Below are 144179 nucleotides of genomic sequence, written 5' to 3'. Positions count from 1 at the left end.
CGCGGGCGCCGCAACCACCGTTAACATATCGGCCTGCCGGTGCATTGAGGTCGTCGCGCCTTGCCAGCAGCTGATTTCATTTACTGAAGCCACGGTTGAGAGCAGCACAATCGTGGCGCGCGAATGCACTAGTCACGTGATTTTTTTGTATTTCGCGGGCTTTCTTTGGAGCTCGGAAAAAAGATACACGTGACGTTTTCTTTATCGCAAATAAATTAAATGGGGGTTTCCGAAGGTGCTCTCCAACTTTGCTATGCAAATTTGCTGTCTAAAGTCAACATTTACGCATTTAGAAAAATTATCTTCATTGCTAATTAATTAATTGCAAAACAAAAGAATTGCCTATGATGCGCAAGCCGGTTGGTGGATGTACGTAAGTGGTTTCCCTAGCCTACCTCCAATATTTTATTTTTTAACCCTTGGCTAAAGTTAGCGTGGACACCATGTATAGGACAATGTTGTCTGTATATAGGAATATATAGGACAATGTTGTCTTTGAAGTTTCATAATTTTGTGAAAGCTTCTGGTAGCAGCAGATTCTCCGTTTGTGAACCCACGCCGCTAACTACATCTTTAACTCCCGCCACGGCAATTTGTACTCTGCAGTGCATACAAATACCGTATTTCGCGGTATGCAGTCCTCGGGCTATATATACAGGGTAAAACTACTTTGTGCTTTGCGGGCGTTCTGCAGGCACTGTCAGTACAGTATTTTAGCGCATTAACACTTGTTAGCTTGTTCTTCAGTCTCGGCCCGTCGTGGCTCGCAGTGCCGCCTGCCACTTACCACCTTCCTTGGTTGGCAGGTGTCAAAGTGGAGAGAGGAGAATCCTCCTTCCGAGTTTTAGGGCACAGGAAGAAGAATCAATGTGAGTGAGGGAAGAGAGAGAGAGGGAGAACATAGGATTGCTTCGTGCCTTTAATACTTTTAGGTGGTATTGAAAAAGAAAAAGCTGTATAATTCGCAAATTATTAAAGTTAAGCTGCATAATTCGCAAGGTATTAAAGTTGAACTTTTCGCCATGCTTTGCCATTGGTCTGCATACCAGAATTTATAGTATATAAGCGTGCATATTGTTTCCAGGCTTCTGATCTGCACTGCCTTGACAATATTGAAAAGATTTGACGGTCGAGACTAGAGAAAGCCGTCCCGACACAAGGTTTTTGACGGACGCTTAATTTAGTACAATGGACGAATCATATAACTCTAACTAAGGGAAGATGAGACATTTTTTTATTTATGAACCATATAAGGGCACATTACGGCAAGTGCAACTGCACCATGTGACTCATTGCCCTGCGTAAAGTACCTATGTGTGCTACTGAGATCGCAGTCATCGTCATCACCGTCACAATTGATCAAAGGTCCTTCCCACTTCGCTTCAGGTAACCTTGTCTCCTAAGAGCTACGCTATTCTTATCCCCGCAAACTTCCTAATCTTATCTGCCCACCTTATTTTCCACCGCCACCTTCCGCGCTTTCCTTCTCTTGGAATCCACTCCGGCCTCTTCAGTAACCATTCCTCCCAATTACATGGCCTGCCCATGTTCACTTCTTCTTGGTTTCGACTGGATGTCATTAACTGCTGTTTGTTCCCTGACCAACTTGCTTACCCCCCATCCCCAATGACACTCATTCTTCCTGGGAGGCTGCTTTACGGACCGCTCAGCCCGCCGGCCAGAAATGGCTGGTGGATCGGGCTTTACGTGAAGCGCAAGCCCGTGGACTCCTGGACCAGTAGGGGACCACCCTGGAAGATTTTTTTTTTTGGTGTAATAAAGTTGTTTCCATCCACCTTTGCTTTCTTCCTGTCTCTTAGCCCTATGCCCGTCAATTTCCTTTTCATACAACGCAGCGCTGTCCTCAATTTAATTAATCTTTGCGTTACCCTAGATACTACTGCCCGGTAGGTGAATAAGGGCAAGGTACATATTTTATATATTTCATCTTGAGGTTTACCGGTAAGCAACGGTGATTACGTCACCATAAAAGCCACATTCTCAAGAGCACCTATTTTCATCTAATATGAAGCCCAAAAAACTAGGCAGACAAAAAAGATTTCGATGCGCCTGGATCGCTAGATTACAGCGTACATACGAAGGGGTCGTGAGTCAGGCTCTCCTGAATAGCATTCTTAACCTCAAACCCACTAAAGCGAGAGTTTTGGGTCACGACATACGACGTCGACATACCCTACTATCGAAAGAGTCTCCCCTGACGCTCTAGCTACAATAGAATGCAGTGTTTGAACACAGGTACGATCGGCTTATGCATTATGCCTGCCTCTCGTTCTGTTTTAGGCGGAGGCCTGCCTTCTCAACAATGCAGTTATGCCTTCTCTGAAAGTACCCTATGGAGATAGATAAAATGATGAGCTGTAATTTTCACATTGAAAACATGCAAAAAAAAGTCTTGGAAATGGGGCACATCTATAAAATAGCGATTATTTTGCTTCACGCTTCAACTTGCATTATGGTATGGCATGATAGTATACCCACTCACTGGGGGGTGTCGGAGGAAAGCAGAAAAAGAACGCTAAGTGCAAACCGGCAGAGCAGAAACGTTTACATAATGTGGGCAGTGTCCCGTTGAAGTTAAAGAATTTCGTAGAAATCCTTGCGTCCTTCAGATATTGAGAAAAGCAGAGTTGAAATAACGGGCCATCCTGTTCGGAAAACGATCGGCAAGACATTTTCCCTTTTGAACAAAGTGAAGCCTGCTCGTTAGAGCTGCCAGATGGCCATTATAATCGGGAATCGAACCCACTGTCTTTCGAGGAACGAGCGAGGTGAAGACTATAGGCAACGCCTAGTTTTAGAGCACCAACGAAAAGAATATAAATGTCTTAGTTTTCCCTTCCTATCAGCCTGATGGGGTGACCTACACTCACGCGGCACCGAATTCCCGAAATGAACCAGTTCTTACGTTAACCCTCCGCTGTTATCACACCAATGACCTCATTAGGTCGAGATAATTGAGTGTTTGATTCATTCCAGGGCCCGCCGCAGTTATCACATCAAAGGCCAAACTAGGTCGAGATAATTGATAGCTTAGTCCCGCGCCGGGCTCCGATTCTCTTGCGCCAACAAAAAATCGGGCCGGAGATTACAAAACCGATTTTCCTTCCCCACTGCGTTCTTTGCCATTCTCTCCGCACGTTTGACTGTATGGCTGTGATCAATCGATCGCATGCGCCGGCAAGGAGGAGAGTTCGATATCGCCGGCCGCAATCTCTCCGACTTCTCGAACCCGACGTGCACCAACAGAGTGGGTTCGCGTAGCTGCGACTTCAATCAACTCGACACGCAGAGGCAAAGCCGAACAGCAGCTTGCCCGGCCTAAGAGTGACCTCGAAGATGTCACTCTCATTTTCGGCGAAATAACAAAAACGGGCACTGCTTGCCTAATCAGCCACCCTTCTCCACCCTTTTCCCTCTTTCCCCTCCGCCTTCTCGGATCGATAACGCCGGAGTAATCGAATCTCGGTTCCTCGTTACTTCAACGAAGTGTCGTTAGCCGCCGTCAGAGACCAGGGCCGATGCACTCGCTAGGATCTCTGCGTGTCTGTGGACTTTCGGAGGCAGGATGCCCGTAAATTTATTCCCCACTCTGCTGGCCGCACAAAGTAGTCGCCGATACTTTTCCGTGGTAGACAGCTTTGTCCTCTTGATTTTGTTATTTGGTATTGAAAACGTCGCGATGGACAAAGGAAATTGAGAAAGGAACGGACTGGCTACTGCTACCAGGGGGCGCACAAAGCCCGCCTGCACAAGAAAGGACCGGAAAGAAACGCAATGCAGGAAGTGAGGGACAAGGCTCTCAGGAAAGCAAAAATCGCAAGAAAAAAAGAAATAAAAAAAGCACGCAAAAAATTAACAATGAGAAACCTTAAAAGTATTGTAATATAGTCGAACAACACACTCAACAGAACAGTGTATGTGTCAGTGGGAGGCCAAGAAGACTGTGTCCCCATGGTCCTTGTAGGCCTTTGGTTGGCATTTGGTACGTGGAAGGGCTACTCGGAATTTCAAATTAGCCGAGACACACGCGATACAAACCTCGGAACCCAAATCAACGTCGCCTCCACGGGCCTTGTTGGATGCGTAGAGTTAAAAGGTCGTGTGTTATAGAGCCAACAACTTCTAAAGATCGCGCTGGTCCCTCGATATTTTACTGCGGCTGAAGAAAGATACATGAATTTAACAAGGAAGCAAAAGAAGTCACAGAACTGCTGTGGTTGATTTAGGCCCCTCTTTCATTTCTGATTCGCGCGCATGCATAAAATCAGTTTGCCCTTTTCGGCGAATAAATTCTAGAGCAAACCAAATTAAAAACTTCAGCAAAGTCCCTTCTTTGCAGAAATTCCGATAAAAGCCAAGTGCGCAATAAAACGGGGCATATGGTTTTTATTTCGCATCCCTATAATGATGATCTAGCCAGGGCTCTGGAACTTGACCGGAATAATTCCATTTGCTTCATTCTTCCAAACTGAAATCTCGCCTCGAGCCTGCGAATTTCATTTCCTCGCTACCATGTGCATCGTTATGCGAGGAGATTTTATGAGCTTAGCGTTTCATCAAGTGAATCTTCATAAATCCTTTCACAGCGTATTGGCCTCAATGCCTGCGTATCGTTTTATTGAGTTCTAACGTCCCTAGAAAGTTAGTGCAGGATATGATTAACAGACGAGTTTTTACTACCAGTTCATTCCGCATACCCCTAGTCTCTAGAACCATCTTCCTGCTGATACAGCGGGCTTTCATTATTACTTGTTCCGCCATTGGCTGTTATTTCTCTTTGACTATGAATTTAGTTTAGAGTTGTGTCACTCTTTAAATGTGTTAGCATTACAAGCCACCGTAACAAGGTAAAAATGACGGACTGTTTAGCGTGGTTAGGCCAAAGGCGAATTAGGGGCGCTAGCGCTTCGCTTTTCACTTCAGTTTCATTTCAAGTCTCGGTTTTGGAGGGTCTCTACTTGAAATTCATAGATCGCTAAGAATGCTCACAAAATTCCTAGCGCAATGGTACAGCGTTTAAGCGGTGCGCCCTGAGATGGCAGGTGCTGGCCCCGGTGGTGCTTGTGAGACCCAACCTCTCACGACCAATCAGCAACTGAATTGCCACCTGCCACAGCGGGCATGATGTGAAGAAGCCACAAGATCACGTGAGCAGGGTGGCCCACCTGCCAACTAAGAGGCCACCTAGGTTGCCACCTATGTCGTTTCAAGGTCGAGCAGCCTGTAGAAACGATTGCGAAATCGCTCAGTGCGGGCTTAAGAGCTAACGCACTCTGCATAGTTGGCCTTATAGCCTGCAGGCTTGTTGCCCACATCCCGATGGGCAGGTTGCCACCTTCCCACTGCGACAGGTGGCTGCAGCAGGCAGCCGCCTGCGAGAGGCTTCAGACATAAAACGGCGAAACCGGTGAGTGCAGGCTAAGAGCTAACACACTACTCGCAAATGCATCCGGCGGCGCAGTATTGTGTACACTTGTTACACGCCAGCCCCTGCTACGGTTAGCAACTACAAATGAGTAGATAGCAAAATCCCTCCTGCGCTTGTAAGGGAGAGAAGGGGGAGACCGGAAGGTAGCTGCTACAGGAAGAACTACGACTGGCACACCAAATGTGCACACTACTAATGACTCAGCAGTTCTGCACACTTCCCACCTGTTACATGCCGCGGTTGGTAGGTGGCAAAGTGGAAAAAAAGAAATCCCCTCTCCAACTATAGGGGAGAAGAAAAAAGAAGCCGGAAGGAGGTTGCCACGGGAAGAAATACGAATGACTCAAAGAAGTGTGCAGCAACTTTGTTCAGCAGTGTGCTGTGCAAAGTTGAGCAAGGCAACTTTAAGAAGTCAAGAAAAACATTGGAAAGTATGTAAGAAGATATGAAGAGAAGAAAACAACTAGAAGAAAAGCAATTCAAGGCAATGAAAACTAATGCTGACTCATTTTCATCGCATAATAATAATTAGCCTTCCCCGTAATTTTAATTTAGTTTTCCTCCTCTTTATCCTTCATGTTTTACAGCGTTATTTATTGACGCGTATTGCGCCGCCATCTAACAACAAATGCGCAGATCACTTCTACACCCTGTTTTGCCTGCAAAGAAAGAACGGGCGTTCCTGTATGCTAAAATACGAACTTTAACCATTGACTCCAACGCCATCCTGGTAGCCACGTACGCCCCAGCCCCCGATGACTCCGTGCGAGGAATCATATATGGAGCCTACAGTCACGAGACCGACGCTGAGAACCTCGCTGAGCTCCAAGCTCGAAACCCCGATCTCCCCGTAGTCGCCGCACGCCGCATGGGCCGCACACGACATTCCGTGGTGACTATCGCTAATGCCAAGCTACCCCGCTACGTGAGGTACCTCGGCTTCACTTTTGAGGTGTTCTCCTACAAAAGCCGTCCGGAGGCATGCTTCAACTGCCGGAAGCTAGGCCACAGGGCGGATGTGTGCCCCCACCCGCGACAACCAACCTGCCGACGCTGTGGCGCAGCCCATGACCCTCCTCCAGCTGGCCAACCGCCCACGTGCCAAGCCTCATGCATCGTCTGCAAAGGTGCCCACCCTACAGGCAGCAGAAGCTGCAAATACCGGTTCACGTCCTCCACTCGGCCCAAGTCTTCCCCATCGGTCACTGACACCGATACCGGCTCCAACTCGGCAAACCCCGGACGCCAGTCCCGGTCCCGAGACCGCAAACGCGGCGACCACAACCTACTGCGAGACGACTCCTTCCCCCCGCTTGGCAGCGACAGCCCTTCCAGCAGCACTCGCAGCCGTTCCACATCCGCCTCACGCAGCTCTCGGGCCAGCTCTCAAGGCCGGCCGGAGATCAAAGCAGCCAAACAAGTTGGATGGAAGACTCCTGCACAAGTCACCGCTTCTCCACCAGAATCACAGGTAAGGGAGCTGGCAGACATGGTCAAGGAACTACAGCTACAATTGGCCAAAGCAAACGCTAAAATTCATAGCCTAGAATCAGCACAGGCAAACCCCAAATTGCAACCGCAGCAGGTGGCTCACGCTCCCACATCCGACCCCGTAGGTGATCCACGCATGGACACTGAGCAGTCTAAGCGCACGAAGCGTAAAGCACCTCCACCCTCCTCACAAGCAGACATAGATGCCAAATTCGAGGCAGCTGATATGCGAATGGCCCAATTCGAGGGTGCCCTCCTTCGACTCGCCCCCACCATAGACCGTCTAGTACAAAGCTGCGCCACAATGGCAGCCAACATCCAAACCCTTCATGCCAGGCTCGATACCCTCACGAATCCCCAGACATCCGCAACCCCCTTAAAGTCGACAACCCCTCCTAACTACCCAGCACCCATTATTGTCGCTACGTCGGGGAGTGCAACCGCGCGCTCACGTGCAGGCGGCATTCTTAAATCACCCGTCGTGCTATCACAGCGCCCCGAACCCTACGGGAAACGCGATGGCTAGCTCCCCCTTCACAGTTTGGCAATGGAACTGCAGGGGCTTCAAGGCGAAGCGGCGAGCCTTGGAGCACACCCTGCAGGCCCAGCCGCACACCCCCCACATCATCGCACTTCAGGAAACCTACATGGACACGAAACTTACCAGCTACGCCGCATATAACCAACAAACGACACCAGACCATCGGCCCAACCCCGCCATCCTGGTCCACCGAAATTTAGCAGCTAATCATATAGACCTTAGTTACCCAGAGGTTCCGCACACTTTCGTACAGGTCCTACCGAACAGCCGCTCACAAGCCCCGCTCCACATCCTCAACGTCTACAGCCCCCCTAGCGACAAAAGCACACGAGTGGCAACCCTCGTTCGTAAGGCCTGCGCGACTGCACAAACAGGGATGCTACTCATCTTAGGTGACTTCAACGCGCCGCATACCGAGTGGGGCTACCCCCGCAAAGCATGCGGTCGTAAGGGAGCCAAATTGTGGGAGACAGCCCAAACACTGGGCCTGACACTACTCCTAGACCCCGACAGGCCTACTCGGATTGGAAACAGTGTCTCACAGGACAGCTGCCCCGATCTCACTTTCGCCCGCAACATCCCAGACGCACGCTGGGAAAACCTCGGCATGAACATAGGTAGCGACCACTATGTTCTCAGCACAACCTTCACGGCTACACACAGCAAAGCCCCCAACCGAACAATCAGGCACACTAACTGGGACGCCTTCCGATACGTGCGCGCCAAACGCACTTCGGCCCCCATAGACGACCTGAACACATGGACAAACTCGCTGCTCGAAGACACCGCCAATGCCACCTCCACGACTACCCAGGACGAGGATGGCCCCTCTCCCGACGCCAAACTCATACACATGTGGGAGGCCCAGCGCAGTCTTAGCGCTCGCTGGCTCCGCCAAAAACACAATCGACCCCTCAAGCTCCGTCTCGTTCGCCTCGAGCGAGAGATCGAAGCTTACTCCATCAAACTGAGTCAGGAGCAAAGGCATCAAACCTGCGACCGTCTTAACGGCCAGTTAGGATGCAAAAATTTGTGGTTCTTGCTCAGACATCTACTGGACCCAACTCACACCAAATCCACATCTCACAAGAACCTCACCCGTGTCATACACGCTTTTCAGGGAACAAATGAGGAACTCCTCGCTACCCTGAAAGACAAATACATCAATACTTCCACTGAAATTCCCATCCCTTCAGGATACACGGCTGCTCAGAACACCAACATGGACGCCGACATCACGGCAGGAGAAGTCCGCGCCGCCCTCAACCAGATTAAAACCACCGCGGCCGCTGGCGACGACCACATCACAAACAAGATGCTTCGTAACCTCGAAGATCAGTCCGTCGAGGCACTCACGGACCTCTTCAACCAACACTGGCATGAGGGTCGCCTTCCAGACACTTGGAAGCATGCCAAAGTGATTTTCCTACCTAAGCCAGGCAAACGACTCGAGCTGGGCAACCTTCGGCCCATCTCGCTCACGTCCTGCCTGGGAAAGGTCATGGAACACGTCATACTCAATAGACTCCACACTCACGTAGACCAAGAGGATCTTTTCCCCCCCACTATGATCTGCTTCAGGACCGGCCTCTCCACTCAAGACATTATGTGGCAAATCAAACACGACATCCTCGATCCGAGACCCATCCGAGCTACACGAACCATCCTAAGCCTAGATGTCAGCAAGGCTTTAGACAACGTGTCACATGCTTCCATCCTGGCAAACCTCTCACAAATGAATGTAGGCACTCGCACTTAAAACTACATCGCCGACTTTCTTCATAACCGCACAGCAGAACTTCACATTGCAGACCTCCACAGCGAGAAGATCACACTAGGCACCCGAGGAACACCACAAGGAGCAGTCCTATCTCCGTTCCTTTTCAACACTACAATGAGAGGCCTCCCTCCGCTCCTGGAAGAGATACCTCACATTAAACACTCAATATATGCCGATGACATTACCCTGTGGACCAACTCTGGCTCTGACGGGGAAATCCAAAACTCCCTCCAAACAGCAATCAATAAAGTACACTCCTTTGTACAGGCGAACAGGCTCACATGCTCCTCCACGAAGTCCGAATTACTAGTCATCAGGGACAGACGAGCTCGCCTGCCCGTACCCGACCCGCAAGAACCTATTGTGCTTCAAGTCGACACCCATCCCATACCTCCGGTCCGCACCATCCGCGTTCTGGGTATGTTAATACAGAACAACACGCAAAACTCGGAGGCCATTCAGCGCCTCCGCACCACAGCCAATCAGATCAACGGCCTTATCCGCCGCATCAGCACCCGCCGGAGAGGTATGAAGGAGGATGACCTCTGTCGGCTCACGCAAGCTTTCCTCATTAGCAGGATAGTCTACTCCTACCCCTACTATCACCTCCGCCGGAAGGAAGAGGAAGCTGTGAACAGCATTATACGTTCAGCGTACAAAGCGGCACTGGGGCTACCTCAGTACGCCAGCACACAGCACCTCCTCCAACTCGGCATCTACAACACGCTCACAGAACTCATAGAGGCACACAAGACCGCCCAAATCCACCGCCTCTCACGCACTAAACACGGGCGGCTCATACTTGACCGTCTCAACATCAACCCCATAGGCGACGTCCACCCCACGACGCCCATTCCGATAGGGGTCTATAGCCGCCTAGTTATAAAACCAATCCCCAAAAACATGCTACCTGGCCGTCATGATACGCGCCGTCAGCTGAAAGCCCAAGCACTAGACGCCACATACCTTGCCGACGAACACGCAATATACGTAGATGCTGCACGGCAAAGTGCAAACACATACGTGGCTTGTGCAACCACGCCACAATCTACTATCGTCACCGCCGCCACAGTAGTAGCTCACTCTCCGACAGCGGCAGAAGAAACCGCCATCGCGCTGGCCATCGCTGACCCACGTACGCGCACAGTCCTCAGCGACTCCAAAAGAGCGAATCAAAATTACTCGGCAGGTTTTATCTGCCACCCCGCTGCACGCATCCTTCGCGGCTGCACTCCCGACCATAAGATCAAGATGGTCTGGGTACCCGCCCACGCGGGAAACTCTGGAAACGAAGGGGTTGACCGACTAGCCCGAGGACTAACCAACCGGGCGGCCGGCCCCACGGACCCAGACGCTCTTGCCGAGGCTCCCCAGACCTTTGCCGAAATTACCAATCTCTACAGAGAGATGAGACGCCAGTTCCCGCCTCCACACCCCGACTTGAATCGAGCGCAAGCCACCTTGCTCCGCAGGTTGCAGACACACTCCATCCTTAGCCATTCTAGACTTTCACTCATCACAGACGGGGAATACGACCCCGTCTGCCAAAATTGTTACCAGGGAGAAATCGCCACCCAGGCTCACATCCTCTGGGGTTGCGCGGGAAATCCGCCCCCTCGAACCTTACTGCCAGCTCCCTCCGAAGACGGATGGAACCAACTCCTCAGAAGGCCAGACAAGAGCATCCAACTGGCACTCATTTCGTGGGCCCAGGAAGTCGCCCCCACCTGGGGGCCACACCAAGCCCACCTGCCCTAAATCCCGCCAATCTATGGCAATAAAGTTGTTTCTCTCTCTTGCCTGCAAAGACTCATCGAGGAGGGTGTAGAACATGATGGAGGGTGCCGATACTTTTGAAACGAATCAGAAAGCCCACTATTCTGCCAATGCTTTAGGCAAGTGGTCGTCCATGCTGACGGGACAAAAGCAGAACACAGTGGCACCACGTACTATCAGTCAAGCAAAGAACTTCACTTGGCGATTATTTTATTTGCATCGAGAAATGCATTGGAGGGGGCGTAAAGACTGATGCTTATAACAAACACTTCTGATTTACAACATAAGATATACCCTATCGACAGACACAGACATATTTGTAGTCAGTGTCTCCTTAATGTTCGTCTACATGAAGCTGCAAATAGACCCCACTCATCTAGATCACGTGATCCTATCAGGCACCTTCTGATGGGGGCTTACTCTCGTCCTATGGGTACAGGAGTCGGTGAGAAAACTATTCATTTTAAGTCATCTACGCCATCGGCGAGTGCTGCGTCGCGTTCCCATGGAATGTTCCTCACGTAACAAACGTCCACAAATTTCTTACCCTTAAAACATCCGGCATATTCGCATTAGGACACCACTGTGCGTGTGTGTCTGTGTGTGCATGCGTCTGTGACTGTCCGTGTCTCTCTCTCTGTGTCTGACCATGTGTGTCTGTGTGCATGACTGTGTGGGTGTGTCTGTGTGTCTGTTTGTGCGTGTGTGTGCGTGCGTGCGGGAGCATGTGTGTGTGTCTCTGTGCGTTCGTGCGTGCGTTCGTGCACGTGCGCGAGCGGGCATGCCTACTTGCGTGAAAGAGAGAGAGGGAGAGAAAACCAAAATTTCCCCAATCCGGCTCGTGTCTTCGATTTCTCATCTTCGCAAGCACTCAGAAAAGCCCCCTTATTAAGCATGAAATGCTTGCCGTCCAGCAGGTCCTCGGGGCGCTCGAAAGGCAGGGACCCAGCGAGCCGGCAACGGCGAGCGGAGACCCGCGCCGAGTAACGGCAGCCTCGTAGACGACGTGGGCCCTCGTCGGGGCGCGCGAGCGCCCAACTGCAGGCACAAATAAAGTTTACTCCAATCCAATCCAATTTAGCCCCCGTTGTCGGCAGTGTGGTGACGTCACGCCGAGACCGAGAGCCATCATCCGGGCACTGAAATCCACTCAACCGGGCACTGCATTCAGTCATCCAGGCTCTGAAACGAGAACATCCGGGCACCTGTACGAGACTTAACGAGATTTAACGAGACTCTCTAAGCCCTCCTACGCGACCGGCATGCAAGCGCCGGTTGGTCTCCAAAGGAGTCACAAAAAATAACTGCTGCCAGTGCCTTCTCAATGTTTATCAAGATATCAGTCGCTGTGCGTTTGATAATGCACGGAATTATAAATTTGATTTCTAATAACGCGTGCAAAAAGCACATAAATGCCACGATACACTTCGTTGTCATACGTGATCTCTTAGGGGCTTCGCGCATCGAAGCAAAGCCGCGCAGGCGCACAGGGGCCCGGGGAAGAAGCGCTGCGTTCAAAGGGCAAAGCATCGCGCCGAACGGGTGGTGGCGTTCCTCCCTTCCATTACAGTGTGGTTCGGGTGTCCACTGAGATGGCAGAGAATTACTGCGCCATTTCCTTTCCTCAAAAAACCTTGCGTTCAAATGGCAAGGCATCGCGCTGAACGGGTGGTGGCGTTCCTCCCTTTCTGAACGGTGCGGTTCGGGTGTCCACCGAGATGACATTAGGCCCGTAAACATTTCATGCTTACTCTACTCTCGGTTACGGGAGAGGCAGAGATTTTTATAATCATCGATAACGACAGACTGCTACTGGCGCTGTCCAGTGCTCCGGGCGTTTCAACATAGTAGCGCAACACACTCGGCTGAATGCCAGCGTTGTGACAGCGCAGGTCTGCCGCAGGCGCAGTTTTGGCCACTGCGTCAAAAGCGACGCGCAACTATTGTGTCGCCATCGCGTGATAAGCCACGCCCTGAGTGTTCACTCACTGCTAAGCGCTTTATCTTCCGTAGCTTGGACAGCGCTGGTACCTTTTGTAGTGGTCTCGTGAACGTCGTGCATATGCAGCCGAGATAACCTCCTCCTCCTCCTCACGCGCAGCCCACTTGACTATTCAGGACCTGCGTGGAAGTCCCTGAGAGGAAACACATATCTATGTGAGAGCGATGAGGCGTGGAGAATGAGTACGATGTACCGAACACCACCCTCAAGCACACTCTACACTCACCTCATCACGCCCAGTCTGCACGCCGACTGGTCTCCACGAATGAAAAGAGATTGAAGAGTGCCATTAAGGGAAACCTCGGCAGCAGGGGTGCGGCATGCCAGGGATACATCCAATGACTGGCGAAATTATATTTGAATATACTGCTTAACTTTCCTACACTTTTAAGGCGAAAGCCTTTAATGCCTCATACTGTCGTTAGCAGACGCGTCGGCAGCCGTGTCGGCAGATTTGTCCGCCTTTCGGCCTCACTGCTTAAAAAGAAACTGCGCCGAAGGTGGGAATCGAATCAGGGCCTTCTCCACGAAGGCTCAAGGTTCGAGCATGAATAAAGGCGCATCTAGTGAATGCGTGGGTTTCATAAATAAAGTAAAAGGAATAAAGACAAGAAAAGGAAAAATAAAAAATAAAAATAAGGAAATAAACAATAATAAAACAAAATAAAATAAGATGAAAATAAGAATAAAAACAATAAAAATAAGAAACGAAGCAAAAATAAAAAATATGAAAAATAAAAAAAATAAATAAAAACAAACAGTGCGCCAGGAAACGCTTTCGCCTTGCAGCACTTTAGAGAGCCAAAGTTCCCCCTGAATTTTTATTTATGATTTTGAAAGGGATAATTTGTGCGTTCGATATCACTATTATTTCGAGCGATTCAGGCTCGAAGTTAGCAGAAATGCAGTTTCGTACTGCGCCGGTGGGTTGCGCGATGTGATATCATCTTCCCACCCATCGACTGAAACTGGGGACGTTCTTGCTCTAAACTACGTGTTGCCGTTGTTGTGGAATGAATGATAGTGCAGTGTAGCCTCTGGTAACGGCACCAAAAATCGATGTCGACTCATGCATTTTACTTGAGGGAACGGCTGGTTGTAGCGACGCCTATATTTAGTTTCTTGGTCTTCTTTAGCTTGCAAATGCTCCGTTTTCAGTGGGAGTGGTCTCATTCTGTTTAAATCCGGCTCTTAATCGATACAGACGAATTTCTCTCAGTCCTCTGTGCCCCTGTAAGCAGGAAGAGCCGAGTTAGTGCCGATGTTATAGCGAAGGTGACCTGAGAATGACAGTTGAAATAGACCAATGCATTTATGCTATTAGACTACACGCAGGGGGATATTGTTTAGTGTGTAAGGGAAGTAGGACACATGATGCTTGGTAGCAATTCGTACTTGACAATGAAAGCGCTCAAAAGGACGACAGAAAAGGAAATACATACAAAGCGCTTTGTATGTCTTTCTTTTTCTGTCGTCCTTATCCTTTTCAGCGCTTTCACTGTCAAGATGGAAAACCCACTCGCCCACTCAACTCCATTATTAAGCAATTCGTAAGAGGGCTGATTTTTACACTGACTCAGTTGGCAATTAGTACAACTTTTGCACAGGGATTTAATTGCTAAGTTATTGGTTATTGGTTGGTTATTGGGGTTTAACGTCCCAAAGCAACTCAGGCTATGAGGGACACCGTAGTGAAGGGCTCCGGAAATTTCGACCACCTGGGGTTCTTTAACGTGCACTGACATCGCACAGCACACGGGCCTTTAGAATGTCGCCTTCATCGAAATTCGGCCGCCGCGGCCGGGATCGAACCCGCGTCTTTCGGGTCAGCAGCCGAGCGCCGTAACCACTGAGCCACCGCGGCGGGGCTTAATTGCTAAGTGTTGCTGGTGATTGTATACTGCACCATGAAATTAAATTTCTTGGTGATTAGTAATTGCTAAGTGTTACTAATCACCAAGAAATTTAATTTCATGGTGCAGTATACAATCACCAGCAAAATTCGTTACGTTATCATCAACTACGCTAGGGAGGGCAGTGACAAATATTAAGAATAACGTACCATAGTTAAGCATGATATTTTTGGACCAGTTTAAAGTCCCAAAACTGTCAATGGTTCATGAGAGACGCCGCATTGGAGAGCTCTAGGTTAATTTAGACCTGGAATTTTCTACAGCTTACTGACAACGCAGGGCACATGAGCGTTTTGGCTTGTTAGCACAATTGAAATACCGCGCGCCGCGGCCGGTATTCCAAACCAGGACCTTGGGCTCTGCAGCCAGACACCGTAGTACTAAGACACCATGGCGCGTAAGGTGAAGAAATCATAGTGATAGCGGCACCACACTCAAGACCAAAGCAACTATTCGCAACCTCATTATGATTACACGAAAACCGCTCTGCATGAAGAGCATGCATTCTTGCGCCTGTCTCGTATATGCCCGCTAGTCTAATAAAGGATCAATTGGTTCCCAGTTTTTATATTCGAGTGCTAGCCACTGTTAAGTTTCTTAAATGATCTGACCAAGTTGTAATAGGTGGCGATAGTATACCTGAGAACAATCCGGCCATTGCTATGCTACCTACGGAGGAACAGCTTGGTGGAATGGTACGTATTAATGACCGAGCTGAAGAAGTTCATAATAGTCCTTGCTCTATGAATACGCCGACCGACGTACTCGGTGAATAAATTAATGAATTTTTGATTAATTGATTTTACTGGGGGAGTTGTAAATTATAAAAAAAGTATAATAGTTTCAATGAGGTTGAATTGTTACACTGTAGCAAATATGGATACAGAGTGAAATGCGGCTTTTTACTTCGTTTCTTGCGTTTCTCATGGAGACAAATTCAAATTCTAAAACTGCTAAGGACAGCTTGAAGCACCACCCAGTGCCCCAGGTACAAAGACGACAGTACTGAATCTCCATGTGTTATTCACATAAACCATATCAAAAGAATCAAAAGTGAAACATTTTGATGGCGTATATCACTGATGTGTGCACGTTCATGTTAACAATTTGCTGCTCAAGGACATTAGTTGCCATTATTTTGAGACTTGGGATGCAATAAGGTCATCATATTTTAAATAATTTGTGCTCTTTTGCACTACTGAAGAAAGCCACAAAGGGAGTGAAGCAATTACTAAAATTCAGAATTCCAACCACCTAAACATTCGTGCTTGATCACATAGACTTCTAGAAAAAGAAAACACCTATCATGCAAGAAGGACAACTCACAATTCAGGCCATATTGTAAGCCCGGCAATTTCATACAAGATAGGCATCAACCGTTGTACTCAAAGACCCAGAGCAGAGACACATGCGAGTGCAACAAGGCGTACTGCGAAGGTGTCCTGAGAAAAGTAAAATGACTCTCCTTGAACCTCGATGCTTTCGTGCTCAGAGCTAACCGCATGAAATAAGTAGAGTGTAGCCAATTCCACTGCCTTGTTTATTTCATGTTCGACGTGAAGGGAAGATAAACACGCAGGCAGTAAGACATGGGCTTGTCGTCCTAGCACTCTATCGAAAGCTGACCTCAGTAGCGGTGGTGTATTACGTGATGTGGGGGCACGTCGCTACAAGTCACTGCTAGTTCAAGCAACGACCACCGATGTAATATATCACATAGCGTAGCCTGCAGCATAATATCTCAGCGAGCCTGTGGCCGCCACTGCTGCATTTAAAAAACTCGAAGTACCCAGATTTGAGACGAGATTAGACGCTCCTCTCCTTTAGGAGCTTTTACATCCAAAGTACCTCCTATAATTCGTACTTCTAAAGTGAACGCCGATAAAACGGATCGAAGCGAACAAGAAGAGAAAAAAACGCGGGAGTATTTGCGGTCACTTTTCGCGGCTAGCGGGCCCTTATCGTTAAAAATGTCAGTGTGTGATTTACACCTGTGTACAACGTAATTTCTTCGAGCGATCGCCACACAGACGACAAGAAAAACAAAATTAATCGCGCTCACCGCTATTATGGGGGCATAAAACCTTTCTGAGCGTCAAATGTCTGTGAAGAATTTGTCGCACTGTCCCACAGCTGTTGTCGTTAGGCTCGTAGCACTGTTAAGTAAAAAACGTCCCGCAAAATCTCGCTTGATTATCAGTATCAATCGTCAATAGCATTCGACTTAGGCTTAATGGTTCTGGCCTGCTGATTTCTGACGTGGTTTACAGCAGTGTGGCACCTCGTGGTCACCGGCGTGAACCAAATAACGGCGGGCTTCTTTGCTAAGATGTTGCTGAACGTTAAAAAACTCCACGTGAATCGAATTAATCTCAATCATTGCATAATGTCACGGCCCGTAGCCGTTCCCTCAGAAAAAAAAAAACGTAATAATTGAGTTATGTCTTTTTCGAAGAAAGGAGCGAGACTTATTTTAGAAAAAGACAACTATATACGCGAACATGAAAAAGTAGTAAGTAGCTGTCGTAAAACGGCGAATGAGTACAGTGGTGAGCAGCCTTGTCTAGAGCGCTTGAGCAGTGCGCACTTGGTAACAAAAACCGAAATTAGAGAGCAGCCCCTCATTACAGGGCAAAGTTTTCGTGCCTGCTTTGTTTGCGAGGCTATCTGGCGCTACTTCCGTGCAAGCGTTGCAGCTGGACCCTAGAGGCTGCCACAAAATCTGGATTTGTTTGCAAGGAAGTGCACCGCCCGAGCGCTCTAGACAAGGCTGCTCACCACTGTACCTGCCAATATTTGCTATGCATGCTCACCACTGGGATAGAGTTTAGCACGACAGTCTGAAGGGCTCAGTGCACTCGGCATGGTGTGCTGCAGCCAGTATCTAAATTCGACTGTGTGACCACAGCTGTAGAGCTCACACGCCTGTCAGGGAAAATGCTGCCCTGGTGATCTGGATCTGGGTGTTTTCGTGGGAGACGTGGCGCAGCTAAGCATTTCGCTTTTTACTCTGGGCATATCAATAATCCTTTGAACTCTTGTATCCAGTTATCTTCATTTTCATTATGTCAGCTTTCTCTCGTTTAAACGTACACGAAACAGAAATCAAAGTTGAGCGGTATTATAGGTTTCCGCGTGTTACTCTCTCTAATCATGGACTATTTTTAAACTACAAGAGGTAAAGAAATTTTATGTTATAATTGTCAGCCCCGACGGTATTTTTAAAGAAACCAAACAAACCCTGAGGCCATCTTGAATAAACAGCGCGAACGAAGACGAGCACAAAAGACAAGAAAACGGACGACACGGACATATTCTCTAAGCTCTCCATTTCCCATTGTCCATTTTGCTTCCATTTGGTCTTCTTGCAATGGTCACTCACGTATACACACGGCTTTCAAGTGTCTGTGGGAAGTGATCCGAACACTGGGTGGTTGGCGACTGAACCTCACCATTGGCCGCCATTGGCTGCGACGTGCAGGCGATGATGTGTTGCAGTTGCCAAACACCAAATGCCCAGGACGCTCCCCACAGACACCTGAAAGACGTGGGTTACAATGGCAGAGGATTAGACAACGTAAAATGGACAGCTTATGAAATACAGCCCCTGGTGCCGTCAAGACCGTGTTTTGAGCAAGACCGACTGAACTAGTGACCTCCACATATGGCGGGGTCCAATGGCACTGCGTGCGCAAACTTTCGTCATCTTTTTGGCCGTTGGGGGCGCTATGATCATCATCATCGTTTGCCAATTCGTGCGCGCTATTTAATGTGCTTGTTTTGTCTTTCTAGGCTATCTTAACATCAGCAATAAAAACAGCTATAGTAACGACTTTTTCCGCTGTAGAAGTGTATAAAAAGTGTCGTCCTTTTTGTCCGCTTTCTTTTTGCTGGCACCAACGTGCCTAGCATAGAAAAATGGATGTTGATGATTACATGGTTAAGCAATAAAACTGCCCTGTTTGAAAGAAAACGATAGAGGAGGCCATTGTATAAACGGGTATATATTAGCGCCACGCCGCCCGTAATGTTTCTGTCCTAGCGGCAAAAGGTATGAACTAGAGCATGCGCGCTGCAGCAGGGCCATCTGTGCAGGTCTGTAGTTCAGTAGGTCTTGGTTGTGAGCACGGACCCCTGATGCTAGGCTGCACAGCCATTTAGCTCCAAACAGCGATCACAAAGTCTTTTTTATGACCTGATTTCACGAATTTCCGTGAAAATGCTGAAAATATTTGAACCTAATTTTTTTCAACGGTAAACTTTACATGGCGAGTAATAGCCAAATAATTTATTCCTGCTCTGAACAAAATGTTATAGAGATGAAGTCAGTGCCCCTTCAAGTAAATATTTTTTCCGATGTGATATTAGCACATAGCGCGTAGTATGGCGGCAAAGCACAAGATGTGGAGGAACTCGGTTTAGGAAGTAATGCGAGCCCACACGTGCTGGAAATTGGTGCAATTAGCCGTTTATGAAAAGATCAAAGCCTAGTAAATGTTCGTGCAAATTTTGTGCTCTGGATGAAGGTGCGCTTAATTATCGTAACGCAAGGACTTGAGTAAGCTCACATCTAAAACGTTGCATGTTATACTAGGCGCGATAATACGATTACTTCAAGCTAATATAAACACTTCAAATAATCCGCACGAAAAATAACTACGCAACACCCAGAATTTTTGTTCTTCTAGAGGTTGAACTCAGGAGAACAAGAGCTGTATCCATCCCAACTCTAATCTTGTGAGACACCAACTCCTAATACCCCACTAGCCACACCAACTTGGGTCGGATGGCAGCAGAGGAAACATACAACGAAGCCGCACTTACTGGCCAACTCTGAAAATCTTTTTTGAGAGTAATCAAATAGTAGTTTTAATGCCTCACTGTTTGGAGCACCAACATGAAGAAAGAGTGTCCGAGCACCTGGCAGGTAGCCACCTTCCATGGTCGGTACACCGAAAAGCGACCTTTGACCCTTCGCAGTTGGCAGGTGGGAGATGGAAATCCCGCTCTGCACATGTAGGCAGAAGAGAGAAAGAATGACAGGTAGCAAGAGCCACCTGTCATGGTCGGTACATCCAAAGGCCACCTTTGACCCACCGCAGTTGGCAGGTGACTAAGTGGGGAGATGAAAATCCCGCTCTCCTAATGTAGGCAGACCAGAGAAAGAAAAAAAGGTGGTTGCTAGGGAACAATCTCTCCAAAAAATTACTGCGAAATTGATAATGGCCAAGATTTACCGCGAATGACTCGGCAAAATGAAAATGACTACGAATGACTCAGCAAATAGCAAAAGAAAGTTGAGCAACGAAGCTGTAGAAAACAAGAAATACATAAAAAAGTGTGTATGAAAACATGAAAAGAAGACGAAAATTATAAGACAAGTGATTTTAAACGATGGGAAGACGTAATGCTAACAGATTGGCATTGCATATTGATAATTTAGCGCCCCGTAATTTTTCGTTTTCCACATACTTCAACCCTGACGGTGACTGCGAAGGTCGCTTACCACGTCCGATGTACTTTATGCTATATATTTCCGGACAAAGCTCATAAGGTCGCCTCACCTGGCCTGCTAAAGTCCCTAATCAACGACGTCAGAATGCACCATGGACTTTAAGAAGGTCGTTCAAAGAGAGAGATCTGGCCTTCCAAGTCTGGGTCGTGAGTTGCATTCCAGGGGGTTTCAAGCACTCTGCAAGGCCTGCCCGATAACAAACGGGTTACTCAGGCGCAATAACAGCGCCAGGGATATCTGTCAACATATTCTCAGGGCTTACTCAACCAAGGGCGTGCATAGGGCCTCAGCAGGCCCGGTTCCGCGAAGTACAAGGCAACTCACAGAATTTGTGTCGCCATCGCATGATAAGCATATTGTTTAATGTTTTGACGTCAGTACAATCGCAGAAGTACGAGATTAATTATGGTCGCAAGCGATCGCTGCATACAAGGTATCTGACTTTCCATGAAACTATAATCAGATAAACGACAACCTCTCCTGTCGCTACCAATAATTGCATCTAAACAGTCAGCTTGCGAGACAATAACTAAGGCTTCTACGCGTGATTCCCAAGGTACGGCTTAAGCATTTATTTTCTGCTGGTTCATACTCGTATTGATGATTCCGCCTACGATGCTAATGCTACTCAACGCACGTTTGAAGATGAGTATATTTTGCAAGTCAATCATTAGTCGCAAGGACCAACTTGCTTTGAGCGATTAACTTGCTTAGAAATATACATGGTGCAAGAAGAGGCAGATCATCATCAATCTGGGGAAAATAACCTTTATGTTCGCCGGTAATATTATGCAACGGCTCATGTTTCTCCACAATCTCCAGACCTCGAAAACCTCGAATGAACGGGAGGACGCCATCCCAGTCCTTATGATCTGCAGCGACGTACATAGCAAGCATGGTGGTGAGCGTCCGATTAGTGCGTTCTACCACACCGTTCGTTTGGGGATGATATGGCGTGGAGTGGCGAAAACTGCAGCTGCTGAGGCGGAGAAGTTCTTCAACAACGTCCGCTGTAAATTGGCGTCCACGGTCGCTAATGAGAACTGCAGGAGGGCCGTGCCGAAGAATGACGAATCGAAGTAAGAAGTTAGATACTTCAGACGCAGTAGCAGCTGGTATCGCGGCTGTCTCACAATAACGGGTTAAGTGGTCTACGCACACAAGAATCCATCGATTTCCTATAGAGGACCGTGGGAAAGGTCCAAGGAGGTCAATGCCAACTTGCTCAAACGGGGCTGTTGGAGGTGTGATTGGCCGCAGTTTGCCCGGTGGACTTGAAGTCGGCAACTTAAAGCGCTGGCATTGCACACAGCTGGCTACATAGTGCTGGATGGTTGAACGCATGTTAGGCCAGTAAAATCGTTGTTGTGTGCGGTGGAGTGTGCGTGTCACTCCCAAGTGCCCAGACGTGGCGTCGTCGTGCATCATTTGAAGAACTGTGATGCGTAGGTTTTCGGGTACGACAAGAAGCATGCGTGCTCCTCCAGAAGCGAAATTCTTCTTATAAAGCAAACCGTCGCGAATGCAAAAAGTATTCTTTACAGAATCTTGAGCGGCATCAAACAAAGAGGTTAATGTTTGGTCTTTGCGTTGCTCAATTCGGAAAACTTGAAGATCGGGGAAGGCTTGTGAAAGCGACGCCAAGTTTTCATCAAAGTTGTCTGCGTCGTCATCAGTCGTTTGAAGCGGCAAACGGGAAAGACAATCGGCATCTGAGTGTTTACGGCCGCTTTTATGCACCACAGTGAAATTAAATTCTTGTAGGCGCAAAGCCCATCGAGCAAGCCGGCCACAGGGGTCACGAAGACTGACTAGCCAGCAAAGCGAGTGGTGGTCGGTCACGACGGTGAAAGCATTCCCGTACAGATAGGAGCGGAAGCGCTGTACAGCGAAAACAACGGCGAGACATTCTTGCTCAGTAACTGTGTAATTTCTTTCGCTCTTACTCAATGAACGGCTGGCATATGCTACCACGTGCTGATCGTTACCATGGCGTTGTATAAGTACAGCGCCGATACCGATACCACTTGCATCAGTGTGCACTTCAATTGGTGCAGATGGACAGAAGTGGCGTAGGATGGGTCCCGAGGTCAAAAGAAATTTCAGATGTCGGAAAGCTGCGTCACATTCGCTGGTCCAATTGAACGGTGCATCTTTATGCAGCAAACACGTGAGTGGGTAAGCGATGTCCGCAAACCTATCTATAAAGCGTCGAAAGTACGAGCAGAGCCCTAAAAAACTCTGCAGCTCTTTCACTGATTGAGGCACCGTAAAACTTTTAACAGCTTCAATTTTCTTTGGATCTGGTCGAACACCTTCTTTATCAACTAAATGACCAAGAACAATTGTTTCACGGTTCCCAAAATGACATTTCTTGGAATTTAGGATAAGGCCAGCTCGTTCCATGCAATCAAGCACAATATCCAGGCGGCTGTTGTGCTCACTAAACGTTTTGCCAAAAATTACAACGTCGTCCAAATAACATAAACAAATTTGCCACTTGAGGCCACGCAGGATTGTATCCATGAACCGCTCGAATGTTGCAGGCGCATTACATAATCCGAAAGGCATAACGTTAAACTCGTAAAGTCCGTCTGGTGTTATGAATGCGGTTTTTTCCCTATCTGCAGCGTGCATGGGGATTTGCCAGTAGCCGGATCTCAAATCAATAGAAGAAAAGTATGAAGCGGAGTGCAGACAATCAATTGCGTCATCTATACGTGGAAGCGGGTAGACGTCCTTCTTCGTTGCCGTATTTAAGCGACGGTAGTCGACACAGAACCTCCATGTGCCATCTTTTTTCTTAACAAGGATAACTGGAGCTGCCCAAGGACTGGAAGACTCTCGAATTATGCCTCGCTTTAGCATCTCTTGAACTTGGTCATCTATTAACTTACGTTCAGTGGCTGAGACTCGATAGGGCTTCTGGCGTATAGGAGCTGCGGAGCCGGTGTTGATCGTGTGATGAATACGACTGGTAGGCGGTGGTGTTGAATCGTCTTTGGCAAAGTCGAACACAAACACGTGCTTCAGAAGGAGTTCCACTAGAGTGCGACGCTCGGTTGAGGGAAGAGCCTGATTAATCATAGCCTTAACTTGGGTCTCCATATCTCTTTTCACGTGCTGCTTACTGACAGAGTTGGTTAACGTCGCGACGGAACCTGACACACCTTCCTCGAAACGGGCGAGTTTGAGACCCCGGGGCAACACAGCTGGCTCTTCAGAGTGGTTCACAGTCCACAGCTCGCTACGGCCTCTCACCACGGGAACGACGCAACGAGGCACGACGATACTCTTCTTAGAGCAGGTGAGTGTCGTAGGCTCTACCACAGCTTCAAAAGATTCGCACTGATTGTGAATAGGGGAAACCCGCACGAATGCTGCGGAGAAAGCTGGTACAATAGTGTCTTCTTCCACCGCAAATGCTCCAAAATCCGGTGTCGAGTTATCCACAAGAGCTGAAAGTAGTGAAGAATTCAAAGCAATTTCTCCCGTACGACAGTCTAAAGTTGCACCACACTCTTGCAGAAAATCAATCCCAAGAATCACATCATGCGTTGACCGTGGTAGCACTGCGAATTCTGTTCTAAACGTTAGGCCACCAATAACAACATCCGAAGCACACACACCAAGTGGAACCAAAGGTTCACCACCGACACCACGGAATAACGCTGCACGGTCAGCACTAAACATCACTTTCCTACCTAAACGGTTCTTAAACCTCAAACTCATAACGGATACGGTAGCACCAGTGTCCACAAGAGCCATTGTTTTCACACCATCAATAAACACTTCCAGTTTGTTCTTCAACATAAACACGGGCAGAGGTATATTGGACGTCATCGACTCGCCGGCGGCCTCACCTCCATCGGCCGCGCCTCCTAGTTTCCCGGAGGCGGAGGGGATGCACGACGTCGAGGAGAAGGTGACCGCCGTTGGCGCTGAGGTGGCGGCGCCACACTGCGGTCAGATGCAGGTGATGAACTTCGCAAATTGCTCGGACGGTACGGCTCCCAAGCGGACGTTGGGGGTCGCTGCTGCGCGGTGTGCAGTTGTCCGTAAGTATGCACCGGGGGTTGGCCGTCTTGAGAAGTCGGGAAACGACGGCGGCAATATCTAGAGATATGCCCTGCAATGCCACACCGGTAGCCCAAAGGCTGAGAGCGCCAGCGACCGCCATAAAAGTCCTGGCGAACAAAGTCGCGACGTTGGCTGGAGCCAGAATCTCGCTGCTGACGAACCACGTCTTCTGGGTAGATGGGCCTCCTTTCCGTCGGCTGGTGGCCATAACGTTGGGCAACGTTCCGATCGTTCATGGGCAAAGTGCCGTTAGGTTGAGCCCACGGAGTCGACAGGGCGGCAACATCTTCCTCCGGTGCAGAACTGTGCCGCAGATATTCTGTGCGGCAGAAGGTGTCCCGGGATCTGGACAATTCCTCGCGCACAATCTCTCGAATCATATCAGCCATAGAATTTGGAGGACAGGCTTCAACACTGGCTATAGAGGTGACATTGGCCAATCTTCCGAATTTAGGGGTGATTCGACGCAGCTTAAGAGCTTCAAATGTTCTGCAATGTTTTATAACGTCAGCGGTGGTGCTCAGGCTCTCTTTGCTAATCAGGAAATTGTAAACATCTTCCGCAATTCCTTTTAGAAGGTGGCCGACTTTGTCTTCTTCAAGCATACTGGTGTTAACTAGCTTGCATAACTTTAAGATGGCTTCGATGTATGCCGTGCAAGTTTCTCCTGGTACTTGCGCGCGGTGAAGCAAAGTCTGTTCCGCACGCTTCTTCTTTGCCGATTCATCCCCAAAATTTTTCTTTATCTCGGTCGTAAAGGTAGCCCATGAATTCAGTGTATCCTCATGATTGTCGAACCAGTCAAGGGCAGTGGCGGCAAGGAAAAACACCACGTTAGCCAGTTTAGTAGCAGCGTTCCAGCGATTGTATTTGCTCACCCGCTCGTAGTGTTTCAGCCACTCGTCAACGTCCTCTTCAGGTTTTCCAAAAAATGTGCGGGGCTCTCGATAATGTGGCCAGTTGTTCGCTGTGGATATCCCGGGTTGCTCGGCATTGTCGTCTCCAGGCATGTCCGATGGCAGTGGTGGGAAGCCTGCGAGTCTACGGCTCCTTCGGTAGATGGAATGCTCCGTGGTCGATACCCCGCACCTCCACCAAACTGTTACGTGCTTAGCACGCACGGGGGTTTATTCACAGAGGGGATAGGTTGGAGCAGGATGGAAGCAGGAAGCCTAGCAGCGTCCTTAAGTTCTTTCTTTTTCTTTCTCTCTGCCGGTCAGTCCTTCATCTTTTGCTTCTTCCGTCGAGGCTCTCTGGAAGCACGTGACAATATATTTACACTTCGGTAAATTTCCTTGCTATATTCACCACCTAAAACCTAAAAGGGCAAAGTCATCTGCTGTATGTTGCCAGCAACGGCCTTTCCTCTGCTTATTTTTTAACCCAAAGATAAAAACCACCTTGACAATCTGAAAACTTCTTATGCTTCATATTTTGGCATTACTCTTCTGTAACTGGTAATGAATGGATCAGCAATATGCGTCATGCATTATTATGTAATGGATGATTTCTTGCGTCGCGAAGGTTAGCGGCAAGGGTTCAGCTTAAGTTAAGAAAAACGCAACCAGCTATGGAAAGAAAAATGATGTGTAACCTTAAGAGATCGGAGGCGGACAGAGTGGGTGAGGGAACAAACGCGGGTTAATGACATCCTAGTCGAAATCGAGAGGAAGAAATGGTCTTGGGCAGGGCATGTAATGCGAAGGCAAGACAACCGCTGATCTTTAAGGGCAACGGAGTGCATTCCAAGAGAAGGCAAGCGTAGCAGGGTGTGGCTGGAAGTTAGGTGAAAGGGATGAGATTAAGAATTTTGCGGGGATGGGGTGGCCGCAACTTTCAAAGGACAAGGTTAACTGGAGAGACATGGAAGAGACCTTTGCCCTGCAGCGGGCACAGTCGTTCTGAAGATGATTATGGTCAATAAAACCTTTATTATAAGGGAAGGATGAATCTCAGCCGCTGTTGGGGAATTAGGAGGGACGGGGGTGCAGGTCACCAGCAACTTCTAGTTAGTCCTTTTTATAGCCTTCAGAGATGCGTGTGTAAAATTCCGAAGTTTACTATTAAATATAACCTAAAAATGTGCAGCTCTGAAGGTTATGATTAATAAAAAAATTCAAAAATTGATTTAAAAGAGATGTCCTGAACGAACAGATGGGTGCAGGGGTGTTACTTTCACCGGAAATCGTTTTAAGCTCTTTACTGGTCGCGAAACTTTCCAAGAGGTTCCATATAACTACTTAATCATATACCGTAATTTCAGAAAAGCGCATTTTTTCCGCGGGCCCTAGTTTAAGAACAGAAGTTTATTGCATATCAACAGCTTAAATGATAACAACCAATATATCTTTATATCCCCCCGTGGGACGCGCGCAGTTTTTTGCTTTTTATCCTGAAAAACGCACCCCATTGGTTTCCTAGGCACAAACAACTCAATGCGAGTACAGGACAAACTTTAAGATCAAAATTTTGGTGCGCATCGCAAGGTTAGACCAATTCTATCCATATGTTAGTAACAGTATCTTGCAATATTCTCCAGTTACCTCAATTAATAGCGATGTCCAAAAAAACTGGACTTGTTTTGCAGTTTTGTCTTGGACCACAAGGCCTTCGCATGTGAAAGAAAACTGGCCATCAAAGAATGCCTTTGCACGGCGTCTAGAATGGCCGCGGAGCGAGGACTCGTCGAATGCGTGTCAAAGGCTTCGTATTGTCTCCCTTATCTGATAAATGCCTCCATTTGTCTTTCGTGTTAACACCTGCCTCGTTTTCCATTGACAAGCTGCCTTGTGTTCAACATGCAAAGGCTTCTAGGCCTAATCATTATATGCACAGAAGTGCAAGCACTGATACGAAATGCCCATTTGCAGTTTGTACGTGTACAAAGCTCACGTACTCTGGCTTATCAGCGAATAATGATAATGCTTCTAGGCATTATCATTCATCATCATCATGATGAGGATGATGATGAATGATAATGCCTAGAGGCGTTGCATGTTGTACGAAAGGAAGAAGCTCGTCAATGAGAAAGGAGGGGCTGCTAACATGAAGACACAAAGGAAAACATTTTTTTCAGTGAGTGAAGAAAACACGAAAGCTCTGCAACCGATTCTATGCCGTCCCCCACAGCTTCACGACTATTAGAAAAGTGTCAGAAGATCACATTGTTGGTAAAAGCGGGAGAGTGCTTTTTCTTTTCATTTTTTCTCCAACCTATGATTTCCGTTTACAAAGAAAAGACTGACGACAGGTTTTATTTCTCAAAAAGGTTGAGTGAATCGGAAGCATATACTTATCGGCGCACTTTTTTCAATCTTACGAGTTCCTGAATTCCGAATATACATTCAAACGTGTTTTCACACAAACGAATGGCGCGACAAGAACAGAAAGTTGGAAGACGAACACACGACATGCGTGTGTCTGCTGCGTGCTTGCAACGCTCTGTTTTTGTCGCGCCATTCCTTCCTCTTAAACGATGTACAAAGGAGCCCATGTAGGCACTCTTTTAAAAAACATCCCTGAATCCTCTTTTTTTAGACGTTCTCAGGTGGTATAGCGCCGCCAAACAGCATGTGCAATCAGGCACGAGTAAAGTCCAAAATAAACATTGCCACAAAATTGTCCGTCTGCTTGGGCTTGATAACGAACAGCAGACTGCGAAACAACTCCAACCGAAACTATTCATTTAGAAATACCAACGTTTCGCAGTCGCCTCACGTCCTTATTCAGAAGCGCCGGTTAAGTTTGGCTTGCAGCTTTAAGTACATAGTGGGGCGGAAAGAAAATGTATAGTCTTTTGAAGGGTGCCAGAGGGGTGCACCTCACAGCATTCCTTCTTACCGTTCCACCATGTATAAAGCTCATTCGCAAAGTAAGGGCTGTTTGGTCATAAAAAAAAATATGTATATCTGTTAGGAAAATAAGTAGTCTGAAAGCACCATTGCCAGTCTATTAGCCTCCTAACACGGAAAACGCCAATGTGTGGTGAACGCCTGTGAAGTTAGTCACGTGATGCGGGAAATAGTGAGCAGTAAACGAGAGTTTGAATGAGGGTGGCTTCGGCCAACCTGGAGAAATAAAATAAATATTACCAGTATATATATATATATATATATATATATATATATATATATATATATATATATATATATATATATATATATATATACTGGTAAATATTACCAGTATATATTATTAGTGCAGTGGCCAGCTTCGCTGGCCACTGCACGAGAGCACTATGCTCGCTTTCTTTTCTTTATTGCATGGAAGAACTTCCGTAGAAAGGAGGAAAACTTCAATCAGACTGGTTCGCGTCTCAAGTTACCAGGCTGCTTAATACGAGCCCGCCATAGCCCTAACTCAACACTGCATCCCCATCAAAACATCAAAATTCAGGGAGGCACACACATTCATCTAGGCACGGCAGCCAGCTTGGAGGTTCTTCGCGTGCAGCATATACACTCCTCACCAAAGCACACTGTTCACGAAACACAGATTTGGACGATCTTGGTGGCTCGGCATGTCTGTCCATCATACGGCTTTTCCAAAGACTGAATAGCCTGTTGGCAAAAACTCTGTTGTGCCTTATGATCTGTTTGTGTTGATGGCACTATGCTCGTTTTGTCGTTTGAAATCTTGTCAAGAATAGGTTAGTGCTCCTGATTTTAGTCTTTTCTATTGAAGAAAAGCAAAATTTGAATGAAACTGTCTAAACGCGAAGACGAAAGTAACTGAGACATAAGAGCAAAAGTTCTTCATGACCGAGTTGTTCATGATTGAGTTTTTGTGATGATTAAGTTTTCAATGATACAGTTGTTCATGATTACTAAAAAAAACATCCCCTATGCTTCTTGATTTCTGCGGCTTCTGTCACGAATGCCATAACGAGCATCTCTTTTCCCTTCACTTGTATGCTTATTAACATAGAAACGTATTCAGCGCACTTGAAAGTTGCGGTAGGGGATATTCAAAATTCCGCAAGTGCGCTTTCCCGCATAACAATGTTGCCCCTAACAAGATGGCCGACTTCGCTATAAAGGAACTACATGGGCTCCAGGACAGGCGCTAAAGGTGTGGATAGAATGTAAGAAACGTATTTTGGAAGAATCAAACAAAAAACCAGTCTTTCTTGCTTTGTTTCAGCTGGAAACGCATGGTCCGCCATCTTGTTGGGGGCAACATTGTTATGCGGGAAAGCGCACTTGCGGTGAACTGTGGTAGTGAAAGACGACGACGATCCTGAGGTGTGACGCTCGCTCGCAGCCCGAACGCTTGGCCTGCACCTTTGCTGAACGTTGCAAAGCGACCTAGGTTCTGCTCAGCCACAACCCCCTCCTACACGGTAACTAACCGCACAGCAGTTCATCTCCTTCATCTTAAATTCACATGTTTTACTGACCTTGGTTCATTTCTCTTTTTAACATTTCATTACTCCTCTTGTATTACTTGGAGCAGATGATGTGCTCCTTCCTTAAGCCACTCTTTTATTTCCTCGCTGTAACTTACATTTTTCTTCATTCCAAATTTTTTTCTAGTTTAACTCATTTTTCGGCTTCGCTGGAAAATGAAAAGTTTCGAATAAAGATACTGAAAACAAAGAGAAATACACATTGAAATCCTTTTGAAATTTGCGACATATTGAAAGCATTTTTGTCGCATTATTTTTGTTTCGGCGCTATCTCAAAGCTTCTTCTTTTCTCGTTTCAGGCACGCTCTCATCCTCTTCAATAGCGCAACTTTAAATGCTCTGGCAAGCCTGCAAGGGCTCGTCAGCACGTGTCCGTGCCTTTACCTCCGTAGTTTCCGTCTGGCATGCCGTACATATGTTCGGTTGCGAGAGTCCGCTACTAGTTAAAACCTCAAGCCACTCGTGTCTTTGGTTGGCGGCGCAGAAAGAAGAGAATAAGGAACCTGTATCTCACTAAACGTGCCGTTGCGAACGCGGCTAGATTGAGACAATCCCCATTAAACAGCGTTCGGACTTACGTCCACAGCGCCAAGGAACGCCCAGAACTATGAAACTATTCCCTCTCTTTTTCATGCCAAGCAAACCGTATTTTTAATTCCTTATTTCAGTCTGCTTGCAGTCCTAGAATGAAACGTTCGTCTTGCGATACGTCTAGCAGCTAAATTAATATTGCTCGTGACTGTAGCACGTTTAAGCTGAAAAAAAAAATTGCTTGCTCCATTCTAGCTCCATTGATACGAACGAGCAGTTTCACTTAGCACATACATAGAGTCCCGCCAGAAGCACTAAGGTACTCTTGTTGTCTGAATAAGGCAGTTCTAGTTTTCTGAAACTGGTCTTTTGTCTTGCGCGCAGAATGCAAATCAGCCATTTATAGGTCTCACGTGCGGCCGCCACAATGCACAACCCTAATATTCCCGTCAGCATACCTTGAAAAAGAAATCTTTATTTTACTGTATTGTACCTACTAAGTCGTAGCGTTGTCTTGTCGTCTACACGCAGGTGAAGTTACAGAGAGGTGCAAAGTTTGGTTGCAAGAAACTGAATACCTTAATCAATAAAGTATTCTCATAATATGTCTAGCGATAAGAAGCGATCACGATTTGTAGGCGGTATTTACTATTTAATTGTTCTTTTATCAATTTTCCAGTTGTACGTATTTGTGGCTTCCATCTGGCAAAAACAAAATACATATCTTTATTCCTTTTAGCAAGTGTACAATAATTTTCCATACAAATCAGAGCGGCAACTAATCAATAATAGAGAATATTTTCTAGAAATCAGAAACAAAATTACAGCACGGTTAAGAGCGAGTAACGCGAATGTTTGGGCGTTAGCTGTGGCTTGAGAGCAAGGAAAGAAGCCTGGTGCCAGGCTGTGCGACGCTTGTATCCATACCTGCCGAGCGGGGGTCTTAGAACCAACCACCTCCCGCTGCCGGTGCGGAAATCCAAGCCGCTAGGCCACTCGTTGCCTCCATCCTCTCTTCCTCTTCTCGTTCTCACTTTTCCTCTCCCTCATCATCATCATCATCAGCCTCACTACGCCCACCGCAGGGAAAAGGCCTCTCCCATGTGTCTACAATTAACCCTGTCCTTTGCCAGTTGCCGAAACCCAATCCCCATCCTTTCCCTTGTCTCCCCTAGAAGTAGCGAAGGGGATGTCCCGCTCTCTGCTTTCCCACTTACAAAACAAGGCAGGTGGCGCTGCAGACGCCGCTGACGGCGCGACTCTGAGGGGCGAACAAATAATATATAAAGCTCTAAAACGAGCACTAGTGAGCGCCTAGTAAAGCAGGAAACGAATAACACACCCATTACACTAACAAACCGGGGTGTCTATATTGTTGTGACACGTTCACAGCCAACTGGGCTGGGAGCTTATTGTTTTGAACGTTTGATGCAACAGTACTAAAACCATTTTTTTAAAGAGAAATTGGATATTACGGCCTTGAACTGAATTCTAAAGCACATGAAAGGCTCCTTAGACCTCTGTTAGAGCATGCGTAAGTTAAGTATAAACCTCGCCAAAGTCACATATAGCGGATTTTTCACACTGCCAATTTTAATTAGGGGGGACCACAGTGGCTTCTATAATGAAGTGGTTCTATTAACGCTTTGCAAAATTACCTGTTAATATGATTTTATTAGGTTAAAATGACTCTAGAGTCGCTGATAATATCAGTGCAGCAATAGTTTTCATCCTAGTGCATTGTGTTCTAGTTTTGTGTTGCTAAAACAGTGCTGTGCCCCCGCGGTGGCTCAGTGGCTATGGTGCTCGGCTGCTGTCCCGAAAGACGCGGGTTCGGTCCCGGCCGCGGCTGTTGAATTTCTTTGGAGGAGAAATTCGAGGCCCGTGTACTGTGCGATGTCAGTGCACTTTAAAGAACCTCAGGTGGTCGAAATTTCCGGAGCCCTCCACTACGGCGTCCCTCATAGTCTAGTCGCTTTGGGACGTTAAACCCCATAAACCAACCAAAACAGTTCTGTATTTTGAATGTCATTTTCTCCGCGTCTGTCGGGGGCGTGTTTTCCTTCCTGCAACGTTCCTTTCATTTTTGCCTTTCCTCCCAGTCCATGGGCTTTATCAGTATATTGAATCATTTCCCTCAAAAAAACTTAACGCCGAATTTTGTGATGAAACCACGCTCTTCAAATACAGTGAAGTTTATAGCAAAGATCTGCCGCTTTTCAAGCTCTATTCACGGACTTCGTCGAGCGACTCAGGGTGCAAGAAGGAAGTCCCTGCGACAAGAGGAGAAGGTTGCGCAGCCAGCGAAGGTTACAACTAATTCCTTTTGCACAATCTCATCCACCATCTTCACCTCTATAATCGCGATTATTGCCAGCGCACGTTTAGAGGCACAACAGATGCCTTATTCAGCGGCCGTTTGTGTCATTCATCCCACCGAATTCCTACGCGCCAGACACTAAGATTTTCTTCCCTTCGGTTTCATTCTGACCACCACCCCCCGGGCCACCTGACGATTGCACGGAGCCTTATATGTCTCGCTATATGCTACTTCTTTGTTTTAGTTTCAATACGAACATCATGAACCAATGCTTTTCACGCAATCCACGGCACACTTTATCCGTCCCGTCACTTTACGCACATTCGTTTTTCGACCATCGACAGCTACTTTGCCTTGCAAATTAATTCCAAACTCTACTCTATCCACTAAACTGTACAATATGTCCTGTCTAATACAGAAACAGAGCCAGCCTGCCTGCTACATGTCACTTCAGATGTCGTGCTCTGAATTGTAGCGGGGCGATCAAACGAAACACAAAAAGAAGTCATTCTGGGTCTTTCCAAATGGGACCTGTCTGTCCAAGGCCAACCACGTCGCAGTCCGTACCCTCGATACAAGGCAGCTCGGCGCATACGGGCAAAGTTTCGAAACATCCCGCGCGCATTCTCATTTATGCCCCTCCCCCGCGGTTGGATTGCGCGAGGTGTTTGACCCTGAATTCTCTGTATTACAATCAGCAGCGTGCGATAGCGGCACGATAAGTGGCTGCCGCCGAGAGAAGGAGTTTCAGTGGCGCGTCGATAGGTGCGGATGCCGGTGTATCACAGTTGCGCGCGTACCGTGCCTGCGTACATTGCGCCAAGCCGCTAGTGCCTTGCGGTCAACAACAGGCGAGCATGGTTTAGTATCGCGTCGTCAGGAGGCGTTGTGCTGCGACGGACTGATTTGCCATTGATTTACGATTCGCCGAAGAGCTTGTGTAGTTGTTTTATAATCCGCGATTGTTCACATCCCTTTACGGAACACATCGTGAAGCCGGCCGAGAGAGAGATTCCGAAGGGAAGAGCGGAACGTCAGCTGGACATGATGTTCGACTTTGGCTTCACAACTACTGTGACTTTGTTCCTACTGATCTGCTACCTCCTCTTCATTTGGCTGCGCAAGTGAGTTTTTTTTATATAAATTTATTTTCTGCGGTGTTAGAAAAGGGGTAATGCTTTCAGCGTTCGGACTTACCCAAAGTTTTACATGACAGCAATCGATTGACGGAAAAGATTTGTCACAGGATAGTTTCTGGTGAACGATAGTTTCTGATGCCATAGCCGACCAAAGTACTACAAGCCGCAGAGCGCACAAGCATAAAGTACGCATTCACCGCTGTTCGTGCAATTTGCCTCTCTCGCGGTTCACTTCGGATCCCCATATACATGTTTAAAGCTGCTCCTTCCCATTGGTTTTCCTGTCTTTGTTTTAAAGGGGTTCTTCATTTTGTGCCAAAAAATGAAGGCAACATTTCCAGCCTTTCACGAAGAGTCATTCAAATTGTTTGAATGCGGAACAACGATGCTTGACTGACGCCAAGGTGCTGCGAAGAACCGTTGAACCGTGAAGTTGATGTTATAACGCTGCTTTCTCAAAGATTAATTACTGCTGCTGAGATGTATGCTTTTTGTGCATGTAAATTTCCTCACATACGCAATTTAAACAAAATCTCCAACCCGCCGCGGTGGCTCAGTGGTTACGGCGCTCGGCTGCTGGCCCGAAAGGCACGGGTTCGATCCCGGCCGCGGTGGTTTAATTTCGATGATGGCGAAATGCTAGAGCCCCAAGTATAGTGCGATGTCAGTGCACGTTAACGAACAGCAGGTGGTCGAAATCTTCAGAGCCCTTCGCTACAGTGTCTCTCACAGCCTCAGTCGCTTCGGGACGTTAAATTACCGTAAACCATTACAGGTGGGTTTCAATTTTCACTTTTCGGGGGTTGTTAACCAAAGAAAGAAACACCAGAGAGAGGTCACGAGTACGGAAAATAGGCTATGTCTTAATTGAGTACCGTACAATGGCATCAGACCTAAAACAAGGGCCAGTTGGTTCGGAATATTAGTTTACTGCGCGCTACAACACGACACTATTGACGATGTGAAAGATGTGCCACCGGAACGGCAGATAGCAACGCCTGGCGCCGAGATGACGAACACACCAATAACAAAAAGTGCTAGGTGTGTTCGCTAAGCACGGCACCGCGCCAGCCCCCGCAGTGTGATTTTCGCCGCTCCACTGACGTCATTGCGCTAATCTTCTTTACTCGTGACTGTACTTGTCATCTCCGCGGCGGCTTAAGTGGCTACGGAGCTCGATTAGCGAGCCCAAAGACCCGGAATCGAATCCCAGCCTCAACAGCCCCACTTCGATCGAGGCGAAATGCAAAAGCCAGCGTTGTCTATGTGAAGTCAGTGCACCTTAAAGAAGCACAGGGAGTCAGATTTCACTCCGGCGTCTGTAATAGTGCATGGACACCTTTGGAGCGTTAAACCCCACATGCCACACCATATCTTTAAAGGGTTGGCGAATAATACGCCAAGCATGCCTTCATGTGCTGTCTAACGCTTCGCAACAGTAAAGTCAGCTTTTCTGTCAGGCTACGATATCGAGAGGGCAGGAAAACTGGTTTTTACTCGTGTTAACAGAGACAAGAAACAACAGCGCCTACAAAAGAAGAACACATCAGAAGAACAACGCCGGAAAAACCTTTGTTCTACGTCGTTTTTCTGTTGTGCTAGTCCTTGTAGGCGCTTTTGTTTCCTGTTTCAAGTACTGTGCATCATCTATCCCAAAATGAAGTTCTTCTAAACCCTTGTTAACATTGAGAGCAATTATTTACGCGTTAGGCACCGATAAAACAGGTCAAAATGAAAAAAAAAAAAGAACTAGGCAGTTGTAACTGCGCCGCTGAGGAAGTGCGTAATAAAGGCCAGCTGAGGATTCGGATTCTTATCGTCTGAAGGCTCAGCAATGATGTTACAATGACCTCCCACAGCCCGTGCGCCGCTTCGTTGTTGTGACGGTAGGATACCTTTATCGTGCCTCGGCAAAGCATTTCTGGCATTCCCAATTGTTCAGCTCCCGCTGCTCCGACAATCGCAAGAGGGAGGGTTATAAGTGGCTCTTTCATGTCAGTGAGAGATTATTTCAAGCACAGTATCACGCGACAAGCACAAAAGACTCTTGAAACTGAGGTTGAACGCAAAGTAAATGCTCTCCAAATACCGAAAGGACACAAAATAAATGGGATCTTCAATAATGAGCGTAATTAAAGTATCGTTATTGTTTCATTGTACAATGGTCGGTTATTAAGTGGGCTAAAATGCGCCCTTAAAAGCCTTATTCAAAAGAAAAAAAGGTTACCATAGGGCACAGCGCAAGTGCCTTTATCTGGTGAATGTTCAAGTGTCGTTTGATAAGTGTGTAGAAATACAATGTAAATTTTTTATTCAAAAAATTAAAATTGTCCCGGAACGAAGTCTTTGTGAGGAAGGGGGGGGGGGGGGTACGCACTTGGTGTACTTGACGTACATTTTTTTAAGCTGTTACAAAAGGAAGAATTCTCGAAGGTAGGGAAATGCAAGTATACCGCTACGATGACGCGTTTTTCGAAACAGAAGCCTCTCCCACTAACGCACATTTTCAAGTTTGTGAAGAACGGCGCTTTCGGTGTTAGGGCCCAACATGCGCGTTCTTCACAGGCTGTGCCGTCGAATGACGAAAATCCCGTACCAAGGTTAGTGATCTCCGTGTGTTACCATGGGACGACTGGCATTTAGAGGACTGCAGTCCTAAGCCCAGTAAGGACATTTTCATGGTGTGTTTTTTTTTTTGCATCTTTCAATAATCATTTCGATTTCCTGTTTCCTATGTTTCCTATGTTTTGATGCTGCATTTAGACTGCATGTCACTAGCTGTTCTTTTACATCTCGTTGGCTGGATCGTTGAAGTTTTGCTCGAGGCAGTCTCGTTCACAGAAATGAACCGACTTCATCTCCTATCGCTTTCAGTTGTCGATGCAACCGAGAATGAGTGGAGATAGCACAACTACTCGAACAAGGCACGATAACGTTTTTGCATACGCGCACCAACGACGTTGCATAGCCACAATCGGAGGTTGTTGCAGCCCCAGTGAATCCCTTTCTGGCCGAAAGTATAAGCTGAAAGCCTCAACTTATGCCTACTAATTACTTCCCCTCCAAAGTTCCTACTATTGCTGGTTCACTCTTTACACATTTTCCAACTTCGACATTTTTTTTTTTTTTGCCCTACATACTTTCCTATTGAAAAACAACGCAATAAACGGCACAAGGAAGATGGACAACACGACCGCTGAATATCGACTGGCCTTTTTCTGCAAATTTTCCTTCTTCCACACATTTTCCTGATTCAAACTCAGTGATGCCAGTGACACTCGGATGGCGACGAAATGCAAATTCCTCCATGTAATGAGGTTGCAGCGCGCGTTTCAGCACTGCAGGTAGTGAACACGACTCCTAAGCTGCGGAATACTTGAATGACCTCGGCGATGGTTTAGAGAGTAAAAATCTGTTAACAAGCTAAAATTGTTCTCTGCAACACTTGTGCACACTTCAGCATGTCCACATGTCTCGCGTGCGAGGCGTGTAGTTGTCTGTACACCCTGTCTTGCGGGGACGGCATCACTATACGGGTTTTTTGTCCACTTATTTTACCGACCACGTATGCCAGTGAGACCACATGCGTTAAAGCTTGTTGCAGGAGCGTATTTCCATATTTTGCTGCCGGTCACGAAGAGAGAGAGGGGGGAAGAAAGAAGGAAAGAGAGGAACCTGGGTCAACCAGAGAAGGCTTAAACTCCCACATGAAGTAATGAAAGAGCTTCGCACGGTGCCTAGAATGACAGTATCGCATACTGAATAAATACGTAGGATGGAGTGCTTTCACTATAATAAAGTGTGGCATCATTCGCACGTACAGTCGAGGACAAAAGTCTCCGGACCACGTGTTCCTCTAACGAAGCCGATAGCTCTGCTACTAGTCGGCTGCTGGAGACCACACTTGTGGAGGTAAAAGTTAAATTTTTGTTTTTTCATCTCCACAAATGCGGTCTCCAGCCGCTGTCTGATAGTAGAGCTATAAGCTTCGTTTGAGGAACACGTGGTCCGGAGACTTTTGTCCCCGACTGTACTTTACCAACGTCACTAAGTGTAGGTCAGCGAACGGGACTTCCTTCGCTATCTCGCGCTCCGGAAGCAATAACCGTGCGTTTAAATCCGTGTTTCCTCTTGTGTATGGTGCAAAATGGTTTGGTTTAGTTTATTGGAGTTCAACGTCCCAAAGCAACTAAGGCTATGAGGGACGCCGTAGTGAAGGGCTCCGGAAATTTCGACCACCTGGGGTTCTTTAACGTGCACTGACATCGCACAGTACACGGGCCCCTAGAATTTCGCCTTCATCGAAATTCAGCCGCCGCGGCCGGGATCGAACCCGCGAATTTCGGGTCAGCAGCCGAGCGCCGTAACCACTGAGCCACCGCGGCGGGGTGGTGCAAAATCAATTAATGCTTTCTATAGCATAACCTTGTTCAACTGGTTGCAGAAATTTTTTGAAATAACTCTTTATGGAGCTCTTATCACAATCTTATAGTTCTTAGATGCAAATGTCCATCTATGTAGGTCAAGAAACTACAGGGGAAATTCGAGGGCAGGAAATTCGTGCGCTTGATAGTTTGTTGCGTGGTTTGTGAGTGAAATATTTCGCATGCTTGCCATATTAATTCTACAAGTGTTTTTCTTTTCTGGTGCAGTCAACGCAAGAAATGCTTCGAAGCCTTCGAAGGCACCGGCATACCCGGGCCTCCGGTGCGCAGTCTCATCAACGGCAACGCAGATGAGTTTTGGTATCCGGTGAGTAGGAGCCCCGCGAACACTGAGGGTTTTTTCAACATTTTCAGATTATTGTGGCGTTACATTCTTTACTGTCGCCTTCCTTTGTAGCAAGCAAGAGATTGCTTTCACTGCACTCACTGAGAATGTGCATAAGTCGTGTTGCCGCCATGACGCTTTTACTCCTTATCGAATTAGTATTGCCGCCGCGGTGGCTCAGTGGTTATGGTGCTCGGCTGCTGACCCGAAAGACGCGGGTTCGATCCCGACTGCGGCGGTTGAATTTCTTTAGAGGAGAAATTCTAGAGGCCCGTGTACTGTGCGATGTCAGTGCACGTTAAAGAACCCCACGTGGTCGAAATTTCCGGAGCCCTCCACTACGGCGTCCCTCATAGCCTTAGTCGCTTTGGGACGTTAAACCCCATAAACCAACCAACCAACCATCGAATTAGTATTGCTCTTGAACTTGAGAAAATCAGGAGCCAAGAACATAATCATAATTTATTTACCACTGAGGGCCGCTAATAGAGAATTATATAAATGTCCACATTGCGGCTTGTGAGCGAAGCTTTTGCCTTTTCAAGTTATTCTGCCACCTTTCCGGAGCACTTTAGAAAGAATTCTAGCTGTTAAATAACGCTATATACTTTTCTGCAATGAGAAAAAAAAAAGTTGGAATTTCAAGTTTCGTTACAAATGCAACCTCCTTCCGAACTAATCCGAATTTCGCACGGAAATGAATCGCATCTTACAAATGTGCATTTCGAAGCACACTAGCATGCGTTACGATGCTCTTCCTTTATTCGTTATTTCCTGCTCTCAACATATTTATCATGCAGTGCTCGCTACGAACAACAACATGCGCCACCCTGCGGCGGCGTAGTGCCACTTTATTTTTTTCAAATAGTGCATTTTTTGTTTAGATACTGAGGAAAGCAACACCGAAAAGCTGCAAACAGGAGGCGAAACACTACTGTGTAGCTGAATTTAGGCCACCGGTGATGTCACAGCCGTTTTCTTCACACTTGCAGTACACTCCTCGAATGGGTAAACTAGCATCAGCAAGTGATGTCGCCGCTCAAAAATTTTTATTAATTACTGACTAGACAAGTTTTGTGAATACTGATGTTCATGTAGCATCTGTAACGTAACAGACCCAGTGATTCCCGTAGAAATTGCCTCAAGGAATACCAGGAAGCGTTCCGCTTCAAAATTGATTCGCATAGAACCAAAATGGAGCATGGACCGTTATTTAGAAACAAGAACTAGGACAAACAAGGCAGTCGACTCTAGAAGTTACGTTAAAATGCGATGATCTCCAGAGACGTTCAGAGTCCGCGACTGCTGATGGTCACTCATCGTGGTCAAACACAGAACATAATGGGCCATGTCATAAGGTCTCATCGCTTTGCCTCTTTATGTCTATACTTTATCTGCGGCCCGCACGAACCCAGTCATCCTTATGGAAACAATTCAAAATAGAGACGCTGCTTCGTAATCACTTTAATATTGCTTCCATTTTTACACTGTTAAACAAGAAGCCACCCGGACCTGCTTGAAATGAAACCTTTACCAAAAGTACTGTTAAAGGTTAAACGTTTAAACGTTTATCAAGGAGTACGGTCAACAAACACAGCTTGGAATTGTCGGTGTCAGAGCAGCTATGTGGGCAAGTTGGTAGGTAGGTCACGCCTTGCTGTTTTTCCTTCTCGCTCTGTATGTCATTGTTGCGCGCTGGTCTAAAATACAGTTGTCTGCTCATCCAAGTCAGAACACGTTTTTGCTACTAGTCGAACACCACAGCCCATTTTAGAAAAAAAAAAGAAGCTTGAAGAACTTCTTCGCTTTCTGCGGAAATGTATGAATGAAACCTTATTTACGTTGAGGATCGCATGGTGGCCTAGTGCGAGGAAATGTGGGGAGAAGGTGTGTATTTGGGAAAGGTTGGGGGGGGGGGGGTGAATAACGCTTTTCGTGTTCTGATCGAACTCTACGCTACGGCTACTAAACACATCAAGGAAAGTGAGCAGATGCGTTGTAGCGTCGTTATTGCAAGATGTTTATTAGACTGGGCGCACTACGCGTGTCGGATGCAAGTTATTGGCCGGCTCAAGAGATCGCTGTCGCCAGAACTTGCCGCTGGCTTAGCTGTAATTAGCTGCAGAGTATCCTCCTGTAGCAAAACTAAGGCGAACACTTAAGCTCGTTTGTTTCTGTTTCTTGTTTTTTCTGCATGGAAGTTTGGCGCAGCCTTGGGAATGTAGGCAAATTAGGCGAGCCTAAACTAATTAACTCCGGCAATAATGTAGACCGATAGTGGCCGAGCATCCAGAATAGGCGATGCGTCGTCCTGGCTCACTTATTAAACTGAGCAGCAATCTACGCTAACGTGAAGCAGGCAGGTCATCAAAGAAAACGATACTGCTGATTGGTCATACCCCAGGAAGTGAGAGAAGAGTGCAGCCTGGAAAGAAAGTTTGAGTCTTGGAGCTGCTAATATGTATACACTGCGTTCCAGATAACGTGAACCTAGAGTTTAAATATAAGCAACATATGAAAGTGGCAAAAATAAAACTTAAGCAGCACCGCTGCCGGTTGCTTAGAGCAAACTGAAGTAGTTACCCCGCGTTTCTTTCAAAATAGACAGTTAAAGCTACGTTTTTAACCTCTAAAACGCTGTAGCCAACGAAGAGGCTCCATTTAGAAACTTATATGGCGTCCAGTTGAGTTTATACAGGCGCAGTTTATTCATAGATTCCTGTTCTAAGTTTTTTTGTGTGTGCTTGCAGCGAAGCTCACGAATGCGCATAGAAGAACCTGATGGAAGTACGTCAGTGCTAGTTTGGCATTGATATCAATGAGTATCAATAATAAACGCACAAATTTAACCTATTCTACGCAAAACTAAAGTCGTATGTAACTGGAAAAAGGATTACACACGGAATGCGAAGAATAGTGTCCCTATCTTAGTGAGACGCGATACAATTGGCACAAAAGCAGACGTTTAGCATGAAGTTGTCAGGTTTTCATATTTAGATAAGCACAGGTTTCTTTTACTTATGTCAGTGGCATTTAGCAGGGCTAATAGCTAACTGTAGCGCACAAAAACTTTCTGCACGCCTTTCGCATCAAACTGGAGGCGATTAAAATTAAAAGCGCAGAAACTGAATTAACGCTGTACACGCCCACCTACTTCCTTCGGGAGTTTATTGTTCCATTGCAGATTTTTTAATTTTCGAGCCAGCCCTGTGTTAGGCCTACAATGAGAATTGTGCGACAAATAACCGATGCAGCAGTGAAAGAAAACCGTAAGCCTAAACCAAAAAATGTCATGAGAGAAACTAATACTCCTTCTCTGTAAGACACGAAAATATGCAATGGTCTGAATAAAATTTGTGCTAATCTTTTTTAAAATTATTTTTTCATAAAATTGTGCACTCTGCCAGACTGCACAATCGGGCGACGGCAAAACGGCTTTCAGTAAATTATTTTTTAAACTACAATTTGCATCGAAACGCCTTGTTGCCGGAGTTTCTTCGGTCATAGTCCTGAAAATAGATTCACCTTCTGAAATGTAGGTTCATAGTCCGGCAAAGGGTACGCAGAGATGCTCAGATTTTAAATAAACACAGTTCCTGTCATTGAAAATGCCGAACACTTGTTGTGTTCGCAATAGTCCTCGTCTGTAGGGCAAAATGAATGCTGTAGGTAGTAATTTCTTGCTTTTCTTCAGTACAAACAAAACTTGTTATTTCACTTCTAAACACACTGCCAATATATGCTTTTGTTTCATTCTTTGGTTTTGTACAGTTCTTTATTATCTGTGGCGGTACGCTGCCTTATCACTTTGTTTGTGTTGGGAGCCGGGACCTCAGCGTTCGGGAAAGATGAAGGTCGTGGGCGGTGGTTTCCACAATGTTCAAAATGATAGTTATTATAATAGGCGCATTATCTCGGAAGTTCGATGCACACTTTAAATTGAAGGCTGCTGCGAGCGAGTGCCTATTTTAACCGGTCGACAGTCGAGTGCACTTGATGCTATCGGCGCCGCCCAGTTTTTCTCTGTTTGTGGGGCAAGTTTATCCAGTAAACAGTTTTGCACCAAAACCAATCTTTGTCTGCATACTGGTATGTGTCACGATGTGACAGTAGATATTTTTCTTTAAGGGATGGAAACAAAGGTACGACACCGAGCACTCACTGCGAGGAATTCTCGATGATCTTTATCTCTGCTTAGTGGTCTTATCTCCCACTTTACAGGGACGTGTTTGTGGTAAGAATGCTTGTTCCTGTCTCTTTTCAGTCTCAGATCGAAAGCCTGGGTCGGTGGCTGAAGGAGTACGGCGACGTTTTTGGGTGAGTGCGTCGCATACACGACCGATAAGACTTGTGCAGTCAAACGATTAGCGAGAATAAAGACGTCGCGGTACACCAGGACGCTCCACTCAGGAGTAGATGACAAGATAAAAAACCAAAAGTGGCCCGCTTGGTCGCTTGCTGTTAATTTTGTAGATGTGACTTCAAACCTCATCAGCCTGATTGAAAGCGGGAACCTCTTCGTAAGCCAAACGTTTCACGAGCTTATGGCAAGCTAAAGTCACAAGAGTGTTTTTTGCACATCACGACCATTTGTGACCGGTGACAAGTTAAACATCAGCTCAAAGCTCTGCCTGATCACGCGCCATATACCTTCTTGTGAAAGCAGCGCAGAAAGTCGGCATGTGCTTTGCCGACACAGCTATATTTTCGCTGTGATGGAGAGTGCATTATTGGTGCTGACTGGCTAAGAGAACGCTGATTCGGCGCGATAACAAATGTGACAATTGTGCTTCGATGTTCAGAGTTCAAGAGAGCTAGCTTTTGTGTGTTGCATTTTGGGAAGAAGTTTGCGCAAAAAAAAACGCAAGAGGAATAGAAGGACACATAAGACATTCACGAGCGCTCGCGAATGTCTCAACCGTCCTTTCTTCTGTCCCTCGTCCCTTTTTTGAGCTACCTTCTTCACAAAAAAAAAAAAAAGGATCCGAGCCCTCGGAATAGTAAGCCGCTGATGACATTATTTTTTTAGAAGCAATAATAGTGCAAAAAAGTCACTAAAACGCTAAGAAAGACAAACACACGCACTGGACCACATGACATAACGCGTGGGATGAGCAGTATGTTCGAGCAACGCCGCGTAGCCCCGCTACCCATCATGGTGCGCCTGGCAAGCTGCCGACCAGTTTAATGACCGGCTGTTTTTTATCCATACCATGGCTTTTTCATTCAAGGTGTTTTTCTTAACTTATTTCAATGATATGCTTTTCTGTTCAGGATAATTTTCGGGCTAGTTGGTGCTCCATGATGTGAAGAAGTGAATGCAAAAACTAGACGAGGAACGGAAGTCTAGTTTTCAAGCTGACTTCTTCACACCATGCTTTTCTGCTTCGTTCATTTTGCACTAACATTTGCATTATATTTTGCATGACGCACGAGAAAATATTCGTTGTCGTATTTGTTTACTAGGTATTGTAAATAAAATTACCATTTTCCTGCATTATTTAACCATCTCCGTGTGGTTTGGAAAGATTTCTTTTATTTCGAGAGCAAAATAAGTTAATGCTGGTTATACTGCCTATACCGCGCTGTCACATGCACGACATTCATGAAAAAAGTACAATCCTTTGCTTATGAGGTGTGGAGTGTAGCTCGTTTTGGACTACCAGCGCCTGAAATCTTATCGAGGGTTGGTGACTCATCGTCATGTAAGACCGCAGGGTGAAACGAAATCCGTTGCATGCAATCTCTATAACCTAATAATATCATCCTGTTTCTAGTGATGAACATGAATATTAGTTAGCATAAATTTGAAAGGACATCGGCGCCTTATGTAGGCTGACAAGTTTCTTAGAGACATTTATGGACGTAAGAACTCCATCTAATATTTTTTTGCAACAGTTCTTTACCTTATTTCTTCATACGTTGAACTCTACTGTGAAACCGTCATTTTTTTTTACCTCCACACAGTTAGCTGTAATTAGATACACTGGATAACCTCTTTGAGTTTTTTTGCTGATTATGGTCTCGGTTACTGATCAGTTATTAGCTTCCTTTATCTTAATATAACTACCTCTACTAGCGAGTACGAGAGGGTTGTAGTTCCCCATCGCAACTCCTCTTTTTTGGTCATGGGAAGAAATCATACTGCAGTTGACGCCATAATGCTCAATGAACCCAGGACTTGTACAAAACATAGGAAACACAATGTACATGCCAGAAATGTACACGTAAAAGTGACACTGAACATTCAGCAATGAGCAATAATCAACCCTATACTCAGTAAATGAAGTTGATCTGCGTAGATACATCGGTGCGGGACACCTATTGCGAAAACCACTAAACTAATGCTATGTTTAACTGCAGTTAGCCCTTGCAAAATCCCTACTTCTTCTTCTCGTATAACTCTGACATTCCACGAACCCATCTTAGATGAAATTCCTGATTGCGTAAAACAAGGATGAGCAGCAAGCTGAGCTGTTGAAAGCGCAAAAACATCTTATGAAGGTTTAATTCTTTCATCGCAGCCTTACACTTTCATCACTTCTCTCCTACTGTCATATCGTATTTCTTTTCGTACTTTGCGAAGCAGCAAGATGAGGTGTGCTTCTGCGGTCGACGTTCCAATATTTTCTCAAATTGAACTTTCCCTCTCTCTTGCTCTCTTTTCACGAGAATTTACCACCATTTCAAGAGATATGCATAGCAGAAGTTGCTGGAGAAAGAAAAATTTGCACTTAAGCCACAACGATGACATAGCAAGCACTGAAAAGAGAAAGAAGCGTGCCAGTCTTATAATTGTACACTCTTCTGTTTTCACTCAAGCGCGAACATCTTGCAGCGGAAAGTATTACAGCCTTGCTTTGCACATATAGTCCTGCATTCTTTCCTGGAGTCTACAGCGCCATTCCGTGAAAGCTTAATTACTTAGTTTATTTATTCCGACCTAAAAATTTTCATTAATTCAGTATACTTCAATTCAATAGTCACCACAGCCAAGCGTGGCAGGCATTTACCGCTTGCCGTGGTTTCAAGATTGCAAAGTGGAAAGAGGGAAATTTTCTTTCCCTGTTCAGATTCATAATAAGGCAGTACAAAATACGAGGAAACAGAGAAAGAAAGACAAAGGACAAGCACTGAGATGGCAGTGCACGTCTCTGGGTGGTTTTTATTGTTGCTTTTTGATGGCTTTTCTGTACGTCAATTCTCATGGCTTTGAGTGTTCCTTTATATACGAAGCTTTTAGCAGATAAAGCCTTTAGTTCAGAGTCAGCGTTTGTCCTGTGTCTTTCTATGGTCCCTCGTCCTTTGCGCTGTTTTACAATGAACCTGTACTAACTAACTAACCATACTAACTAACCACGCTAAGGGGAGAGTATGGATAGGCCAAGGGTGATAGTGAAGAAAAAGTAGAGAGGATGGGTAGGTGGCATTAATCTACAATACTTACAACAGCTTTCTGATTAACGCGCTAGGCCGGTGAGCTTAGCTCTAACAATTTTTTCTGAGTCCCGCACCAATGTTCCCATTATAAAATATACCTTTACCACAACAGCTTCATCGTCCGAGAAGGGAGGAACAGCTCACATCTTTCACTGAACATTCTCTTTATTATCGCGAAGCAGAAGTTGTTCAATTACCGCGGTATTAGTTTACGTGTGAAACGCCAGCAACACGCTTTAAATCCATCGCAGGTGAACAAGTAAGTGAAATACACAAGAGGAAAGTAGCAAAATACAGCCCCACAAAAATAGCCAAAAAATCATCATCATCAGCCTGACTATACCCACTGCAGGGCAAAAGCCTCTCCCAAGTCTCTCCATTTACCCTGTCAGATAAATAAAAAATAAAAAACTCTTCTGGTTAAGTAATAATCACTCCAGTCGAAGTGTCCTGTACTAGCTAGCCCTTATACAAGACAGGAAGGTAGATGACAGCACCGGAAATTTTTAACTCACCGTTAACGCGAATGGCATCGCGGAGAAATGTCGGTTGCATTGAACGAATAAAATCCAAAATACTTGGTGTAGAAAAAGAAATACCGCGAATATCTTTAGAAATAGCGTTTAAGTTGCTAGTTAACATATTCTCTGTTGCCCATGAAATCGCGTCAGTACGTACATGCTACGGGGTTTTACCTATTTTCTGCCCAGACTCACCCGACGTGAATCGTGAATATACTTCCGTGAACATACTACACGTTAAAAGCTGGAAGTCAAGGCATACCTGCATTAATAGCTCAAGAGGACAGAATAATGTTTTCAAGTCCGATTTGAAGGAGCTCGCCGTAGGAGATCGCAGCAGCCGAAGCGCTCATATACCCTTGGAAATATCCTTCAGCAAGGGCACAATCTGGAAGCCAATTCCCACGTCCCTGTACAAAATGAAGGTGCGAATACAAATATGCGAAGACACGAACGCTGAGATGCACATATATGTGCAAATATGAAGGCACGCGTATATACGAACTGCGCGTACAGCAGGATACATGAGGAAGAAGAAGCAAAAACAAGCCAAGATTGCAGAGACACGCAGTATTTTGATGTATGCGGACTTTTTAGTTGAACAGACATTCGCTACCTCTGTGCACGCAGCCCAAGGAAAATGTGTGCAATCGAAAGAACGACAACAAAAACGCGCGCCTTGGTACAGAAAAGGATGATTTATATGTGCAGACAACCATGCAGAAAAGCGAGCCATGTATAAACATGAGGTCGCCTTATAGCGTTGTTTTTTGTTGCTGTTATGGCTTTCCGGCTTCTTTTCCGGCCTTCGGCCCTGACAAGACACCATCCAGGGGCAAGCCATCAAGACGCTGGGTGTCACGTTTATCATAAAAGTAAAAAACAAACAAGCAGGTCATGTTCACCCTGCTACTAAGGATGGCCTCTGTTTTTTCCTTCCCTCCCCGAGCTGCCTGAAGAAAGCAGCGACTGAAAAGTCCTCTGTGAGAGACTTCTCGAGGTAAAACAGGACAACCAGTTCGCTGCCGCTGAATCTCTCTTCCGTAAAATAAATTTCAATCAGGCGAACTGCGAGTGGTAGTGATGAAGATGGCAGCGGTTAATCATGGGGATGAATGAGTGTGCTGTAGCGCTCGGAATGGACGTTTTCGCCATCACTACCTGTCCTCAGCAAGCACGTCAAATTAAGAATAAACCTTAAACAACTGCCAAGCTTCATTTACGGGTGAAAAAAACTTAAGTTTATGCGATTCTAATTATTACATTTTTTCCCGTGTCACTTGTTCGCTGCCTGGGAAGACGTCAATAACTGGAAATTTATTTCACGCACACTTTTATCTATTCTCTCCCCATTTAAAAAAAACTGGACAAATGAAACTCATTGAGACGCATCTTAGTCGTGATTATTTTGCAACGATCGATTTTAAAGGCCCGACCTCTGGGTTGTTCGTTGGCGTTTCTGTGGCTGGTAACCACGTTAACCACCCGTCGGGCGGTTACCGTGAAAGAAGGAGGATGAGCATTGCAATGACGTCACTCGTTAACTGGAACGCGCCATGAAAATGCACCATGCTGAAGGGTCTTCACTCAATGACGTCATACGTGGCACTATATTTTCTCCCGCTCGTAACATCTCCAGATGCTGTGATTACCCCCCGAAACACATGTATAGACCTCGTTTTTCAAAATCAGGCATGGGTCAACCCTTTGATACGCATCTCCTACTGCTTCTCAGGCCAAAAGTCTTCCTCTACGACCATCTAAAACTTCGAGAGAACTGTTACGTGAAGTGCGAGTATGTCTGCAAATTTAAGAGTGAATTATTACTCCACCTTTACGCATGTCGCTCTCTCAAAATGTTTACATACACTGCGAAACAAAACGAAAATACTTCAATAGCTCTCGATGAACCTTTATACCGTTGCACAGTGGTAACCGTGCTGTGAGCTGGGCGGCCACTCAGACCGTGTCGCTTCTGAGTTATCAGTGAACTACTATCCACCCCACTGATAAAATGTGTGCGTTCAAACCCCTCTTCTGTATTCATGTCCTTCTTTGTTTCTCTTTCGGGCTATTCCAGTGCAAGATAATGTAGAAGTGGCCTACCTCTCTAGGTTTCCTTCTAAATACGCCTCTTATTCTCTCTCCGAGTTGCCCTCATATTTTGGCCACAGGTCTTAAGCGCCCGTTCAGGGATTCAGTCCTGTCGTCGCCGTTGGTGTAACCGACGGTGACGACGCGACTGAATAAAAAGTAAAAATGAAATAAACTTTGCCGCGAATGGGATACGAAACCGCGGTGCTGCAAACATATCAGCTTCGCTGGCCACTGCCCAAGAGCACTTGGCTATCGCCACAGCCGATCACTCTACGTATTAAATTGCAACACACGCTCACGCTGTGTATTGCACATCGTCGTCTCCTTCAGCTAACATCGCTATCGAACTAATATACACATTCTCGAGTCCTGTGTATTGCACATCGTTGTCTTCGTTAACTAATGTTCCTATCGAAATGATGTCGCCAGATGTGTCGATGACCCAGCAAAGTAAAAAAATTAGATTACAGGGCCTGAGACATCTAAAGAGCTTAGCTCGCATTAGGGAGTATCGTAATCATTATTGGAATTTTTATGATAAACAAGTTAAATTATCCGCAAGTTAATTCATCTAGTTATTTATTTTATTGAAGATGGACCAAAACTGGTTTTTCTTCGTACCTTTCTAGTAGCAGTTCTTGAAGTTTTCATAGAGTATTAAAAAAAACTAAACACAACAATCTGTCACCAGCCGATGTCACCAGTAAACTGCGACACCGAATTTTCGGGAGCGGATTCCAGAGCCTACGCTACATCGCCACCCACCTCAAAGCGGCTGAAACCAGCTCTTCTCGGTGTGGATATCACAAGTTTATATAGAATGCAGGAAACTTTCTTAAATTCAGTTCTCTCTGACATAAATTTGTTTTTCGCTGCTGAGACACGATAACAACCCTAGAAAGGGCCAGCGAATGAACCTTTTCTGAGAGAAAAACTGAGTAGAGTCCTTTCAGTGTGTTTTTAAGAGCTAACTTGCTCAAAAATATATAGTACAATACCATTAGGCTCGAAAATCCTTAAAATGCGGCCTGAAACTAAGACAGCAAGCACAGAATATTCAACCTCTGCATGTGTGTTTACTTTGAATCAGCCGCAAAGCAACAAACAACCCCGTGCAAGGCACGTCTTATGCTGAATTTCTTTTGTGATCGATATGCCTGAAACAGCCCTGATGGAGTGTAAAGTTTCAGCGCTGTCCTTTCTTCTATAAAGCCAAAAAGATGATTTTACTTCAGAAATGCGTATTACTTAATTTTTTCTGTTGCACTACACAAACAGGCCAGTACTTTGAGGCCATAATTACGGCCAAGTTATTATTCGCTTGGCATCAGGCGCCAGCCAAGTAAAGTGCTTTCCATATTTCGCACAGAACTTAGGTTGCAGAAGGCCGTTGCCTCTTATTTTTCTTTGTGCACCATTAAGGTCGTTACTTTCTGATGACATAACGCTAATGACCTCGCCTTCTTGGGAGCATCGCAAATGAGATGGTCTAAAATGAAAAAAAAAAACCATTGGCCAAAAAAGTAAACTGGCTATTTCTCTTTTTTCTTGGCCAAGCCAAACACTGAAATTTCATCATTTCAGGATGAATATATTTAAGGCTACTGATTAACTTATTAACTTCTAAGACGCGACAAATATGACTACACATTAGAAGGCGCTAAGGTCATGTAATAAAGTTATAAGGAAAACGCCTGACAGCAGTCGGCCAAATTTTCCTAATGAGGCATGCCTAAAAGATCAACTTGACTGAAGAAAAATAAAGAAGGAGGGTGAATGACGTTCAGCGCTAAACTAGGGGCCTTGGTAAGCCGGCTGTCTACGCTAACAAGACCACGGAGCTGAAGTACAGTAACGAAAAGGAACCCAAACAAACTTAATGAGCTTTTTGCTATGTTTTCTCTGCGGTCCTTCGCATAATGTGGTCCCCGGATAGCCGAAAAAGCAGCGTGGGCAGTGTTTTCTATGTCTTATTCTTGAAGTATAACATTCTATTTTAACCTAAACTACATCCTTCTTACATGCTTTACTCAGGCGAGGCCCGAGCAGTCATTAAGGCCTTAGCGCGAGTGAGATCTGATAACGGCACCAGTTAACAGTTCACCAACTTAGTAATCTTCCAACCAGCAAATTGTAAGCTTTACTTCTGTTTCCGAGGTAAGAATACTTGAAGAAACTTGTTTTCGAATAAAACAGCCTAACGTTGTAAAATCAGCTCCATGCGTTACATGCTAATGAAGGTGGACAGGGAGCCTGGGGTTCATTTATGTACAACGCTGAAGAGGTTGCTGTTTTGACCACGATATAATGAAGAAGTCTAAGATGCAGAAGGACATGCAGGCTGTCCCGAGAGATCGGGTTGCATTGACCGCATGAATCTAAACACAACTAACACAACGAGCACACGCCAAGCGGCTTTTAGTGGGGGTGAAACACACAAATGCTGCCAGCCGTTCTTGAGCCTTCCTTTCTAAACAGGCCATCACTTAAACATGAATTCTTCTCTGAAGACGAGGACAGCAACATTAATAATATCTCTAGTTGTTATTTCACATGTATATGAAAGCAGGCGGATATAGGAAGACAGTGGGAGCTATAATGGGTGTCCCAGTTCCACACCACAGAATAAAACAAGTTGAAGAGCATCCGTGAAGAAGGTTCAAAAATATTCCTGCTTGCAGAGATAAAATCAATCAATAGATCAATCAATCAATCTTTTTATTTCAGTTTGTACATGCAAACTGGGGATGGTGAGAAAAAAGCAGTGAATGATACACCGCTTGACGGGCCTCACCATCCTTAGAAGTCAGCTGTTGGCACGAGGCAAAAAGAAAAAGAAAACACTGCTAAAAAGTGAATACAAGTGCGCTTATCAAGAACAATGTTTACGGAAACAGATATCCAGCAATTGGCAGCAATAATTATTAGCAAAAGTCAGTGAGGTTATTACACAGAGTGGCATAGTACACGCAGACACTTCGCATCACTGTAGGACAGAGTGCTGAATAAAGCTTTTTCGGATGGCAGACAAAGACATAAAGACAAAGACACAACAAAGAAATGAAAGTCAAGGCACACAAGGCAGGAAATGTCTTACAGTGTGAGAAGCTTTGAGGGTTATTACTTATAGCGTTAACTTACAAAGGGTACGGTGCTGCATCAAAGTTGTTTTTTTTGCAAAAAGACTGAACGAAACCCACGAAATTATGTATATCTGATCGCTTGCGCTATTAAGTGCTGTCAGTTTTATTGCTGAATAAAGGGACTCTGAGGGAAATCCAAAGTTGTGTTGGTCCTATATATAACCATTTTCTAATCATAAAAAGTTACCTACACTGAAGATGGAGTTTTTATAAAGCACAATTCATAATGTGGCGATATTTTGGTACCGCCGCCACCAGCATTTTTCACAAGCGAAACTTGGTGATGCGAAGATAATATAACTGCGGATCTCGGAGGCTAGGCTGCACCATCATTCACTTCCCAATGGTGATCATGGCACCTCTCTCGGTTGTGACGTCACAAGTCTCAGTAAAGTGGCGGGGGGAAACTCCCCCTTTTCAATACTTTTCCTGAGCTGGAAATTCAGAATATTGCATTTCCTGCCACAAAAAAAAAATTATTGTAACCAGAAAGAGCCACAAAGAGAATTCCCACTCAGTTGCAAAAATTTGAAGTCTCTTTTGAAGTGACCATTGCGCCGCAGAACAGTGCTCCTTCTGCTGGGAGAAAATAAGACCAGTAACCTTGAATTCGCGTTAAGCTGAGTACATTATGCGTACAATAAGAAATCAGGCGCTGCAAGGGAGAAAATACAAATTATTCAGTATATAAAAGAGCTTAGACGACTATGTTTGAAACACTCCCCACACTTTAAATATTTAAAATACACAAAATACTCCTAAAAATTAGACGCTGAAAAAACAAAGATGTTTGTACCCCGCGTATTTTAAGTTCTAAAAAGGAATCATTGCAATCTGATTATTGTCATTTTATTTGAGGTTAAAGGTTTATTCAGAAAAAAAAAAATTCGTCTTCAGTTCGGCCAACACTTTGCTCGCTGCAACTACGCTTTCGCGAATAATCTTCACAAATCTAAACTTTATGTGTGGAATACCAGACTAAGTATTAACAGAAACTCCCAGGTGGGAGAATAACTTGGTGTAGTTTTAAGCTCGGTAGCTCTAATGGACTTCTCCTGGAGTTACACGGAGTCTTCTTTGGCGGCTTAACCCCAAACTCTGAAAGCTTCCTTACCTCAGTAAGGGAGCCTTCACTGCAGTGAGGTGCCCTCATGTCAATCTGAAAGCTTCCTTACTGAGGAGCCCTAAGTAAGGTCGTCCTTGGTGCCTCCTCACAGTTGAGGCAGCTGCCAGCTGCCTTCATGCGTCCTTACGTCGCTCCTGGCCCTGGAGGAGCGCTTCACCTCACTGCTGCAAGGACGCGAGCCCGGCGTGAGCGCAGTTGAGCAGGCGGGAGAAAATGGTAGCGTGGACTGACCGCAACGCGGGCGACTGCACGCAATTTTTTAACCGTGCTTGTGAATACGCATTCGATGAAGTGTACCTGTATCCTCGAACGGCTATAGGTTGCTTCGCGACGCGGTGAATCCAGTGGAAGTGCACTCAGAGGAAGAATTTGCGTTCAGATTCCGCAGCGGTGCGGCTCTGTCACACTTGAGCATTCGGCGGCGAGAGCGAGCGAAATCCACCGCCGCCGAAATGTTGCCTCGTTCACACCTCCCGGCCACCACGTCGCCGCTCGTGGCGTGAGAGATATAGCTAGCAAATAGCATAAATCGACGCTGTCAATGTACCATAAGCGTGTGCATGCTTACGTACGCTAAACGCAGGTATTTTGCGGGACGTTACAACGTTTCTCAAATTTCCACTTTTAATTCAGCTTATGCAAACAGCGACGCAATGACATGACGATTGACGTTTATGTGGCTATTCCCTTTGCATCTGGTGGACGAGTTTTCCGTCTAGCTTAGCCTAGTGGCGCCATCTGGTTGTTAGGACGGAAACCATTTCTGTCAACAAACCGATGGTCCTAAGCCTAAAAGCGGCTGAATCGCCAATCTAAATAAAAAAAGTAAGGCAAATTTATCACTCATACTTTCCTTAGAGGCGAGATGAGAGGAAGCGAAAGACCGATGGCCCATTTATGGCCAGCGAACGCACTGAAAAACGCAGTAACGATGACGAATTCAGTTCGAATCGAGGGGCCCAGCTTCGAAGGGCGCCGCCATGTTTGTTGTCGCCGCGGGAATGCAACTTCCTACTCGGCGTCCTATTGGCCGATGTGAAGGAACCCTCGAACCGAGACACGCGGCATGCGTTCCTTACTTGAGGAGAGGCGAGTAGAGCTTTCAGAGTAAGCTGGCTTCCTCCATCGAACATTCGCGGAAAGGCGGCCTCGCGTAAGGTTAGGAAGACTTCTAAGGAAAGGAAGCTTTCAGAGTTTGGGCCTTAGTACGCCGGGGCCAAAAACTGAAGCTTTAACCGGCCACCTTACCAGAACGTTGTTCAGGTTGCCCAGAAAGAGGCTGCTCTTGAGCATATCCTTCATCATTTATTATTCAAACACTGTAAGAATGGGGTAGGGGGTAAGCATGCGCACAGGAAAGAATATTCTTCCGATGCTTCCAGCAAGAGTCGTACCGCATCTCAACCTAACGACGACCGTTAACAGGCACCCGTGAGCCACGTTATCACATGTGGCATATTCTGTACAAACTTCACTCACGTCCGCATATCCCTTACAGCCCTGCCTCATCTATGCAACATTCTAAACCCAAGCAAGAGCTTATTGAGGCACATAGAGGTTGAGACACTTGACCAAGCTGTGTCATGAGCTTTCGGTTGCAATGTGCTATCACCCCGACAAAGTTTAACCTGTAGAGAATGCATAACACAGCCGTAGCAGTGAAACACGGAAGATGTAAGCTTAACCCGTCTCGCCACGGCGGACACTCTTATGTAGTGCTTCAAAACAAACGTGAAGCTGAAGTCGCATTCCGACGACAGATTTTATTTGTAGGATAGCCTCCTTTTCTACAGCTAAAGGGACCTAGGCATGCCCGAGACTCCCCGTGATGTTTACCTCCTTTTCATTCTCTCATTTTTTTTTCTCTAACGACGTGGTTTAGGCGCCCGCCCAGACTTAGATACACACAGTGCCTTTGCCTTACAAACTTTTTCTTTTTGTTCTTCTGTTTCTTTCGTGTTGTTCTGTACGCTTTTAGGTGTGTAATCTTTTTATGCGAAGCATACTAGCCGCACAACCGAGCTCTTCCTTGCTGCGCCGCGCGCGGCCGCGTAGCTACCACTTGACCTACATCGGCGCACCACGTGATATGACGTCACAAGAGCGGTGAAAGCTGGGGCTCAACTCGTGCGCTCGCTTGCGGACGCGCAGCCTCCACCGGCGGCCTAACTCCCGCTCCTTCCGCTAGGGGCGCTGACGTCACAACAGCTGTGAAAGCTGGGGCTCAACTCGTGCGCTTGCTTGCGGACGCGCAGCCTCCACCGGCGGCCCAACTCCCGCTCCTTCCGCAAGGGGCGCTGACGTCACAACAGCTGTGAAAGCTGGGGCTCAACTCGTGCGCTCGCTTGCGGACGCGCAGCCTCCGCCGGCGGTATGCTTCGCATCCTAGGCTTAACCATAAGCTAAGCCAGGCCATTTTTTTCATTTAAACAAGTGTTTGCATTCTTTCTGGTATCTCACTTACTGCTCTTTACTGATGCCAATACCTTTATAATTTTTGCATCTGCTTTCTCTATATTCATTTTTACAATTGTTCTCACAGGAGGACCCGTCCACAGTCTCTGACTTTGGGATCTCCTTCTGTATTCCAGTGTTTTTTTATTCAAGTACCATAAACATGCAATACACGAACCTTGAACCTTGAACAGAGAGTCCTCGTGGCACACTCTTACTACCTGAATAAATTCTTAAGGGGAACATTCGCTCTTGTACGCTGAACTTCTTTTCACTCTGGCCTCGGAGAGTACGCACTTGATCGTAGTGCGTCCTCCCTTACTTTCATTATAACTGTAACACGTGGTATTTTTATTCACGATATTCAATATTTCTGTTGCCTCTGCATTTCAGCCAGTTAAGAGGAACAATTTTTAAAATCATTGGCTTCAGTTAGTAACTCCGCCAGTCGCCCGCTGAATATTGCAGCCGATAAAAACTGAAGTCGAATCAAAGTACGCAAGTAAACAACAAAGAATGTCAGCTTTATTTCAAGGAACAATCTACGAAAGTTGCAGAAGCTTCTTTCATTTTTGTGATGCGCAAAGCACGAAATATACGTACTACACGGCTTAGAAATTTAATGTATCGCACAGCGTAAACATAGTTACGAAAGGCTTCGGTTCAATTAAAGAAGGATGAATGAACTTTGCGCTGTATTTTCCCATGTTAAGTGCGGCCTCAGTGCTCTGTTTGCATCATACAAAAAAGGAAAAGAGAATATGTATTGAGCGAAAATCGGACAATCTGCGTTCTTATGAATATTCATACTTCTGCATTTCCCTGTCTTAAAGGGACACTGAGGAGAGCACTATTAATATTTTTTTATAGTAAAATCCGATAGTTCGGCATGTCATGGCTTTGTTGCCACTTGGCGGGCAGCGAAAGATGCATTTATTTCTAAGAAATTTGGATTCGAAGTTGAAAAAGTTTTTCCCGCCGCTCTGATTCAAACTTGGGATTCTCCTATGACGACACAGGACTAAGTGACGTGAAACATGACGTGCGCATGACGTAACGCAGACTCCGTGATTTCTGGCGGCCAGCAGTGCGGCCTAGCAGCAGCCGAAAAGAAAGCTACCGCCGGCCGCACGTTGAAGGCATCTATCGGCTATTGCGGCCGTCGCTACAGTCGCTTCGCTTACGTTTGCACCGGCGTTTTGCGAGCGTTACGATGGATCTCGTTCTCGAAGTCGTCAACGAAGTTCTCGCAAATAGACACCTTTAGCATACCGTGTACCTTGTTACCGCTAGCGGAATACCGGGAGCCCGTCTACCGCCGGAAAACAGGCGCTGATTGGTTCCGATGCTTCAGGAGCGCGCGTAGCTGCCGGGCACGTGGCGCCATCTGGCGACGTCAAGGAGATTTGCGCATGCATTGACTGCGCCTCAAGGATTTGTGGCTTCTCGGGTCCTAGAGTTGCTAGAATCATTGGTTCTAGCAACATTGCTTTGTCCTATGACGTCATCACACTTGTACTTGCGAGTTTGGCCTGTGGCGGCGATACCTGTATTTTGGTTCTTGCTCTTTTCTATGTTACAAGAGCTTTGTTGTCAGTATGAGTGGCGTTTTTGTAATCAGGAGCTGGTATTCTGTCGATACAAGCCAACTTCAATTTCTCCTCAGTGTCCCTTTAAACTTCCCTGCCTTCGACTTCTTTTACCAACGCAAGCATGGAAAATTGCTTGTGTTTTGAGGCAAAAAGAAATTCAATTGACATCACCTTTCCTTCATTTTTTAATGTTGCATTTGGGAGCCTGACGTGACATGTCTTTATATTTGTACTCCACCCTGAACTTCTGACGTCCTGCAAAAATTCACAGCTTCTACATCGGGGACACTCCATTCGTGGTTATGAAGGACCTGGACATGATAAAGACCATCTGCGCCAAAGACACCAGTATTTACTCGGGCCGAGGGGTAAGTCGAAACCTTTTTAGCTGTCACAATATTTTATTTTAATGCCTTTCAATATGCAAAATCAACATTTTTTTTCTGCTAGTTGATAAACCTTAGCAGAAGGTGGCAGAAAAGCAGCTGATTTTGGTTTCATTATATGTGTAAAACTCGCTGGTAATGTTAATAGAGTCGTTTTAAATGTGAGGTGAGTGTCGTTTCTTTTTTTAAAAAAGTTAGCACCAATTTGAAGCAATGATGTTAAGTTCCCGTCCAGCAGAGAAACCACGCGGTAGTTGTTGGTGTCGGCCTCCGGAGAAAATCGCGATTGGTCGAGAGGGTTGCGACGACACAAGTTAAGCTGTAGAAAGAAAATGATTCAAACTAGGGTTGACTTGTGATTACGAGTCCGTAGCATAAAAAATGTCATAATGACATTTAATGATATAAAGTAAGTTTATTACGCTGAAAAAAAATTGGCACAATTATTCAGGGAGCGACCCCATCACCCCCAGGCGGCAAGTCGAGCATCCAGCCTCTAGCCCATTGAGGCACGTTCTTTTGAAATGGTTAGTGAGAGGCTGTCTTCCTTCGTTAATATTACGGGGTCCAGTATGCCTATTGATACATGTTAAAGAAAATGTGAATATAAAAAGAAGTTCTTATTAAAGAAGAAAGTAGCAAATACCGCCGCGGTGGCTCAGTGGTTATGGTGCTCGGCTGCTGACCCGAAAAACGCGGGTTCGATCCCGGCCGCGGCGATCGCATTTTGATGGAGGAGAAATGCTAGACGCCCGTGTACTGTGCGATGTCAGTGCACATTAAAGAACCCCGGGTGGTCGAAATTTCCGGAGCCCTTCACTACTGCGTCCCTCATAGCCTTAGTTGCTTTGGGACGTTACACCTCCACAAACCATGAAGTAGCAAATAATCATTAACACTGTTGCATCACAACCCTAGCGCGCCCTTAATTTTGTTACGTGAGCTAATCATAAGCGTGAACTTGGCTTACTAGTAAAATATGGTAAGTCTTCCACCATATCTATTCGACTTGCCGGTCTGCAACTGTTTTTTGAGCATTCCTTTAGAAAATTCGCTTCCTCTTGAAGGGGGTTAGAGGGAACAAATTAAGTACCCTGCCTAGGTGTATGCTGGGTGTATGCCCTTTTGAGTGGCGGTAAAGTTCGCAAACAGGAACTTTGCAACACGGACTAACCGCGAAGCGTAAATTTCGACGTATCTCTAAACGCTGAAAGTTACAGACAGTATAAATACCATACAAGACGGATGAAGCGAAATGAATTTAAAAAGACAGCCTTATTTTCAGAACAGAATGGACAACACGCACAAATAAGTATTGCTGCTGAAAGGTGCCTTTGCATCAAATGCCCGTACTAATAAGGAAGCCGCAAGAAACTGAAGGGGGCAGTATTAGCCGTCACTAAAGGCTTTATTTTGGACAAAAGACGACCCTCTTGCCTTATCTTCTTGACCCAGTGTAGCAGCAGCTCCGCCCCAATGAATGCAAAGTACTTTTATTGCTACGGCTAATGAATAAATCTAGAAGCGCGCAGTACACGTGCTGCTGGTGAATTCCCCTCATGATGGCGCGGAGAACCTCTCCCGAAACTTCCCTTTTATGTGCCGTCTCACCCTCATTTTCTTCACGCCCTTTCTTGCAGCACCTAATGCACATTCACGAGCTGCATCCTGCGCTAGACCGCAATCTGGTGTTCGTCAAGGGTTCTCACTGGAAGGCCTCGCGATCCTGCATGTCTCAGTTCTTCAGCACGGCAAAGCTCAAGACGGTAAGCGGGCAAAGCGTTCTTGGCGTTGATGCTCTTCGCAGATCGCTACGTGCATTCTCACTTTGAATATGACTTGATTTGATTTGATTTGATTCGATTTATTTTCATGTATTACGCATACATGAGGAGATGGGAGAAAAAACTGCTATTATGCAGCTTGACTCGGCTCCCATCCCCAATACAAGAGCAGGGAATCTGTCAGAGATGCATATGATGTCAACTAAAAACGAGCAACAAATACATGGTTGAACTGCAATCAACAAAACAAAAGGCTACAATGAAACAAAAACACAGATAATAGCAAATGTACACATTGAACTGCGAGAAAAAACAGCAATGATGTAAAAGTACATTCGTCACGTTAGAGCATGTTCATAATTTTACAGATGTTGAGAAAAAATATGACAAAAACAAAAACAGCAGGTTCAGTGCACTCAATGACAAGTCCTCCATGTTGATTCCCTCATTCCTGAAAGAATTCAGCATATTCGGAATGGCTGTACACGACATTTTAACACCATAGTTGGTCCGTGAATGAGGCACAGACCAAATTTCTGGGTGCTTTGTTGAATAATAATGAACCTTGGGTCTTAAGCATGATATGTGCGTTAGCAAGTTTACGTCTTGTTTCCGTTGGCTTCTGAATGTTTTGCAAAGGCGATATTTGTCTGATAACGGTGATGACAAAAAAAGTTTCTTCAAAAAGCCTGTTGCCGATTTCTTTGCCCTAGCTTTACTACGTGCTAGCCGTCTCGGTCAGCTCAATTTCAAGAGCGGCTGCCCCGGTGAGGCGGTGGTCCCGGGTTCAAACCCCAGAGCAGGACGAATTGTTCCTCAGCTAGAAGTTTCTGAGGAAGCTTTGCAAGTTTCCTTTGTAAATGTATGGCAACGCTTGGGTGGATGCTAGTGATTAATCACTCTTCTATTACAAATTTATTCCACCTGAGAGGAGTCCTCTGAAACCTTTGACTAACATATTGCAGTCATTGATTTTTTTCGTTACTCCGTTGAAAACGCTCAAAGGGCTACTCGGTGTATGTTTCACCACAGGCACTGTGCGAGAATAGATTAGGTTAGCGAACGAGACGGGAGGAGCGATAGAACGACAGCGTGTTAGTAAACCGGCGCTTCAAGAGAGGGCGCGCAAAACTAATTCCCGTTAACTGTCAGCCGGCTGCTAGCCTGTGCTTCATATGCATCGTATTCCTGGCTTTGCTCCTGCGTTTTAGAGAGTTTTTTGTTGTGACTTCAATTAACTCTGACGGAGCGGTACAATGAGAAATCGTTTCGTGCACTTCTCTGACTTCGGTAATAAGTCGTATACGGAGACGTTATCGCGTTTTAAGCCACCGTATGACCAGAGCAGGCCCAAGGCATAGAAAGGAAAAATAGCATGCAAAGATCGTGTGCCGTGGAAGACGAACCGTTTGTACGACATAAACTGTGCTAAACATTTCATTGTGAATATATGGCCCTTAAAAAATCGATGGGAACTTTGTGGTGTTGGGAAAGATTAGAGCCAACTTGGCGAGGAAAGCTGCAGTCTGTGTTATTCAAAGGAGCACACAGCTACCTTGTAAAGAAGCTAAGGAGTTCCCCGTACGAAGCAAGGTGGTTGAGGCAGTCATACTAAACATGTGCGCGCTGCGGACTGTTACGTAAATCTCGTGGTTGGTGTTTTGTTATCTGGTATGGAAGCTTTTGCGAGCAACACATTACAAGGTATTGACTTTAAACTCAGTAATACATGTCGGCGTTAAATAAAACACATTATATACCTTTCTAGGTATACTAAATGGTGTGAATGCATGCATTTGACTGAGTTTGTTCTACAAGGTTTCGCCCTTCGAGATGGTAGAAAAATAAAACTCGATTTTTAACACACTAGTGTCAAGAAGGTCACTCCGCAGAAAATCCGGCATCGGCATCATTAGCTGTGAGCTAAAAATCTATGAAAAATCCCCAAAAGCAATCTAGGTGGCAGGTCGGTCACCTAGGTCACGTAACCTTGTGACGTCATCAAAACCTGCCCACTAATTCGTGAGCAACCTGCTCACCTTGGCATGTGGCAGTTCGGTTAATGATTGGTCGCGAGCGGTTGCTTGGGAAAACCAATCTGGGTCTCACAAGCTCCACCTGTGGCAGTATCTACATTCGCTGGGCACTGGCACATTTAACCACCGCACCACTGCGCCAGGAGTTAACGACAGCCAGTGGTCTATCAATGTAAAGTATATAATAACCAATTCCGCATATAAGGGCATTAACCCATTGCACTGTCGTGTCATATCCCTAGAGCTGAGCTGAGGTGTCCCCTCGAGTTTTTCTTTTCGAATTTTAGCCTATCCAGTGCCCAAATAAGGGTCAGCATTTCGTAAACTAGGCAGAGGAATGATATATTTATGACAAAGCCATAAATGCTGTATTGTAGAACTTCAATTTATATTGCTGCAATGTTGTTACATTAATATACATGACTTCTTGCGCGTAAACTGCAGCCACCTCGAGAACAAGCAGTTCGGAAATAGCCAGAGTTGGCGTTAGATATCTAAGCTTGTCTAAGAGAGCACACTCGGGACTTGTACAATTAGGTATTTTTAATGTGTGCCGAGCTCTGAACTGAAGTGTTTCATCATATATATGTTTTTGCTTCACTATAGACGTAAATGCATCTTGTTCTGCTGGGGTGGCAAGTATTGCTGCGATGTTCACAATGCTACGGGTAAGATTACCTTCAAAGAAAAGCGTGCAGTTTTTATAGGAGTGGGCTATCGGGAGGGGGGGGGGACGGAAACAGCTGCCAGTACTTATTCCTTGCTAAATTCGCGTAAGTGCCCGATGACCGGCGCCGAAGTCGCTTTCCCGCACTCACAAACAAACCACGGTTTCGATATGCGATCAGCAAAATGTAGTCTTATGGCCATCGACACACTTTTCCGGGCACCGTTGATCCCCTGGCCCAAGCCCTCGGAGGACAGTGGGAGACTCACCCTTCGCCGCACCATAAAAGAGGTCTACCTTGAGCTCCGCCTCGACAAACGCCTTTACCCCCCCCCCCCCCCCCTCATCCATCACTCACGGTGCCGGAGTCTCGCCTTCTTCGGCACATTCAGATGAATGCAGTTATCACCCCGTCCCGCCTCTTCCTCTATCGCTATCGCTATGGACCTTTCCTGTCCCAACTGTCCCTGTATCTATGCGGACCTGGCCCATTTCCTCTTCTATTGCCCGGCTGCTCAGCAGTCGGGTTCCTTCCCCCCACCCTCTCTATCCATCACCACCTGGCTCGACTGGCTTGGCGCTGAAGGGGAAGAAGAACAGCGGCTTCTGGTCGCCCAGGCGGTCGACATGCTCGGCCTATAAATTATGGTCGAATAAAAGTCTTTTACTACTACTACTACTACTACTATTACTATGGCCATCAAACGCGAATTTCGCGTTGTTGCATCCTTCGACTTTATCCTGGTGCCAGCTGTTGAGTCCCTCGTCGATTATGAGCAGTAAATAAGCACAGTTCGTTACTTAAGGCACGCGTAATATTTGTTCCCTTCCCCTCCGGCCGTGTAGACCAATGCCTAAAATGCGTATTAAAGCAAAAAACGTAACGTTCCCACAGGTATCAGGAAACTGCAGTTGAAAACTAAAATGCTACCCCTGGACTTTCACCGGGCTAATACCAAGACTCCGTTTGTGAACGAGCGCAATAAGCTATGAAGAATTTTATTTTAAAGCGCCATCTCTCGCTCACAACCTTAGCGCCCTGATTTTGACGGCGACGTCAACTCACCTAACCTGCTTTCTCACCTTGACCACAGGTGATGCCATGTGTGCACGACGCAATGCGGCAGTTGTTCGAGATTCTCGACAAGTACGCCGACAGTGGTGCTGAGGTGGAAATCAACACTTATTGCGAGCGCTTCACTTTCGACGTCATCTCCAAGGCAGCGTTCAGCATTGACACAGATGTGCAGCGAAACCCGCAGCACCCGATGTTCCTGGCGTGCGTGGCCACCTTCCCCAATTTCATGAAGGGCTTCTTCTACAACATGGGCCGTGAGTGGATCGCTGATGCTTGGAAACATTTCACCCCGCTCAGGTGTTAGTCTTAGACCGCCAAGGATAACGCTATAAAAATTTAGCAAACAAGGGAAGGGGTATGAGGGGCTCGTTATAAATATGAAAGAAGCCAACAGCCACAGAAACCAAGGGGCACAGGGGATTTTTTTTAAATAATTTATTTATTTTGTGGTGTTGATCAATTTAGAATATTACTGAATATGTTATCGCTTAAAGCTAATTGATTAGAAAAGCAGAAGAAAAAACAACCACATGCCGCCGGTGGGATCCGAACCCACGACCTCCGAATTACGCGTCCGGTGCTCTGCCTCTGAGCTACGGCGACGGCTGTCAAATCTTCTGTTTTCGGGGGTATTTATGTTTACAAGTAACCTAACCTTGAGAGTGTTCATCAGCGCCACCCACGTCCATAAGGGGCGGACGTAGAACGTCCTGAGTTACCGCAGGTGTGACGTAGAACGTCATCAAACGGAGAGGGTGGAAGCTGCGTGAGAACCCTCTTATGCTTCCTATGGCGTCAAGGGTGCCAGAACCGAGGCCCTCGCTAAGCAATGAAGCAAACAAGGGAAGGGGACTGAGGGGCTCGTTATAAATATGAAAGAAGCCAACAGCCACGGAAACCAAGGGGCACAGGGGATAAAATAAAAGCGCTTGCTTTCTTTATCGTCAGGTTAAAGGGTACCGGAACAGGGTAATGCGCAGAGACACTAAGCACCTTTAGCATACCGTGTACCATGTTACCGTTACCGCTACCGGAGTACCGGGAGCCCGCCCACCGCCGCTGAGCACGCGCTGATTGGCCCCGATGCGGCAAGTGCGCGCGCAGCTCGTGGGTACGTGGCGCCATCTGGCGCCATCAAGGCGATTTGCGCATGCACATTGGCTGCGAGCGGGCTTCCGGTACTCCGGTAACGGTAACGCTAACACGGTACACGGTATGCTAAAGGTGTCGGATGAGTGGATTAGGCAAACAAACGTAAGCTGGTAAAGAGTTAACATGAGGAAATATAAGGCAATGTTCAAGAGACTCGGAAGGGCACAAGAGTTAAGGATAGGCAGCGATCCATCGCAGATCGTGAGAGAACGCACCCGGTTTGGCCATTTAGTGACCGGGGACCGGAACTACGAGGTTGAGGTAATTATAGGCGATCAAGAAATACGTGATGTGCATTTAGCATGTTCTCTCAGGTCTCGGATGGCAGCTTACTAGTATCCCTCTAGAATAAACTATGCAACATACCAGTATTCGCCTATAATACATAAACTTGAAGGATAACGAAAAGGCTTGAAATTAAATTGAGGACAGTACACTGAGGTATGCAAAGAAAAATGATAGGTAAAACCGTAAGAGAGGCGAAGAGGGAAAGGCAGATCAGGGAGCAATATTTTCTTAGTGATAGCTTAGTTAAAATCATTCAAGCAAGATGAATATTGACCGGGAATGGACAGCGACTGCAGTTAACCGATGATCCTTTAGTATGACTGAGTGGATCTGGAGAGAAGGCAAAAGTAGCAGGGGCAGCATACAGTCAAGTGATCGGGGATAAGGTAGCCCCAGCTAAGGGGATAAGGTAGGGATAAGGATAACGTAAGGGGATAAGGTAGCCCCAGCTGGCACTCAGCCTGGTTAAATGGACAGGTATGGGAGCTGCTTCGTCCTGCAGTTCCAGTCAGTGGGTTGACGCCAATGAGGAGCTTGTGCAGACCGCTTCGCATCCACTGCCTATGTCGTTGCCGAGTGCGCAAACGAGGTCCAATTACTGCGACACGCAGAGATAGTTTTTACGAAATCCTGCAGGGCATGACTCGATTAGCGGATGCTCACTCAGCAGTTCTGAATGTGGATCTACTCGCCATGAAACACTTGCACGCCGAGTCCACGACATTTGGACAAGGATGTCAGAGAAAGCATTGTCGAAGCACGCTCGTTACACGTTCACTAGTCAATGAAAAAAATATAATAATATTTTGCTCCTCGTGGCTGGAGTAAGTATTACGACCACTGAAATAAAAAAGCACGGAAAGTGTTTTTCTAGCTCTTCTTTACCAATTCATTTTTTTACCGCACTTTCATTTGAAAACCTTTCCTCTGATATCAAGGTTGGCAACCGGGCGGCCTTCGAAGCCACATCACCGTGCCAGTCTTGACGTATCATTATTGGTAGTAGGCGACATCATAGGTGGCAGTTAGTCAGGTCAGACAGCTTCGGAGTGCCCCGTCTGCAACGCTGACTTGACAGATGCATATATACGAAGGGTCAATACATGAATGTCCGTTTCTGAATACATCCCTCGTCCCTATGATCCTTATCAGCTTCGCAACGCCTACTCCAGGACAGATGCCTCTTCCACAGATTACCAGTTAAACCTGGCGAGAGCCAACTGCAGACATACTCCGCATTAAAGCTTCCTAATTCCACCTGCCCGCCTGCCCTCGGTCACGGCCCGCTTCCTTTTCGTCCTCATCACTGACTTGTTCTCAGGATTACATGCCCTCATCATTCCCATTTTGACATATAGTTTTTAGGTGGAGTTTCACTAATGTACGTCGACTACCTCACTACTCTGCTCTCTTCCTGTCTCTTAACTTTTAACCAATTATTTTCGCTTACATAATTCGCTGATTTGTCCGATATTTGATTGCAAGCCTTTTCGTTAGCGTCAAATATTCGGCCTCAATAATGTTACACACTTTAATCTTGAAAGATACTGAATTCCTTTTGAAAAGGCTATATATTACCGCCTATCACAAGCTTGTTTCGTTGTACTCGATAGGTCCGGCTACTCTGATATAATTCTGTTCATTAATGCCCTCCAATCAGCTGTTCTCTGCTTTGTTTTCAGAGAACTTTTATCACTGGCCTTGGGTCATCAAGTCGTTACAAAAGCTCATCGATCTGCTGTACGCCAACCCCCTTGCTGCTTCCACCTGGGAGAGCCTCAAGATCATGAAGTTCCGCTACGAGAACCCACAGGTAAGAGTGGAATTGTATTTAAGCCATATCAGTCATTTACGGCCTACCAAGAGCCCACAGCCGAATGGATTTTGGGCTACAGCCCATTAGCGTTAGCGTTAGCGTTAGAAGTTAGCGATTTCTTAGCATTCTTTTAATCCCTCTCTATTTATATCACAGGGTAATATTACTGACATGGCTCAACTACTTTTGGACGAAGCAATCGGAAAGAAGGAAGGGGCACCCAAGAAAAAAGAAACCCCAGAAAAAATTCCAGGTATGCGCTCCCGCTGAAGCTGGCAAAATGTCCGGCTCATTAATATTTTCACATCAGATAGAATTTACTTTGAATAACTTTTTCAGTGATCATTCTCCAGCAACCTTATTCAAGCATTGCTCAGCGTTTATTCTGAGCGACGTTTTCAGTGGCTAGAACTTTTTGTTCTTTGCTCCGTAAAGAAAACGGCGGGCAGAATTGTGTGTTCCGGTAAATGAGTTAAGGAGGTGAATGATGCAGAGCATGAACCTGTGACAGAGAAGCGAAAAAACCGCGTTCTAGAAGCAGAACACTACGTGCTACTGTTCGGCACAGGACTAAAAATAAAAAGTAATAAAAGTTTATCGCGTTTAATTCTCATTGGCTTACAAGCATACGGAGGTGCGTTTTAACAGCGTGAGACCCGAACTTAGGTGTTGAAAAGAATAGCGGTGTGTGCACATTTCTTACTTACAGGATCAGTTATCAGATAAGTCAAAAGATTAAATAGCAGTGAAAAACAGGCTCGTAGTGGGCAATTATTTGTTTTTTTTTTACCCGCCGTGGTGGCTCAGTAGTTATGGTGCTCGGCTGCTGACCCGAAAGCCGCGGGTTAGATCCCGGCCGCGGCGGTCGAATTTCGTCGGAGGCATAATTCTAGAGGCCCGTGTACTGTGCGATGTCAGTGCACGTTAAAAAACCCCAGGTGGTCGACATTTCGGGAGCCCTTCACTACGACGTCCCTCATAGCCGGAGTCGCTTTCAGACGTTAAACCCCCGTAAACCTATTTGTGTTTTAATGCATAATTTTTGGCTTTAAATTTAGGTATGACAAAGTACAAGATTATTAGTTACTTATATAATCCTAAGAAGAACTTATGGGCCGAGAAGTCTGCCTGCAAGTAGAATACATGAAGAGTGTACGAGCCGTTCCTTTTTTTCTTCGTGGAATAACGAGAGGCGTTCGCCTTGGTCCTCAGTATCCGCACTAAAAAAGAGAAAAGTACAAAACGTCAAATAAAGAGTAAATATAGCACACATTGCTTACGCATAAAAGCTGTGGACTATCTAAAATCTGACGCCATTTTTTTAGTTATCGAGGCTTGTACGAACGGTATTCTTTTTGTTCTCGACTTCTTACACTTTGTATTTTTATTCTCAATTGATCTTCAGCGCATGTGACAGAAGAGAAAATGCTCGAGGTTGCTACAAATGCTATGGATATTTTTCTTGGAGGGTGAGTTCTGCAGCGAGGCAACAGTCGTTTTGAACAGGAGCACTGACTTGAACCACATTTCGTTATTTAGGTACGACACTTCACGACTTGCCCTCACGTCTTGGTTTTTCCTGATGGGCAAACACCCGGATGTCCAGGAGAAAATGAGAAAGGAGATTTTGGAGGCTTATAAAAATGAGGTGAGTAATAGTTCTGGGTTTATTTCTCATAAAAACAAAGTAAGTCTGCTACCAGGGTTCATGGTTGAAAACCAGCGCACAAAAGACTAGGGACAAGAGTACAGGCAACGACAGGACAAGCGCTGAACTCACAACTAAGGCTTTATTGCGAAAACCTGGGAATATAAGGAAGTCATAATACATGAAAACAAAATTAAACAAACAAAACTAGGGCAATGATAAAACTAGCGAGCGCACGAAGCCCAAAATCTGCCAAGAAACGTGATCTCGTTATCACTTAAAGCAACCGAAGGTTTGCTAACGCAGCCCCGTTGCGATGAAGTATGCTTCTGCTACTTCCCTTCGTTAGCAAACTTTCGGTTGCTTTAAGTGATAACGATATCACGTTTCTTAGCAGATTTTGGGCTTCGGGCGCTCGCTAGTTTTATCATTGCCCTAGTTTTGTTTGTTTAATTTTGTTTTCTTGAGGCGTGCACTACGGTTCGCTACTCCTGAAACACGTTTCCTTGCGTATAACACTATTGTGCGGCCAATCTTAGAATATGCCGTAATGATCTGGGACCCATATACCAAGATTAACATTAACAAATTAGAAAGGATTCAAAAGAAAGCAGTAAGATTTATTTATAATTCCTATGGCCGCACCTCTATCACTAATCTTATTAAAAAGAGTGGCTTACCATCCGTTACTGATAGAAACCGTATCTGTCGTTTGAAATTCTTTTTCCAGTTAATTCATGGGCAATACAACATTGACATCTCGAAAATTGTTAGTTACTCTAGTGGTTATGCAACACGCCTGAGACATTCTCTTTCCGTAAAACCTTTATCCACAAGAACGAACTGCTACAAATATTCCTATTTTCCGAGAACCATTACCGAATGGAACAACCTTGCTGGTCATATAGTAGAAGAGAATAATTTGTCCCATTTTGAGGAGCTGCTGCAACAAGTGAAGAAATTTTGAATGTTCGGTTGATGAGTAATTTGTTTAGATTTACTTAATTATATGCTTGGCTCTATGACTGCAGTATATATATTCTGAGGTTGTGAATTGATACAGTACAGTGTGATGTACTAATTTCGTTGCTGTGACGCCTTGTCTGCTGTATTTCCTTTTCTTTGTCTTTGGTGTTACACAAATCATGTACCCACCTGCGATGGTCTTGTAGTTCAAGACCGCAGTATTTATAAATAAATAAATAAATTGAAATAAAAAATGTTTTATGCCTTCCTTATATTCCCAGGTTTTCGCAATAAAGCCTTAGTTGTGAGTTCAGCGCTTGTCCTGTCGTTGCCTTTACTCTTGTCCCTAGTCTTTTGTGCGCTGTTTTTCAACCATGAACCTATACCAACACGCCCAACTTAACGTTCTACTAGCTGCTACCAGGGAGCTATCTATTGCTGCCTAGTTATGAAGGTGGAAAAAAGAACAAGAAAAGAAAAACACATAGGAACCAGACTTTACGTACTTCCTGTCTATGTCAAAAAATGGCTGAGACTTAGCTAAGGTTAAGCCTAGTCAGATGGGAAGCATATTGATGGCTAGGCTTGGTAATACATGGCTTTACTTGGTTGACGTTCATCCCGCTCTTCATCGGTCTCTGTGGCACGCTGAAGCTTTCGTTTCTCGTTCAAAGCAGCCCTGCTTCTAGGCGGCATCCCAACACCTAACCGCCTCGTAAGTGCCCGGAGAGCTGTTGTCGTTGTGACTGAGAGAAGAATGAAAAGGAAATTGCACGGGCCTGCCTACTGGCTCGAGCCGAGCCACAACCGCTGCCACGTGCAGTCAGAGTCGAGTTAAAAGATCAGAGGAAAGAGAAAAGGAAAGAAAAGACGCGCGTGGCAGCAACAACCGCGTCCGCCGAAGCGGACGCTGCTCAAAAAACATAAGTGGCCGAAGCCGCGCTCGCCGAAGCGAGAACAGAGAGGAGGCAAGCTCAGCTTTATACCGCTGCTGTAGCGTCACGTGGTCAGCCGCCGCGCCTCTGATGTGGAGCCTCCACCGCCGCGGCCGACCGCGCGAGCCGGCAGCCCCTCTCTCCTCTGCTGTGACGTCATGTTGTCACGTGGTCACGCTAAAGGTCAATGGTAGCTCTACTGCCGCGCTCGACGGGCTGTAGTGTAGCTCTAGTAATATGCTTGGCATAAAAGAAAAGGAACGCCGAAGAAAGGTTGTTAAAATGTTTGACGTCTTGGGTTCTGCACGGAAGCCTTGTTCACTAGACGGAAATAGAGAGAGAGTCTTTAATGAATAAAGGAGAGGCCTGCCTGGTGATCAGCTCAGCATGCTACTACGTTAAACATGAAGCTCAGGGGCGTCGCAGGTACTGCCCCAGGCATCCTGCGTACGTACGCGGAAGATTACCGTTGTTGCTATTCAGGGGGTCTTCGGCTGTCTGGATTGTCAGGAACTCCAGATGTCTGCGTGAAAGCCAGTTCTTCACTTTCCGCATAATGTATTCTTGTTCCCAGGCGGTCTTTTGTGTCACGTCTTCCACGTGTTATGCAAGGTCGTTAGATGCACCATTCCTACTCGTGACATCGTTCTTGGGATTCCTCAATCGTATTTCGAGTTCCCGCTCTCGCCTATGCAACAACAGTCGCAGTTTGTGCAGGAAATTTTAAGGCGGAAGCCTGTAATGCCTCATCGTTGTAAGCAGGAGATGTCAACAGAAATGTCATGCATTTCAGTTGGTCGAAACGGTCATGACGTCACAGTGCGCGAATTTCAAACGGGGCCAATTGTACTTTGCCTAGTAACCATGCAACCAGTTAAAGGGATCGTATAGTGATGCTCCAAGTGGGAATGAGTTTAGTTAGTTGCTTAATTAAACCATTAGCCTAATTAATCTTTCTAGACAGGCAAGATAAATAAATAAAACCGAGTAGGAAATTGGTCGAGTTCGGGAATCGAACCCCGGTCTCCGGAGTGCGAGACGAGCATGCTAACCACTCCGCCATGCCAGCTCGGTGGTTTGGAATGAATAAAGGCGCGTCTAGTGAAAACGGCGTCTTCGTTCACTCCCATGTTCCTCCCTGCTCGTTATGGCGAGGTTCAGGTGTCCACCGAGGAATGCGAGACAGATACATTTCCTTTCATCAAAAACCAATTTACCGACGAGCAAGGCGTACAACGGAACAGGCGATGGCGTTCTATGGACTCCCTGGCAGCGTTGCAAAACGCTGTCGGGTTTCACTCAGAGGCTAAGCTTAACATCTTAACAACACATCAGTGATGCAAGCAGCAACACTGCGCTTAAGGCTTTCGCCTCACCGCACTTTAGGTCAACAAAGTGCCTCCTGAATTTTTTACAGACGACGCCAGGAAACTTCGCTTTTTCCTCTCTCTCCTTAACGTCCACCAACTCGTGCCTCGGCTAGCACGCTGGAACGTGAGCGACGTATTCAATATAAGTGCCAAGAACACGCGCCTGAAACTCCCTCACGCCCAAAACATAAGGAATGGCGGCTCGGGATCGGCAAAGAGGACCAATCAGTTCTGACGGGTGGTATTCCGGTAATCGGTCAGTTTGGACATATATATCTATTTTACAGCAAGAAACCGTTAGACCGTACTCCACCGAAAAGGCAACACTAGTCCGCCGTTCTTCAAGGTGACACTGAAAAAACTCGCTACAGCGCTGGGTTCCAACTACCAGCGTTGCGAACAGGTCAACTCTGTTACCCGACGCCTTTGACAATTCTGCCATTGCCACAGCCTCATATCAGCTGCCTGCGTGCCTACTCTCGTCGCGCAAGTTAGAAGAAAATATTTTGTCAGTGGAGGCGTAGAGAAAAAAATAACGAAAATGTGTTAATTGTAAAATTTTGAGGCACATCTGCAAAAATATTGTGTGCGTAAAACTAAAACTCAAGTGATGTTTTTGCAAAAGTTACTGATTTTTCAACATGATCTCTCCGATAACCATACACACTAAAGTAGTCGAAATCGACTCTAACCGGAGTTTCCTATACTGCTAACCGGGAGCGCAAAAGCGATTAGCGACAATACCCAACTCTGCGTGAAGCCGAGAGGGAACGATTTAGACTTCATGGCCAGACCGGGCACCAAGTCAGCCTCTCGCTGAATCATTTGTGTCAAGCCACAAACTTAACTGCCGAAATTTTTTTGGTTGGCACTGTACCTGTGTGCTTTAAAAGGTGACTACGGCATTTCTATGCACCACATTTTTTTCCTCCATTTCAGGGAGAGTTCCTCTCGATACAGACTCTCGCATCCCTTCAGTACACTAACCAAGTGATCGACGAGACCTTGCGGATGTTTCCACCAGTAGTCACGTGAGCAATATGCAACCATTTCTTTTTATTTTTTGCAGAAGGCATGGCTTTTTTAATGTTTTTTTTTTTTACATGACAGTGCAGTCAACTACGCTGTTAATGGAGTGCATACTGCAACCGCGCAAAACGACGAGGGACGAAGAGAGGAAAGCACAGAACAAGACGCGGAACTTCAACTAAGGTTTACGGTTTACTACAGGAAAACCACATATATATGGGAATCGTAATCACACCTGATGAACAGCCGATACCATCAAATAAGACAGGCACGTGGGCGCGCGTGGCACAAGTTAGCATCTAGATAGTTAAATTCTTTCTTGGATAAAGATACGCAAGTGGAGCTGATGCAACGGCCATTTTCTTTTTTTAAGCAGTAGGCTTCGAAAATTTCCCAGCTAAGGGAAATTGTTTTCTTTAAAAAATGTGGTTTTCCTGTAGTAAACCTTAGTTGAAGTTCCGCGTCTTGTCCTGTGCTTTCCTCTCTTCGCCCCTCGTCGTTTTGCGCGGTTGCAGTATGCACTCCATTGTCAACCACCAACTAGCCCGCCTTCACTTGTTACATGAACTACGCTGTTCCCTACGTAGACTTTTTCTAAGCTTTGACAAATCATTTGCACAGGTCAAAAACAGTGGCTTTTTAATTACTAACCTTTCAAATTTACATATTCTTAATTAATGAAGAAAGATGTCACATCTTCATTTAATATAGGTCACAAAATTATTATCACCTTGATGGTGCTTAGACAGGAGATCAGGGAGCTAAAGTCTTCATAGAGTGCGACATGGTGCAGTCAGTAAACGCCTCCATTTTGTTTCGCTGCTGAACAAAATTGTCTTCACGTGTACACCAAATCATTTTACATCCCATTCTACTCTCTGTGCAAGCTCTTATTTTTTTTAATGTAGCCAGCTTTCGCGTTCATTGTTTCATCAAGCCGTGATTAAAACATTTTATGCGCATAGGCATCGTATAGCGTTCCGTCCATCAAGTAATATCGGAAGACGTGTCTCGTACACGTATGTCACTTAACTTTTAATGAGACTCAGTGAAGCACCGAAATAAAAACGTTGCCGGCATTGAAATAACACTGAAGGGCACTCCGATAAATTGTTGCTCTCACACAAATTGATTCCCTGGCTCTCTCTGGGTAGGTTATCGTTGTCAGGCAGCAAGAGGCGCATTTATGGCAGAGAAATTTGAGTATAGTTTCCCGCGTATCGTTTCAAACGTGTGGCGTCCACATCGAGGAGGACTTCATGCCGCCGTAGCATAACCTGTGGAATCCACCGCCGAATTCGGCGCGAAAGTAACTATTTTTTTTTTCGAAATCGGCAGGTGATCGTGGTTATTTGGTCTCTCGTAGCTTTGGGTTTAGAATGCCAATGCCTAACGATGCAGACCAACTTTTACTTCTCCTCCTTGCCAATTAAAAAAAAACTAAGCCTAAAGTAGGAGGAGTTTCTTTTATTGCGAAAGCAATACTAGTTGCACTTTCAGCTCGTCGCGTAGCGAGGCCGGTAGCTACCATATTAGCATATTGGATTGGATTGCATTGAACTCGATTGAATTGGATTGGATTAGATTGCATTGAAATGGATTGGATTGGATTGGATTGCATTGGATTGCATCGGATTGGATTGCATAACCGATGCATCACCACAAGTCTAACCACAAGCACCACCACCAGCTACACTACCAGCTGAACCATGGCGTAGCTACGGATATTGCTTTCGCAATTATTTATTTATTTATTTATTTATTTATTTATTTATTTATTTATTTATTTATTTATTTATTTATTTATTTATTTATTTATTTATTTATTTATTTATTTATTTATTTATTTATTTAACGATTACCGCGCTTAACCAAGCTAAGCCACAGCCATTTTTTAAGCAATGTCACTGTGCGAGCGCAGGTTCACGACACGGAGAGCGGACGAAGACCACAGATGCGGCAAGTACCTCATCAAGAAGGGAACGTCGATCATGGTGCCCACCTACCAGCTCCACCACGACCCAGAACTTTGGACCGACCCGGAAAAGTTTGACCCGGACAGGCAAGTGCAGAATATTTTAATAATTATTAGATCATGTGACAGCATGTGTGCATACTGTCGCGGCAAGCAGACATTCTGCTCTCCCCCAACCTCCCCCCCCCTTCGCCCAAGATAGATTCCCATATAAAGATAGAGAGATCACAATGACCAAAACCTACAGAAATTTCCTGCAGCCCTTTTCTCATCGGAAACACTTTTGAACATTCTTGACTTGAAACAGCGCGTAGAAGACACGGAGGCAGAGAAGAGAATGGAGTCTAATGCAATTTGAAGATTATAGCTGCTGACCCAAAAGACCCGAGTCCGATCCCGGCCACGGCAGTCAAATTTTGATGCAGGTGAAATTCTAGAGGCCCGCGTACTGTGCTATGGCAGTGCACGTTAAATCATCCCAGGCGGCCGAAATTTCCGGAACCATTCACTATGCTGTCCCTCATAACCTGAGCCATTTTGGGACGTTAAACCTCCATAAACCTTCTTCTCGCTGTTTCAAGAACGATATACCACCAACTCAACAAGGCCTCTGCATTGGCACTTTTGAATTTGTGAAATGGCTGAAACCATTTGCACCTTCCGCTGAGCACCGGCGCGAAAGGTGGAGGCATGCCCTCCTGATGCGTCGTTTGTGGCATCGATAGCCTAGAGTGCTCTGGCACAGGAGAATCTAAAGGCGTATTCCAATCGTCGATACCGAGCAGCTCTCCGAATACGCGCAGGAGTAATGTGTATAGGAAGTCTAGGGACCGTACCTTCGCGGTTCATTCGAAACTCATGCCCTGAATCCGAATCGTCCATCGAAACATACCCTTCGTTTTCGCGGAAGAAGAAAACTCACTCCGAATCACCGATAAGAATACACCTTAAGGCTCCTATGAAACTGTCTCGTCCCCATTCTTCCTTCCTTTCGCCGAGCTGTCCTTTGATAACAATGTTGCATATTACAGCGGTTTCCCGTTGTGGCACAAGCGCCTGCGTCAGGAGCATTAAAAAAAAAAGATATCTTCCCTTGGATTTCTCAGTGGAACGGCGGCAGAACTACGGCAGCACTTGTGTCGCATGAGCAGTTCTCTTTCTCGTGTTGTCGTAGTGTGCTCCGTTGTACGCCATCATGCATGAACTCGTTAAACAATCTGTTTTATTGCGAAAGCAATACTACTTTCACTTTCAGCTCCTAGCGTGGCGAGGCCGCGGTAGTTACCATTGACCTTCAGCTTGACCTCTGCTATGACGTCATACCATCTGCCGCAAAAACCAGGGGCCCAACTTGTGCCGTCGCGAGGCGAGGCCGCGCTTGGTAGCTGCGGCCTAAGTCCTGCGCCCGCCGCGCGCGGCGTGCCTAGCGGTGTGACGTCACAGCTGCAAGAGCAGGGCTCCAACTTGTGCTGTCGCGAGGCGAGGCCGCGCTTGGTAGCTGCTGCCTAACTCCTGCGCCCGCACACGACCACTTCAGCATTGCATTGGATTGGATTGGATTGGATTGGATCGGATCGGATCGGATCGGATTGAATTGCATTGCATTGGATTTGATGTGATTTGATTTCATTTGATTGGATTGGATTGGATTAGATTTCAATGGATTGGATTGTATAACCGATGCATCACCACAAGTCTAACCACGAGCACCAACACCAGCAACACTACCAGCTGAACCATGGCGTAGCTACGGATATTGCTTTCGCAATTACCGGGCTTAACCAAGCTAAGCCACAGCCATTTTTTCTGAAGCCTCTTGGGTTTTATTGCTTGTATAGCTCGTACCCTCAAAATAGCGTGTAAAGTCCTGCTTTTTCAGTAATTGTGGTTATTTTCGCTGCCGGTGTTGCAACGACTACAGATGTTGAAAACTGAGTCATGTCTTCGAAGAGCAGTAGTTTGTCCAAACACATGCTTGCAGAAGCGCGATATGCCCCGGGATTACTCTGGCTGTCCAGAACGGTACGCGGTCACGTGTTCCCTTTAATAAAGGTTTTAACTGTACACATTGTGATGCTGGCGCACGTAATTTGCTTCAACGTGTCAGCCAGAATATCTTTCTGCTCTCAAGCATCGATTAGAGTCCTAAATATGTGACACGGTTTTTTTTCCCTCTCCAGGTTTAGCCCGGAAAACAAGAAACTCATCAACCCGGTGGCGTATCAGCCTTTCGGCTACGGAGTTCGCAAATGCATCGGTATGCGACTCGCACTCCTCGATCTGGCTGCTGTCACCTCACAAGCGCTGCGTCGGTACCGCATAGAACTTGGCTCCACTCAAAAGGTGAGACCCACACACTGAAACAATCGTCTGCCCTTGAAGGAAGTGAAAGAGGGATCGAAATAGAGAAAAGGTGTCAGACGGTCTAATTCTGGTGTCACATTCAGCCAGTGCAGTTTAGCCTCGTGGAGGATTACTTTGGAGGCACAACGCTACGCGAGGAAAAAAATAAGTGTCACATAATCGATTTCGACGGCTTTCTTTACGGTTAAAAAGCAGTCAAAATTCTCACAATGACCGCGAATTTTCGACCCATGTTTTTTTATTGCTAAAGTGTAATTTACATAGTTCTGTTTTGTAAGTTAACTTATTTCTATTTTACTACCTCGACAAATATTTATAAGACGGTACCAGCATGGTACCAAGCTTCTCAGTAGAACAGAGGGATATGTCGTTAGCGTAAAGCATGATTTCTTATGAACTTCTCAGCTTTTAAAGCCAAAACCTAACACCTTGGTCAAATGTTTAGGGGAATCCCCCAAGGTGGAGTAGATTTGTAATAAGAGAGTAATGACTCATTGGCATCCACCCGAGCGCAGCCATACGGCTACAAAGGAAAGCTATACAGCTTTCTCAGAAACTTCGTAGTTAAAGAAAAATTCGTCCTGGTCCGGGGTTCGAACCCGGGACCACCGCTTCACCGGAGCAGTCGCTCTACCAATTGAGCTAACCGGGACGGTAAGCTTATGGTACGGCGAGAGTAATTACTCCCTTATTACAAATCTACTCCACCTTGGGGGAGTAGATCGAATGACATGAATGGTAACTGTCACTCTCAAAGTACCACAGAATTTTCGCTTTGAGATAAAAATGAGCCACATTTTCTAGCGGTTGGCTGCCCTCCACAAGTGAATTACCGATAAAGGCGGAATATGGGGGGTATGGTATGGTATGGTATGGTATAGCATGGCATGGCACGGTACGGTACGGTACGGTACGGTACGGTACGGTACGGTACGGTACGGTACGGCATGGTACGGCATGGTACGGTATGGTACGGTACGGTACGGTACGGTATGATATTTTATGGTACGGTATGGTACGATATGATATACGGTATGGCATGGCAAGGTATGACATGGTATGCCGAGTTTAAAGATCGAAGCCGCTAGTGGGCTATCGGTGAGACTGTGGTAGAATGAAAGCTCCGAATCAATTTCGTCCACCTTAGAATCTGTTTATTGTCCCTAACACATTGCAGAGTAAAAAGGGGCAAACTATTGTGCCCGTTGGTCCGGCATATTGGAGAACAAAAGGAACCGTGTCTTTTAGATAGGACTTAGGGAAAAGAAATTGACGTAGAGAGTGGTAACTATTCACTGCAGTTTATTAGAAAAGAACACGATGCAGCAACAGTGCGCGCCTGCGCGTAGCGTATAGTTTACAGAGAATACACGAGATGAACATATAGGTTAAAGGAAAAACAGTTGACTGTCGAAAGTAGCACAAAACAACGAAATGAAGAAAGCACGTCACTAGTTCATCAAAAACCGGTTCTCTTTATCTGAAAGAGCCACAGAAGGCCCACTTACGCACGTAATCTCTTCGAACTTTGGCGGTATTATCAAGTTTCTAAGACTAAGCCTTGTCTCAGCCTGTCTGAGATTTAAGGAAGAAACAGCGCGACGAAACACGGACACACGTAGAAATGACACACACACGAGCGCTGACTCACAACTGAAAGTTTATTCTGGTGGAAAGGCCCTTAAATAGAAAACATGAGGGGGTGGGTAACAGGGCTGCTCAGCGATAACCGGCAATCAGTTTTTTATATTTTTATGTTTTCACCTGTATAATTTTCATCTGTGTCCTTCATAGCTTTTACCTTTCCCCGCCCTTTTGGGTACTTTTTCAGTTTTTTGTTAATGTTACCTACCTGACCACCGTTATACGCGGCCCTTTACACCGTCTTTTTATCGCTTATAACTTTCTTTTGTTCGCTGTTGTGTTTTTGTGTCATCTTGTGACACCACCACACTGATTGCCGGTTATCGCTGAGCAGCCCTGTTACCCACCCCCTCATGTTTTCTATTTAAGGGTCTTTCCACCAGAATAAACTTTCAGTTGTGAGTCAGCGCTCGTGTGTGTGTCATTTCTACGTGTGTCCGTGTCTCGTCGCGCTGTTTCTTCCTTTAAATGCATTACCAACTAGCCCGGAACCTTGCTCTTCTGTCTGAGAGAATCGCCAGTCTGGCCGACGGGTCATTCGCAAGGGCGGTAAGGGCAAAGAAAATTTTCATTTTAGGTGCTCTTACGATAAAGAAGAGGGCAACAGTCTAAAACGAAAGAGCAGAATCAATTTTTTTCGTATAGAAATTTGATTTCATTTCCTTAAATAAATAAAAAAAGGTTCGCTGGAAGCTATCCAACCTAATCTCTGTTGCAATTTTGGGCCCTTCGTGGGATATTCACTGATATTGCTGGACAATGCACGCGCACACATCCTGAGAAGTTTTGGAGAAATCAAGACGTTCGATGTTAGGATGTCGTGATCACACCAATATCAGCAATAGTTTTAGACATAACGTAAGACGATGTACCGCCTTTTCTGAAAGTAACCACGCAACCAAGTTTGTTTCTTCGCTGTGTAAGAGAGCTTCACTTTACTAACGACTATACCAGAGCGCCAGTATACTCCACTAATTTTCTAAGTACACGGCTCAGAAGCAAGTGCAGAAGTGCAGAAGCAGAAGCAGAAGTGCAGAAGCAGAAGTGCAGAAGTGCACTTCTGCACTTCAGAAGCAAACCCTGTTGCTTGGTTGGTTCTGGCAAACACTGTTCTTGTAAACTACATTTATGATACGGCTGAAATTTGAGTGTATGATAGCCATATGGTAATTCTATCATACTGCTGGGAGTTAACTTTGCCGTTTATAATTTTTACCTTTTTTTCCTAGCTAACCTTGTCTAAATCTAAAGGTTTTTGTATTATTGCACAGGCAGGGAATGCCGTTTAATTTGTATAACTGCTTTGTCTTGAGTTCGGGTTGCATAAGAGGCACAGTAAGAGTGGCACATGGTTTTTAATTATCGACACTCCGTGAATGTACTAGGTTAACAAACTATTCTGCAATCAACGTGCGTTGTCGTCGAACTTATGGACACTTTTCATTGCTTTCAGGGTGACCTGCAACTGTACACATACGCTTTTTTGGCAGCGCCAAAGGAGAAAGTCTGGATTCGGCTACACAGGCTGAACGGTGTCAAATAAATTATTTCTTCTTGCTTTTCACGTTTCTCAATATAGGATCATAGTCATTAATCATCGTCATACTCATATAGGATTATAGTCATTAATCATCGTCATACTCGGCCTACGCACAGCTCAGGTAATTGCAAGGCTCAAGACTCATGGGCGGATCTGTCACGTGCAATATGCAGAGTGCATCTCAGGTTTTCATCAAAAACTTGCGAGCGGCAGAACATCACCTACACCCCGCAAATAAATCTGCCCCTAGTTTTAATAGGGACTCTGAGGGCAAACTGAAGTTCGTTTACACCAATCCAAGACCACTTTGTAATGAAATATGAAAGAAGCCAACAGCCACAGAAACCAAGGGGCACAGGGTTTTTTTTTAATTTATTTATTTATTTTGTGGTGTTGATCAGTTTAGAATATTACTGAATATGTTATCGCTTAAAGCTAATTTATTACAAAAGCAGAAGAAAAAACAACCACATGCCGCCGGTGGGATCCGAACTAACGACCTCCGAATTACGTGTCCGGTGCTCTACCTCTGAGCTACGGCGACGGCTGTCAAACCTTCTGTTTTCGGGGGTATTTATGTTTATAAGTAACCTAACCTTGAGAGTGTTCATCAGCACCACCCACGTTCATAAGCGGCGGACGTAGAACGTCCTGAGTTACCGCAGGTGTGACGTAGAACGTCATCGAACGGAGAGGGTGGAAGCTGCGTGAGAACTTTCTTATGCTTCCTATGGCGTCAAGGCTGCCAGAACCGAGGCCCTCGATAAGCAATTAAGCAAACAAGGGAAGGGGAATGAGGGGCTCGTTATAAATATGAAAGAAGCCAACAGCCACAGAAACCAAGGGGCACAGGGTTTTTATTTATTTATTTATTTATTTTGTGGTGTTGATGTACACCAGTCTCATGAAAATATAGGCCTTATACGCTAGACAAGGCCAAGAAACGAAATACAGGTGGCACCACCAGCGGCTGTTATCGCAAGCAATTGGCGGTAACATCAAGACCTGTTCATTCCCTTTCGCAGGTACCTCAGCCTAGGTAAAACAGCCATTCAATTTCAAAATATTATCACGTGTTTCTTTCCGGTCTCGATGTCACGAGCTTAAATCGAGTGTCTAAAAAATTGTCACAATTTCTTCATCAATTTATGCAATGGTTTCTGCCGTAAAAACAAACACAGCCAGTAATATCTGAACAAATCGTTTTTAATAAGGACAAAAGCAGTAGGGACTTCTACTCTCTTTCCCTTCAAGCCTAACGCAGTATTTTAAGCTAAAAATCGCTTTGAACTTACTTCCTCGAAAACCATTCCAAAACAAAGAAAAAATTACCCCGGCAGCTCTCCTGAGCTACCCAAGTTGAAGCAAAAACCTACGTAAATTACCGCGGTTTCGTTTCGTTTGGCAGAAAATGCAAATAACTTTCGATTTACTGCATTTGGGCCCGGGAATGCACAAACCATTGATCCCGGAGGAAGTACCCTGTGCACGTAGAATTGTAAAAAACAGAACAAACAATTTAAAACACGCTACTCGAGACTTAAAATTCAGTCAGCTTTTTTATTCGCGCAGTCCGTCGAAAGCAATGAGCTAGCTGCCAAAGCGTTACTGGAGCCCTCTGTTGGCAGCGCTCACAAAATCTTGTGCCAAAGGGTCGCGCCTCGCTCAAAAGAGAAAGTGGCCTTGTAAACCAGATCACGTCGCTTCTCTGGATCAGTCTTTCGCCAAAACAACCCCTCGACACTGAAATATCGCACCTGCACAGTTCTCCACTCTAAAATAAAAGAAACCGCTTCGGTACCGCTTCGGTAATACCGCTTCGGTATTATGGGATCCATTCATAACGAAAGACATATACAAGATAGAGATGGTGCAAAGGAAAGCTAATGAAAAAACCATCCACATACCACCGATAGATTCAAGCCCACGATCCGAGCATATAACTTGGGTTCGCCAGTTCGCATCCAACCAGTGGCGTTTGATTGTTTATGTTTTCTTTTTCTAATCATTATTTCTTAGCCGCAAAGTAGTTATTCGAATAATGTAGCTTTGATCAACGCCACAAGTTAAGGAAATAGCAACATTCCCCTACTGCCGCCGCGTTGGCTCAGTGGTTATGGTGCTCGGCTGCTGACCCGAAAGACGCGGGTTCGATCCCGGCGGCGGTTAGAATTTCTTTGGAGGAGAAATTCTAGAGGCCCGTGTACTGTGCGATGTCAGTGCACGTTAGAGAACCCCAGGTGGTCGAAATTTCCGGAGCCCTTCACTACGGCGTCTCTGATAGCCTGAGTTGCTTTGGGACGTTAAACCCCAATAAATCAAACATTGCCCTACTCTTCCCCCGGTTTCGGTGACTGTCCGCTGCATCCATATATCTTTTTGTTCCTTTTTGTCGTTCAGTGCTTCATATAATTTTTAAGTAGATGCAGATATTTATGTTGAATATCACAGCAAGAACCCTGGCGACAAAAATCAAGCTACTGTTGAAGCTTTGCAGTCCTCCATCGCCAGCTGTACATATAGGAATCTCCACTAAAGGTCTCCGTATGTCCTCAATTCTCACTGAGCAGAGAAAACGCTTCAGTATCATCATCGCGCATCTGAACTACCGTTGTCCTGTCCTCGCCCTAGAAACGACAAAAATTTCGCAACCATCCGGTAGTCTCCCTCTTCACTCTGTCTTGCTTGCGCTTATCACGTTGTTCAATCAGTTCTCAGGCGAACGGCGCACACCGCTCTGAACCGACATGATACTGCATCTGTACTGTAAAGCCTTCAACTTTGTTCGCCAAGTACATACATCTCAATACCTTATTGTTAAACATCCTGCATGCACTGAAGTCTCAAACTGATCTCTGGCAGGTTTTATTTTGCCATTTCATTGCGCTCATTTCACGTTCTAACTTCCTGTACACTGATCTTAGACGAAGAAACTCTTGGTAGGCTTCTCCCATCTGCCCCAGAATCCCTGGGAGGAAGACCTCGTACGACTAACAGTGCAAAGACGCATTTATCACAAACAGGGTCTTCATCATGTCCTGGAAGCAGCCGATACACCTTGACCCCTTGTCTGTGGGAAGGCCGAATGATTTCGATCCAGAAGGGCCAATGAAACGCAGCATGTCGATTGCATCTCACGCGTCGCGACGCATTTGCGGCACAGTGATCTAGTGCCCTCCGCGCCTAAAGCGCGTTTAGAGCGCCGCCAGGAGCCCCTTTCAGTGTTGCAATGGTGTACCTTGTACCACTGCAGAGAACTTGGGCGACTGCTGCTAAAGCAGGATTGTAGGTCTTTCGATTTATTATTCATTCCTTCATTCATTCATTCATACTACTTCTACACACTAGCTCATCTGTGTCGATGCCTCACCTCCTGCCTTTCACTTGACAACTGTTCATCTTGAGCATGTTTATGTTGCCTGGCGCCGTTTTTAAAAGAAGTCTACCTAGCCGGATATCGCTAGTCTACTTGTAAGGAAAAAAACTTATTAAGGCTCGCACTCAGAGAGATTGACTTCGTGCCATGTTTGTGCGTAAGCCGTGAAGCTGTGGCGGCATAATTTGCGAAGCAAATGATAAACGGTCGGCGCATTTAGAAAGATTCCAAACTCAGAAAAAAGTGACGCCATCCTCTTTTTCGACAGACGAAAGCCAGCGATGACTCAGGCAACTGTTTGGTATTTAACATAGACTTAATTCATTTTAGTCTTCTGAAGTCCACTATTTGGTGCAGGCTGCTTTTAGGTCACCGCATCATACAGCTTTTCCAACGCATAAAGTAACGACTGGAATCTTTCATTTCATCGTATTAATTTCTTTATTTTTTTCAGGGAGAATTGGAACGGACAACCCAATCCATAATAGAATCACCTAAGAATAGTGTCAGGGTCCGGCTTGAAAAATTACCGCAGCGTTGGCCTCGATGCTGTTCCCGAAAGACTACAGCTTAGATGTAAATCACTAGAGCGCACCTGGGCTCGTTGGCGCATGTTGAACATAAAGCAAGCAACGCGGAGCATACGAGAAAAAAAAGATGCGCACAATGGTAAAAACACGCAGCACTGTACTGTGCACCTTCCTTCTGTCCTCGTCTTCACGCTGCGTGTTTTATGCTCGAAATGTAAATGCCCGACCGTTTTTCCTGTTACGCATCTCTAATTCCTACAACATGGTACGGTGCGGAGAGACACCAAGCACGCGCATCCTACTGACCTGCTATTCGATTTTTTTAAATAAACAGGTAAACAAGATGAATCTCGTATACTATGCCGCGCGTATCTAAGTAACGCATCGACAGCCCGTAGAGGGTTCGGTTTATCACCGGGATCGGGTACGTCGCGCTATGTGTACTTTGCGCGACCAGAATAAAAAATTAGTGGAAGTTTGCTCGTCTTTTACAACAGTCTCGTTCTGCTCGACGTTATCCCTGACGAAGTCCTTCTCTATCCCTTCGGTCTTTGCACCTCGTTTTACGTCGCGCTATGATTTTTTTCCAGTACCCAATAAAATCAACGAGCGGTTACTGGTACATGCTAATAAAATGTTCTCTGTTTTTACTGAGCCTGCCACAAGTCGTCCGTTCATCTCCCCATATTTCTTACACTTCCCATTTCTCGTTGCGAAAATTTGTTTTTTTTTTTGTTTTTGCAAACAATAGTGAAATCATTATTCAACCAACAAAAGCGAAAATTGCCTGCTCGGGCAACAACGTTACTTTGCACGACACGGAAATGCTGGGTCTATGGCATCTCTGTCAAACATTTTCACCACACTCACGGAACACAGGCGGCAACAAGAGCTAGATTTACGGGACATAAAGCAAGCAAACCCGGGCGCTCATAATTCCTTCACACTATCTCTATTCGCGCTGTTATCAGCCTAAATCGCCTTACTTAATGGAGATGACGTCATAGATATATACTCGACAAACAGCTTTCTCGGACTTTGGATTTCTTGCTTAGCTAAGGAATTTAACACTTTTTGACGCGATATTTCGCTCCCATCGAAAACATATTTATTTACTGGCAAAATAATTGATGTCTTTCACGGTGGCGAAATATGTCTATATAAAGATAGTAGACGACGCGGAGTAGCGCGGCGTCTGCTATGCCAGAAAAAACTGCGATGAAGTAAGGCAATTGAAACATACATATCACGTATCCAGACTACACGCACAATCTGTAGGATAGACAGTAGTGGAGCTTGGAAGAAAACAGTGCTCGGTTAGATTTTAGTATAGCATACGTGACTCGAGTAGGCTTGCAAAGATTCATGGACTTCTAGGAATCTTTGCAAGCCTACTCGAGTCACGTATGCTATACTAAAATCTAACCGAGCACTGTTTTCTTCCAAGTAACATGGTTATTTGGAAAGACGTCTCATTTTACTCTATGCCGTGTCACATTTTTAAGGCGGAAGCCTTTAATGCCTCATCGTTGTAAGCAGCAGTTGTCGACAGAAATGTCACGCTTTTCAGTTGGTCGAAACGGTCGTAACGTCACACTGCGCGAATTTCAAACGGGGCCAATTATACTTTGGCTACTAACCATGCAACCAATTAAAGGGATCGTATAGTGATGCTCCAAGTAAGTTTGAGTTTAGTTAATTGCTTTGTTTAACCAATAAGTCCAATTAACCTTTCTAGTCGGATCAGATAAATAAATAAAACCGAGTAAGAAATTGGCCGAGCTTCGGAATCGAACCCCGATCTCCGGAGTGCGAGTCGAGCACGCTACCGCTCCGCCATGCCAGCTCGATGGTTTGGACTGAACAAAGGTGCGTCTAGTGAATACGGTATCTTCGTTCACTCCCATCTTCCTCCCTTCCCGTTACGGCGAGGTTCAGGTGTGCACCGAGATATGCGAGACAGATACAATTCCTTTCCTCAAAAAACAATTTACTGACGAGCAAGGCGTATTTGTCCGCGTTTCAGATTGGTCCAAATTGTCGTGACGTCACCACGCGCGAATTTTGACGGGTGTCCACCGAAATATGTGACAGTTACTGCGCAACTTTCTTTCGTCAAATACAATTTTCGACTAGTGTCTACGGAGATATGCGAGACAGTTAATGCGTAATTTCCTGTCCTCAAATACAATTTTCATTTTCTTCATTACGGCCCCTCTTTCTTCTTTCACTCCACTTCCTCCCTTCCAGTACAGTGCGGCTCAGGTGTCCACCGAGACGACAGAGAATTACTGCGCCATTTCCTTTCCTTAAAAAGCGTTGCGTTCAAAGGGCAAGGCATCGCGCCTTGGACTCCGTGGCAGCGCTACAACACGCTGTCGCGTTCCACTCCTAAAGGCGAAGCTTAAGCGTCATTAATTGGCAGTAAATTAATACATCAACAGAATGTGAAGTGAACAATAGCGTAGCAGAATGCAGCACTCAAGCTTTCGCCTTTCAGCACTTTAGCCGCTAAAGTTCCACGTAATTTTTAACCATGGGGTGAAGCAAAATGTCAAATTTTGAAATTTTGCATTTCATTAAGTTATTATCTGTTCTTATTCAAGAGAAGCTGAAACGGTTTTTTGAGAATTCGAGGTTATTCAAGAATTCGAATCTATCAAGCTTCTAGATAAAGCATGAAAAATATTTTTGCACTAGCATTTAAAATGATGTCATAATCATTGATTAAATCCGCGAAAATGTTTATTCTTCTTCTCACTATGTTGGAGGAGTGCGGGGAAACTCGGCAGTGACGTCATTGTTGCCGAAATTTCAGATGTCCGCTGATTACGCCTGCAGCTGCTGTGTGTCGTCAGATGGCGTCAAACAATGCATCATGAGCTTCACTTTCGATGGCGTCGGTTTTCTTCCACGGAATAACCGTTTCTTCGCTGGAAACGTAGTGCCGTCATACGTGACGTCATTATCGGGGCCTCTGCCCGTCGCTATGCACTTCAGAGAAGCCTGAACGCCGACGACGACTTTATTCGGCGATTACGCCACCATTTTAAATGCTAGAGAAAAACGATTTCCCACTCTTTACGTGCACGTTTTGCACGTTCGGCAACCGTAAACTCATCGAATTCTAAAACCGCTTCAGTAGCCCTTTAAGCTGCATTTCCATATTTAGTGAACGTAGTGCCAGAACGATAGGGAATAATTCCGTGCAATATTCTTTTCCATGAATAAATTATTATTGGCAAAAATTAAAAAAATTATGTCGTATTTTGCCTGACTCTTCCCTATATATCCATAAATAAATTAAGACACCCCAACTCCCTGTAGAGGATGTAGAAAATATTTATCCTTTCTCAAGACGAGCATCATGCTTTATAGCATTACAGAGCATGGAATAAAGATGATCGAAAGAGCTGACTCTTAAGCGCAGGCTAACAATGTCACTAGTCCAATCAACGAAGCAGAAAAGCACCCCGAATGGTGCCATTGTTTAAAGCTCTCCAGAAATGAGGACGGAAAGTCACATAAGCTGGTGTACAACTGCGTGATGAACCAAAACAGGGTATAAACGACAGGACGCGAGAGGCGAATGTGAAATGTCATAGAAGTACTGTGGTCTACATAACCCAATGCAGATGCAGTTATGGGCTTTAAATACAAAGCATTTTTCTTCCTTTTTTATAAGCGAGGGTGCAGCTAACGACTTTCGTAATTTAGGAATAGCAGTGAATCAAAGCTGCTCCTTCTATATTGTCGGTTTGTGTCCGCTTTTTTGCCGTTTTTTTTTAATTGCTTGCGGCGCGTGCAACGCACGTATCCTGAACGGACACAGTACTTCGGCAACTAAGCTATACCCACTGCGTGCTTTCGATTTTATATTCGGTTAATAGCGGCAATGGTAGTTAAGATACAGAGCCCACGTTTCATACAGGCTGATCACTCTAACGATCCAAAACCCATATTTTTTTATAAGTGGCGATTGTTCAAATGATAAAAGCAGAGATAGAAAGTTTGAAATGATTTACCACGTTGAACCGGTAAGTTTTACGCTACTAATTTCACATGAGCACATTGTTTTTGCAGTTATATGACTCCCCCAACTAAATATTTTTCTTTATCTTCAAATCTGTCATCTAAATTTTTCAAGTAAGTAATCTATTCAATCATGGTCACCGCCATGAAGCCTAGCGCCGAAAGCAAACCTTTTTTTTTTAGGGTCGTAAGTACAACTTGCTCAAAACAGCAGTTTCTTCGTTTTTAATCAACAAGAATAATTAAACCACAGGGGGGGGGGGGGGGGGGGAGGTTGGAGAATACGAAATCGAGGAAGTGATCAGCTAAGTGGGCAAAGATTTTTGTTCTTTTCTACGTTTGACTGACTTTTGCGTCACTTCTACACGACTGCATTTTTCTCATGGTTGCCAAACAACCGAGTCTTTTTATCGTAAAAATCGTAACCGCCTTTTCTTTCTTGAGTTGTGCCTCAAGGTTAAATGTGCTGATTCACAACGAAAAAGAGAGCAGATGAGGTTTTGGCACGTTGCCGTGATGTTATCTGCAATATTCGTAATGAATGGTTCAGTTCAGTTCAATTCGATTGTGAAGGCTTACTCCCGGGAGACTTACGTTGCTTAACAGGGATGAGTGCCAACAGGTGTCGCCCACGGCGCGGACATGGAGGACGTTGGCAACCCACGCATACTGAACTGATTTCACAAAAGACAGCATCAGAATTTCAACAGAGCCGCGACTCACGGAAGTAGCTAAGGAGTTATGTCAACAAGCGTTCTGGCTAGTTTGGCGGCCACTAACGTAATTAATTAGGGAAGTCTCGTACTTGTACTTTGTACAACAGCAGTCAGAATTTCATGAAGTGTACTCCTTCAGAAATTGCGCATGTTTGCACGTAGCTTCAATTTTATATATTACGCCTAATTCTCAAACTCATCATTGAAGATTACATAGTTAAATTTAAAGCAACGTGCCCAGGATACCATGAAGTTATATCCCTTCGTCAGATTCGCTTTCTACCAACTATTGTGTGTGGTTGCGCGGCTCAAAAATACAAGGCACTATTAACGTTAGGAAGAGCCCAAACTCTAACGCTCGTTTCTGACGCACATCCGCTATTGAGGGGCATCACTTCCGCTCACAAGTTACGTTCCAAACAACGGAAGGACTCCACACGCTGTTATTTAAGCTAGGCACGTACTTGAGCCCCTTACAAATTTGTCTTAAACGTTACCTAAGCTCTTCTGCCGGCTTGGGTGTGTCAGGCACCTTGCTAAAGAGTGTTGCGACAAATTTCAGTTCCACTTGTTGTCGAACTAGGCCGACTTGGCAACAGTGTCACTCTTAAGGCAAGCGTTGCGTCCGTACCAGCCTCAAAGGCAAAACAAGTTCGGCTAACCCTATTAGGATGTCAATGCTCTGCTGGAGTTCGGAGCTGGCGCAAGAATTGTTGAAGCTGATTGAATCGCGAAATGTCGTTCTTCCTTGAGAACTAGTCAATGTGATCACCTGGATGTCATCATTGCAGGAGGATTTTTCTGACCATAAGTTTTGAAACTTGGTCACATGGGAAACTTGGCTGCGAGAACGCCTTCAGTTGTGAGGAGCGTAGTAGTTATCGCTGCTACCCGTTTCGGAGGTTAAAGAAAAGTAATTGGCTATACAGGAAAGGAAACCACAGTGACTGACACACTTTCGGAGAACATCTGAACCGCGCTGTAAGGGCATGAAGGAAATAGGCAGTGAACGGAGACGGAGAGAGCAGACGGTGTTGGAGAAGACAGTATTGGAGCGCTTCGTATTAATTTCGTCCACCTGGAATTCATCAGCGTGCACTGCCATCGCACAGGACTCGGGCCTAATTTGCTTTTCGCCGCCATTAAAACGCGACCAGCGCGGTAGGGAGTAAACCCTGCGAACTCGTGCTCAGTGGCTTTAACGTGTCGTAGACTTGCTCTATTGGTATTAAATGAAAGGAGCGTGGTGTCTAGCATGCGTCTCTTGTGAACACTTCTTGCCACCGAAAGCGTTCGAGGGTAGCACGAACTCAGGCCTGCCTTGTCGTCCGTCTCTCTTGAGTGTCCAGAGCGCGCATAGCTGTATTCGAGCTTCGTGTCTCTGTTCGCATACTTCGTAATAAAGGTGCAGCGCCGATCCATATGCGCTCGTCATGGAAGAGTTGTACAGTGTAGTCAAAGGAAGCCTCGGGCTTCGCGTAGCCGAAGCCGCCGTGAGGGTTTCGCACAAAGTTTGTATTTGGTTTGCTTTCTGCGCGTCTAGCAGTTCGGCGAGCGTGTGCTCGCTTAGCAGCACGATTAAGAGCGTACATTGGACTTCTTTCTTTTTTGAAAAAATATCGCATGGCCCAGAATAAAGAAGCGTAAAACACACAAGGCAGTGCTGGCCCTAAGTTGCTGTTGATCATATTTCAATCCTTAATTTATACAAGGATCACAACCTCACATTATTATATTTCTTTGCTTATGTTCGTAACGGTATTTCTAAGTTCACAGCACTCGTTAGCCTCTGTGACATAGAAGTTGCAAAACATTTTCACTATATTTGTTTTTTATGCACTTGTGAAACTCGTCAGTATGTTCGGTATGTGCTCAGAAGAGCCAACTTGAAACTCGAGTCCTGTCAAGCTGCGACTAACGCAGCTTTTCAGCCAAACCGCCAGATTCTTGTAAAGAAAATAAGTAAGCTACTTTAAGCTTCTAAATCCGACTGCTTCCCAATAAAGAAATTGAGAAATTTCAGCGTCGTCCTCTGTGTTGCCTTCTTCTTTAGTGCTAGTGTGGTGTGCGCTGTAGCTTCTGCAGAATGACGTCAGTTCAACCTTTTCCTTTGCAGTAAAGATGCTTATCTGTCGAAACAGCTGTTCACAGTCGTCGCTAATGACAAGCGGGCTGCGCGACCTTCGGGACCGGTTTGTGTGAACGCACCGTGAATCTAAAACCGCTAAAGGACCTATTAAGCGGCCTTAGAGTGGGTAGGTCAGCGAACGCCATAGGTTTGACGCCTTCGGCTATCTTCAAACCTGCTACCATGGCCACTCCACCGTTCTTCCACTGACATTTCTCTCATTTTTATTTTGTGTTAGCGAAAGTAGCTGCGAGAAGGGGGGAGTGGGTGATAGTAAACGGCTGAGAAAATTTAGGCCTTCAGACGCACAGGTGAAAAGATAAAGAGCAAGAAACCTCTAATAGATGGCGTTATTACAGACCCTATGCCCATGGTTTTTGGTCGTGAACATAGGGTAGCAGTTTTGTTACTTGTTTCAAGTATTTCACTGAAATTAACTCTTTAGCTAGAGTCGTCTCAATAGTCAGTCTCACCGGTACGACGCCAGGGCAGATTTTCTCTCCACTGCCTTGGCAATGCCTCTATTTATGTTATGCGATCTGATAATGACGTCAAAATAAGGATGGTTTATAGCAAAATTGATATTCGCGTTTTCTTTGGTGGAGAACCGCATATTGTTCGTAGGTTGCGTAGTGGCTGTGAAGAACGGGGATTTTATGTTTCTTAAAAACTCAAAGCCGTCACAGTGTTTGCTGGACCAACATCATCCGATCTCAGTCAACTTCTTCCTAAAGTTATTATCCTTCAGAGATTGTATTCCATCTAGAAGGAGCCTATTTGTACGCATCTCTCTCCAGTGACAAAGGTGACGCTGAAAACGCTACTATTCCCAAAGTGCTGCTCTGCATTTCAACAAGTCATTGACAGATGTTAAAAAAAGCAAAAGAATTAGAAGTGACTACGATAACTTTCGACTGCTGTGCATTTTTATAAATGAGTAACTGATGTTAAACACGACGCTCACCTATACAAATGAGTAGCTGATGCTTAAAACTAATGAAAAAAATTTAGGGGTGAGTATGATAACTTTCGGCGGGTGTGCATTTCTTGAATCAGTAACTGCGTTTAAACACAATGTAAAAGCGCTAGGGTAGAGTATGATAACTTTCGACTGCTGTTCACTTATACAAATCATCAAATCATGTTAAGCACAATGTAAAAGAACTAGATGTGAGTATGATAACTTTCGACTGCTGCGATTTTTTTTAAAAATCAGTAACTGTTGTTCAGACACAATTTAAAAAGTTAGGCTGAGTTTAAAACTTTCGACTAATGTCCGTTTCTATAGATCAATAGTTAATGTTTACATACAAATCGAAACAGTTAGGTTCGAGAACGGCAACCTTCGACTGTCCATGTTACGTGCTGTGTAGGAAACTCGCCTTTTTTTCATATTTTGGTAATTTAAGGAGAAAAATTTCGAAATTTGTACAAAGCTCGAAATTTCGTTGAAAATATTTAACAAAAACGAAGTTTGCGGCTGTGCGATTCCGCTCATTCAATGATATGACTAACATGGCCAACAGACCGGAAAGTACGGCAGCACTTCGCGATTCCAAACTTGGCATTCAAGGCAGCATTCAGTCTATTAGTAATCTCGCCCTGTCGGTAGCAACGCGTACAAGGGCGCGCGCCCCGCATATGCGCAGTCAGAAGTGCTGAATGTTCTAACATAAAAACAAATAATGAATAAACGAATCTGACATCGTAGCTCCATTGCCCTCCAGAGAAATTTAAAGCGGTAAGAAACGACGCCCGTTGACCTTGAAGCGAATGCCTCGCGGGCTGCCAGCAGCTTAGAGGGGGGGGGGGGGGTATGTTTGTTATTTCCCCAGCGCTCCGGGCCAAGGACGGAACACTTTCCTGAGGTATCGCCAAGTCTCGAACGCGTCTCCTGCGTTCTACATTTGTTGACTGCAGCGCATTTTTGTTTTTGCGCAACTGGATTCGTGGTGAGCCGACTCCGCCAGCGTAGGCACGTGTTTGTGCCGGTACCTCTCCCCTCAGACAGGATAGACGCCGGGAGAGCGCGTCACAAGACGTTAAGGAACCAAACGGACTGGTTATTTTTGCAACACGGCTGTGCTAGTCACGTTTATGTCGCTTTTTGGATTTCCGGGATACGCCGCCATGTCTCCTACCTCAGCTGAGTGGATTATCTCGCTTACTGCCGTTGTTGTGGTCCTTGCGATGGCTGCATGGAGGTAAGTGGTTCGTTCATGTTGTCACTGTTCCCTGGTAATCATAGCACGCGGCGCTATACATGTTTCTAGCGGATTATTTTCGCCGTGGCCTAGCTCTCGCGGTTTTGCGAATGCACTGCACTTGTACAGGCAGTAGCACGGACAAGCGATTGCGCAAGCAGAACTCGACGGCTGCACTTGTGTTTTTATTTACTGAGCTACAATTCTGCCATTCTTAAGCACATTATTTTGTGTAATAGCTGTATAACAACAAATGCATGCAGGCGCCGGTTGGTGAAGGAAAGCATTGAGTTCGATTTCCTCATCATTCGTCATCCCTGGTTCGTCGGCGCTGTCACACTTCTGTGACTGCGCTCGTCACTCTAACCAATTCTGTCAGAGAAAAAGCATTTTCCGCCTAAATATTTTTTTTCTTCTTTCGGGTCTTACCAACTACGTTCATAACCCAAAGCCTCAATGGTAATGTTTTTTGCAGTACCCTCAACAAGCATACATCATAAAGAACATTGAATCCCTGCAAAACCGTGCTTTTTTCTTCAACTTTACAGATTATTCACGCTTCACCAGTGTCACAGTATTAAAACAACGTGCCGAGTTGGAACCACTATCATGTCGACGCCATTTCGCTCGCCTAACCTTACTTCACAAACTGTATCACCATCCCACCCTCCACAACGACTTCTTTTTGCCACACCCTGCAGTCTTTCCTCGCCGCGATCACGATAACAAAATAAAACGCATAACATGCCGTTCATCGCTCTAGGCGAAATCATTCATTCGTCGCCCTGTAATAGATTGGAATAACTTGCCATCACACATAGCTACTGAGGTTAACCTACAATCGTTTCAGCATTCGTTAAAGCAAACCATGGACTAACAGATTTGGTATTTTTGTTGTATTATGTGCATTTACTGAGTATTCCATTCTGCTTTGTTTGTTGTGTTATTTCTGTACATTACTAGCTTTATTTCATACTTCGTTATTACGTGTATTTTGTTTCAAGTGCTTGTGCCATATTTTCATCCTTGTATCGTCCCCCCTCCCCCCTATGTAATACCCTCGCACGAGGGCCCTTAGGGGTATTGTAAATAAAAAATAAATAAACCTCAAAAATTTCGTGCCAAGCGCCACATTGGTGAGAAATGGTGAAATAGAAAAACCAGGATCTGTCACATCTGTAGTCGAGAGATAGCAGGACATCATGTACTTCTTTTTTTTCTTCAAAAATGCGTATGACACTATAGAAGCAGGATCAGTTACTATATTATTAATTGTACTATTACCTGCTTGCACGAGAACGGCGGAGTGTCCACTACTTTGATAAACAATATTTACTGCGTCAAATAGCGAACTGAAAAAGGGCCGGCACCATGAAAACTGCTGAAACAAAAATTCATTGCTAGCTATCGCACAATACTGGAAAATGCTTCGAATTCACAATATTCACAATTGTGTACATAGGGCACAGTGTTCCCAATTGGGTACAGTGCTCTTTGTGGCCTGTACGTCACTTTGACCGAAGACATACAACGAGTCATGCGGGCTTCCTCAGTGCATCCGTGGTACCCATTGTTCACACCAGGACTTTCTTTCCGGCTGTGTGGCGAAGCATTTATGGAACCACTCAGGCTCTTAATACCGGCAAGGCCATGTCAAACCGTACTGAAGGCAGTTGGCAACATGATGTCCACAACAACAAGAATATTCGTTGATTGCTGGGCATTGCATTCGTAGGCATGTAACAGCGTGGTAGGTGCATGCACATGCCAAATACACTGTTACCGACTTTAAGCACCAATACATGGTTTCCATACAGTTCTGAAATATTGCGTTGCTCAAGTATAGCCTTTCACAGCAGCCCAATACAGTATTAGGAGAACCATTGTCGACGCCTTTCAAGCCTATTTAGTCCTCAAGGGAGTCATTGCCGCTCCACTACAACCCCTTCGGACATGCATTATGTTCTACTATGGAGAAAAGCCTGAAAATACGTTTGTGCGTACTTGAGAACCTCAATTTCACAACGGTAACATTAACGGCTAAATCCTCAGGAAATCAGGCACGCTGCACACCTCACCGCTCACAGAATTGCGGCTTTATTTTCCAACAAAATAAACACACTCAAGCCTAATTATTCATTTTATTTTTCATCCAGAGCTGCTTCCGCAACGAAAACTAAGCTGTATAATTCTCCAGTTAAATATTGCAGAGCTTTAAGGTAGAGAGACGTGACAGCCCCAGACAGCACTTCCTAGGCGTACCGCGCGACTTGGCGACGTCCATCTCTATTTCTTAGACTGAAAAAGCGATCCTTTATTCAAGGCTCCAAATTATCCTAACACTCCATCTAAAAGGCATTTTAAATCTAGCCCGCATAACTGACATTCTTAAAAGAGCTCTAGGTGCTACGAGAAGCATTGTGGTAAGTGGCGTTCATTAACGTCTACGCCGTCTTTTAAAATAATATGCCTCAAAACAAAATGCATGGGATCATGAAAACAAGTCGCGCAAGCGAAACAATGCGGTCATGAGTAAGCGTAGTAGCTTTTGCTAGTTGTTCTTCTCTATTGTCAACCAGAGCTGCAAACAACGAATTGAAACAAATCAGAAAAACCAGCGACATGCTTTAGTGAAACCATCTACCATGCTGCCTGAAAGCTTTTGACCAAGGCGCAGTACTTGCGTTCCATAAAAGGCAAAGTTAATTAATTATTAAGCCATTGGTCAGTAAAAAAAACGTCAACTTGGCCTCTCTAGGCCGCGATAAGCTCACGACAAACATTCGAGTGATTAGACATTTTTTTCGCACTTACTTCTGACGCGTTGTAAATGCGGCGTTTGCAAAAATGGCTCCGCATTTTCGATGCGCTGGGAAAATTTAGTGCAATCTTTTCTGAGTACGTTGTCAGGGCTTGCGCTACACCTATGAATGCGAGTATGACCTTGAAGCATGAGAACTGAAGCTGAGCTGAATCCATCGGTGTACAGTGGCGTCTACTTTTGGGGTTAACGGTCTGCGCAGCGTAAGTGCAACGCGCCTGGCCGTGCAGCGAAGGAAACTGACGCATGCGCGGAAAGGGCTCTGAACAGCGCTTTGTGCCATGTACTACAACGTTTCGGGCACGCAAAGCTTGCGTTCCGGAGCGGAAAAAGCCACCGGCTGCAAAATGTTTTACTGGTGGTAAGCCACAAGGTTCTGTCAACATGAATCACAACAGTATAAAAGCAAACCAAAGATCAAAGCGTGCTCGCTAACTATTGATACTCTCACAAAATTTAAGTCGCACTACCTACCCCTGTGGCTCAGTGGATGCGGTGCTCATCTGCTGAGCCATTGCCTTCTTGAAGCAAAAATGCCTCTGCACTCCTCCTATGACGTCACAGTGCTTTACCCGGTTGACCATACTATGCCATGAATTCTGAACACAAGGTCCAAGAAACGATGGCGGGGACGCAAGATGGCGGCCGTCGCTTCTTGAGCCTTGTGGTCTAAATTCAAGGCATGGTGTAGCCAACCGTGTGAGGCGTGGTGACGTCACATAAAGGATGCAGTAGCTTTTTCTTTTTCTTTCTAAAAGGCACCGTTTGCTGTCGAGGCTGTGACACCCATTCCTGGTCGCGGGGATCGGATATATCTGCAGCTGAAATACTGCAACGGTGGCACCACACGTTAAACAATCCTACATCGTTGATATTAATGCCGAAGTCAGCACTACAGCCTCTCCCGTTTATTCTCCTAATAAAATTCTTCACTCACTCATGCATACCCATAGTATGCATGCTGCAACGGGACGTTGAACCTCAAAAGCCGCAATACTTGTGTGGCGAGAGTGCCCACACATGTGCTTTACATCGACGTGCGTGCGGTATTGATAAGCACGAAGACCTTCATTTGACGGGGGTGCTGACTGGGGACAGCGCGTTTTTGACGCAAGAGGCACGCAAGAGGCAGCGATAGAAATACCGTGCCTTTGCAAAACACTGAATCGAACTTCGCCGGCGCGCCTGGAATTAATATGCGAAGCGCACAAGGTGTGCGATACCATTGCTGCAAAGCCGCTGTGAAATACAGCAAAACTACTGAAATGTGTTCCTGTATGTGAAGTTTATTTTCCGCATTCTAAAAGGAGGTGCTACCAGCGCTTAGCACCCTAGACGAGCCAGAGTTCCGTTTCACGGCATCCTATTACATGATGATGATGGTCCAAATAACATATGGCGCGTGCCCACAGAGATCGGCAAAGAATGGGCCAGAAATATGTTTTTGATCTTCCTCTTTCTCCTTTTTAAGGTCAAGAGTGCTAGATGCCAGGCCGTCCGCTGACGTCAATTCGACAGGCAATGTTTAACGCCTAGGCAAGACTTCAGGTATCCTTGAGATGCAATTAGCACTGCACAGCTGTCGTTGCACATTTAAAAAAAAAATTAAGGGTGACATTACTGTGTGGGTGTGAGCTAGCTGGTATCTATGGTAAACGTAAAGCATGTAAAAACACAAGGAGCCAGAAAGATTGCGGACAAGAGCTATATTAAGAGCTATAGCTTCGAACCCAGGCGGTTATTTTTTGTGTTTATAAAATAAGGAGAATACGCCGCGATTATATCGAATTCATGAACCACCAAAGCGAGTTGTTTCGTAAAGCTCGAGGAGTTCCTGTTTTACTTGGTGCAATTAAATCTGCGTAGAAGTCGCCACTCTAAATCACTTCAACTGAGAGCAGATGTACGATGGCAAAGAACTATCGCGAATGTTAAATAAATAGGAATTCTTTTGTGCCTCGGAAGAACATCATCACAAGCCTTTCTTTCTCCAAACCACGCTGAAGATAACTGGCAATCAACGGAAGTGATAACTATTAGGGCAAGAAAGATTTCTATTATAACCGAACAAATAATGATAAAGTTACTAGAAGATCAAGCGCTTTCTTAATACGTAATCTGCTTCCAGATGTTTACTATAACTAATTGTGTGTCACATCCGAAATTTGTTAAGTCGTTGACGAAAATATCACTATCTACCACGATTTGCGTTGCTATAGTGAATTACCGGAGCCACGTACTCGGTTATTTCGAACTGACGGTATATTGAAATGAAATGTATGCCTCAAGGTTTCAAAAACTAGTGGAGCACTAGGTGCGTTCTCGGAGAAAGATCTAAAAATGGTGCAAAGAATGGCTTGGTTCCGCTGTATTAAAACGTCTCTTTTTAAAACTCGGACGCACGCAGGTGGCGACGGAACAGATTCAATTTCTTCAAGAAGAGAGGTATACCAGGTCCAGAGCCGAGCCTGTTATCGGGAAACTTCCACCAGCTGTGGAATCAGGTGAGAATGGCGGGAGCAACGACTCTGCCACTGTAGCGCCTGTGCCTTAGGTCACCTCGCAAAGTGACCTTTGTGCGCAATATGTAGGGTCCAACTCATAAATTCATCGCGATGATTATCTTCCTCTTCCAAGTTATATCGACGCTAAAACAAAGTCCTCTGCCCCTGACCTTTAACTAACCTTCGCCAACGGGTACGGCCGCCCCATAACGGCAAACTTAATAATCCCATCACCCATTCGGACTTTCTGCCGCCCCATACTGACAGTAGATAGATGGGTTGCGCATATGAGACATTTAAAGGACAGACAGGACTGGCGCGAACTAACAACCTAGGTTTATTCGAGGGAACAGATATTTATACATATGTTAACCAGCAAAGAAACTAAGGGTATCAAAAGCAGACACTTGAAAAGAAAGGAAAGGAAGGAAGGAAATGAAAGTAAATTCAGGGGGCACTTTGGCTCTCTAAAGTGCTGCAAGGCGAAAGCGTTTCCTGGCCACTGTTTGTTTTTATGCGAAGCATATTGCTAGAGCTACCACTCACGCCGTCGCCGTGGGACCCCCACGTGACACCGTGACGTCACACCACGTGACATCGGATGAGAGAGCCGGCCTCCACCTCGCGCCGTCGCCGTGGGACCCCTAGCCGTCACGCCACGTGACACCGTGACGTCACACCATGTGACATCGGATGAGAGAGCCGGCCTCCACCTGGCGCCGTCGCCGTGGGACCCCTAGCCGTCACACCCGCGCATTTCGAACGCGCGTTCACACTCGGTGTAGGTGAAACGCTCGCTCCACCGGGCAGGCAGACGCGGCTACCGTGGCAATCCAGGCGCTCACCCAACGCGCGTCTCGGGGTTAGTCGGCGTTCCGCGGTAGCCATGCCGTTGTCTTCCCCCCCGACGAAGGCTTCTAGTGGTTGTATTAAAATGACCAAGTATTCAACCAAGGAAAGCCATGTATTACCAAGCCTAGCCACTAATATGCTTCGCATTCCCCAGGCTTAGCCAAGCTGAGCCTCAGCAAATTTTTTATTTACTTTTTCATTTTTCATGTTTCTTATTTATTTTTTGCTCTTTTTATTAATTTTATTGTTTTTATTTTTATTTTCGCATCTTATTTTTATTTTGTTTTTATTTTTGTTTACGTTCTTTATATTTTTATTTTCCTTTTCTTGAATTTACTCCTTTTATTTTATTTATGAAGCCCATGCATTCACTAGATGCGCCTTTATTCATGCTGGAACCTCCGACGCGTCTATCGACACGGCTGCCGACGCGTCAGTGGACACTCCTGTCGACGCGTTTGTCGACACGGCTGCCGACGCGTCTGTCGACACTCCTGCCGACGCGTCTGTCCACACGGCTGCCGACGCGTCTGTCGACACTCCTGCCGACGCGTCTGTCCACACGGCTGCCGACGCGTCTGCTAACGACAGTATGAGGCATTAAAGGCTTTCGCCTTAAAAACAAAAGGCTTGCTTGCATCACAACGAATTCGAGGAAATGGGCCTCCCTATTATAAAGACTGAGGTGTCACTGATGCATTCTTTTCCTTTCTTTTTGATAAAATACGCTTCTAGCTGTTCACGCCCTTTTCATTATCGCACTGACGTAGAATCTTGACTTCTTTGAGCAGAGACATGTATTTGTGTGCTAGGCAATGCACAGGCAAGTGACGCTGCTCCTGATCATTGATTGACCTTTCATGTTCACGAGTGCGTACATTGATGCAGCGGCCTGTATGCCCTATGTTGATTTTGTCACATGTCAGGGGTGTCAGTCATCATCATCAGCCAGACTACGGCCACCGCAGGGCAGAGGCCTCTCCCATGTCTCTCAAATTAACCCTGTCCTTTACCAGCTCCGGCTAACGTATCCACGCAAAGTTCTTGATCTCATCCGCCCACCTAATTTTCTGGCGCCCCCTGCTACACTTGCCTTCTCCTGGAATCCACTCCGTTACCCATAAAGACCAGCGTTTACCTTGCCTTCATGTTACACGCCCTGTCTAAGCCCATTTCTTCCTCTTGAATTCAACTAGGGTAGGATTAGGGAAAGAAGTTCACTATTGGTAGCGAGGGGCTGGAATCGGTAAGCACTACGTCAACTTGGCAGTCCACATAGCGGTTCTTGTGCTTCACGCCGCAACCATTTTCTTCTTTTTGCTATAATGTTTTTCTCAATACAAGCATACGGGTGATCAACTTGCAGGGTGCCCAGAAAACCAGAGGGAAGACCCATACTGAGCGTTCCTTACCTTCGAATCAGTGCACGGTATTTCGCAATACCCAACTGTTTTATAAGTTTTCCCATGGCATATCCGATCGAAGTCTATTTTCTGTTATTAATTTCGGCTAGGATTGCACTAACTCGATATGTTTTCGTAATGCGCGATTCACAATCTTATGAGCAAATTCGATTCCTTAATCATTTGGGCCCAGCATGGACAGCTAAGTCAGAGTTTACACTTTGTCCTATGAAGCAAAGGGGAGACTCAAAAAGCAGCGAATGTGATAAATACGCAGATTGAGATTTGTTTTGTATTTATTTCTTTCTCGAGTCCGAAAACCAACGACAACATTCTGACACCAGTTGCTAGTCCGGCCCTTTTTTGTGCTAAAGAAAAAAAACAGACGAAAAGACGGGGACAAAGGAGAGACTATAAGGCAGCTTGACTGTCTTGCCAGCATCGCAGTCTTTTGTGCTGGTTTTTGCATTGCCGTTGAGCTGCGCATGCTCTGTCAGGTTTCCTGGGAGACAGTTGATAGTACAGTCGTTGTGTGTGCCTCGTCTCTCCTTTGTCCCCGTCTTTTTGGCTGGTTTTTTTCTTTATTATGTACCAAATAACCCAGATTTCACCTCTCCTTTTTTGTGTTCTGGCCGTGTTCATGTCGTTCCTATTCGCTCTTTCGAAATATTACACCAGAGACGCACGTCATTCCTTGGCGCGTGACAGCTCCTGGAAAAAGCTGGAAAAAGAATTCCATTGCTTGGTAAAGAAACAATTACGACTTTGCATGCCGCTTTAAAAGGCAAATTTTGGAAAAAGATGGCACGGGCTCTGATGCAATATGTTTATTTAAAGAAGGTTTCAAGGGGAGCAACGCAGCTGCCAATTGGCAGAAAACCGAAAGTGCGAAAAGACTTGCCGTTAAAAGGAAACTTAGGTACAGATGTCTTTTAGCTCCACTCCTATTTGTGCTCTACATCAGAGAGATTGAACATAAGATAAAAACAAGGGGATCGGGGTTTAATGTGCTGGGGCTGCGAAAGGGACAACAGGGGACAAGTCGCGTACCGGGACTGGTTGGCATCGTTCTTCTAGCAGACCGCGCGAGAGGCCTTCAATACTTGGCAGACATTTGTGGAAAAGAGGTTGAGGCTCTAGGACTGAGATTTGGCGCAGAAAATTTGGGAGTCAGGGATTACACTGATGAGTCCTGTACGATCTAGCTGCAGAACTTAGTTACCTATAGTTAGGCTGGTTAGGCGTAGAAAAATCTTAGTATCTGCATAAGTGATGACAAAGTCTACATGAGAGAAGAAAGGAAATTGTAATGAAATCAAAAAGAAACGCAGCTCTCATGAAAAATTGCGTGCCCTGATGATAAACTAAATATGAAATTAATCGGAGAATCTGGAGAGATGCAACGGTACCGGGCTTGACGTTTGGAAACGCTGTGGTCGGCTTTAGAGAGAGAGAGAGAGAAAGAAAAACTCTTTAATGAAATACAGAGAATTTAGCCGGCGTTTAAATATCGCTGGCATGCTACTCTGCGTAGGAAGGAGAATTTGGGAGATAAAGAGAGGAGGAGAGCAGTGTGGCAGAGGTACAAAAAGAAAAAAAAAGAAGATAAAATGCGGCCATGAAATGGGTACTAAGGATGCAACGGCGAGTATTGATGTAACCTATGGAATGATGGAGTGCATAGTCCGACAAATTCGGTAATATGGGGTGGTCAACATTCGAAGCGCGTGAGCCAAGAAGTAAGGTGTGGTATGAAGAACGGTTGGGGCATATGAATGAGAAATGATGGGTCGCAAAAATTTTCAGGTACTTACACCGCTGCAGTATAGATCTTGCAATGAGGCGAAGAACTAGATAGCTTGCTAATAAATACTTATGTCTAATGGAAGGAACCTATAGTAAGACAACCATGAAACCAGAAGTAAAATCCTCAGTAAATACTCCCTCGCAAAAGAAAATGCTGGATAAGCCTTCGTTGGAGCTCTATAGGACGGCTAAATGAGAGATTAAAAGGTAAAAATTTTCCGACAATTACGAAGGGAGGGGTTTTCTTTTCGAGGAAAGGGCTGGGTGCTTGAGGACGAAGTGTTACCGGCCAAAAATTTGGCAACACGAATGATGTTTGCCGTTGCTGCATGCAAGACAGGTAAACGATAGAACATATTCGTTTCCGGTGTAAGACAGTCCCAACCTAAGTGCGCGACTCCGCCGCGAGCATCCGCGTAGCACTAGGGTCTCTGAATAGCCAAGACATGCGTAATCTTTAAAAAAGTAGAAACAAGTTAGGGATGGTTAGAGGAAGCAATTGGCAGCACTAATGCAACAAGTAGACAAATTTCGTTCCCACATGCCACCCTAAATTGTGCATCGTCCTGGCATGCCAAAGAGTGCGCTAAATGGACCCTTGAATGCGACCTCGACTCTGTAGTCGCATCTGTCTCCAAGTCAAATTAATTGGCTCATAATGCGATTGCAAAAGAACATCCGCTTCCACGTGCCAAGAACAATCCTCAGACTAGTCTTTCCTTATTTTTTTTTTCAGAATTTTCACCGTTTCAACACAACAACCTAACGCAAGAAGTCGAAAACCCCGAGTGTTTTCGCAACAAACCCTTGATCTCCCCTTCTCTGGCGGAGCTGAGAGCATGCGCAATAAGCTTTTATGGTAATTAAGATCGCGCGGCTCCTGGAGACTTACCAACGACGCTCTATCGCAAAGGGCATTTTCAAGATGTGTGCAGGAAGCGAAAAAACCGCATATAACAGCGACCAGGAGCAGAAAGTAAACCAGTGCATTGGAAAAACCACAATGCGTTGTGAAAGGAAGGATTGCCTTACATCAGGTCTGCTAACAGACCGAAACCTAAATGCGCAAGCTGCCGCCCCGACTAAGCTTTCGCCAAAGCAATCACAACTTGGCATGTATGAGAGAATCCAAGTCCAAGGCTGATGTATAATGCAGGTCTTCTCACTTCTAGAGCATAATAAGCAACAAAAAATAGTCGGGTTTTAACGCAGTTAAACCGAGTAGACGTGCGAAAAACACGTATTTAGCCCCGTTGTATCACTGCTGGGACGTCGGCACGTCTTGTGACGATGGCGCTGCGGTTCATGCACTCGCTGTTGACGAGAGTGCCTGGCCATTCCAAACCTTCAGTCTTAGGGCACTCATCAGGCAGTCATAGCCTAGGAATAATCCTGCAAACGTGGGATCGGACGGGGACTGTCGCTATCAGCGGGTATGCGAACCGCAGCGTTATACCATTATATTCCGCCCTTCTGGTGTCTCTCACCTCTGCTAATCTTAAGCCTGCGATTTGTGAAATTTCGCACTTATCTATGTGTTTAATTAACAGCAAGGTTATATGAACGCCTGTTTAGTGTGTTAGTCATGTTGTGTCTTCCCGCGCTGTTTAACCATTTATCTTTTTTACTCACCTGACTATCACAGGCTGCATGTGGTACATGACAGTCAAAAAGGCGAGAAGGAAACGTGTCCAGCGGGGTAGTCCAAGCCATGCTTCTATAGCTGTTGCTAAATCTAGCAACCTCGTCCCTCCCCCCCCCCTCCCCTGTGATTTCGTGGTAATCTTCGGCATGCAATAACGTAATCACACAGCACAGTCACGTGGCCCACTGTAGTCGGTGTCATGACCGATGAGTGAAATTGCCCATTCTTACCATTAATGGTATTATTGAGTCATGTCACGTCTATTATTGTCGTGTGCTCCATGAATGAACTGAGCCCCGAAACGCATCCTACCGCCACTTTTACTGAAACCTCTTATACATACAGCTGGCACTGAAACTATAGTGTCTTCTCACATTACGTGAGTGCTCCTTCATTTTCGGACTTTCGTGACGCCTCGCACGGTACAATGCAGAAGTCAGACTGTACCATCCATGGGGCCCGCACCGGTAATAGCAAAAAAGAACACGTGAAAAGAAAAAAAAAGAAACTGCATAATGGTGGATCTGTCCTGAGCTTACCGAGCGCAATTCAGCCTCTTTGTTTTTAATGTTCAATGTTACCGTTTAATGTAATGCGTAATGTAATGCATTTAATATTACCAGCCTACACTGGAATTAAGCTCGTTTCCGCTTAACTCCCAGTAGATGAAATTGGGATGAAAAAGAGTTCCATATTACGCTCAGTGCTTTTTAACTTTTGCTTTTATTTTTGTTTGCATGCACTTTTTTCTAGGACACTATCGAGGTAATGGACGAGTGGTCAAAAACATACGGCGACATTTACGGGTAAGAGATTGCCAGTGCATTCGTTTGTCATGTGAGTGGCCAGTACCTTGTTCTTCTGAGTCATGCAGTGGTTATAAACAGGGCATTTGTAAAAAGAAATAACGAGTGCAAAATAGAGCCACACAAACTTATCGTTCCGAGGTGACAGAGACAGAGAGGTACCATAGCCATCTCCTCTGTCGGTGCCTTTCCCGTGATCACTGTTTTTGACCGAAAATCGAAACGTTAATTCAAAATCTAAAAAATTCTAGTCAGGTTCGGTCCCGCAATGCACCCGTTGCGTTTGTCTGGTAAAAGATTTTTTTTAATCACAAAGCCCTCTGTAGTTAATTTTTTCTCGTTGAATTCGCCCCCAATTGCTAACTCTCTGTTATTATTATTATTGTTATAGTATTAGTAATATTACACAGTACTGCAGGCCAGATTGGCCCAAGCAGAAGGGGCGTGAAACACTAACATAACATGTAATAATCAAATACACTTCATGTCACGAAAAAAAAAGCAAAATAGGTGACATAACAGTAAGTACAAGTACAAACGCACGTGTTTTGAATGTAAAGCTTTAGGCATGTCTAATTTAGGAAATATTTACGTAGTTCTTCTTCGACGTTAGTGGAACGAAGATGGAAAACAGACGCAGGAAGCGCGTTCCAGTCAGAAGTGGTTTGCGGGAAGAAAGCGTGTTTGTATGGATTTATTTCAGCAAAAAGTGACTGTAAAGAGTGTTTCTTGGTGTGGCGGGTTTTTCTAGTACTGCACTCCCTGATGAGATCAAGGACATATAACTCGGAGTTCACCTGAAAAATTTTACAAAGGAGGAAAATGCGACTGATTTTTCAGCGCGTAGCGGAATTTTATTATATTCCATAGGTATTGTTGGAGAGTCAATCCTTCGGTCTCCGACTAGCTAGTCACTATTTGTTAGTAGACTCAGCTCAGATTCACTTTTCTCTGAAGCTTGTGTTCCACCCCTCCGTGGCTAACCTTGTATCAGGCAACCTATCATTGCGTAATATCACGAGTTACTGTGGAATACCTAAAACGCTGAGTATTGAGAACCTTTATTCAATTTTTGAGATTTTTTTTTCATTAACACCAACATCAAAGGGAACTCAAAAAGGAGTCCTTGCTGATAACAGGATTGCGCGTAGGAAAAAAACTTAGAAAGAAATTAGCCTAAAAAAGCGGTCAAAGTGGTCACAAATCTACCAGTACTGAATTAGAATACTTGTTTTGTTCGTTCAGTTGCAATTTTAAACAGTTGATCGGATTCAGTTCAGTTTCTTCCCCGAATAATTTCTTGGTTGCTTTTGGTTACTAAGTTTAAAAGTACTTACTGAGCAATCTTTGCCTCCCCAATGTTCTTTGAGGGTACAGTTGCAATAAACAAGTCAAATCAAAATTTATCCATCTTTACTGGGTACATGAATTTTAAGTTTTTGTCGAACCTAATCATAGCGACATTTCTGGTTGTCTAGGCAGCACGGTGAATCACCAAATGTGCACAAAAAAAAATTCGCATAAAACACCGAAATAAGACACGCCCATTTATGATGTGCATATTGCAAATAATTATCCACTCATATAGAGCAATTAGGAAAACACCTCGAGAGAGCTGTTTATTCCCTAATTTAAAATTATCCACTCATACTGAGCAATTAGGAATACAGCTCGAAAGAGCTCGAGCAAAAAATAAATATACATCACAACACCTTGAAATATCATATGAAATCAACTCGCAAACATATAAAGTAAAAACAAAGAAAGCAATTCAACATGCAGAAGGCCAGCAGTGATGTAGCAGCAAACATGAGCACCATTTTTCTATTTATTTAGCCATTTCTCGCTTCGTTTTGAACCTTTAAAACATTACGCCAAGTTCATTAAATATTTGTGACGCGTAATATCATCTGGTTTTTTTCCATAATGTGTAAAGCATCGCGGCTTAGTGTACGTTTCTGTCTTCTTTAGGGCAACGTTTTTTCTTGCCAGGTACCCTGAAGGGATTTGTAAAACAATAACTTGTGAGCACAGAATTATAAAAAGTTCCCGCATTGCCTATATGCTGAGCATATTGTATTCCTCATCCTTATCAACCTCCTGGAGCCTATCATCCTAAGCTATACTGCTCACTATTCTTTGAATTACGCCATTTATGGCTCCTATTTTGGGATCAGAACAAGTTCCATATAATGTAATACCTTAGGCTGTAATAGACTCAGCCCGCACCTTGAATATGATTAGCTTTAAGTGCATCGAAGTTTTACGTCTCAGGTTGTAAAAAATCGCAGACACAGCTCTAAGCCTGTTACATACATACTACACATCACTGTTCCATGTTATAGGCTCATCAACTATTATTCGTGACTATTAATCCGACTAATGACCCCTCGGCTTTGTGTTCAATGCAGCATTTTCAACGGCGACGCCCCAATTTTTATGGTCAAGGACCTAGAACTTCTGCGACGTGTGTTCGTTAAGGACTTCGCGCTATTTGTTGACAGAGGGGTGAGTATATGGGTGCTGCCTTTCTTCATTTTATAACTTCTCAAACGTGTATGCACTGAACATCAGTGCAAGCGTATGACTGCGTAATTTATTAGGTGTTCAACAGCAAACGTTCTATTCGTCACCGTTCACAGACTCTAAGCGATCAGCTCGGGCTTTTTGGATGAGCTATGTAAGTTTTTCCCCAAGCAGGATGACGGTCGCACTGCACAACACCTGGATTTAGTCATAACACATTTCCTGGCAGATAAGCATGAAGAGCTTCCTAAAGCTCTTAACCAAACCTAGCTTAACGCAATAAGATTTTGCCTGCTCAATACCCAACACAGGCATGCCCGGCCTGCGGAGGCATTTCAGACATCCTCCTCATGGTCTGGAACTGCCCCGAGAAACGTGAAGCGTACAGTTTACAGGAACAGCAGTGGGAGGCGAAGCTGGCTCACACAGAGCTCCCCCTTCAGCGCCAGCTGATCGGTCAGGCCTGGAGGGCCGTATCCGCCAATGGTTTCCCGGACCTGGGTGAACCACCCACGTAATTACTACATATTGTAACGTGGCGGGCAGCCGAAGAATGAGGCGTGGTGAACCATGAACAAGAGATGATTTAATGGCCGCTGGCCTAGCGCGAGCGCTCCGTCCCGCGCCACTGCCAGCTTCGTCTTCGTCACACTACCCGGGGCCTCCGAGCGATCGTCCCGATCGGTGACGAACAGACGCGCGAAACGGCGATGGTCTTGAGTGAAGGGGGGAACAGTATGTAGAGGATGGTGCAGTGCTGGCCGCCACGATGATAAAGATGAGAGAATGAGTCCCGGTCCACGAAGCATCCGGGCCGTAGGTTGCCAGGAGCTGCCGGCCGAGGTCTCTGGACGCACCGAACGGCAGGGGCAGGGGGGCGGTGTCATCACGTTCCGGTCTTGGGTCGGTGGGGTCTTGGGTCCGTGGGGTCTTGGGTCGTCGTGTCGTGTGGTCCGGGCGGGGGACGGGGCTGGGGTGAGCGTCGATGTCGGTTCAGGTCGGGCGGGCTGGGGCACGGCCGTGCGGCGCTGACCAGGTACTCACGGCCGACGTCCACGGCAGGCCCAGGACGCCGAAGCTCCGTGACCAGGATGGCGATGAAGGGACCCCAGCACCTCACACCAAATGTAACGTGGCGGCCAGCCGAAGAATGAGGCGTGGAACCATGAACAAGAGATGATTTAATGGCCGCTGGCCTAGCGCGAGCGCTCCGTGCCGCGCCACTGCTAGCTTCGTCTTCGTCACAATATTAATAAAGTTTATTCTCTCGCTCTCTTTGTTATTAAACTATGCTGAAACAATGTTGCACAAAATGTTTAAAAAATGGTCTTAAAAACAGCGTTATTGAAAATGTTAGTCGCCATGCATTTCCTTCTGCCTTATGGGTTGTAACAGCGGTCACAAGGAATATCTTAAGCCGTATATAGGCTATATGGTTTACATGTTTCCTGGATATTCTTAGTGATACTTATTGAAATCGCTTATTTCTTATACGTACTATGCTACTATAAAACACAAGCTATTTCACTTGACGTTCTTGTGGGGTCCTTGCTTGGATGTACAGAAGGATGCGGAAGCCTGAATCTACTGTCACGATTCAGCCCGATAAACGGAATTTTCTCAAAATATACAGGGTCTGTTCTGAAAGTAGTAGGACTGGTTTTGTCCTGGGCGAACGGGCGGACGAGAGGCGGTCTGCGCGTGCAGGATCGTTGAAGGGGGATATTGGGAATTCTGGGGAAAATCGGCATTCGGCTCTCGGCCGTTGAAGAGAGGAGGTCGCTTGTACTGTGAACCCCTGTCGAAACGTCTCGTCACGCAGAATCATGAAGCGTTTACTGGATCAGCGACACGCGATGAAATTTTGAGTACATCTTGGTAAAACGGGTAAAGAGACTCACAACATGATTAAGGAGGCCTACGGTGACGCTGCCATAAGTAGATCAGGTGTTTTTTAAGTGGCACAAGCTGTTCCGAGAAGTTAAGGAAAGAGTGGAGGAAGACGACCGCTTCAGACGCCCTTCGACCAGCAAGACCAACGAAAATGTGTAGCGAGTGAAACATTTACTTAACAGTGATCGAAGAATGCGTATCAGAATGATTGCTGATGACTTGAGCATTCCTCAAACCCAAGTTTTTGAGATCGCGACAGAAAACTTATCCATGAGGAAAGCGTGCGCGAAGTTGGTGCCGGGAGTGTTGTCACAGGAGGAAAAGGCCAACCGGTAGGATCTTCTTCATCATGTGAATGAGGACCCCGATTTTTTGTCCAGCACAAGGCGGCAACGCTGCCTCAGCCCCCCTACAGTCTCGACTTGGCCCCGCCAGACTTTTTTCTATTCCCGAGAATAAAATCAACGCTCAAGGGGAAACATCACGGATCGGTAGAGGTGGTTCAACAGGCCGTGACAAGGGAGTTAAACAGCATTCCGGTAAAGGCGTTCCTGGGGGCGTACGAAAACTGTGAAACTCATTGGCAGCAGCGTGAAGGTTCGGAAGCGTGCTACCTTGAAAAATTGTAATCGTTTGTACTATTCTCTTGAATAAATTTTGTTTAAAAAAATGAGTCCTACTACTTTCAGAACAGGCCATGTATACTACAGCGCCATCCAGTGATAAAAAGGACGAAAGCAAACACCGCGCAACAAAAAGTGGTCCCTGTTCGCGGGCGTTCCTTCGTAGCGATGTCAAAAGTCTTTGTCAAAAGTAACCAGGCTGCATAATTTCTTTCTAGCTCGTACAGTAAAGCGCTCACAGCTTCCATGAAGCTGAAATGGTCGTTAAAGGTAAGGACTGGGGGGGGGGGGCTTGTATAGCGGAGCTACAAGGGCTCCGCTATACAAGCTAGAAGAAAACCATGCAGCCTGGTTACTTTTGACAAAGGCGGTACATTCCTTCAGCGTGCGCACTGCTCACTCTAAACGTTTACAATGCGAGCCCGACTACTGCTGGTTACACGGGTAGCAGCGAGCCTCCAAAACGCCACGACTACCAGTCGGAATGATTCCGAGGGCTACTGTTTATACGAGACTTCCGACACTTGGTAATGGCCGTTCTTTGTCAAGTTCCCGTATGAAAAAACGACAATTTTTGAGAGCTATTAGTTACACGCTTGCTCCAATAACTATTGCGCTCTCTTGTTAGGTCTTTCTCTTAGCACACTACTAGAAAAAAAAAAGCATATAATGAAGCAAAAATGTTGTTGCAGTTGGCCTTTAAGTGGCCCGTAAAACCAACAAAAAGCATAATGTCAATTATTTCAGGACACAACAAAGTTGTCTCAGTTATTAGATACGCATTTGCATTGCGGATGCCACATAGCGCCGAATATATAGTCTGCACCTTTGAGTAAGATTAATTTTATCCGGTTATTGACTACTTCTACAGGTCACGAGCTTTTTCCGGCGACCAAAGCTGTCACAGTGTCATACTGACACTGGAATATTTTCTCTCTCCTAATAAAATTAACATTTAACGAGTGACACTTAATTTCTATGTCAACAAAAATATTAACTCGACGATACCGCCAAGTGGTTGGGGTGGTATTTGGGGCTTAATGGTCTTAAAGATGCAAATGCGCAGTATTGTGCAGTATTAATGTAGTGTTTACCTGTCATGTTATTCCGTACGACTGTATAGATTTTTCTTAATGTACTTGCCGATTTTTCTGTTGTCTGATGCAGTAACCACAGGTACTCCTTTATGCATTTTTTCCTCTCCTGTTTTAGCGTACATGGCCCCAGTATTTCATAAATAAAATAAACAGTTACCGTCCACGAGGGATCCAGATTAGTTCCGATCATCTGCGACTTTTTTATTGCGACGAGCGCTGACAACACACAACACACGGGCGTATTTGCATTTCGGCTTCGTCGAAATACGCACACCGCAGCCGGGATTCGATTCGACGTTCACTGATCGCCACCGTGGCCGGTCACTCAGAGGTTTATCTGGAGTGCTTTGCAAGGAGTGAGCGTTTCTAGAAAAGAAAGAAAAGAAAACGAAAAGAAAGGAAAACACTACTCTGCAATGGCAGTGTTTAGCAGGAGTGATCTTTGAGTGTACTGATGTGGATTCTTTCGCAGATTTTTGATTACCACAGCTTATGTGGAGTGCACTGTTACATGCAGTCTTTGTGTGTAACTAAAAATAAAACGCAGGATGTCTGGGGCACACTAAATGAAAACCCGGAGCTCCGCAACAACATCTCTTTTGCCAAGGGCCATCGGTGGAAGTTCGTCAGGCGTTCCATGTCCATGGGCTTCACGGCGGCCAAGTTGCGACCTGTGAGCTGACCATTTTCGAAAGCGTCACTATGGTTATGTTCCCTTCCAGCGCACTTCACGTTCAATAGGACTTCAGTGGACATTGAATTAAGAGCTAAAAAGGTTGCAGGATATCACCTACTGGGCCTTTATTACCCTATCGTATGAAATGCCAGGGAGAGGGGGGGGGAGGGGGCATTCCTTCATACCGCAGGTCCATCTCGTTGAAAATTTGTGTAAACAGAGCTCCAACAGACCCATTTACATGTCTACGCTTGTAAGCACATTGATTCGCCCCTGTTATACAGGTGAACTTAGAGCCTTGTTGTTGTGGTAGGCGTCCACGGGAGCTCATTTATTCTAGCTCAAGCTGTATAAGAGGTTTTGGTCTGTTTAATGGCTTTTGGCATGCCCATAGATGCAACTCTGAGCAGAGTAAGTTCAGGTGCAGAGCAGAGAATATTCACCTTTGCATATAATCAAACTCCTTACACAGGAGTACGACAGGCTGAACACTGAAGGACCGTACCCCAGAGGACTGGCCTCGGGAGAATCCAAATGCAACTGTAATGCTTGAAGGCATCAGAAAAAAAAAACAATTCGCTCGAGAAAAGTAGTGCCTTAAATGAATATCTTCCCTGTTTTTCAGTTTTGCTATAAATTAGCAGCCCAGACTTTAGGCTTTGACAGTGTTTACATTCCTTGTCAGTGTAACTTATCTAGCGACATATGTTGCTACTACGGATGAAAAGGCCACATGCCTCCAGAGAAGCCAAGGAGTACTGGGCGGCAGAACTGCTTCGCATTAAAAAAAAAAAGAAATGGAAACTTCTGGTGTTCAAATCCAGAAAGCAGTAGACAGGTTAGCATTTTGTGGCCGTTTAGAGAAACAAAAATAAATTATGTTATCCTTTTCCTTCATGTTTACATGGACTCATAATGGGACAAAGGATGTAGCTTTAAAAAACACCACGTAGAAAAGGCGAGGACATGACGGAAGCTGCACTTGCAACTAAATGAAACCGGAAAACATCCCATCGATGCGCAAAAGAATTGCGAATGCGCAAACTTCTAGATATTTTAGAAACAACCTTGAAAACAAAAGCTAAAATTTTCGTTCTCTGGCGCGATTTTTTTTTTGCTCATCGATAGGGCGTTTTCTTATTTCATTTGCAAGTGCAGCGTTCATGCCGTTCTCGCTTTTTTTCGTAGTGTTCTACAATCACACACTCTTTGTTCCGTTGACACGTCTGGCTAACTGCCTCCTTAATCTACATTACAACATAGATTGAGCCTGTTTTATAATCAACTCTGCTCGGGGTCAGTGTCACCCATAGAGTTTCTTACTATTACCTAGAGGGAAAGCTGGCAGCCCGTCTATGGGAGTTTGCATGGAGACCCCTCGAGACCACTTCAGCCACCATGGGCACTCAAAGCATCATGGGGCGGTGAGCTACTTGTTGCGGAACTGCAATTTTCGGCCAAAAAATAATATAAAAATAAAGCTGTTCGATAACTACAAACGTCCTAACATTCAAGATCTTGTCTAATGATTGCAACAAACGGGCAGAAAAGCATTTAAGTGCAAAGTTTACCCAAAATAAGAGACGACTCGCTCTCCTATTGGCCAAGTAGTGAACACTACAGAAACTAATATTTCTTAATTAACAAGCGCATTTTTAAAAGTAAATATGTTTTAAAAAAAATGTTGTTGCTTAGATACTTTAAGTAGTTATTTAATGGCATTTCGGAAAAGTAAAACCTTTTATTGGCGTCGTGTGTCTATGCATTTTTACTAGTATGGTTTTTGCACACTGCGTTCGCGCCAAAGTCGTCTGCGCACACACGAACAGCGTTTTTGGAATGAAACGTCTTAGTAGTGCCACTCCATGTTCCCGAAAAATTACGACCATAGAGTTAATATATTACGACTGTGCCGCAACAAGTAGCTCACCGCCCCATGATGCTTTGGGCGTCCATGGTGGTTGAAGTGCAGCGCCGCCAGCTTTCCCTCTAGGTAATAGTAAGAAACTCTATGGTGTCACCGGGGAGTATTGCAACATGATGGATCGCAGAACTGGTTGGCTGTTTGGCTGGTACATACACTTACGCTGTTTCTGTAAACAGATGTTGGAAGGAATGAACAATTCCGTGGACAAGTTCCTGGACCTCGTGGAAGCCAAGTGCCGGGAAGATGAGGACGGGGAGGTGAACATTTATCCCCTTCTGGGGAAGCTGGCCTTCGACATGGTAGCCGAGACCGCCTGCGGCATTTACCTGGACGTACAGCACAAGCCAGATGACGAGTACTTCATCTCTTCCCGCTTCTTCGTTCTCAACGTGATCGACAGTGTCTACCAGAGGATCGGTCGTGAGTGTACTCTGGACAGATGAATTACCCCAGGCGAAGAGAGGGAGAAGAAAAAAACTCACGAGTAATGGCAGGATGTCCTGTTAGCTAATTTAACAAAACTTCTGTATGGGCTAGATAGTGCAGAGCTTGTTTTGAAATGAATTTAAGCACACAAGAAGACGCACACAAGAAGAGAAAACAAAGAATAATAGCGCCTGTAGTGCTACCCCACCAAAAATCAACATAAAATGACTACGTAACCGGGAATGCTGAACGAGAGAATAAACATAATAAAGGGGTAGGGGAATATCATGGTGGGCCAGTGAGAAGACAAATATATGAATTTTCTATTTTGATACATTTTTCTCCGAGTAAATGAGCAGTTATAATGACCATCCTGAGTTCAGGAATTCTGTTGGTCATATTCTGCCGAATGACACTCAGTAGCACTCAGAGCTGATAAAGGACTGTCTGCCTTATCAAGAAAAACATTGTTGTCTCTTTTCTTCTATTCTTCTTGCATCCCTTCCAGAGTTCTTCGGTGGAATCAAATTCCTCAGCAAGCTTGTGAGCCTGGTAGAGCTGCAGTTTGGCCATGAACCCCTCACAACTCTGGCCCGAATCGCCCAGCCCATTGCGGAGCTCAGAGCCAAAGACCCAAGCGTACGTCTGGCTTCTCTTGCTTCTTCAACAGCACCTCACTGGTGTCCTGAAAAACGGCTGTATGCCTCGGGGATCTTGCAGAGTCTTAACCCGCTACGGACTTCGCTCATTTGCTCGACTCAAAACAAATATTTTTCGCCTATATCGTATAACCACGCATCAGAAAAGCTACATATTGAGTTTTATGACTCAATGCATTAAAAGATCATTTTCAAAGACATGTACAGAATGTCTCTAATTTTGCTAATGGGTGAAAACACCCAAAAAGGATCCTGGGATCGCTTTCCGTTTCGCAGATAAACATGCAGAAACAAACTTAGAAAACTATGCTATTTTTATAACAAGGCAAGTGCGTCAGCCGGAAAAAGATAGAGGACGCGCAACAAGTTCACTTTCTCAACAATACTATTTAATAGTTCACTTTCTCAACAATACTATTTAATATATTTTCTAGTTAGGACATTAAAGCCTCCTATTTACGATATCAAGAATGTTCAGTCTGCTCGAACTCAGAGTCAACCTAAGGTAAAGCGCACTCCCAAAAAAGTCGACGAGTTCGCTACGTGCCCATTTGTGTACAAAGCACCTCAAAGGGTTAATCAATCCAGGGACTGGGAATCAAAAACACGGCATAGTGTGCGGCTAGTCTGTGATGGGGAATAGTATGCCTTAATGCCAGCGCCTCAGCTCAGGGTGGTAACATCATTTGCTCAATCTGAGCCACTTGAGATCAAACGGATTACACTGGTCTCTGCTATATACAAGGATTGGTCAAAAAGTAACGCACAATAAGCCGTAGTACAGTATTGGTAAGGTCTTGGTAAATGAAATCTGTATATAAAAGCACTGGGCATTCATACCCTTTTCAGTGCCTAGTCTCACATTCCTGTTGTTTCACGTAAACCACCATAACTTATCAACGGGACACACCCTACAACGTCCAGGAGCAGTGATCTATTTCCTCCACAGGTCTGTCGATACCCATAAACATCTATATATAACCCAGTATGTCGGGACAACACAGTATGTCGGGACAACAGAATGAGCGGAAGTAGTGTGTTTCAATGGCTTCATATATTTTGACAAAGTGGCTGAAGTATCCGGTCCTGGCAAGTTCAGATAGGGCGTAAAGCGTCACAGCCGGTTAAAATACATCAGTCATTTGTGAACTCATTAAAAATGACAAATGCGTCCCCACGAGACTGATCATGGAATACGCAGGCATGCTAAAAGCATAGGTCATGACCTTAGTCGCAAGATTGGAATGCAGAAAAATTGCGCTTCCTGTGTTTTATGGCTCTTGACAAGGGGGATTATAGAAATTAGGAGCAATGTGTGTTAATATCTGCAAAAGTTCCTTTGGAGACTAACACAATACTTTCACGAAGTCATTAATTCATGAACGGCTATCGGATTTTATCTCCTTATATGATTGCTGGCTTATCTGCGTGACAAACAGGTTTGAGATGACGAAGAGTTCATTGCGTGTGTGGAAATGTGGTATAATGACCAACATCAGGGATTTTACAAAAGTCAATCCGTGTCAAGGAAACAAAGATGGCTGCAGTACAGTGATTCAGTTGATATATATATTCAGTAGCATTTAGAAAAAACTATAGCCTCGATGTTTCCACCTAAAAAATTCAACCCTGTACAGCTTTCCATTACCGAGCTACAGTAGATTCTGAGTCACTTCCTGACCGACTTTGTATACGCAAAGCTTCTAAATTTGTACCTAGAGTAGGACTTCGATCCCTGGTAGAAGTAGTAGACGATCCCGTGGCGTGGAGAACCGAGAAAACGGTCTCACTGTGAGAGCTAGGCTATAATGGCTACAAAATGGCGCTGACGTCTCCAACATGAAGTGTAGACAGAAAAGCGCAGTCTTCAACTATGTGAACTGCGAAATCAGTTACTTTTGCTGTCTGGCACCTCTCTACAGTGCAATTTCAGTGCACCTTAAAGAACCCCAGGTGGTAGAAATTATTCCGTAGCCTTCCGCTACTACGCCCCACATTACCTATGTTGCTTTTAGACGTTAAATCATATGTACCATGCCATCTTTGTTTCTCATCACTAACTTTTGGTTCAGCGCTGAGCAGTTCATCTGAATGTCGCAAATGATGTCGTAGTCCGCTAACTTCCGAGTATGGAACCAATCATTTGGCTGGTTTTCAATGCATAGGCCCCATACGGAGGTTCACAGCTAGCAAGCTCAAAGAGTTCTGGACAGCTGAAAGGCCTACTAAAAATTCTTGTGTCCAACGCCAACGTAATTGCATTAATTCTTCAAAATAATCCTTCTCGGCGCTCAGTTGTCCTGCTTCCTTCATTTCCTACAGATGGCGCTTCATTTCCGTGAGTTGCAAAAATTCACGTTATCTTCCATTACGCGCAACTAAACAGAGTTTTACGAGGGGCGTTCAATAAAGATTTCCCCTGACTCACTTCCATTTATTGCAGGACGCTGAAACTGCGCATGTGTAATGACTTAACTCACTATAGGTCAGGTGCCAATGTGAAACTCTGAACTAATAACAGTCTTTCTTTTAGAGGTGCTGAAGTGGTGTGAGGTGCGATAATGGATGCATTGGAACACAGAACAGTCATCAAGTTCCTATACTTCGAAGGCCGCATTCCAAGGAGACCTTCAATGAGATAAAAGAGAATTATGGGGAGGGTTCTCCATCATTTGATGTAGTGAAGAACTGGTATCGTCAATTCAAATGCGGTTGGACTTCGGTGGAAACGGCTCCAATTGCCGGGCGACCCCACTGCGCTATCGATGAACACAGCATCCAGCAAGTGGAGGCCGCAATTTTGGAAAACCGCCGCGTAACCGTTCGAGACTTAGCCCAAAATGTCAAGATCAGTGTTGGGTTCATGTAAAAAATCCTTCAGGACTATCTTCATATGCGTAAGGTATCCGCTCACTGGGTTCCCCGGGTGCTCACTCCTTTCCAAAAGCACGAACGAGTGTAATGCTCTCAGGCTCTTTTGACCACGTGCCGTGGAAGCCAGGAGGACTTTTTCAACAGACTGATTGCACAGCATTCAAGCTGGGTTCATCACTCTGATCCTGAGACTAAAGTCCAGTCGATGCAATGGAAGCACTTGGACTCACCGCCTCCAAAGAAGGCTCGCACCCAGCCCTCGGCGGGCAAGGTCATGCTCACAGTCTTTTGAGACCAGCACGGAGTAGTCGTGATGGGCTTCCTAGAAAAGGGTGCCACGATTACTGGGGCATAGTATGCTTCACTGCTGCGGAAATTGCGGAAGGCCATCAAAAGCAAGAGACGTGGCCTGCTCACCAAAGGTGTCCGCCTTCTGCAAGACAATCCCCTGTTCACAACTCACATGCTGGCCAGATAGAAGCACGCTGCTGCGGCTTTGAAATTCTACCGCATCCCCCTTATTCACCCGACCTCGCACCATCGGACTTCCACCCCTTTCCAACAATGAAATAATATTTGAAGGACAACTATTTTTCAGATGATGAGAGTCTGATTTCTGAAGTCACAACATGTACCTTTGGAGCAACCTGTCAACTTCTACATGCGAGGTGTTTGTAGTTGCATAAAATTATGGGAGAAGTGTGTGTCCCTGGGTGGCACCTATGCAGAGAAGGACTAATAAATCTGCAAAGTTTCATTGCTTTCCGTCCAAAGGAAGTGGGTCAGGGGAAATCTTTAATGAACGCCCCTCGTATATGCCCGAGAAAGAACTGATTGGCAAAGCAGTGCGTCCTAGACGTTTTATGCTTTTAATAAAACGCGTCAGCGTCCCTGATTGCGAATCATAGAACCCGTTTTTTTTTTCATACGACAGCGGATTACCTTTTGCAGCACAGGCATTAGAGTACCTATCACTGCTCGTGATACTGTACGTGCTATACTCAAAAATGAGAAAACAAGCAGTCTTTTATCATACAAGTGTACTACCGCAGATTTAATATGTCATTCGAACGTACTCTCTACATTAACGGCGGTATTTGCATAAAGTGGCTGTACCCTGAGTAATAGCAGTATGTATTACAACAGCTATCACTTATTGAAGGAAGGATCATATAAAGAGACATCTGTGTTTTCCTTTATAATATTACGAGAAATGACTGCCAGAGTTCGACTTAGAGATGATTTTTAGGCTCTGATTTTTTTCCCCCTTGCAGCTAGCACGTCCGGATCTCATTCACAGTCTTCTAGAAGCAAAAGTTCCAAAAGAACTCCTCAAGAAGCGTGAATTTCGGGTTCGTACGAACGAGAAAGGTAAGCCAATATATATATATATATATATATATATATATATATATATATATATATATATATATATATATATATATATATATATATATATATATGCCGTGGCGCCCTTAGCTGCTGGTGATTTATATATAAATGGGTGGCTCAGTGGTTACGGCGCTCGGCTGAAACGAAAGACGCGGGTTCGAACCCAGCCGCGGTGGCCGAATTTCGATGAAGGCGAAATTCTAGAGGCCCGTGTACTGGTAGATGTCAGTGCACGTTAAAGAACCCCAGGTGGTCGAAATTTCCGGAGCCCTTCACTGCGGTGTCCCTCATAGCCTTAGTTGCTTTGGGACGTTAAACCCCAATAAACCAATATATATATATAAATCGCCAGCAGCCAAGGGCACCACGGCAGTGGTGACTCTGTGGTTATTGTGCTCGGCTGCTGAGACCACAAAGACGCGGTTTCAATCCCGGCAACGGCGGTTGCATTTCGATGGAGGCTCAGTGCTAAAGGCCCGTGTACTGCGCGATGTCAGTGCATGTTAAAGAACCCCGGCTGGTCAAAATTATCCGCGGCTCTCCATTACCGCAATCCTCATATCCTTAGTCGCTTTGTGACGTTAAACCCTTTGAACAAGCACAACAATTAAAAACCGCATAGTTAATGACAACACTTGGACCGGCGGACCTGCCTCCTTCAAGTTAAGGCAGGTCACAAGCAGAACGCCATGAGGTAACAGCCTCGAATTCTTGTCATCGCATTTAAAGACAACATCCGATAAACTCGCAGCCACACTTACTCTAAAGAACTTCGATAGACGGTGAAAAGTCAACACTTTTTTCTTTCTCGAGGGCGTTTTTCGTGGACGACTACAATGCTGTTTTCATGTTCATCCACACTAACTCCTCCGCAGAAATTATTTTAGTACCAAAGCCAGGCAAGCCCATTTGCTGGCCAACCTGAGAACAATATCGCTAGCATAGTTCGCGGGAAGGCTCTTCAAGTACGTCGTCCTCAAGAGGCTCCAAATGCTTCTCGAGTAAAACGGCATCACCCCTGATACCATGTTCGACTTCAGATCCCACCTGTACACTCAAAATATTCTCTTACAGCTCAGAGAAGATCTCCTAATTCTCTTATTCCAGTACATCCCCAAGGAAATGTCGTCTCTGTAGTTGAAAAGCGCATTTCATAATGTCAGCCAGCCAACAATATTAGACAATCTTAATCACACCGATTGCGGATATCAACATTTCCTTCATTACAGATAGCGCAGTCATAAAGCCAAGTGCGCGCAGTGAAGCCCGTCATCTCCACACCCAACAGAGGCACGCCGCAAGGGCCGGTCGTTTCTCTCACCCTTTTTCAATATCGCAATGATGCAGCTAAAATAGCAGCTGAACGCTGGTGTGCGTCACGCTCTAGACGCGGATATCATCATTTCGTGGGCCACAACAAGCTCCTAAGGAGAGACGCGAGACGCTCTACAGCAAGCGACCGGTGCAGAATAGAGATACGCGCATGCAAGAGGCTTACTGTGCGCCGCGTAAAAATTAGGTCTAATGAAACTCAAAGGCGAGCAGCCAGGCAAAGATTAAGAACTTTATCAAGACTTTTTGTTGGGCTAGTTATTCAGATTCTTCGTTCAGCATAACAACATTTTTTTGCGCAAAGAAAAAAAAACTTCTTAAAGCCTCAGACCTCCCTTCATTCGACTCACGTTAGGGGGCGGTCAGGTCTCAATTGAAGCTCACACAAGAATATTAGACGTGGGCTGTACCAGCGCAGTAGAAAATCTCAGTAGCACTGTCGCAAAAATTGGGCGTAATATCAGCCGCATCACGACTTAGCCGCATGGCATGCAGGAGGACGATACTATCCGCCTAGTTAAAGCCCTGGTAATCAGTCGAACTGTCTACTCTGCACCGCACCTCCCGTTGAATCCTAGAGAAATAAATCAGCTCGAGGTACTGCTGCGTACGGCGTACAAACTAGCTCCAGGTCCACCACCGCACACAGCGACGCAAAAACTGGCCCCGAGAATCCCAGCCAACCTGATCAAGTAGGAGGACGTGCTCTCCAGCTCAAAACTAGACGACCAGAGCCAGTTTGTTCAGCGGGCACAGTAAACAACTGAGGATGCAGGAGCCCTGGACTAAGAGCCCCTCCCATTTCGAAAGGCGCAAAGCTCTTCATTTAATAATAACCACAACCCCAACCAGCGCACATTTGCAATAAGCAGTCTAGCATGTCCAAGAAAGTTGCATTCATTTCCTTTCGGAAAACTAATTGTAGAGGACCCTCGATATGGGCGTATCGATTTAAGTAAAACAAACACTCTGCAGAAGAGACTCGGAAGTGTAACGGTGTCCAAGCGTCGTGCTTCCTATGAACGTTACGACAGAGAGAAACATTGTATTGAAAAGCAGAGATTTTAGCCGTCATTAAAAAGTCCCTGACACGCTACTCCGCTTAGGGAAGGGACTTGGGGATAAAAAGACGGAAGGAGCGAGGAGCGCAAAATTATAACTGTGCTAAAAAGAAAAGAAATAAAAATAGTAATGAAAAGAAAAATAAATGGGCATTGAATTTGGGCTGTTTAAACTACACGTTTGCACCAATTCAGAGCTACAAACACGTAGCAGATATAACACGAAACAAGCGCTGTTATAACACGGCTATAAAACTTAGTTCGCGACGGTTTCTAAGCACGAAGCACGGCAGCCATGGCAGCAGGTGACGCTCATTATCGATGTACAGCCTTTGTCAAAAGTTTGGAGCCCAGGGGGTTTGCTTCTGAAGCACACTGTCTGGTTTGTAATGGATCTCCGGGGGTCCAAATTTGCTGAAGGTAAGAAGATTTCTGGTCCTGCCTACTGCAGTGGGTAGTACTACCACAAATTTTACAACAGTCCCACTGCGAGGCTTAGAAGCAAACCCCCTGGGCTCTAAACTTTTGACAAAGACTGCACGTGTTTGCTCCCTCGCCCGAAAAAGCGCTTTGGCTTACCATAACGGCAGATTCAGCCTCAGTAAAGCCTTTGCCCTCCTTCCCGCCATCAAAATTCTGCAACTGCGCAGTCCCCCCCCCCCCCTTCCCCCCCTCCTCCCCCCGTTTTCCAAGAAACCCGGTTTATTCATATATGAACCACTAAGAGGAACTTAAGTTTCGTCTAAGTTTTGTGACAACGGAAGACATATGAGAAATAGGAACCCGTATTTCAGTGGCGCTATAGTACCTCCGAGACCATGGTAGCTTACCCTGATCTCGGAGCCACCCTACACGCTCACATTGTCCTTGCTCAACGCTGGGCGTCGCTGCAAGTCGCGCTGGTCTCGACTCGCTGACGTAGAGTTCATGCAAAATCGACGTAATCATGTTAGACTTGACTTTCTCAGTCCAACCTGACTCGACTCCTTTCTAGCAGCCGGGTTAATGTAAATCAGGCTGCTGTTCACAAAGCAAAATTTCCCTTAATTCCGCTGTTTCCGTAAAATGAGGTATTGCGCGAACGGTGTCCAGCTGACCTAACTGAAAATTGTTCAAATATATTGAAAAACCAAAAGGCATTCGCGAGAGGTAAAACAATTAGAGCTTTTTTAGACCAGGTGAGTCGGCGGCGATTGCGCCAAATAACTAGGGAAAAACGGGCCTCTAAGGTAATTGCCGTGCTTGCGTTTGAAAACAGATGCATGGCTCGACACAGAGTTCATCTAATTACGTTACGCATATTCTAACGGTGCGAACGGTGCTAATGAATTTAACATAGTTTCCGGTCTTGCATTTTAAGATGGCTTTTTTTCCGAATGCGTACGTGTATGGTTTTGTGTGCGTGTGTGTTTGCTGCTGCGATCGGATACTTTCATTGGCTTTCCCTAATTAGGTCATCAGTTATGCAAATTAGCAAATCAGGCTTAATTCCTAGGGCTCGTGGGAACTTCAGATCTCGTCTAATAGCTTGTTTGGTACAGCAGCACTTAGTTTGTTGTTGTGCGTATCCCTCTTTGGTGTGTAAACCGCTTTCTCTGGGTTGGTCTTGTTGTTGTTCGAACGAGATCATTAAACGAATACGTGAATATGGACTTTGCTCCTTACGAGAAGCGTCGTTTAATTCGCAGCGTTATTCGCGCTGTCGGCTCTGCTATGTTTATCATGAAAATAATTGGTTCGAACTCGTCTCTCAACAAATCACGGAATGTTAATTAACTCTCAGCGTCAGCTGTCAACCCATGTTTCACAGAGAAGCTGTTATTTGAAGACGTTGACATGGAAGCAGGCAAGAGTAATCGCATTTTACTGCTCTCTGCAGCCATCATAAGCCCAAGGTATCCCAAAAAAGTACGTTTCGATCTCTTCGCAGGGGAGTTTCTGATGCCGCTCCAAGATGTCGCTACCAACGCAGCCTCAGCTCTAACCGCAGGGTAAGTTTTATCAAGTGCCTATTCAATATCTCTGAATCCGATGACATTGAATGCAGTAGCGATACTATACAACCCGTCATAAGTATTTCACAACAATACCTGACCTCTCTCGGACATTCACGTCTGCAGAAACCAAAACAAACAGATTGGGGTGTGTGAATAGTAATTTTTACGAACCAATCGAATATGAAGTCTGCAACTTTATAGCCGTATCGAGCTCGCACTATTTTCGAGAGCCATAGAAAATCACCGGATCTATTCAGAAGATTAAAAATCTCCGCTATGATTCTGAGTGTTCAGTGTCACTCGACAAGTTGTGGCAACCGTGCAAACCAGAAGTGTTTCCCCATATTTGCTGGGCTTTAATCCAAGTTGCAATACGCTTTGTTGCCTACAGTGCAGCGTATAAATTCTTGCCCACCACGCTCGAGAGATCAAGTCCTACCTATAACTGGCTACTTCCGTTTCCTCTGGTGTAGTTTTATAGTCATAGAGGACAACGGAGTTCCATTGGTGTGGATAAAACGCAAAGCCATCTGCCTTCGACAAAATAAGTGACAGACGATCAGTACAATCCATGCGACAGAATATGTGTTAGCATTAATGTTTCCCTATAACGGTGGCGGGTGGCGTGATCGAGTCAGCCGTGAGGCGCCGTACACCTCCGCTCGCCCGATCCAACCAAACAATCGCAGTGTACCCCGCTGTACCCGTTAACCGTCGCCTGCCCCCGACTCGCACTCTCTCCGATGTCCCTTCCTCTCTTCCCTCGTCCTCTAGTTCTTTCTCTCTCTCTCCACCGTACCTCCTTTCCTCCGAGTCTTCACACACCGCCGACGTCGGACAAATTTTTCGCAAAGGCGGGTTCTAATGCTAACGCATCGAAAACATCCCCATAGCATCGCAGGGCTTCTCGCACAAACGAATACATCAAGATATTTCCCAAGGGTGCGAAGTTACCCCTGCTGCAAAAATATGAACGTCAAATAATTTGAATTTGAATAAATAACTCGAACTTCTGTCCCTCCTCCACAGGTTCGAAACTGTTTCGGCCAACGGCTCCCACTTTGTCTTCTGTCTGGCGAAATATCCCGAAGTCCAGGAGAAGGTCAGAGAAGAAGTGAACGCTGCCTACGAAAAACACGTGAGTCAATATGGCACCTCTTCTACGTGATTTTACTCTCTCCCTGAACGCTGATTAAAGCGAGGGCATTGACGCCGCGTTTATATCGACATTGTGGTATTCAGTTGGCCTCTGCGCGAGACGAATAATGCTACTAATAATGATTATGTCATGGCTAAGCCTATTGTCAGCATTACCATACTGCCATATTGCGCTTTTTTGGCATTCACGACGGCTACTTATCTCACTGCTGGCCACCTTTGATGATCGTTCACACGGAATCGCTTGAATTTAAATTTCGTTCTTTCAGGCTGCTCAGGCTTAATTCAAAAAAGATGTTTACAGCTAACATCTAGCAAAAATTCCTTGGGGTTTCCCACTTTCATCGCCTTTACTTTTTGCTAACTGTTTCATCACGTCGCTGTGTGCAGAATAGCCTAGCTTTATGTGTGACACATCCGGAAAGGGTTCTGTCCTTCAAGTCATGTTCGAAGAAAAAATTGAAGACCATACAACATTGAAGACAGCACTACAAAATTACGAGAGCTGTGCTGTCGTCGGATTGCATTTCTTCTAGAGTACTACTAGTTGGGTCGATCTTTTGCTTATTTTTAAAATATCAACATACAAATAAACTTCGAGCTGGTGGGATGAATTAAACCTAGTTGCACTGCTCTTACAGATGTATCAGTCTGTACCAACAATTCTTCTTTGATTTCAATGTGAGCCAAATCAACCGCTTTCAACAAATCAAGTCTCCTCTGAAATTTTCGTTGGCCTCTTTTTTTTTACCGATCTGGCGATTCACAAAACTGCATTGGGCGATATTGCTTATACTCACGGTATGACATCAGTCACCGCTCCCCATAAGTGGCGCCACATCACGACGACTAAGTAAACCAAGGCATCCGAAGAGGTCTCGTTGCGAAGCGAGTGATGTGGCTGACACTGATACAACGGAGGCGTTGGTAGCAATGATGAGAGCAAACTTTCGAGTTTGAAGTAGTGCGCCTGTTCCCACGAAGGCTGCATGCGCACATGAGCCCTGGGACAATTCGGGGGCCGTGTAACCACCTGAATTTCTTCCTGCTCTTCTTTTCGGTCTTTTCGCTAATTTCTTTTCTTCTCGCAGTAGCATAGTACGTTCCGAGACAATATGGCGCGTTCTGTGCAGTCGCTTTAAGCACTCATGCATCTTTTTCTCTTCCAGGGCGGGTTCTCCTACGACACCATCAATGATTTGCCTTACACAACGCAGGCATTATTCGAAAGTTTGCGCCGTTACAGCCCGGTTGTCACGTGAGTGCACAGCAGTTGCATAGGCTCGCATAATGCCACGGAGATATATCACTGGCATTGCAGTCGCTGAGATGGTAGCATAATTGATGAGTGAATGAATTTATTTTAGAAAGGCAACGCCTTAAAACGTTAGTCGGGTAAATCAGTTAGCGACATGGTATTGGCAGAAAGCTTGGTTCTCTTTCTTTAGGGTCGTTACAGGTCTTTTGGGTATTCTTTTTGCGCAAGATCTCGGCACCAAACTGACAAGTCTCTACAGCTTCACGGACGAGTACACGTTAAAGCTCATGTCCTAGAAACCATGAGACACGAATTATAAAGGGCACACTCCGTGGACTTGGCGTACAAGGCTTCATTGACAAAAAAGACGGTTATCGGTTGCAAAGTGAAAATCTTGGTCAGGAGACCCAGAAATCTGCGCCTATGACGTCCATTAGGTCATGCAGCTATTACTGGTCACGCATTCTGTTGGCCATGCGTATATCTCACGGCACCTTCACACTGGGGCACTCAGCGCCAAGAACGATAACATTTCGACGTGGTGAGAGTAAAGTGGCGTTAGCTTGAAGTGCCTGCGCCGCTGACACGACTTCAGGATTGTACAAGAAATTGAAAGGAGAGGAGTACAACCTCCTCCTAGAAATATATTGCTTTTTCTACCGACAGGAATTGTTTCAGGACTACTAACGCATTCAGTCTGGTTCTCCGCGAGAGATTGTCCGCTGTGAGGTTGCTTGCCGATTGCTGCAGTGTAACAAGGTCGACAGGCTTTTCGTTCACCAATTAGGTCATCTCATTTTCACGAAATGCTTAGATTTACAGCACTGTCGTTCAGAACGCGTTACGGTGCACGCGTTTTGAAGGACAAGGCGAATTTTCCAGAACTGCTCACTCAGTGGTTATGGGGCTCAGTGGTTATGGTGCTCGGCTGCTGACCCGAAAGACGCGGGTTCGATCCCAGCCGCGGCAGTTGAATTTCTTTGGAGGAGAAATTCTAGAGGCCCGTATGTCAGTGCACGTTAAAGAACCCCAGGTGGTCGAAATTTCCGGAGCCCTCCACTACGGCGTCTCTCATAGCCTTAGTCGCTTTGGGACGTTAAACCCCTTAAACCAACTCCTCGGATAAAAATTCATGTGGTCAGATATTAATTCATTTCTTTGCTTTCTTGTCATTTTTGTTTTTCTAGTAAATTACCTTATTTCCTAATCTTTTATTCACTTTATCAACCTCAGTGCCAGAGGGCATCAGAGGGGAGCAGGGTACGTTGAAGTTATTTTCACCAAAAACAGGCAAAAACCTCCCTTCCCTTACGGAGCAGATGAGATGTCCACCGACACAGAGCAGTTAAACATTTACTGCGCCATTTCCTCTCCCACAAAAAAAAAAAAAAAAGAAAGCCATAAACTATGGTAGACGCCACCACAGAACGTTGGCCCTCCGGACTGAATTGATCTTTCTTTGTCTTTCATCTTAAAAGTTTGTGGAATTTCTTAGAATAATACTGTTCCGATCTCGGATTCTCATCATTTTCGAGCTCACAAAGGCGGTCCTTGCTGCTCTGTGTACACTCCTCACTCGGGTGGGAGCCCATCAAGCATTAAGCACTGACTGTAAAATTTCATTTTTTTTTTCCTTTCTTTGCCGCAGGTTCACTTCCAGAATGGCCTCCTGCGATTACACGTACAAGGACATGATTATCCCAAAGGGAACCAGCATCATGTCGTGCACGCAACAGATACACATGGATCCCCGTTTCTGGGACAATCCGGAAGAGTTCGATCCCGACAGGCGAGTACATCGCAACAAGAACAATTTAACGTAATACGAATACCATCGCTGTCGCTTTGGAATTAGTGCAACCACACCCCAAAAAAATGTGAAAGGCCTTTTTCTTTTTTTCTTTTTTTATCTACAAAAAGGTACACAAATCATCCAAATCACGGGAAATTTTCCTCCACGTGTAGATGAAAACGCGGGCTGCGGGGTCGTGCAGAAGTTAAGAAAGAAAAAATGTAAAAATGGTTTTTGTTCAAAATAGTACTCGACAAAAAAAATATCATTGTCAATAAGACAGCAACAAATAGTCATCTCTGACGTTAGTGCAAAGAAAAAACAATACATCTGAAGTTTCTAATCTGTGATGTGCTTTGAATGAAGAAAGATTTACGAGAGGAAAAGTAATTGCTGATAGTGTTCTTTAAGTTGCGTAGAAAATTTATGACAGTGTTTTATTGCGGGTGGCATATTGTTCCTTATTTTTGCACCAGCCAATTCTAGCACCCTTTGGCCATAAATATTAAGGTTAAAGCCTATAATGCCTCATACTGTCGTGACCAAGGAATGTTAGCAAATGTGTCCGCGTTTCGGTGTCACTACTTAGAAAATACTGTGTGATGGCTGGGAATCGAACCAGGGCCTTTGACATTTCAAGTGGAGACGCTACCACTCCGCCACAAAGGATTAGGGTTTCGTCATGAATAAAGGCGCATTTAGTGAAGGCATGGGTTTCATAAATACAATAAAAAATAAAAATGAAAGTAAGAAAAGAAAAAGAAATAAAAAATAAACTCAAAAATAAAATATGAGAAATAAAAAAAACAGTGCGCCAGGAAACACTTTCGCCATGCAGCACTTTAGAAAGCCAAAGTTCCCCCTGTTTCTACTCGGAGGAAGGTCGAAATAACTTGAAACGGCATTTCTAGTGGGGCGGGAAGAGACATGAAACAAATTAGCTGGAAACGAATAGTTAAAAATAACTGCATTGTATACACTCTTTACTATGGACACCCTGCCACCATGTATATTTCTTTCTGGTAAAATAAAAGCTACCATTAAAACTGCACATTACTATCCCACCCACCAGGTTTTCTCCCGAGCAGAAGGCGTCCCGTGACCCCCTCGCATTCCAGCCTTTCGGGATTGGGCCTCGCAACTGCGTCGGCATGAAACTGGCCCTGCTGGAGGTGACTCTCATCATCGCCAAGCTAGTGCACCGCTTCCGCGTGCGCCTCGGCGCCAGGCATAAGAACGTGAGTGTCATGCTTTCGCCGTCACGTCCACGGGTACTCGGATTACCATGCACTGCGCAATTTTTATTGCAAAAGCAATACTGCGCTAGGTTTTGAGCCTTCAGCGTCGTCCCGGCGTATCCACGTTTGACCTTTAGCTTGACCTCTGTTATGACGTCACGCCAGACGGAGAGAAAACTGGGGCCCAACTCAGCTCGTCGCTACTGTCACAGCGGATCCACGCCGCGCCGCGCCGCAGCTGCGCGCAGCTGCCGCAAAAAAATAATAAAAAAATAAAAAATAAAAAGTGAAACAATAAGAAATAAAGAAAAAGAAAAAGAAATAAAGAATCGAAAAAGTCAAAAAATGGAAAAAAAAGAACAAAAAAAAAGAAAACCTTACCATGGCGGCAATTGCCACCATCCAGTTTCAAAGGGGGCGCTCCTATCTATACATCCATCCAGCGGTTATCCGCAACCTCGGCCGCCGGCTTCAGCCGCGTAGCTCGGAGCTTCTAGACAATCATCCGTTAGCGTCAGCCGCTCGTTTTGGCGACCGAGGCACGCATAAATCTCCCAGCACGCGGGGGCCCTCGTGTAGTGAGTATAATGCCATGGAAAACAAATGGGCAAAACTTTCATACACGTAAGCTTTACTAAGAGCACTACCAAGACACACCACCAGCCAAACCAGGCGCAGCCAGGGCTATTGCTTTCGCGACTTACCGGGCTTAACCAAGCTAAGCCTCTGCCAGTTTTTACCTTCATTACTTTTCAAAGAACCGTGCAACCCATATCCGCTAATGTAGCCTTGGGGTTATCACTGAATTCTGTTAGATGCCATTCTCTGCCTGAAACAGCGCGGTCATAAGAAAACCTGAGTGAGAGAGGGAGGTTTTGTCCAGGGAGCGGAAGACGGGACTGGCCAAATTAAAGACCATTCTTAAAACAGTACAAACAAAACAGGAATGCTGGAACAGACGTAGAGGAACATTTTTTTCATGTTGGTGCTTTTTTACTCATTAACGCCTGATGTTGCAATTACGCCCGGCCAAATCACTAACTGGCTCGTGTGTTGCATCGCTAAATGCACCCTGTAAAAGATTGTTTTCGGCTACACCGCTGGCACATTCATGCTGTAATTTGACGCGTGAGATGGCATTTCGTGGTTCCTTTTTTGTTCATTTAATGTTTGAGTGGAATACTTGAGTGTTTAGATCAAAGTTATCAGAAATATTCATCACCTGCCACTACGAAGAGCCAAAACTAGCGGCATACGCAGAAATGGTTCTGGTCCATATGGCCTCCTCCTCTGAGCAAACTACCACTCCTTTCATGGCGGACAAGTTGTTTACTCAGAGTAAGCGCAAATGCTCCACCAGAACCATTACAAATTACTGATTTTAAAACATTGACCGGATGCCTTTTTTTCGGTATCCGACTGCGGTTGCAACATGATCTCGGCCCCTCGCAAGCTATAACCTGTGGCAAAATTTTACGTTCTAAACAGTCAGCTGCGCGTTAGTGCTTGTTAGTGATGAAACTATTCAAAGCCATCACTGCTTGCTTACCGTCTTCTTTGGTTGTGCTTGTCCTTCAGAGAATTTCGATTCGCCACTTCAAATTCTCAAACTGTATGTAGTGTAGCGTTATCTATACCTTCTATTTTTCCTATTTTTCAAGCATGCGCATGACGGGAATAGAATAATACAAGCGGAGAAATGTTTTCGCTACCCAGAGATGACAGTCGTTCCACTGCTTCCTCAAAACTCTTTTCATGCAATACACTCGCCTTTTTTTTCTTATTTTCTAGGGTGAATTGGAACGGAAGACCCAGTCAATCATCGCTTCACCCAGAAAGGGCGTCTGGGTCAGCCTCGAGAAAATACGATAGTTTGCCTCAATGTCGTTCAGGAGAAACAACAAAAGAAGAAACACGTGAACCCTCCGACTATTCTAAGTATTCAACACGGAGAGTTTAATACTGTGATGTAGACAGCGAAAGATGTCCACTTGTTTCAGACGTGTGTAAACTTCTTGAACAAAACTGTAAAAATTGGAATGTGCATCAATCATGCATCGATGCTGGCATCGAAGGATCTCGACGATAGAATGTTTGCAGAAAGACTGGGCCTTCCTGTGCGCATATCTCCTGCTATGTATGTGTGTGTGCGTGTGTGTGCTGTGTAAAACTAATAAACGTTTTCGGCGGAATAACTCCAAGTAAAAAAAAATGGCAGAAACATGTAAAAAATACGACAAAATTATTTGTTCTGTCGTAACGACATTTTTTTCTTGTTTTCTGGTATTTTTATGGGGTACGGTAGTTTTTCTGTGGTTTACTTAAGGAGAACTTTGTGTAGTAACTGCAGAAGATTCTTTTTTTACTGCGCAAATATCTGTCGTTCCTACTCGGTCAACAGCAAAAAAAAAAACAAAACAGAAAATACATTGCGAGGGCACAAAATTTTCTGTTCTGTTTTTCGGCTCGGCTCTGTGCCCAGAAGAACGTTGGGAAATAGGTAGCGTTCTAATCCTCTAAGTGCGAATAGCGCCACCTATAGAATCCTTTCTGTACCTGACTTGACTGCTCTCGACTCCCCTTTCTAAAAATCACAAAACAATGCGCCAATTTCAAATAAAGTAACGCAGAAAGTTCTCGAAAATGTACCTCTATAAAAAATTATTAAGAAAAAAATCGCACGCGCACGGGCCAGGGAGTTGAAAACTTCGCAATAGAGTTTTAGATTTTTCGGATTGTTTCGACAAGGTGTCAAGAATGGGAGCGACAATCTGGAACGCTCACAAACAGCGTGTCCCTTCATTGAACTCTCTGCTAATGATCAAAAATAAAATCATTCTTTTCTGTCATTTTGCTCAGCAGTGGATCTGCTCAAGTGAAATAGGGCGTGAATGGCCACAGGAACTCCACCACATTTCAGGGCCACATTCTTCATATGCGCTTTTAGCGGAGGTTCACAAAGGTATCTCTCGTCATTCTTGTCTAAGAAGAAAAAAAAGAAGCTAGGAAGACAAAAAGTGGGAATTTCGGGAATGAGCTAGAAACGTACAGTCTTTGTCAAAAGTAACAGGCTGGTTTGCTTCTCATTTGTATAGCAGAGCCTTTACGGCTTTCCTTAAGGTCGAAAAGTTCTTTGAAGGTGAGGACAGGGGTTCTCCTTACCATACAGAGATTTAGAGCTTGAGGGCTGGCACAATAGTTTAAATATGCGACTGAAAAGCAAAACCATGTAGCCTGGTTACTTTTGACAAAGACTGTGCATTGAGGGCCTCGCGAACTCTACAAGAATTTATATTGATTGCTTTTTTTTCTTGCTTCCTCGGAGACAACGAACAGCTCGCTCTCCTTCCGCGTTTCCGGAACTTCTTTGAGCAATTTTCAGCTTTCAATTTCTCTTTTTTTTTACTTTCTCAGAATTAAAGCATTCGTTACCAAAGGTACAAAAGAAAAAAAAACACAAGAACAACTCTCCCTTAAAAATATTCCTCCTTTCCACCTTCCTGTTCCCCATCGGAGTAATCCCGCGTCGTTCGCGTCACAAAGCAGGAGCCGGCATTCCTGCACGTGGGCTGAAGGTGTTAAGTTTAATCTCCTCTAACGAAAGGTTTAGTCGAGTTAAATTAGACTACGGTTTTTCGTGGCGTGGCGGCGCACTCTTGAGGTCTTATCTCACATAATAGGGATTATCGTTGACTACGCCGCGACTTCTGGCGCAGACACAGTGGACTTTAGCAGCCCCTGCCCTATATATAATCCGGCTCACTAAAGCCACCTTGCGAGAAGTTCCGCCAGAATTGCTGCCCTCACAGCGACTGCATGCCTGGTAATCCGGATAACACACATCGTGTCCCGTACTAGCGCGGCAAACTTGGGAAGCCCTTGCTAGGTTCCCCATCATGATCGATACTGGTGGGTCTTTCAAAGGGCTTAAGCGCAGCTGACAGTGGAACCCGGAGCAGTAAGGGCTTGGCACAGGTGCTAACTTGCATCTCGCTTCATTTCTTGAACAGGCTGTCAGATGCGAGGAAATTACCAGACATGAAGAAAACTGATTTCTGTCTGAAAGAGCCTCCACGACGCATAGTTATCGCAATCGTTTCCTCTCTTTTTCATGCGATATGGCACTAACATCTCGCGTGCTGTTGTGTCAGAGCTTCTACCTAGGAACCTAATCTCGCTTACTTACATCGCGATCATCTCAGCCCCTTGAACGGCTAAAAACGCGAGAATTTGAACAATTAGAGGCGGGAGTTTGACTGATAGCATTCATTGCCTAGGTTCTCTCGGTGTAGCCCAGGTAGGTGACGCACGACACGTGTGGCGTTGAGAGAGCGCGGAAGCTCATGGCAATCAGTGCCTGAAGGTGGCGTAGACAAGCTGCGTGTTACATTGCAATCGAAACGGCAAACTTCAGTGCAGGTGCCCTGTATGGGATATCTTAGAATACGCTGCCCCTTGCCTGCAAGCAGTTTTATCCTTATATCTACTACTCTCGACGACGAGATAGCTTGTTTTTGTTCTCTTTTTCTTTTTTGCTGTTAAGGCTTAGAGGCGCTTATCTTTCCCTATGAAGATAAAAATATACTGACGTAACGGTGGATGGCTGTTGGTTCAGGCATTCGGTGACATCCACACGGGTGGAAAGCTGTTTCTTTGGCGCAACTTAACGCGTTGTTAAAAAAAATTAACAAAAAATCGCTGCTACCAGCATTACCGTCCTCGTTCCGCTCCATCTTGGCAAACTAAAGTTACAGTCTCCAACAGCGATGGATACAACGGTCCTGTCCTCCCATGTCACGGCAGCGGCGGTCGTTTTAGGTTTTGTTGCGGTCGCTTTGACGTTGCTTCTCAGGTGAGCGAGAGAACGAATTTCTCGTTATATAGCCTGTCTGTAATCGCGCAAACAATTTGAACGTTTCATGTGAACTCCTGTTGTTGAAATGGAGTATTCGAATCGGCAATCCAGAGCAGAGGTCTGTATTCGCGGAGGAGCAAAAAATTTCGTCTCGGCCATGAACTCGGGATTTGAATCGAAACCGCCTTTTGATCAAGCAAGCTTTTAAGTTTTCGGGGCAAAAAAGTGTGCCCACATCACCGACGGGAATACGCTATAAAAGTGAGCATGGTTGTTTGGGGCTATTAAGTATGGAGAAAACACGCCAGAACTGTCCGTTTGAAGTTTTGATGATGTTGGCTGAAATAGTAAACTGGCCATAGATCGGCGTTTCATGTTTTGAGTTTTTTAAGGCTGTTCTTAATTCAGGGCGGCCGAAGTTGAATTCATAATTGAAGGACTGTACGCAAAGAGCTATAGAATGCAATATATTATGTACATCTCAGTACGTAGTCCCCTATTACTATGTGTTGTACAAAACACTATTAACAAACAAGAGATGCCAAAGCGGAAAGCCGTAGGAGGGTCCCCTGTTAGTAAATATACCAAGATAAATATAACCCATGTGAGCAGTATGATGCAGTATAAAAGTAGCAACTCACTTATGTATTCACTGTCTGATGTTGTGGTAACTAAGAAATTCAGAAGGGTAAGAGTGCGGGCTAGTTGGTGATCCACAACATATAAATACCAGCGCAAACCAGCAAGACACACGACGAAGAACGATAAATGTGTCCTCTTATCGCTTGTGCGTCCTCGTTCTTCGCCGTGTGTCTTGCTGGTTTGCGCTGGTATTTATATGTTGTGGTAACTAAATTATTCATATAATATATTTTTAAATCTCAAGTAATAAGAAAGCTGCTTTCTTTAAGTACTTTCGAATGAAGATTGCTTATGGTACGTTAGGATGATGTTCCAACGAGATAAGGTCATCAAGTACGCGGTGAGCTTATGAAAGTTTCTGCACGCAAACAGTTACACGCAAAAGCAACAGCATGATGTCACGTGGCTTCATTTCATAGCGGTAGCTGGTGTGTGAGGAACTTTCCTTCTCACACCTACGTCCCTGTTCTCGTCCCTTCGTCGACGTCAGTGAGTTACTATACAGCAATCACAAATCTGCTGCCCCCAGCTCCCTATTATGTTATCTAAGTAGCTCCGTGTGGATCAGGAAACGGTGTTGGCACCTGTGGCCGCTTCATTCAAACAGACATGAAAGTCGGCGTTGTCGACGCGACTGCGACGCACCTGTTACTGCTTCATGTTCGCATCGTGGGCGGTCGAGGTTGTGAGAAGTTTTTATGAAGTTTGACCGCTTTGATGCGTTAATTGGCTCGGCATACTCTTCGCTATGGTGCGCCAAAGGCTTGACAGGCCGCATTAAATAAGCAAACGCGCTCAATAGCTCTATCGTGCGTGTGGCTGCTCCGAGGCAGATCATCTGGTAGCAAAACTCCCTGGCTTTCCGGATAGCTTTACGCAATGCGACGCGTGTCGTGAGAGCAATAAAACCTCACCTTCAGGGTTAAATGCCGAAGCGATGGGGCCAGACTCCGATCGTGCAGGCGTCCATCCACAGAACAGGCCGCCATTTACCACGACGCCCACCGTAATAAGCGCTGACACATCATCGTCGGTCCGTCCGAGAAGGCTCCGTTCTTAGCGTGCGCTCACAGCCTACGCCTTGCTGTCGCTACGATCCGAACCACGACGAGCGCAACGAAATGCTGAGATGTCTGACAGAGATAACACACGTTCTTCGCAGACACTTGCAAAAAAAGCAACACGACGACGAAGCGGCAACGCTAAACCGTTGCCACTACGTAAAAGGTTTTCGCATGTGCCTTATTTTTTGTACGGGCGCTGTTCATGTAATAAGCGGGCCGCCGGGTCTAAAGGACCGAGAGATGATCCTAAAAACATGTTACAGTATTACTACTAGGAGCTAATTTCTTGCGTCGTTTTTGATTAACAAAAAAAACACAACCACATTATTTATGGTGTCCATAATAATACCTTACTTTTGCTTTTATGTCAAAGTAGTTCTCAGTTGCACCACCATTCCCACGGTCGTTTCACTCGCATAGTTGATGTCGCTTGCAATAGGTTTTCACACGCGTTCGGTCTCTTCTAGGGGCGACCAATTGATCGACCTTGGATGCTCTTTTTAGTCTGCCCGCCTTGCTTTTGGTGCTCCCCTATGATCAGGTTGCATATCAAATTTTTCCTGAGGAAACGACGTCCGAATTACCATCAACTTGGAAATGCTGCAATTTTCAGCGCTGTCGCTGCTTCGTGAAAGGAGGGTCAGTTCAAACTGCGTGCCTCACGTAATAATGGAAACTTAGTGAAGGGTTCGACGAAAGTTCATCCGGTCAGGGATTAGTTGAAGCGAAATAAAAACAGTCCCTGAACAAGTGAAAGTAAAAATGACATTTCGGAACCAGTCCGGGTCATGAAACGTATCTTCACGTTGACTTGATCGGTGACTGTTTTACTTTTTCTCCAATAATGAGGACCATTATACTGCCGCGAATCACTGTGTCCTTTATGTTTATTCCCTATATTGTTTGTTAATCGGAGACCGCACACGCAGCCTCATCACTTCACTATGCGATACGCGACCAAGGGCCGTATTCTATAACGGTTCATTCTATTTTACGTTCGATTTGGCCGCAGTCAATTACTTCATCGCGTGGCAAGGACACATGACCCCAAAAACATCGGACATCGTGACCATGTGTAATGTGAGCCGCAGTTTGATTTTGATATTGCTGAAAAATAATGGAGTCAGTTTACCTTCTTGGTCTGCCTCTGCTCGGCGCTCACCCCACCTGGTTTGCAATACCAATCAATCAATGAGCATTTATTTCACCAACAGAGTATACAGGTGGTGAAAAAGGGCGGCGGAGAAAAAGCTGCAAGTTTTACAGCTTGACAAAAGCCCCGTCCGCCCCTCGAGCAGTGACAGGCTATAGTACATGTAAAAAATAAAAAAAGATACGTACATGCGCGTACACTGATAAGAAAAGAAAAAACATGTAATCGATGCTGGTCAAGGGTGATAAAGACAGTTATATTACTCAGATTTGTCATTTATGATAACATATATGTTTTAACAGAAAACTGTGTAGAAATAGGACATGGTTATCAAAGATGAAAATCTTAAAATGCAGATGCATGTCAAACACAAGAGACACAGAAAAACATGATTACGCTCAGAATTGATTTTTTTTCATTCCTGTCTATTGAGATGTGATGCATATTAACTACAAGAATAATTCTGGTCAAATGTTTTAGGGGAATCCCCCAAGGTGGAGTAAATTTGTAATAAGGGAGTAATTACTCATTGGCATCCACCCAAGTGCAGCCATACGGCTACAAAGGAAAGCTATACAGCTTTCTCAGAAACTTCGTAGTTAAAGAAAAATTCGTCCTGGTCCGGGGTTCGAACCCGGGACCACCGCTACACCGGAGCAGTCGCTTTACCAACTGAGCTAACCGGGAATTTTTTTCTTTATTGCCTTCAAAGGCGCGGGAATACAGTGCATTACAACATATGTGACTATTTACATGGCTATTTACATGGCTACAGCACTCCTCGCTTCCAGCGACCATTCCAACTTCTTCAGTTGGGATAGATTCTGGAAAAGAGCTAACCGGGACGGCAATCTTATGGTAGGGCGAGAGCGAATTGATAAATAACTCGAAGTGGGAAGAGTGTTGGTCAAATGTTTTAGGGGAATCCCCCAAGGTGGAGTAAATTTGTAATAAGGGAGTAATTACTCATTGGCATCCACCCAAGTGCAGCCATACGGCTACAAAGGAAAGCTATACAGCTTTCTCAGAAACTTCGTAGTTAAAGAAAAATTCGTCCTGGTCCGGGGTTCGAACCCGGGACCACCGCTACACCGGAGCAGTCGCTTTACCAACTGAGCTAACCGGGACGGCAAGCTTATGGTAGGGCGAGAGCGAATTGATCAATAACTCGAAGTGGGAACAGTGTTGGTCAAATGTTTTAGGGGAATCCCCCAAGGTGGAGTAAATTTGTAATAAGGGAGTAATTACTTATTGGCATCCACCCAAGTGCAGCCATACGGCTACAAAGGAAAGCTATACAGCTTTCTCAGAAACTTCGTAGTTAAAGAAAAATTCGTCCTGGTCCGGGGTTCGAACCCGGGACCACCGCTACACCGGAGCAGTCGCTTTACCAACTGAGCTAACCCGGACGGCAAGCTTATGGTAGGGCGAGAGCGAATTGATCAATAACTCGAAGTGGGAACAGTGTTGGTCAAATGTTTTAGGGGAATCCCCCAAGGTAGAGTAAATTTGTAATAAGGGAGTAATTACTCATTGGCATCCACCCAAGTGCAGCCATACGGCTACAAAGGAAAGCTATACAGCTTTCTCAGAAACTTTGTAGTTAAAGAAAAATTCGTCCTGGTCCGGGGTTCGAACCCGGGACCACCGCTACACCGGAGCAGTCGCTTTACCAACTGAGCTAACCGGGACGGCAAGCTTATGGTAGGGCGAGAGCGAATTGATCAATAACTCGAAGTGGGAACAGTGTTGGTCAAATGTTTAGGGGAATCCCCCAAGGTGGAGTAAATTTGTAATAAGGGAGTAATTACTCATTGGCATCCACCCAAGTGCAGCCATACGGCTACAAAGGAAAGCTATACAGCTTTCTCAGAAACTTCCTAGTTAAAGAAAAATTCGTCCTGGTCCGGGGTTCGAACCCGGGACCACCGCTACACCGGAGCAGTCGCTTTACCAACTGAGCTAACCGGGACGGCAAGCTTATGGTAGGGCGAGAGCGAATTGATCAATAACTCGAAGTGGGAACAGTGTTGGTCAAATGTTTTAGGGGAATCCCCCAAGGTGGAGTAAATTTGTAATAAGGGAGTAATTACTCATTGGCATCCACCCAAGTGCAGCCATACGGCTACAAAGGAAAGCTATACAGCTTTCTCAGAAACTTCGTAGTTAAAGAAAAATTCTTCCTGGTCCTTATTACAAATTTACTCCACCTTGGGGGATTCCCCTAAAACATTTGACCAACACTGTTCCCACTTCGAGTTATTGATCAATTCGCTCTCGCCCTACCATAAGCTTGCCGTCCCGGTTAGCTCAGTTGGTAAAGGGACTGCTCCGGTGTAGCGGTGGTCCCGGGTTCGAACCCCGGACCAGGACGAATTTTTCTTTAACTACGAAGTTTCTGAGAAAGCTGTATAGCTTTCCTTTGTAGCCGTATGGCTGCACTTGGGTGGATGCCAATGAGTAATTACTCCATTATTATAAGAATAATTCTGTTAGGCGTCGATTATTTAGTGTCAGTACATCGATACCTAGTTGATAATAGTAGTTGATTAGTTTAGGTAGAGTACAACTTGCCCGCTGCTGACCGTACTCTGTGCGTGAAAATGGTATTTGCCATGGAGGTTGCTGTCTATATGGGTACACGTAATGGGTGTGTTTGAGGTTGGCATTTGATAAAAATGAGTCCAGTTTTCCAAGGATTGCACTTTTATAGCATCTTAGTAGTTTGTTGTTATACACGTCTGCCCCAGGTTGTGGGGTTAAAATTGGGGGAGATAAATCCGTTCTCCCCGTTTCAGCGCGGCTGACCCAGTTCAAAACCGCGCGGACCCCACCCCGTGGTCGCGTACGCTACCGAGCGCTCGCCGACCACGGCGGGCCTTGCTCTACGAGAACAAAGGAACGACACACTGGCTGACACAAACAAGGCATTTATTGCTATAACAACAATAACGCCAGCTAGCAACAAAATACACTAAGGAATCGAGGATGTCCGACTCACCAGCACGGTAACGAGCGAACGTTCGCCCACGGTAGTGCAGAGGGAAAACTTCGAGGCCGGACGGGACAGGCTTGGCGGGAGCAAGTTCCGGCCAAGAGGCGCCCGTCGACGAAGAGCGAAGCCTTGAGCGAAACGTCCGCTTGCTTCCCGGTCCCAGGGAGAAGAGACCCCGTCGCTCCCCGCGAGCGCGCAGCAAAACGCCATCCGTGGCGCTGGTGTCGCTGCGACGCGAGCGCCCTCCCCTGTTAGTTACAGTAACCCAACTGAGAAGAGTGCGTTGCGGAGGAGCTAACTACAGTAGGGGGTGCAATGCGGGAAAGTGAACGCAGGGGACGAAGGCGTCCCCACAAGGTCAAAGCACACCTGAACAATAGGACACCACCTATATATTTTTAAGCGCACACTGTATGTACGGCAATGTAGCACGCACTGCGCACCTTGCCTCAGAGGCCGTGTTATGCCGATTATTCAGGCGTGTTTTGAAGAGGAGAATGACCTACAAGAATGTATGGACTTTCATATGAACTGTTCTAAAAAAAGAGGTAGCGAAAACAATTGGAAAGCATACCCTACGGGACAAAGAAATGCCCTACTGTGTTTCATGCACAAGGGTAATACAGGAGTAGCTCAGATTGTTAAGTAAGTTTCGCATTTTAGAGATAATACTGACCACTGATACTAATTCTAGCAATGTTCAATGAAACAACTAACACTGACCATGATACTACTGATACGCATGCTGATACTAAACCTGGCGAGAGCTGCATGAAAATAGCACTATATGTTACTTTTAACACTATAGCCAAACGGGCGAGTTGGTGGTACATATTGAAGGCAAACAGCGCAACGACGCAGACAGACTCCTGTGTTTTCTTCCACTCTGTCTGCGTCGTTGCGCTGTTTGCCTTCAATGTTACTTTTAACCGCGCTTGTCTAAGTGGTCTTCCGCACGACGGAGATTGCCTTGTTTTCGAGGTCGTAATCGTGCAGAGGACAGAAGGGAGCATCGTCATAATTAATAACTAGTCGTAGGCGCTAGCTATGAGGTGACTGCATTTTCGAAAACTTGTTGCTGTTGGCTTGCGTGTTTGGCATGCCAGTCGGGTCAGGGTCACACGTGCTGTTTTAATAGTGCAATAGTCGTCAGGAAGCCTTACCTGTTTCGCGTTCGTCCTCACTGGCGCAGGCTACTTTCGTGACCTGCGGGAGAGGGAAAACTTCGTCCATACAACGCGAGCTATTTTTATAAAGAATTCAGGGTATCCTTCACCGAAGTTTCCTCATTACTGCAGAGAAGCGTGGGTGGTGGAGAAAGTTCGTTCGCCCTCGAAATAAGGCGATTACTCCCCAGTGCTTTAGCCAGAGACTGTTTAATGGTAATTTGTAAGTGTGGGCACTCGCATAATTATTGAATGAGCTCCGAGAGGAAGTTATGCCCCCGGCTCTTCGTCGCTAATCGAAGTTTGCTTTGCCAGCTTCCCCTAACTACGTTTTTTCGGTACTTATGTTTTTCTGACAATCCTAATCCGGGACGTTTCTCTTTTCATGAAAAGCATTTTAGACTAGAGTGCTCGCTAGCCTTACTAGTACGTAATGTAAATGTATAATCATGGTATATTACTCAAAGGTTGAAGTGAGCTGAAAAATTCATTTCTGCCAGGACTTGTTCCTTGCCGAAAACTTTAAGGAAGCGATCAGCTTCGTTGATTACTGGAGAGCTGGGATTTTAACAGTACGTTCCTGATGGCACAAGTTTTTATTAAGCAAGAACGGGGCCGGCTGCAGCTCTAGGTTACGGTACGTCGGTACCGACTACCGTGACCTTTGCCGTTTCCCTCAGCTCCTGCTATCGGGCTCCGTCAGAAAAGAAACCACTGTCTTCCGACGGATTTACAATACCTTACGCACAGCTGCCAGCAAAAGTTTTCGGAGAACGAAAATTACAACACAGCCTAATTACTGGGCAGCCTAAGCATGCAGCTATGAACTGCAGGGTGCTTTGTAACTTACAGCGCGGCCTGCACAGTGCACCGCTCAGTGTATGGCTGCGCTTCTAGTCAGCGTGTAAATTGATGTTTTTCTTTATATCTTATTTCCGAAAACTTTTTCGGACACCTATACTATCCTGTGCCTCTCCCTCTATGAATATCTATGCAGCGATGCTCAATTTGTTTTGCACTCAAGAAGGTTGTTGCCCTGCAACAAGTTCTGTAAACCTTACCCAGACCGTTCCACGATCACAAGTTCTTAAAACAGCAAGTCTTGGCTGTATGTCTTCCCAAAAAAATGTCCCAACAGAGGAAATATCCCAGCACGTCCCAATATTCCAACACAAGACACATCACATGATCCTGTTAACATACAACACGACCGCTAAGCCCGGGCTTCTCTCAAGCGTCGCCGCCACAGCCCATCAGCGTTTACAGTTGTACTGGGTTCGTCCATAGTACGAGGGGGTACCCAAAAGAAACCGGACTTATTTTTGTTTGAATTTATTTGTTCACATTTTAAGTATAGACCATCAATCTCCTTCAAAGTATTCCCCACTTGCAATGATACGCTTGTCAAATCTTTCATTCCATTTTTCAAAACATTGTTTAAATTCATCTGTTGTGATGCTTGACAGTGCCTCCGTCGTTTTTTTCTTCACCTCAGCAACATCAGCGAAACGCTTTCCATTCACCTATTTTTTCATTCTAGGAAACAAAGAAAGTAGCACGGCGCAAGGTCGCGAGAGTATGAGGGTTGAGGAACAGAGGTCGTGCCATTTTTGGTCCAAAATTGTCGCAGAGACAGGGCTGTGTGAGCAGGGGCATTGCCACGATGGTAAAACCAGTCACCCGACCGCCACAAATCTGGCCGCTTCCACCGCACACTGTTGCCCAATCTTTTCAAAATATCCAAGTAGAAAGCCAGGCTAACTGTCTGACCCTGCGGAACATATTCTCAATGGACGACTCCTCTCACGTCGAAAAAACAAACCAGCATTGTTTTGAGGTTTGGTTTCACCTGACGAGCTTTCTTGAGGCGAGGTGAATTTGAAGTTTTCCATTGGCATGATTGTTGCTTTGATTCAGGATTCGATTCAGGAACACTTGAGTTGTCCCCATAGCATCGTCCTTGTACGTCTTTCTTAATATTTCAAGAGTTTCCATTCAACTTTTTTCGAGCAAAAATCAGAATTTCACCGGCGCACGCTGTTCACGAAAATCAGCCATTGCAAAAACGACATTCACACAAAACAGTCGTCACTCTAAAACTCTGCCTAGACTAGTCTGACCTCCTTCAACGACGGCCCTCGGCTTACTGACTCTGGAATGTTCATTCTATGCGCTCCTAGTGGCAAAGCGCGGTACCACAGAAGCTTTGCCGACCAAAAAATTTAGTCCGGTTTCTTTTGGGTACCCCCTCGTATATTAGTGGTTAGAGCCTTCTGTGAGGTTCTCCAGCCCAAGCAAATAACAAAGACAGAACTTTATCTGGCGGGCAAGGAGACATCACAAAACTGATAAAATGCTTATCGTAGATCCGCCAGCAGTCTAACGCGCTATACAAGACCACACTGGACTCCCCGGGACCTCTTTGTCCTTCGCGAAGCGCAAGAGTAGGTGTCCAGCTTTGAGGACGCATGCTTCGATGCCAACGCGCAACAATGAAAGGGACGGACGAAAACAACGACACAGGCGCGACGTCCGTTATACTTTGAAGGTGGTCTAGCTTGTGTTGTTCCTTTTCCCATTGGTTGGGATGAACGAAGGCGATGACATAAGCCTTTTTCTTCGTCCATGTCACAGTCACGCTGCGAGATGGTACACTGAATGTTTAGCAACGTGTTCAATTAACATCCCTTCTACATCTAAAGGTGCTTTCTCTTCTTTCTTCTCCCTATTTTTTCCTCTTCCCTTTCCCTTTCCTGCACAAACAATGCTGTGAGGCCAGGTGTGGAGGAGATGTCTACTAAACATATATTACACCCCAGCATGCTCGGAGCAAGTTCCCAACTTCAAAACTACTGTGTATCGAGATTCTGTCTGTTAACAAAAGGAAAAGCTGGCGGCTCTGCCCTTCAGCTATCAAGGACGCGCTATGCATGCCGGGAAGAAGTGGCTTCGGATTGACATTTTTTGGTTTGTTGATTGAGGTAGGGAGTGTTTTTTTGAGTTTTCAGTTTCGTTTTCATGGATGTCTCGTGCGATTTGTGGTTATGTAGTGATCCAGTTACGGGATCCGGAGCATCCGAAGGCGCTTGACTCAAAGTCAGCTGAGCACAGTATCTGGTGCCTGCTGGGACTAAAGCCTGCTTGCCCTATCGCTTGGACCATTTAATCATCAAGGTGTGTTCTTCCAGCGGGAACCTGAGCAGTGCAAGGTGAAAAAACGGAGCAAAGTTTTTTGCGAATTTAAAACTCAACAGTCTGCTACTGTTACCTCGCAGGTACCTCGGAGACGCTTAATTTTTAGGAGCGCAAAGTAATTAGACAAACGCCGCTTATGTTACCTGTACTCGTCGAGGAGTCACGGATATACCAGCATGTTATTTTTTTCACGATGAACACGGCCGTGACTTACTTGTGGTAGGATAGCCTTCCGCTTCCTAGCTCATAATTTCCCATTGCGAAATCCACAAGCGCAGCGCAGGACACGCTATGAGCCGTAGCTTTGCGCGTCAAAAAAATTACGGACGCCACAGTGTACGTGCTTTTAAATGAGAATGTTTCTCATAGTGGCCTACTAGTTGACTGCATTTGTTTACTAATTGGTACAAGTAAGTGACTAGTAGTAAAGTCTCAAAGGTCTTTAGAGTAAAGGACTTTAAATCGAAGCCTTTAGGTTGAAGACATTTATTGCAAAGGCCTTTTGAAGGTCTTTAGGTAAAATGAGCTTAAGTTAAAGACTTCATGGTAAAAGCTTCTCAGTTGAAGGCCTGTAGAGTGAACGCCTTTGACC

General features: G+C 45.4%; 2 protein-coding genes across 3 annotated transcripts; both read left to right on the top strand.

The window, feature by feature from the left end:
• Positions 1–33796: 33796 nt before the first annotated feature.
• Positions 33797–79768, top strand: LOC149348211 (cytochrome P450 3A43-like). The gene is made up of 14 exons (XM_089585767.1): positions 33797–33929; positions 38597–38696; positions 42979–43031; positions 57359–57455; positions 59114–59239; positions 63055–63292; positions 66161–66291; positions 66451–66547; positions 67700–67763; positions 67834–67942; positions 72153–72244; positions 74164–74304; positions 76398–76560; positions 79679–79768. Exons 1-14 carry the CDS (start codon positions 33850–33852, stop codon positions 79766–79768), a joined length of 1581 nt encoding a protein of 526 aa, XP_089441893.1. The 5' UTR covers positions 33797–33849.
• Positions 79769–92395: 12627 nt separating this feature from the next.
• On the top strand, positions 92396–130712 carry LOC149348210 (cytochrome P450 6B5-like). 2 transcript variants are annotated; one of them, XM_089588004.1, is made up of 14 exons: positions 92396–92751; positions 97980–98076; positions 104536–104588; positions 107000–107096; positions 111275–111400; positions 113507–113750; positions 114265–114395; positions 118564–118660; positions 123005–123065; positions 124101–124209; positions 125399–125487; positions 127136–127276; positions 128352–128517; positions 130309–130712. In XM_089588004.1, the coding sequence occupies exons 1-14, from the start codon at positions 92645–92647 to the stop codon at positions 130387–130389; spliced, it is 1599 nt and encodes a 532-aa protein (XP_089444130.1). In that variant the 5' UTR covers positions 92396–92644; the 3' UTR covers positions 130390–130712. The 2 variants fall into 2 exon arrangements, with proteins under 2 accessions (XP_089444130.1, XP_089444131.1); XM_089588005.1 differs by lacking the exon at positions 107000–107096.
• Positions 130713–144179: the final 13467 nt, after the last annotated feature.

Source organism: Amblyomma mixtum, chromosome 4 (genome assembly GCF_055824585.1).
Source record: "Amblyomma mixtum isolate Tamu chromosome 4, ASM5582458v1, whole genome shotgun sequence".
NCBI lineage: Eukaryota > Metazoa > Arthropoda > Arachnida > Ixodida > Ixodidae > Amblyomma > Amblyomma mixtum.
The sequence above is the reverse complement of the archived record's forward strand: the minus strand, read 5'-3'. Positions and strand labels throughout refer to the sequence as shown.

Bases quoted from the DNA above. Each gene is read 5' to 3' on its own strand.
- LOC149348211 (XM_089585767.1), top strand. From the start codon at position 33,850: ATGATGTTCGACTTTGGCTTCACAACTACTGTGACTTTGTTCCTACTG. The intron at 43,032-57,358 runs GTGAGTGCGTCG...AAAAATTCACAG, and splicing joins GAGTACGGCGACGTTTTTGG to CTTCTACATCGGGGACACTC. The intron at 63,293-66,160 runs GTGAGTGGATCG...CTTTGTTTTCAG, and splicing joins CTTCTTCTACAACATGGGCC to AGAACTTTTATCACTGGCCT.
- LOC149348210 (XM_089588004.1), top strand. From the start codon at position 92,645: ATGTCGCTTTTTGGATTTCCGGGATACGCCGCCATGTCTCCTACCTCA. The intron at 125,488-127,135 runs GTGAGTGCACAG...TCTTTGCCGCAG, and splicing joins CGTTACAGCCCGGTTGTCAC to GTTCACTTCCAGAATGGCCT. The intron at 128,518-130,308 runs GTGAGTGTCATG...CTTATTTTCTAG, and splicing joins TCGGCGCCAGGCATAAGAAC to GGTGAATTGGAACGGAAGAC.